General features: G+C 55.5%; 2 protein-coding genes across 7 annotated transcripts in view; one reads left to right on the top strand and one right to left on the bottom strand.

Moving 5' to 3' along the window:
* The first annotated feature begins 37526 nt into the window (after window positions 1-37526).
* On the top strand, window positions 37527-97608 carry ELFN1 (extracellular leucine rich repeat and fibronectin type III domain containing 1). Of its 5 annotated transcripts, none has more exons than XM_081035918.1 (3): window positions 37527-37896; window positions 69889-70047; window positions 93792-97608. In XM_081035918.1, the coding sequence occupies exon 3, from the start codon at window positions 94077-94079 to the stop codon at window positions 96528-96530; it is 2454 nt and encodes an 817-aa protein (XP_080892044.1). In that variant the 5' UTR covers window positions 37527-37896; window positions 69889-70047; window positions 93792-94076; the 3' UTR covers window positions 96531-97608. The 5 variants fall into 5 exon arrangements, with proteins under 5 accessions (XP_080892044.1, XP_080892047.1, XP_080892045.1 ...); XM_081035919.1 differs by lacking the exon at window positions 37527-37896 and adding an exon at window positions 41154-41261; XM_081035920.1 differs by lacking the exon at window positions 37527-37896 and adding an exon at window positions 41769-41858.
* A 27954-nt stretch (window positions 97609-125562) lies between these two features.
* Window positions 125563-138203, bottom strand: part of MAD1L1 (mitotic arrest deficient 1 like 1) — a 281851-nt gene continuing 269210 nt past the window's right edge. Inside the window, exon 17 of one of the 2 annotated variants that reach the window (XM_081036038.1) lies at window positions 125563-130074. In XM_081036038.1, the coding sequence (XP_080892164.1) occupies window positions 129916-130074 (159 nt within the window). In that variant the 3' untranslated portion in view covers window positions 125563-129915. The remainder of the gene's footprint in view (window positions 130075-138203) is intronic. The other variant, XM_081036036.1, reaches the window with a different exon arrangement.

The raw sequence follows: 138203 nt of genomic DNA, 5'->3' as shown, positions 1-138203 counted from the left end.
CACATCTACAGTTCTGTACGTCATGGTCGAGCTGAAAACCGCAGTGAGATATTAACTCCTATGAGAATGTTCCAAAGAAAACACTAAACCAGACCCAGCAACACCAAGTGTCGGCCGGAGCTGGGAGCAGCGAGAACGTCCTGTGTGGCTGGTGGGAATGCAGGTGGTACAGGCACTTGGAAAAGCAGTTTATGCGTTTCTTAACCAAGGTGAACACCCAGCAACCCCATTCCTAGGTATTGCCCCAGGAGCAATGAAAGTTTGTTTTTTATAAAACCTGGACATGAGTGTTTATAGTGGCCTTCTCTACGGTGGCCCCAAACTGGACAGAAGCCCGATGTTTTCACAAGTGAAAGGACGCCGACCCTCGGAGCCTTGTGTGGGGGGCACTTCTCTAAGCTACGGGTGACGCGCACGCCTGGATATTGGTGAAAGCGGCTGGCGCAAGCGGCTACTGCTGCACACCAGCCCCTTCATGGTGTAGGGACAGGTGAGTGGCTGCGGGGCTGGGTGACGGAAGGCCTGACTGCAGACAGGGTGCGAGGGGGCTTCTTGGGGGAGGGCACCTCCGTGTCATGATTGGGGTGGTGGTACATGATGTATGCATTTGTCTACACCCTTGGAATTGTTCATCATGAGCGTATGTAAATAAAAATCCGTGAATTAATAATTCAAACAAACAACAACAGATGTAACTGATAGAAAAGCCCCACCTCCAACCCAGGCAAGCTCTTGCTTTAAATTAAGGCCCTTCACACCCACTAGGATGGACAGCCTCCTGTTGTGAGGATGGAAACAACAAGTTGTGAGGATGTGGAGAAACTGAAACCAAGTAGGAATGTAAAAGGGTACATCTGCTGTGGTAAACAGTATGGTGGCTTTAAATTTACACGGAATTAAACAAATCCAACAGAGCTATGCTGTGATCCAGCAGTTCCTTCTGGGTCTACACGAAAAGAATTGAAGGCAGGGACCTGAAGAGGTGCTTGCACACTCACGTGCATGGCAGTGCTGTTCCCAGCAGCCAACAGGGGGAAGCAGTGGAGGGATGGATGACACATGGGGACCCGTACCGATATATTCAGACTTAAAAAAGAAGGAGAGTCATGCTGACTGAAATCAGCCATTCACAAAAGGACACACATCAATTGATCCCACGGACAGGACCTAGAGAGTCAGATTCACTGAGACAGGAAGCAGGAGGTGGTGAGGAGCTGTGGGAGAGGGATGGTGAGGGAGTGTTTCATGGGGACAGAGTGTCAGTTGGGGAAGATGGAAAGTTCTGGAGATGACTGTGGGGACGACTGCACCACAGTGTGAATGTGCTTATTGCCACTGAGCTGTACATTTAAAAATGGTTACGATGGTAAATTTTCTGTGAATTTTACCACAATTAAAATACCTCAGTGAAGAGGCTCGTAGTGGCCAAATATAGGACAATTTGAGCATCAGAATAAATGATAGTAACAGGTGGAAACAAACCTGGCCTTCCGAGGCCCACCGTCACCCCAAACCCAGCAGCGTGGTCATCTGTTGTGCACGGCCATGAATTCTCAGTTTTTTGCCTGTGCCCACAAGCCTTGGACACACACACAGGCTCCTCAAACCCATTTTTTAGTTCCTGCCACCAAGAAGAAGCACACCTGTCCCCTCTCTCCTCTGTGGGGAAAGGGTGGGCAGGGACTAGGGACTTGTGTGTGGAACTGGAAAGGTTACAGGAAGAAGCGCCTCCATTTGTTCACTGCTGAACACCTGTGTTAGGCACCTCCCCAGGGCCAGGCCCCACGTGGGTGCTTGGAGTCCCGAGGGCCTGGTCCTGTCAGACACAGACAAGGCATTACAGGTGCGATGTGCATGCCTATAATACCCCAGAACGCAAAGGGGCTTAAAATGTGCGGTCAGCTCCTTCCACAGCAGGTGCTGCCAGGGGCCTGCCCAGATGGTCACCCTCAACCCCTCAGCTCACACAGGTCTGCTTTCCACTGCCTCATTGCATTGCTGGGGGCTTTCTCTGAAAGTGCTGAAGTCACTCACCCATCCATCCATCCATCATCCATCCATCATCACTATCCACCCATCCAGCCATCCAGCCATCCATCCACCATCCATCATCACTATCCATCCATCCATCCATCCATCCATCCATCCATCCATCCATCCATCTATCCATCACCATCCACCACCATCCATCCACCATCCATCCATCCATCCATCCATCCACCATCCATCCATCCATCCATCCATCCATCCATCCATCCATCACCATCCATCCACCATCCATCCATCCATCCATCCATCCATCACCATCCACCACCATCCATCCACCATCCAACACCATCCATCCATCCATCTATCCAGCCATCCATCCACCATCCATCATCACTATCCATCCATCCATCCATCCATCCATCCATCCATCCATCCATCACCATCCACCACCATCCATCCACCATCCATCCATCCATCCACCATCCATCCATCCATCCATCCACCCATCCATCACCATCCAGCCATCCATCCATCCACCCACCTGTCTATCCTCCATCCACCCATACATCACCATCCATCATCACTATCCATCCACCCACCATCCATCCACCCACCTGTCTATCCTCCATCCACCCATCCATCACCATCCATCATCACTATCCATCCATCCATCCATCCATCCACAGAGAGTTGTGTGAGTCTCTGGTCTCTCAGCTGTATGAGCCCATCTGTTCTCCCTTTGGGCATAGGATGGCTTCACATGGGTGTCTGTCATCAGGAAAGAAATGTTAGCTTAGTCTTTCACTCAGTGAACATTTTCTGCTAAAAGCTGGTCTGGGCCTCCCCCCCAGAGGTGAGATGATGAGCAGATAGCTGCAGGGCAGGGCAGAGTCGGGTGAGGACAGGAATAATCCACCTCCAACAGATGGAACAGGCAGGAGTTTCAAAGAGGGTTGAAAGGAAGGAGAAAAACTCCTCTAGGAAAACAGCTGTGAAAAAGGAGACCGACCTGTAAGCAGAGTTCTGGAAACACAGGACTCACTGCCTGGTGAAAGAGCCAGTCGTTACTCTGTGTCCCAGAGGCCATTTTGGGAGGTGGGGTTGTAGGATTAAGTGGAGCTTTCAGTTTCATTTTTACACATCTATGTACTGTTTGTATTTTTTATAGCTAGAAACTTTTAAGATCAGAAAGAAAGAAGGGGAAAGCAGGAAACCTGCGACCTTGTAGCCAGGGGTCCCCCACTGTGTGGGAGCACCCACAGCCCCCGGGTGATCCTGGTGGGGGTCTGAGCTGGGTCTTGGCAGGGAAATCACCTGGGCTGCTCCAGAGGCTGCAGGGGCCCCCCCAGCCCCAGGGCGATCTGGGCGGGGATCGCCTGTGTCACTAACGAGCCCCTCTGGGGGGCAGCAGAGGCCACGGATCGCTCTCTGCAAGGTGCCAGCAGGCATGGGCGGGGCCCAGTGTGGGCGGAGGAACCCCGGTGTCCTGTCCTCCTTGCTTGGGCTGGGGAAGAGGGCCCCCCCACCTGCTCCTTGGCCAGGGCTGGCTCGCTGGTCTGCACAGGAGGGCAGCAGCCAATTCTCTCGCTCTGTCTCTTTTCTCTGTCTCTCTCCTCGGGTGTCTCCCTCCCCCATCCAAAGAGTCACCTAATGACAAAGCTCTTTGTCCTGCTGAGGTGATGACATCGGTGATTTATGTCACAGACATGCTAAGGGCCAGACCCTGTGCTAGGCACAGCAGGGTGGCCAGGCTGCATCCTCCAGGGAGATGGCCAGGCACCCACAGGCCGCACGTAGGATTACAGGTCAGACCCCAACGTGAGCAGGCCGATCAGAGCCAGGAAGTAGAAGCTGGACCAGGTGGTCAAGGCCACAGTGGGAACGCCGGCTGCAACGGCCCCCTGGCGCCTGTGCACAGCGCTGCTGGGACGTGGGGTGCCGGTATCTTTGAGACCCCGCTTCCGGTTCTTTTGCAATGTACCTGGCCAGCTGTCGCCGCGTTGCAGCTGCTGCTCTCATGAGCACATCCTCCGCTTTGCCGCTCTTCCTTCTGGCTCCTGCCTCTGCGCAGAGGGCTAGAAACACACCTGCAGCCAGCAGCCGTTCTGCTCTGCGGTGGCAGACAGCCGCGTGCCCTTCCTTCTAAACCGAGCAGTGGTGGTGGACATGTGATGGCAGCTGAGAAGAGGCTGGCCTCATGGGGTGCGGGAGGCGTGGAAATACCCAGCCTGCACCACTGCGGGGTGGGGACCCTCAGGGCTCCTCCACTTTCCAACTGAGTGGGGAGACTGACCCCTGCGTGAGGCCCCTCTGGGAGTGGCCGGGTCTAAGTACAGGTGGCTGTGAGGGTCGCATGGTGTCTGCGCCCACACCTGTCTGTGTCCCTGGAAATCAGGCTTGGCTTCATCACCAGCACCGGCACTGAGTGCAAGGGCCACCTGCATCTTCTCTCCTGCATGTGAAAGGGTGTCTCCCTGCCCCCGCCACACCCATGCCCACCTTCTCCCCTGCCTGCGTCTGGTTTCCTCTGCAGCCCCCCAGGCTGGGCTGTGGCTCCAAAGGCTGCACTGGGAGCTAAGTGGCCTGAAACCAGGGAAAGAACATTTGCGTAAACTCGTTAAACCCAATGAACCCTCCCGTCCAGTGAGCCCATCCGCGCTGGGCCTTGTAATCTCGTTGGGCCGCGGGATAATTTGTTTAGCTGTGCTGATCAGCTGAAGGTTAATTCAATTGGACTTGGGTTATTTATTTGTGCCCGGATTTGCTAAGTGTCACTGGAGGTACATGAGGTCTTCATTATGACGGTGAGATGGCTTCATTAGGGTGACGGCCACTCCTGCCGGACCCTGCTCCTCCGTCCCTCTCCCAGCACCTGGGTGCTCCTGCCCAGGAGGGGATGGCTGCCTGCAGTCGGGGGCCCAGGGTTCCCCAGATGGATGTGTGGCTGGGGCATGATTCCCTGCAGAGGTGTGCCCTGGTCACCCCCCCACCCACTAGTCTCTCCGGACACTCTAAAGGCTGTCTGGGCCCCACCCTGGGGCCCCTCCCTCAAGTCCTGCATTGGTCACTCAGCGGGTACCAGGTGTGGAGCTACACTCCCCACACTGTGTCACTTACAAGGCCTCTGACGTCGGCTCGTCTGATCCCTGTCTGTGGATGAGAAACCGGAGGCCTGCTGAGGCAGACCTCTGAGCCTGGATACTTTACCCCCACACTGCGGTGTCCCAGCCGCACTGAGCGGCCGTCATCCCCACTCACATGCGATGACACAACATTCTGACAGTATCGAAACCATCACTTTCTCATGTGGCCTTGAAGTCTCTCATCTCCAGGGTTGAGCCCTGAGCCTGGAGACCCCAGGGTGGGAAGGAGGGAGGATCTCATGCAGAACAGACACATGAGTGGTCTGCCTGGGGCCGCAGAGCCAGCTCTGTGGGGCTCATTGGAAGGGAAAAACTGGGGACAACCAGGGCCTGCGAGGAGTTTCTCAATTCCTTTAGCTCCCATTTAGCACTTCAGGGGTCCGGCTAGTTATGTCCTAGAGTCTCAACCCGGACGTGGTACAGCAAAGGGGAGTCTGGTCCGGGTGCTGGGGAAAGGCCGGCAGGTGGGGGAGGGGAGAAGCCAGCACCCCCGCCCCTTTCACAGCTGGGGTCAGGTATCTGTCTGCATGTGGGGATAAGTGAAAATGTTGGAAGGGTAGGGTCCCCAGTGCAGCATGGAGACTGAAGACTCCTCTGCCCTGCCCTCTCCCAGCGTGACTAGGTGCAGGGCCTGCGGGAAGCAGCCAGGGACGTGGCGGGCAGCCTGGGCTCAGTGCATGCAGAAGTGCCTTGAGCCCCACAGAGAGGACACGCGTCCCCGGGAGGCTGGCTGATCAGCAGCTGCGGCTCTCAGGGATGAGGAGCCCACAGTTTGGGAGGACACTGTGACCGAGGGCCAGTGGCCTTGGGAGAGGATGCTGTGGCAGCCGGAGGACGCCCGCCCTCCCCACTGACTCCCCGCAGAAGCTTCTATGCTCACGAGCTTGGCAAGCATCGCCCAGCTTTAACTTGTGCGAGAAGCGACCTTTTATATTTCAGATCACATGAAGTTAATTTGCACTCCAAGTTCAAGAGAGCTCCCGAGAAGGTACAAATGTGATTTCTTAACAGCTGTTACTGTAGGACTCAACATGACAGAGAAGATGAGAAGCAAGGATTCATTTTTAGACCGAAAGAAATGCACGCTCTCTCCCTAGAGCCCGCTGGGACAGCAGCAATCAGAAGGGAAGAACCCAAGGGAGCACGAGGCCCAACTGCTCACCTTGTAGGCTGTCCCTGACCCTGTTTCTGTTTGAATGCCACCAATGATGGAGAGCTCACTACCGATCAGAGCAGCCAGAACTCATGTGGTCAGGTTTGGCTGTGAGCTGTCAGTGTGGCATAGAACCTGCTTGTGTTGATTGTGTGTCTGGCCCTCTGGAGACACAGACTCGTTCCCGTGCCCCTCCTCATGCCAGCCCTTCATCTCCCTCTGCTGCTGGCCACCTCCAAGTCCTTAACCACGTGTCTCCCCACTGGTGTCCAGGCCCTACTGTCCTGTCCCTTGGACGTTGTGGTCTGCCAGTGACCCTAAGTGAAGCCCTCGGGATCAAACACAACATCCCTTTTTCTGACTAACCGGCCGAGATTCCCCTCGCTCTCCTACTTCTGGACACCACACCTCCACAAGACGCCTGCACCTGCCCCATGTCCACCAAGAAGCCCCGTGTGCCAGTCCTGTGCCACTCACTGCTGGGGGTCAGGGCAGGAGAGGCGGCCTGCAAGATGGTGCACCTCGTCGAGCAATGGCATTGACTCTAGTGGGGTTTGTTGGTGTTAGGACAAACCCACCAGCCCATGGTGGCCCAGCTGTCCTGTTTTCCCCCGGGCCCCCCCCCCCTTGCCCACCCGGGGCTCCCTCACAGCTTGACCACTGGGCTCAAGGGGCAAATGTATCACCTTTTTGACTCCAGCCTTTAGAAGTCAGATAGCACCTGTTAGGGGCGGAACTGTGTCCTCCCAATGCATATGCTGAAGGCCTAACCGTTAGGACTTCAGCATGTGATTGTATCTGGAGACTGGTCTTTAGAGAGGTGACCAAGCTAGAATGAGGCCGTTGGGGTGGGGCCTACTCCAATCTGACTGCTGTCCTTGTAAGAAGAGGAGACCGGGACCCAGACAGGCACAGAGGGTGGACCATGTGGGGACACAGGGAGAAGGAGAGGCCTCTGGAGAGACCAGCCCTGCCCACACCAAACGTCCGGCCTCCAGGACTGGGAGAAACGAATGTCTGCTGTCCAAGCTGCCGCCTGTGGTCCTTTGTCACAGCTGCTCCCGCTGACTGACACAGAATCCCTTTGCCTGCTATGTTCGTCTAGGTGATCACAGAGGCCTGTCCAGGTTAAAGGGAGGGACACAGAAGCCCCACCTGTTGATGGGAAGGTTCTGGAAGACTGGGATTCAGGCAGGTAGCGCGGGAGGGGGGGCTGTGAGAGGAGCAACCTGCCTGTTGCAGTGGGAGGAGGAGAAGCAAGGCCACCCACGGGGAGCCAGCCAGGCCAGGACAATGAGGAATGACAGGCTGGCCTGTTGTGCAGACTTAGCAAGCCCCATGGGCCTTGGGCTGTAGGCGGACCACCTGGGAGCAGAGGCTCAAACCTGAGCTTCTGAATGCAAACAGTGCAGCCTGGGAGCTGGAGGGAGCCTCTCAGCCTTGGAGATGGCAGGGCCCCGCGGGTCGGGCCACAGCAGATTCCAGGACCCAGGGGTAGTCCGGCTCTCCTGGCTCTGCCTCCCCCACCGGCCGGCGCTGTGATCCCCCCACAAAACCCTTCCAGGCTCCCTCCCACTGAATTACTGCCTCGGGATTTGTGTGCCGCCGCTGAAGGCCAGGAGGCCTTGCGTTTGAGTGGGTTTTATTCCTCATTACTTGGTTTAACAGGCTGTCACAGGCATCTCGGACAGTGTGGAACAAAATGACAGTTTTTGGGAGGTGTTGTTAAGAGAGGTATTGGGAAAGAGTGACTTAGCGATAAAGGCAGGAGCTCTGAGCTCCGATTCCCAGAGCAAAGCAGACGCCCTGATGTGGACGAGAGGAAATGTGGCTGAGCTGCTGGTGGGGGCCAAGAGTCACTCCCTCTGGTCTCCTCCAGGACCCACCTGGGCCAGGTGGTCTCAGCGCCCCAGCCCAGGCCAGAGCTCCACGTCATAGCCATGAAAACAAGACTTCTCCCTTCTCTCTTCTATTTCCTCTTCTCCCAGATCCCTTGCGTTCGTTCGTTCGTTCGTTCGTTCGTTCGTTCGTTCGTTCGTTCGTTCATTCATGGAAGGTCCCTTCAGTGCTAGAAGATGCAGAAATGAAAGAGAAAAACCCCAGGATCCTGGGACCCACAGATGTGGGTTGTGTCCTAAAGTGCTGCTCTTCAGTTTCCTTTCATTTATCTTCCAAATAGGCTCATTTTAAAACAGCTTGCAGTTCGGATGGTTACACACAGAGTCGTCATGTGACCCAGCAGTCCCATCCCCGGTGTCTCCCCACGAGACGTAGACACATATGTTCACACAAAGTCTGCGCACCCACCTTCACAACAGCCAAGATGGCTGCCAACACTGAATCCGTACTAAAATGTGGCCCAGCCAGACAACAGAATATTACTCAGCAGAAAAAAGGAGTGAGGTATTGATATGTGCGTGAGTGAATCCTGAAAACATTTTTCTCAGTGAAAGAGCCAAACAGAAAGGCCATGTGTTGTGTGATTCTGCATGTGTGGAATGTCCAGGAGGGGCAAATCCCCAGGCAGGAAGTGGGTGCGTGGTCAGCAGGGCTGGGGGTGAGGGCTGAGAAGGGCAGGGTTTCTCCTGGGGTGTGAGCGTGTTCTCACATCGGGTGGTGGCTGCACAGCTGTGACTTACTAACGCCACGGAACTGGACGCTCCTACTGGGTGAATTGTGCGGTGTGAGCTACACCTACAGAAAGCTGCTAAGCAACAGTGCCCACCTCAGAGGCGGGTCAGGCACCTTGGTTATCTCCTAGAGAATAGTTAAAACAGTGTCCGGCGCATGCGAAATGCTCCACAAATGTTAGCTGTTAAGAAGTTACAAATTCCTGGTAAGCACTTGAATCCCTGCCTCCCCCAAGAAGCCTGCTGGGCCAGGACAGGCAGGGCCCCGTTCACTGGTGGGAGTTCCCTGCATCACACTGTCCACAGCCCCTCACCCCTTTGTTTCTCTTAGTATCTGGGTTTCAGACACAGACACCTCTGTTCGGGGTTTCAGTAGTCACCTTTGAGGCACCCGCCACCCCCACAGTGGCCTCTCCGCCTTCCCCCTCCTCTCCTCACTTACCTGCTGCCCCACGAATCCCCTCTCTTATCTGCCGCACCCCGGCAGGGGGCTGCCTCCAGGAAGCTGTAGATTTCTTACCTGGAAGACAGGCTGGGGAATCCATGGGCAAATATTTGCAGGTGCTGTTGTTAAACTGACAGAATGGCTAATAATTTAGATGAGATTAAAACTATCCAACTTTGAGTAAATTAGAAGAATAAAATGAGATTTAACAAGGGCAAAGCCAGAGTAATCCAATAAAAAAAAAAATCAGAACTAGGGAAGGAGGGAATTTGAAGAGTGGAACCACAGAGAGCAGGAGGGGTCTCTCCCAGACGTTGCATATTAATGCTACTCATCACCGAGCCCTCCAGGTCTGCCCGGAGCTCAAAGTACTCACAGCGTGGCTGAGTCATCCCGCCGCCTGCGGGGCAAGAGGGGTGGGTGCTTGGCCTCCTCTGGGAGCTGATGGCACTGCCCAGGGCACCTTCACCTTTACTGAGCACCTACTGTGTGCCAGGCACAGGGCTGTCCAGGAAGTGGCTTGGACCCGGAGCTGCTGAGTTCTGGAGTGCAGGATTTCTCGACTGTTCAACAGCCGCACGGAGCGCCTGCTGTACAAGGTCTGAGGGGCAAGGTGGCGCCCTCCCCAGCCCCAGGCGGAGCTGTGGAAGGGGAGAAAAAGATACACCGACAGGGAGTTGTGCTGCCCTGTGGGGAGTCCTTGATGGGGCAAACCCCGGGACTCCAGGGATGCATGCAACGTCCTCGTAACCTGCCCTGTCCTGGTCCTCAAGAAGAACGGCCAGGACTTGGCCAAGCCACGGGGATGGGATGCGGCAGAAAGGTTCTAAGCTGATGAAACAGCAAATTCAAAGGTCACATGTCCTTGGTGGGCTGCAAGTCCCTGCTTCCCACCTGGGCCTCTGGCATGAAGGGGACAGTGGGGACCCATGTGCTGGAGAGGTGGGGACAATGGGTTGTCTGTGGACACTGGGGCCTTGGGGTTGACAGGCAGGGCAAGAGGCCCAGATCTGTGCCCTAGAAGGGTCTCGGAGACCGGGTTAGTGGTCGTTCCTTAGGTAGGAGAGCAGTCGGGCCCCTAGGACTTGTGAAGGGAGCCCAACTGTGACAGAAGAAGGAAGATGGCCATCCACAGTCACCCACCCGGGACACCCAGGGCTTTAGGTGTGGCTGGGTCCACCGGCACAGTTAAGGTCGTTCTCGCCACCTCCGAGTCCCTGTCTTCCTGAGGGTGCCTTTCCTGCATGTAGCTAGGGACAGTGGCCACCAGGACTTCTCACGTGACGCTCTCCCAGTGTCTTGGCCTGAAAAGCAAGGGCAGTCATTATCTCTCGAAGAGAAACCTTGGGAGAGGTGGGGTTATGTGCCACCCTGAACCAGTCACTGTGGCCAGGACAATGGGTCTGCAATGGATCAGCTTGGCCACTCGCTGGGGAGGGGCTGGGCATCACCCCTGACAGCCCCAACTGGACCACACAGCGCTGGGCGGCTGGAGCCCCGGACACACTGATGGCCAGCCCACCGGGGCGTTGGTGGGGGGAGAGGGCAGGGAGTGGCTCCCAGACACATTAGAAGGTCAAATTGGTAGGATTGGCAGGTGTTGGGAGAGGGTGGGCTCTAGAACTGATGTCTAGGTTCTGGTTGGATCAGCTGATTGGATGGTGGTGTCATTCACTGAGGCGGGGAGGCAGAGGGAGGGGAAGGCTTTCAGGGAACGGCGGTGAGTTCCTTTTCAGGCCTGTTGAGTTGGAGGCGCCTGCAGGATGCGGGGGCACCAAGGACAGGGAACCACTTGGGCATGGCTGGTGGCGGAGGTGATTAGAGCAGAGGTTGACGGCCGCCCCCTGTGGGAGGGGAGTGACAGGGGAGGGGCCTGGAAGAGGGTCCTGAGGGGTCGTAGCCTCTGCTGGTGGGTCAGCGATGTGGAGCCAGGGACAAGAGCGTCTGCAGATGGAGAATGTGGGCAGCCAGCGTCAGTGCCTGGGCTGGGGACCCTGTGTCCACTCTGGGCCCTGGCTTGGTACATGCAGAGCGGGCTGGTGGCAGAGGCAGAGATAATGGTTTCCTGGGAGAAGAGGGGCCTGGAGTGAGGTGGGCGTCAGGCCCTGCAAGCACAGATGGGTTCAGAGCAGGGTCCCAGGCAGGCTCAGCGCGACCCTTGCTGGAGTCTGCTGGGTACCCTCCCTGTGCTCCCAGCATGCCTTGCAGCCCTTTCATGGAGCAGCGGATCCCAAAGACACAGCCTGGGCTTCCTCTTGGGCCCCTTGAGCTGGGCTGCCACTGGGCTCGGGCTGCCTGGTGGGTCACCCAGAGTGACCGTGCATGCGTGGCCAGCCTGGACACCCCAAAGGAGGTGGACGGCAGGGCCCGGACCCATCTTTCCACGGCCAGGCCATGCATGGCATGTTGCCTGTCAGCGAGTCCAGGGTGAGGCTGAGGCAGCGATTTGTCCCCATCTTGAAATGAACGTGAGGCTCAGAACAGAGGCAGGTGTTGTGCACCCAACGACAGGACCTTAGACCGGGGGAGCGGGCGTCTTGGGCGGGCGGAGGCAGGCTCGGAAGCTCTGGTGGGCTTGTCCGCACACCTAATGAGCCGCCTTCAGAATGGCTGAGGCTGAGCCAGGGAGGCAGATGCTGGTAACGAGGTACCCCCCAGCCTCCGAGGATTTGACCAGGGGGTGCATCTATGTGGGGACAGGCCTGGGAACAGACAGACAGAGCCCCGGGACTGCAGCAGGGAGGGGAGTGGGGAGGTGCAGTGGAGCAGGGTCTCTGGGGCGATGGCTCTGGGAGGGGCGAGGCGGCTGCCGTGGCGGAGTGCTGCCTGAGGAGCACTGCTGACGGCTCTGTGTCAGAGCTCGCCCCCTGGCTCTCGTCCCCTGGCTCAATTAAAAAGGAGTCGAGCATATCGTTAGTTCCCAAATTGTCAGGAATCCAATTAGGGAGTCTCAAAGCCCCCTGAGCAGTTGTCCATGGCGCAGAGACTGTACTGGGCGGTTGTGGGGCTTTGACAAGCTGGGAGGGGCTTTGCCAGGCAGGGGGCTGGGGTAAACTGGCCTCAGATTTGGGCACAGCCAGCCTTGCCAAGGGCCTGTCTCTTGACTGGTCAGCGTGGATCTAGGCATGAGTGTCCTTTCTCCTGGGGGCAATGGGCCAGACTGATTGGAGGTCTACTGGGAGATGGTTCCGAATGTTACATTTCCATCCAACTTGGCCGCGAGGGGCCATCTGGTCTACCCCTTCATGGTACAGTGGGAGAGACCCTGGAGGTGGACCTGCTCCAGACCCTAAAGCAGATTTGAGATGCTGGGCCCATTTATGACAAAGAGACTACCAGCCCTCCCACCACAGCTTGTCCCATCTGCGTCCATCAGGGCTCCTTATCATTTGCAGATAGCAAGACCTGACTTGAATTTGCTGAGGCAGGAAATGAATTTACTGAAGACCGGATTCAGGGTTTCACACATAAAAGGAAGGCTCAGATGCTGCCAGACTGCTGTCTGACGTGCTGCTCTCGGCACAGCGTCCCCTCCTGCACCTGGGTGGGGAGTGGCTGGGGGATACGGCCCAGAGCCCTAGATGCCATGCCATCTGCCTCAGATGGGACCTGCTTTTCTTCCTTGAGCTCCACTTGGAAAAGTCCTGGGGAAAAACAGTGATTAGTCGGTGCTCCCCCAGAGCCAAGGATGGTGGCCCCTTGCTGTGGGCCGAGCCATGTCCCCCTAGAACGCATGTCAGAGCCCGAGCCCTCACTCCCTCAGAAGGAGACAGCGCTTTGACAGAGGTGATTCAGGTAAAAGGAGGACCATAGGGTGGGGTGAGCCAAACCTTCACCTCCTGACGGGTCTGGGCCACGAGTCCTGTCCTACGACTGCCGTGGAGTGAGGCTCGTGGGAAGGTGGCAGCTGCCGTCAGACCTGCATGGTTGGAGTCTGTTCATTCCTCTACCTAACACTCACTCGTCTGTGCCACGTGCCCGGCATTGTATACCTACTGGGAGAGACAGACAATCGACTCGGTGTGATAATAACCCAATGAGATCGTTCCAGACGGCCACAGGTGCTCTGCAGACAATCCAGCACAGTGCCGTGACAGGAAGGGACTCTAGCTGAGATGGCCAGAGCAGGCGTCTCAAAGGCCACGTGCAGATCGGGAGGGAGAGCCTCCCGGGCAGAAGAAACAGCAGGAGCCAGAGACAAGTTTGGTGGGATCAGCAGTGTGGCCGGCGTGGCCACTGGAGCGTGAGGACCTGGGGGAGTGAAGGAGAGAAAGGAAGCAGGACGACCGCCTCCCAGGCCACTGTGGGGAGGAGCGGCCACCGAAAGCTTCAGCTGGGGAGTGACTGAAAGGTGGACCCGATTCTCGCTGGATAATGGCAGGTGTGGAAAAGTGACCCGGAGAGATCCAGGGCGGTGTTCGTTACCTGGAGGGTGGGGCGCTGGCGCTAATTTGCACGGGGAGCCTATTGGACCTGCTTCTGGGTTGTGGAGGGTGCAGAGGGAGCGGCCAGGGTTTGGCCTGAGCCGCTGGGAGAGCTGGTGCCAGCGCTGAGGCAGAGAGAACATGGCTTTGTTTTGGACACATTCGTTTGAGTGGATGCGTGGGCTCTGAACGTCTGGGAGCGGCTGGGGCTGGCTTGGTGCTGGGCAGGGAAAGGCGTCAGCACCACAGGAGCCCGCAGGTGCTGGGTGGTTGTGGGGAGAACAGAGCACCCAGGTCTGAACCCAGGCCAGTTCCTCCCACCTGAGTGTGGCCTCAGATGAGCCTCAGCGTTCTCCTCTGTGAAATGGGAGCACATGTCCTACTCCACAGGCTTGTGGCCACCAACCACACCCAGGCTTCCCTGGCCAAGTGGGTCCCCATCTCCAGCTAGCCTTACCTGCCTGTGGGCGGCTTTGGTGGGGCAGGTACCCGAGGCACCTCCCCACTGTAAAGCCCACTTCCCGGGGTCTCTTCCTGGTTTCCTCCTCCCGGTCAGGACAGCCCCGGCTGGGCTGTGGCTCTGGGGCCCGCCTGGCAGCCAGCCTCTCCAGGTCACTCTCCGGGGGCCCACCCCTCTCATTTGACTTGCTTTGAGGGACTCATCACCCCTTGAACACCCTTATGGCCTGTGTCTCTCCCCAGCCCTTGGGGGGGGGCAGTCTCAATAAAGCTCCGGCACCACAGGGGTCTGTCTCCGCATGGTGGCCAGAGACACATGGAGAAGAAAACGAGTGCGATGTGAGCCCAGATCTGATGTGGACATATCTGTGTTCTAAAGGGGGGGGTGGGGTCCTCACTGTGAGCAGGGCCAGGGGCTTCAGTGCTGCATGGGGGCTGCGCGAAGGAGGGAGGCCCTGCTGGGGCAGGGGCACTGAGGCGTTTGGAGCAGAGGTGGCCTGGGGCTGAGCCCGGGGTGTCTTGGCACAAGCGGGAACTTGCTCATGCAGGCTGAGAAGCACAGCCAGTGACATGATGAACAGCCGTGCGACTGCCCAGATGGGACAGATGACAACATTCTGACACATTCTGTGTAATCTGTCCTCAAGGTGTCTCGATCCTGCCGTGTTTTCGTATACTTACATGTGCTTATATGCAAACAACCCAGGGAGTTCAGCTTTGAACTTTCTATCAATGGTGTCTTGCTGTCTCTGACATTCAGCACCTGCTTTTGCGCTGAGTTAACCTTCCGAGCCTTGTCCGTGTTGATAGATGTAAGTGTGGCTCACGCACCGTCTATTTATGTCAACTGCGGCTGCCGGGAGCGGGCTCGTGCCCTTTCTCTAAGACACATGTGCTTGGGTTCTTTAGGCGGCAGGCAGGAGTGGCATTGCCGGGCCTGAGGAGCTGTGTGTGCCCCTGGAGGAGCCGCTGCTGAGCAGTTTGCCACATCATTGAGCCAGTTTGCGCTCCCGCCGGCACGTCTGCACCCACACTCCATCCCAGTGGACTCTAATTTTTGCCCATCTGGTGATTCTGGAGGGGCGTCTTACTGAGGTTTTAGTTTGCGTTTCCCAGATTATGACCCATGAGCCCGCCACCAGGCACCCTCGTCTGGGATGCGCTGGTTCCTCCCACTGCCAGTGCTCTTCCTGGTGGGCCGTTCATCCGCCAGTATTGACGCAGAGGTCCTCCATACGTCCCCCATTGGTGTGTGTGTGGTCGTCTTTCTGCTTTGCTGACGACTGACGACGGGCTTTGTCACAGAGCTTTCTGATTTTGCCAGGTTGCATTCACCACCCTTGGGCTTCATGGCCTGTTGCATTTAAGAGCTTCCCCTGCCCAGAGAAGGTGAGACTGCTGGCTGTGCACATTTCAGCTCAACCCATCGAGGATGGATTTTGTAACGGGGTGAGGTAGGGGTCCCCTTTGCTGTTTTCCACCTGGGTAGCTGAGTTCCCCAGACCCACCGGTCACGTACTCTGTCTCCCCCCTGATTAATGTAGCTGCCCCCAGCGGATTCTGCACGTGCCTTTCTGTGTGGTTTGCCATCTGGGGCTTGGTCTGCTCAACGCCTCCTTCTGGTAAATGGGGTTGATTTGAGTTTCCGGAAGTCCCTGGAGAGATGCCAGGAGGCCCCACAGGGTGTAGGTGGTAGGTCTGGGAAGAGGTGGCAGGTGGGAGGTTCTGGAGGAGGAGTGGGTGGGAATACTAAACAGTTAATTGGAGAAAGGAACCTGTCAGAAGGGACCGCAACATTCGGGTTTCATTGTCTGTGAAATAAATTTCCTTTGTCCCCAAAGCTGCACACAAAGTCCTCGCTTGAGGGTCAGGCTTGGTGTGGTGAGCCCCCGGGCCAGTGCTCTGCCTTCCTAACCTGCCCTGTCCCTGTCGTTTGGGGCTAGGCCTGCCCCCAGCCTGTTGCAGGCTCCTCACCTGTGAAAAGAGGTGTGTGGGGGAGCTCTCCATATGAGGCCCAGCTTTACTGTCCCCTGGCTGGCAAGGGTGACCCAGCCCACGGCAAGGTCCCCCAAGGGGCCAGGGCTCAAAGCAACATGGCCGGTAGAAGGTGAGGACGACACCCAGGACTGTGGGCTCCCGGGGGCCTGTGCAGGACAGCCGCCCCTACCTGTGGGGACGGGACACTCAGAAACCCCTGGCCATGTTGTCTCCTGCGTCTCCCTCCTCCCTCGAGGTCCCCCCTCTCACTCAGCTGCTGGCCCCAGGTCCTCACATCACAGGGACATGGCCCAGCTCACACAAGGAAACTAGGGGTTGCCCCAGCGACTAGAGGTCTGGAGAATGGGAGCCCTGGGGGTTAGCTTCCTGGGGTGACCATCACAAGGCACCACAGCCCTGGTGGCTGCAGAGATCTGCTTCCTCATAGTCCTGGAGGTGGGAAGTCTGAGATCAGGGCCGCTCCTACTGAGGCCTCTCTTGGGCGCACAGATGCGTCTTCTCCCTGCGGCCCCACATGGTCGTCCCTCTGTGTGTCTGTGCCCTAATCTCTTATAACGACATCAGGCCACCAATATGACCCCATTTAACCTTAATTTCCTTTTTAGAGACCCCATCTCCAGTCACAACGCCGAAGTGCTGGGGTGAGGACTGCAGCATATGAGTTGAGGGGACACAGTTCAGCCTATAACGGGGTCAGGGAAGGAGCAATGTGAGGGTGGACTGTGGGAGTGGTGGGTCTGCAGCAAGGAGACCTGGCCCTCGTCACCTGCACCGAGCCTTGGGGAGAGGGACTTGGGTTTGGGGAGCATGAGACGTGGGGCGTGCTGTGTGCAGTGATGGTGTCGTCAGGGGCACAGGCCTTTGGCAGCACCCGGGTCCCTCCTGTAGGCGTGGTGGGAGGCAGCAGAGGAAGCAGAGAGCCCTGGCAGCCGCAGAGTCCTCGGAGGCCTTTGAAGACGGGACTGTACCCAAGGGCCATTAGTGCAATGCCCCCAGTGGTAAGTGGCATTGAGAACCAGCCTCCCCAAACACACACACATTTTAGAACTGAGACCCAACTTTGCAGGGAGGAGAGGGGAGGCCAGACTGACAGAGGCCACATTCCCACCGCCTGCAGGCCGACCTTCTGCTGAGACGGAGGACCGCGACCCACCCTGTCCCTGCACGGCTCTGTGAGGGCCGGAGGCCGCTCTCCCTCTCCGCAGTGTCTGGGGCTTACTGCTTCTCCTGGGCTCCGCACTTTCCCCAGCGCCCAGGTTAAGTCACCAAGGAAGACCAGTCCCCACCAAGCCAGGAAAAGAAAGGCCTGAAGTCGTGCTAGGTCCAGCTTCCCTCCTCCTGGGAGCCCTGGGGGGCTGCACAGCTAGGGTCTGTCTGTGTGGTACCCAGGAAGGTGGGTGGGGGGGGTCCCTGGTTGGCCCATCTCCCCACCTGCTTTCTCCTTGGCTGTAACCAGATCTGGAGCCCAAGAGCTTTGGCCTGGGGTGGGGGTGGGAGGAGACAATGGGATCTGGGGTGGCAGGACTCAGGGCTTCCTGGGTTAAGCCTTGGGTGCGGAGAGGGGAAGGCAGCCCTCCCAGGACCCCTGTGGCTGCCCTCCTCCAGCTCCTGTGGGCCTGGCAGCCTGCCCTGCTGTCGTCAGTGGAGATTAGGTATGCCAGGCAGGACTGCTGCCCGCTAAGACTGCTGAGCCCCTGGGCATTGGGCACCTCCTCCTGACCTTGAGGGAATTTGGTGCAGGCATTTGGGTGGGAGGAGGGGGGGCTGCTTAACCCAGCCACATGGTCACTGACTCTCACTCCTTCACCAGAGGTCCCAAACGGTGTCCCAGACATGGGCTTTGTTTGAAAGCACAAAATTCTTTAAAATATTAGAATCAGCTGCCAACATTTAAAATTGAGATATTTTATGTTAATATCTTGTTTCTAGCTGTTTTAGGAAACAAAAAGAAACAGGAGGCCAGGTGACACTGGGCTCCTTCTCAGACTCTGCAGGACCCCCTGGTCCGAGCTCATTCAGAGGGAAAGCCCTTCAAAGCCCCCTCACACACACACCTGCCACCAGGCCGCCCAGAATGCTTTCCACAGTGGCCCCTCGTCTGAGGTCCTGATCCTACGTCCTCACCAATGCTGTTCTTTCCTGTTTGTTATGGCTAAACCAGTGGGTGTGGGACGCTGTCTCACAGGGTTTCGATTTGTTTTTCCCCAGTCACTGATAATGTCCAGCCTCTTTTCATGTCTTGTTGGCCATTGGTGTGTCCTCGTTGGAGAATGACTGTGTACTCAGACCCTCTGCTCCTTTTAAAAATTGGGTCGTTTATCTTTAGGTTCTTGGCTTGTAAGAGTTCTTTCTGTGTTCTGGACGCTAGACCCTTACCAGATACGTTTTTCCCATTGTGCGGGTTGTTTTTCCACTTTCTTGGTGGTGTCCTGGGATGTACAAAAGTTTTAAAATTTGATGAAGTCCAATTTGTCTATTTTTTCTTTTGTTGCTTGTATTTTTGGTGTCATGTTTAAGAAACCATTGCTAAATCCAAGTTCATGAAGATTTACCTCTGTTTTCTTCTAAGCATTTTGTCGTTTTAGCTGTTATATTTAGGTTTTTAATTTATTTTGAATGAATTTTTGTGTGTGGTGTGAAGTAAGGATCCTGCTTCATTCTTTTGCACGTGGACGTCCAGTTGTCCCAGCACCACTGATGAAGAGACCATTTAGTCCCCACTGAATGGTGCTGACCTGCTTATCAGAGACCAGTGGCCACAGATGTGTGGGTTTTTCGTGGACACTCACTGGTCATGTGTTTGTCCTTACGTCAGTCCCCTACGTTTGAGTCTCATAGTTTTGTAGTAAGTTTTAAAATCAGAAAGTGTAAGTCGAGTCCTCTACCTTTGCTTTTCTTTTTCAACAGTAATTTGGCTATTTGGGGTCCCCTTGCAATTCCCTGTGAAGTTTTCGGATTAGTTCTTCCATTTCTGCGAGAAGCAGTTGGCACTCGGATAGGAAGTGCGTGCAGGCTGTTGGTCAGTTTGGGGAGTATTGTCATCTTCATCCTGTCAAGTCTTCCAATCCATGAACACTGCATGTGTTTCTACATATTTAGGTTTTTTAGGTTTTCTTTCACTTCTTTCAGGAATGTTTTATAGATTTCAGTGTTCTAAGTTTGTACCATTTCCCTGTAAGTGTGCTCATGGTTAGTGTGTACAAACACCACTGACTTGTGTGAGCTGATCTCATATCCTATAACTTTGTTGAGGTGCATTATTAACTCTAACAGCTTTTCTGTGTTAGCATTGTTTATTCATAAAACCATCTCATCTGTGAACAGAGATAGTTTTTCTTAGCGTTATTTTTTGAGGTTCATCCACGATGTTGTGCTTATCAGTAGTTCATTCCTTTTTATTTCTGAGTGGTATTTCATTGTGTGGATATGTCACAAGTGTTCATCCATTCACCTGTTAACGCACATGTAGGTTGTTTCCAGTTAGGCCATTGCAAATAAAGCTGCTATGAAGATTATAATACACATCTGCTTATGATATCTGCTTCTATTTCTTTTGGGTAAGGAGTGGAATAGCTGGGTTACAATGGCGGGTATATATTGAACTTCTAACTTTCAGGAGTAGCCAAACTTTTCCAAAATGGCTGTATAATTTTGTATTCCTGTCAGCACTTTTGAGGGTTCCAGCTCCCTCTAACTCTTCACCAACACTTGATATGGTCAGTCTCTGTAATTGGAGCTCAGCTCGCTGTGTCTCTCATTTGCATTTCCCTACTGACTAGCCATCTTGAGCTCCTTTTTCCTTTTCAGCTGCTTATTTGCCATTTGTACTCTTCTCTGGTGAAGGGTCTGCTCATATCTTTTGCCCATTGTTAAACTGAGTTGTTTGTTTTCTTATTGTTGAATTTTGAGAAGTCTTTCTATATTCTGTATATAAATCCTTTATCAAATATATAATTTGCAAATATTTCTTCCCAGTCTGTGAACTGTCCTTTTATTCTCTTCACAGTGACTTTTAAAGAGCAGGAGGTATTTAATTTTGATGATGTCTGTTTATTAGTTTTTATTTTATGAACTGTACTGTGGTTGTCATAGCTTTACTACCCTCATCCCATCAAAGGTCCAAGGAGGACAAGGAGCGGGGCCAGGTTAGAGGGAGGGTCTCACACCCACGCCTCTGGGACAGACACAGATGACCACTTACCCCTATTTGACTCAAGATCCCAGGAAGCGAGGTCCCCGTCACAAAGCAAGCACAGTGGACGTCCCAAAGATGGTCTCCGTTGGCTGCGGTGGCATTAGCCGGGCACCCAGAGGCTGCCCCTCGCTGTCATGTCCAGCAGGAGGCTCCTGCTGACCTCTGTGGCCACGGTTCCCTGGGACAGGGCAGGACCTCAGGAAACCCCAGGCTTGCCTGACCCCAGGGCGGGGCCCAGACCCATGGAGTCCAAAGGCTCTGAGCTGACACCTCGTCAGAACTGGAGCCCTGCTCTGGCCAGCGCTGTCAGAGCTCTGCGCACACCTCTCCACCTCACCTGTGCACACCTGTGCCCTGGCCAGGCTGTGTGTACGGCGTCCCGGATGGGTGGGGCCTTCCAGGTGGAGGGAAGGCGGGGTGGAGGCACCTGAGCCCTTCTCTGCCGCCCGCTCCTCCCCTGCCCTCCAGGGGCTGCCCTGATCACCCTCCCCAGCAGCCTGGGCCTGGTGGTGACACTGCACAGCTTGCAGTTAATAATGGAGGTTTTTGTCTTTCCCACAGTTTTCTTCTTGCTCTGTGGCCTCTGCCCATTGAATCAGGGCCCTGGCTGCCTCGGGGGGAGGCAGACAAGCTAAGAACAAAGAAATCAATTGACTTTCTGGGTGAATTTTTTAAAACTCACAGCAGAGGCAATATACTGAAAGCGCAGAGGGTTTCTTTTGCAAGAGCAGAGCTTTTGAGAAAGAAAGGGTTTTTGAGTGAGAACACAGACTTTATTGGCATAAGCCAGAGAGTGGGGGAGACCACGGGAGGCCTTTTTCCTGCCTGAAAGGGGGCAATGATTGGGCTAAGGGGTTGGGAAGGGGCCGAGACCCCCACCTGGCCCCTGCCCGGGTGAAGCTATGTGGAGGCGGCTTATGGGGACCCGCTAAGTCTGGGGGTTCAGTGCGGGAGACCTGTGCTTGCTCCACGTCCTCGTGGGGGCACGCCCAGGGGAGGAGCCCCAAGCAGGGTCCTGCAAAGATACGTTATGATTATTACTATTATTTTGGTTCACAAAGCCGAATGGTTTGTGGTTAGCTATTGCCACATGGCAAGTCACCCCAAAGTTCAGTGAAAACTGTGTTCATCCCCTCCTCTGACTGCTGGGGCCAGACCGCTGCATGGCTGGCCTCTGCTCAGCAGCCAGTCAGGGAGAACACTTGCTGCTGGCACAGAGCCAAGCAGGAGCCACTGCACCTCCATAAAGTACCCCCCCACCCCAGACTCATCTAGGAAAGGCAAGAAGCTTCAGCCCCCGGAGCCTCACTTCTCCTGTCTTTAAAATGGGCACCATAGTGTCTTTGGAAAGGCAAGCATTTTACATTTTGATGAAGTCCACTTTAGTGCATTTTCTTTTCACCATCTGTACTTTTTGTATCACATTTAAGAAATGTTTGCCAAACCCAAGGTCACTAAGATTTTCCCCTACAAAAGGGCAAGCTACAGGCTGGGAGAAAATATTTGCAAAACATACATCTGACAAAGGACTTGTACTCAGAATAGAAAAGATCTCTTACAGCTCTGCGACAGACTAACAACCCGACTGCTAGGATGGGCCAGGGGTTTGCACAGACACTCGCTGAAGAAAGCCTGACAAGCAACACAGAATGGGGTGCAGCATCATTGGTCCTTAGGAAGAGGCGGGTGAAAACCACGGCCAGACACCACCTCACACCTGTGGGGGTGGCCACAGTGAAGGCTGACCACAGCCATACTGCCGAGGGCCTGATGGGCCGTGGTGCGGCGCCTTTGGGCAGGTTTGGTAGTTTCTCAGAGGTAAACATACACCTGCTGGAAGACGCAGTGGTCCTGTCCCCGCTACTCACCCAGGAGAGACGAACGAGCATGTCGCACAGACTTGTGCACGAACATGAGCTGTTCACAGCAGCTCTGTTTGTAAATGGGCAGAACACGAGAAACTCCGTCTGGGTTGTGGGGAGGTCAAGTTCGTGGATGGATGCCATGACTTGCCCGGCACACAGGAAGCACGGGCTAATTGGTGCTGTTATAGCTACATCTCCTGTGGTCTTCATCTCGCCCAGCTGCTTCAGTGTGCAGGTGGGGAAGCTGAGGCTGAGCAAGAGCAGGGTGCTGGCAGAGCTCAGCTAATGGGGGTGTCTAAGCCGAACCAGCAGCCAGGCCTTTCACCGCCCCACCCGCCCTGCCTGTGGACAACATTTCCCGGCACGCACCGAAGTTCCCCTCTTGGCTGGACTGGGGTAATGCTAACTGGGCAAACCGGGAGCAAATCCCCGCCCTGAACCACCAGCTAATAAGGTCACCATTAAAACATAACTGGGAGCACAGCCCGAGATCCTTTGCTGGTTTGGGCTAAGTTAACCCAAATAGAGAGCCATCTGTTGCTGAGGCCAGCTCTTCCGGCAGTGTGACAGTGGCAAAAAAGAGGGAAGAAAGAGAGCCGTGAGCACCTGCTTTGCAAATGGGCCCTGAGTCCCTGAGTGAGGACAGGAATGCCCTCTGGCTTCCCCTAAAGGAGGCAGAGGCGTTCTGGTCCCACCTCACCCCAAAGCTGCTCAGGCCTGGGTCGGGGCTGGGCAGTGGGGAGCTGAGCCCTGGTCCCCACTGTTCTGATTGCTGCTGCTGCAGAACAAAGCACCCCACGTCAGTGGCTTGAGGCAACACTCCCGTATCTCTTGAAAGTACACCTTGGACGGGGCGGTGTGGGGCTGGAGGCTGGTCTGCCCCGTGCAGCTCTGCACGGGGCCTCATTCCAGGTGGCGACTCAAGTGTGCTGGCTGTGGGCCTGTGCATTGGCCTGGGCCCCCTCAGAATAGGGTGTCTGGGTTCCCAGGGCGGTGTTCCAGGAGAGCGGGGTGGCAATCATACCACCGCCGTTTGTGAGCAAGCCTCGGAAGTCCCAGGGCATCATGTCCCCCTGCTACACAGAGGGAAGAGGCCTTGGCAAACTCAGGGCTGGGCACAGACTCCAGGACTTGGCAGGGGGGCGGGGAGGTCCTGGAAGGGCGTGTGGGATGGGAAAGTATCGCTGTGGCCATTTTAGAAGGGCAGCCTGCGCCCCACAGCCTCTAAGGGCAAATGGGTTCCAAGCCCTTGGACTCAAGTTGCAAAGGGACAGCGAAGGCTGTGATACTACAAGCGGAGAGTTTGGGTGGCAGGTGGAGCCGGGCCAGACCACAGGGGCCTCGTTCGTCCTTAGCAGCGGCCGTCCTGCTTTTCTGCCGGTTCAAACCCTTTTTCTTCAACGTGTGCTTTCCCCTTTCAGGAGCAGACTGCCCCCTCCCTCCCTCGCTGGCTCTTTCATGTGTCCCTGATGGTGCACGCCCCGGGAGGCCAAGGCAGGTGTGTGGAAACCGAGTAACTAATGTGGACCGGTAACCAAACATCGCTCTCTGGGTTTAGAATCGCTAATGTGGCAGTGAGCTGGGGTCACCAGGCGTCCTCATACTGCTCGGGGCCTTTCCCCAAACATCAGGCTCCGTCTGCCAGGGTCCTGCCCCAGCTGGAGAGGTTGGCCGAGGCTGGGTGGACCTGGCTGGTCCATGTGTGCCCCATAACTGTGAAGGGTGCCGGGGACATGTCGCCTTCACCTAGTGTCCAGCACAGATTCCCGTGTGCAAGCCACGAAGATCGGCTGAAGGAGCAGGTCCTGGCCTGGGCCTTAAGCCCCAGTAGGGGTCTCCTTGATCGTCTGGGGGCGCAGAGCCCGGTGAAGGCCGGGTCTACATGTGCCTGTGGGCTGTGGACGGGCCAGCAGTGGCTCTCAGTCCTGGGCACCTGGGCAGGGCAGGGAGGGGCTGGGCAGGGCCTGGCGGCTCTGATCGCCAAGCGCCCCCTCCACCTATGCCCGGAGGTCAGCCCCACGAGGCGGCCTGCCGCAGGGAGCCACCTCCCATATGACCTGGCTATGGCACTGCTCGTCCTCCCTCTGACCTTCCTAACTACAGACAGGGCTTCCAGGAGGTGAGATGACCACAAGCCCGGGCTGCAGGTGAACCCCACCCGTGCACGTCGGCAGAGACCCGGCTTTCTTCCAGGGTCCCTTGGCCGAGCCCCTCAGCACCGGGCCGCTCGGCCCCGCTGGAGTCTCCACGCTAACAATTCAGGCCTGATGATTAACTAGCTTCACAAAGTTGATGAAAAAACCGGGATATAAATAGTATTCCTGGAGATATTCCACCCCCTGCAGGCATGAACTTTGAATAATTGGAGAGAATTATGCTGAGGACTAATGAGAACTTTTTTTCCTTTCGCTAATTACCTCTGGGTTTCATCAGTGTCAGAGTCTAATCAACTCCAGACATCTCAATTGGCCCTCGGGAAATGTGAGGGTTGGGGAGGCCTCGTGTCACATTGAGGGGGCCGGGGTCCTGGGTCTAGACTGCCCTGGTCTGGGTTGGAGGTGGCAGTGGGGATGGGGTGTGCTGGGGGGCCACAGCTGCCTCTGATCGAGGTGAATGGAGCCCTTCCTGGACAGACCAGACAGACCGCAGGCCACCTTCCTGCCTCTCCACCCGTGTCGTCGCCTGTTTGCAGTTTATCCGGTCAGATGGACAATCCCAGGAAGGGGCTGAGTCCCCGAGAGGCAGGCGGGTGGCCAGGGGGTCTTGGTATCTCCGGGTAGAAGGAGATTTTGCTCCCTGTGGGGATAGAGCCAGGAGAGCAGTTTCCAGGCTCTTGACCTCACGTGTAAAGGTGCTGGCTCAGGTAGTAGATGGCCGTCAGCTGTAACCAGTTAGCCATTGGCCACTAACATAACTGCCGTGGCTATGTTGGCAAGGGGGTTGGTTGGTTGGCAGAGAAGCAGACGGTGGATTGCAGATGACACGGTTAGCAAGCATGGTTAGCAAGTGCGGGTTGCGGCTAGCAAGTGCGGTTAGCAAGCGGATTGTGGATTGTGGATCATGTGGCTCCTGCTCCCTGTGTCTCCAGCCCAGCCGCCAGCGAGAATATAGTGGTTTGACTCCCCTATCTACGGCTCCATGGGTGTTCCCTTTTGGCCTCACCATGTCCTGTGTTCTTGTGCGGGAAGCGGGAGCTGAGACCCTGTATTACACTCCTCCTCTGTGTCTGATGGAAACTTCCTGTGGAAGAGCAAAGTTCTGGGGGGTCTGGGTGCTGCTCTTCACCACAGCCCTGCCCCCAGGGAGACCCGTGTTCCCCTCATGCCTGCCCACCGCAGATACTATGTGCTGTGTGACTCTGGGTTGGGCCTTCCCCTCTCTGGGCCTCTTTCCCTTCTGTTGTCTGGACTGGATCCCAGGCATGGCAGGACCTTTCTGGCCCAGACCGATAACTGCAGCTGGCCGCCCCGCCTCTGCCTCTGGGGGGAGCAGCCTGCCCACCATCAGGGTACCCTCCGGCCTGCTGCCGGTGGGATGATGAGCAGCCCCGCTCTTGTTTTCCTGTTGCACAGAAATGTTTATCACTTCACACAACACTGACGCCTACCCCTCCTGCTCCGTGACTCCCGGCTGATACCGGGAGATTTTCTTGGGCCATTTTCATGATTTTAATTTTCCATTCTTCATCTCCTCTCTTCCCCCTTATTACATTTTGGGCTCTTTTTGGGCGTCTGCAATGAACATACATTTTCCCAGTGATATTTTTTAATAAAAACCATCATTTATGATTATTTTGCTTTCCTGCTGACTGTCAGCCTCGTTCGATTCCTCAGCACCACGGTTTTCCGCCTGCTCCATCACCCAGGGGGCTGGCAGTGTGTGTGCCAGGCCTCCCGCTGGCCTCCAGCCCCTCCCGGCCTCCCCCATCCCCTGTCAGCCCAGCCCTGCTGCCTTCTGGTCTCCTGAGTTTTTCTGTTTCCTCCTTCAGGTGAGTGTCACCTGCACACCTTTCACAGAAGGGGCTGTGGTTACCGGTCTGGGCAGGACTGAGCCCACATGAGGCCGTGGAGTCTGCTGGGTTCCTGAGGGCACGGAGACCCCGTCTAACCTGTGGACGTTACTGAGGAAAACAAGCTGCCCACTACCTCCTCCCAGCAACACCCTTCATCTCTGAGACTCAGCCCTCCCATCCTTGACCTTACGGTTGTGGATCATTCCTTCATCCAACAAATGCTAACGGAGGGCCTGCTCTGTGCCAGGAATAGCTCCACACCTGTCCCAGGGCAGGCCCAGCTCATACCACCTTCCTGCTCATCAGCCCCTGCTGCCCTCACACACAGTCACGTATGGAGCTCTGGGCGGCCCCATGGTATTACTGTATGACCTCGGGCAACTTCCTGACCCTCTCTGGTTCTTCCTGGCTGTCCTTCTCTGGCTCCCTGCACCCTCGGCTGGATATCATCCGTTCCTGACCAGCCTCCAGGGAATCCTGTTCCGTAGCCACAGCCTCTCCCAGCTCCTTTGAGGCTGCTTACCAGGCCCGGGACTAGCCAGGCCTGTCTCGAGGCACCTAGCTCCAGACTGCTCTTCCCCAGCCTGCCATGCCCAGGTACCCAGAGCCCAAGTCCATGGCAGGCAGAGCTTACATGTCCCTCCCACCCCTGGCCACTGCAAGGCCACCTCCCGCTTGTCCCCAGTCCCCTGCCCTTGCAGTCTCCACTTCACTGCGGACTGGTCCTCTCCCCCAGGGTGCCACTCCCCATGCTGAACCCCGATTTTCCCGTGTCTCCCTCTTTGCTTCTTGACTCTCACTGGGCTAATAGCCCTGGGCGTTCTGAGTCCCCATGCCTTTGGGTGCCCAGCCTGTCTCCTCTGGGGCTAGGGGCAGTGCCATGTCCTGCTGTCCAGCTGCCCACTGACTGCTGGGCGCTCTGCCTCGCTCTCTGGTGCCAGGGCTCTGTGAATGGTGGCCCCTGTGCGATGCCGAGTCCTTGAGTGGGAGAAGAGGAAAGGCCGTGGAGTCCTGTCCACTGTTCTGCAGCCCTGCCCTGAACCCCTGCAGTGTGGAAGTGAGGGCTCGGAGGGTTGGTACGTGGCCAAGGTCACACAAGGAGCAAGTGGGACCTCACTCGCTGTGGGTGGAGGACAGAGGCACCTGGCCAGTGGGACTCACTCGGGCTGACCTGTGTGAGCTCCGTTGCTGAAACCCAGCACGCTCCAGGCTGTCTGCCTAAATGTGTTCCACCCCCTCTTCCCACGGGACCCACACGGCCACTGCCAACATCTGTGGGGACACGGCAGAGGAATGCCTAATGAGGGCTCCGTGTGGCCCCGCCATGGAGCGCGGGCTGAGACAGATGGGCTATCATTACCCATTTTTATTAATTACTGGCTCCATGTGCTGCGATTGGCTCCCAAGCCCCAGGCTCCTTGGACGTGCCGTTGTCCCAGCTATTCTGGAAGGAAGAACGGCCTTTCGTTTAGCTCAACATGCATTTCTTCCTGGCTTCCTTTGAGGCCACAGACGCTTCTAGCTCAGTGCGGTCCCTAGGGTACTGGGCCAGGCGAGGAGAAGTGAGTGTGCAGCTGCCATCTACCCAAGGAGACGGGGACAGGGGCTGGTGCAGGGCAGGTACAGAGCGTCTCTCGGTACCAGGCCAGGGCGTGGGCAGCCGGGACCCCCGGGGACGCGGCTCAGGCTGAGGCTGCCTGCGAGCCCCTCCTCAGGCCTGCTGGGCGTAGCTGGCCTCCGGGAGTGAGTGTCCTCCTTCTCCCTCCCCCAGACTTGGGCCTTGGCCATGGACCCTGATCTTATGGCAAACTGCGCTCCTCACGTTTTCAGGCGCTGGAGACATAGCCTGATCTCGCCGGGGCTCCCTTAGGCTCTGGGTCCCATAGACCCAGGTCCCGAGCCCAGGACTACCTCCAAAATGCAGGGATGCTGGCTAAGTCCCTTCCCGTCCCTGGGCTTCACATCCCCACCCGCAGAATGGTGGTGCAGCAGCGCCCCGCCATCGGGGCCCTGGGGCTGCTGTGCACCGAGGCGAGGCCACAGCACTCCTGCTCATCCTGCTTCGCTTTCGGCAAGTCCCTCGCTGCATGTGGCCTCTGTGAGGGGTAGTCATGTCCTGCTGGCCCCTCAACAAGAGGGAATAGGAAGTGTGTCAGGGGGCAGGGACCCACCTTGTCAGACAGATCCTGGGCGGGTACTCATCCGGGGGGCAACCAGGAGACCCCAGGCTTTGTCGGGGCCAAGGCCCAGGGCTGGTCTGGCTGGGCTGCCCTGGGAGCCTGGATCGCCCTGTGGCCAGGACCCAAGTTCCGTCTGTCTCCAGGGTGTGGCCTGTTAGCCTGGGAGATAATGGGACAAGAAGCACAGGATTTCTAGTCAATGAAAAGGCATCTCAGAGGCTTTTTATATCTTGCTTCTGTCACACTGGGTAGGCGTTTTATCTGCTGCCCACTTGGCAGTCTGTCATAAAGCTGGGTCCCTGCCCGGCCCAGCCAGAGTCCATTACGGCCTGGCCAGGGCTGCTGCCCGCAGAGCCCTCATAGCCAAGACGCCTGAGAAATGAGCTCCAGGGGTGATGCTGGTTGGCAGCATGACCCTCAGAGTGGGGGAGTCTTGGCAGAGATCCACAGAAAGTGATATGATTGGAGTGGGGGGCACATGGAAGGGAGGTAGGCAGGGCTGGGACAGCCCCCAGGAGGCTGCCCTGAGACAGGCTGAGGGAAAGTAGGGGCTGGCCCGAGGGCCCTTCCCAAGACAGCCTGCTCGGACATGCTGCATAAAGCTAGGAGCTATGAGGGTTGGGCAGTAGTGAGCTTCCTGACATTGGAGGAAATCAAGCACATCCTGATGCCCCACTGGTGAGGAGGTTTGCGTGGGAGAAGTGGAAAGGCCAGCATCACAAAGTGGGGCTATTTTTACTGAAAGTAATTGGGGGTGTTAGAAGCCCTGAAAGTAAGCAGGGACGAAATGACCTTTGGGGTCTCAGGATTGGAACCCCCATGACTAATTGGTGCCTCCTTCCTAATTGGTGCTTTGGCTCAGGGCAGGACAGCACTGCAGGCCTGGCCCTGAGCTTGGGTCCAGGAGCAGCCCAGCAGGAAGTGGTTTCTCCGGAACTGGATCGGGCTAGCTGCAAGGAGCTCAGCCAGGGAGAAGGGCACTGGCCTTCTTCCAGGAGGAGTCCCCACCAGCGGCTCCCTGCAGCTGAGGCTTTTATGGCTTTGGGGGCTCAGCTCCAGAGTACCTACTGTGGGCAACTACTACTTGCACAGGTGACGTGGTGATTGGCCCAGTGCTGACCCCAGGGCTCATGGCATGTTGGGGAAGCACACATGCTGTGGCCTGTCATCCTGACAGTAGGAGAGGCCACATTCATGTGTGGTCTGTGACAGCCGCCTCCATCGCGGAGCTGCTAGAAGGAACTGGGGGACCCCACAGGGCCAGGAGGTGGAAAGTGCTCTGCCATTCGCTGGCCACCCCTGACATGCTTGGTCTTTCCCTCCAAGAACGAAATTCTGATGGACGAAACTATTTTTTTTTAAAGATTTTATTGGGGAGGGGGAACAGGACTTTATTGGGGAACAGTGTGTACTTTCCAGGCCTTTTTTCCAAGTCAAGTTGTTGTCCTTTCAGTCTTAGTTGTGGAGGGCGCAGCTCAGCTCCAGGTCCAGTCGCTGATGTTAGTTGCAGGGGACACAGCCCACCATCCCTTGCGGGAGTTGAACCAGCAACCTTGTAGTTGAGAGCCCACTGACCCATGTGGGAATCGAACCGGCAGCCTTCAGCGTTAGGAGCATGGAGCTCCAACCACCTGAGCCACCGGGCCGGCCCCCGAAACTATTTTTAAGAAGTGAAAATACCCCTTGTTGCACTTAAAAGCCTGCAAAATGTCATTTTTTGTTATTTTCTAATTAAGGCCTGTTTTAATCCTTCATTTGGTCAATGAATCAGAGGGGTCCAAGTGGGTGGGGCCCGGAATTCTGGGTCCTTGGTCTTCAGCACTGCCGGCCTTCAAAATCTGAGGGGGTGTGATTCTCTGTGGAACAGCGGGGAGGTGTCTCTCCCAGCCCACCCTGTCCATCCCGCTACCTCTGGGAGCAGGAGGATGCAATGGCCTGACAGGCGTGAGGCCCACCCCTCCATCCACCCATCCCTCCTGCCTTCATCCAGTCTGTAAACATTGGTGGGTCATTGATGGTGGCCTGTGTCGGGCCCCAGGGGTCTGGTAGGGACACAGACCTGGTGGCTCAGGGCCCCTGGGGGCAGGATGCCCATGGAGGAGGGCCCCAAGCTCTGTTATTCTCTCCTGTGAGCCTCGATGTGCCGTGACACCCCCATCTATCACAATGCACATTCTTAGTAGTAAATATGGACAATTCAGAAAACTAAAATAAGAGAGAGAACAAAACCACCCATCATTCTGCCAGGTCTTTCTTCTGTGCACTTTCTTTTTTTTTTTTTTTTTACAGAATTGGGGTCAGACTTTTTATGTGATTTATAATCTGTTGCTTTCTCCACCTTACATTATGTCATGTGTCTTATCCCAGATCCAAGATGCCATAAGGGCGTGCACTTCTGCAACCTCTGGCTTCTGCGGAGGCGACATCACCCCAATTCCCTCTGATGACTGTGCAGCTGGAAGGTCAGCGCTGAGAGCAGGTGGGGAAGCCAGCTGCAAAGAGAGGTAGAGCTGGCGGTGTGGCTCACACAGGTGATCAGCGCAGAGGCCAGCGCCGCGGGGAGCAGCGTGGCTGTGCCAAGGCTTAAAGCCTTTCTGTCGGCCTTCTTCTGCTGAGAAATGATACGTGGGTGGTGCAGAGCCAGGGCCCAGGTGCCCACCCCCTGGAGGGCTCAACCAGGCTGTGGGGACCCCTGGGACGCAGTGCTGTTTAGTGACACATGCAGCCACGTGCGAGAGTGGAAGGAGCCAGACATAGAGAGGACATACTCTGTGACATTCTAAAACAAATTAAACGAACCTATGGTGGGAAGAGTCAGAATTGGGGTGGCTTCCGGGGAGCAGGGGTGTGTGGGAACTTTGCGGGTGATGAATGTTCTGTATCCTGGTAGCGGTTTGGGCTGCAGACATTAGAACATTCGATGGTGCCCTCTCCCCCTAGATTTACACATGTCGTGTATAAATTTTACTCAAAAGAATTAGAACATTTGTAACAAATATATCGAACTCTCGTTCTTGTTGCCTGCTGCCGTTTAGGGGCAGTGCACTGAGGTCTGCAGCCTGCTGGAGAAGTCGTCGATTTCTGGATGGCAGGAGGAGGAGAGGAGGGAGGGGGAGAAGAGGAGGGCCCGTAGCCAGTGCAGCAGGATGTCAGATGGGGAGCCTAGGTGGTGGGTGTGGTGTGTTCACCATAAATGATTCCAGCTTTTCTATATGTTTAACATTTTTCAAAATTAAATGTGAAAAATAATTACAAAGAGCCTGGCCTCTGTGAACAAACTGCTGAAACGAGGCAGCAGGTCACTAGCTGTGTGGCCGTGGGCTGGTTTCTCAGCCTCCTGGTGGCTCAGTGTTGTCACTGTCGGGGGGGATGGGGATAGTTTTGACCCTTATGGCATGAAAGAATAATGCTTGTCAAGTACTTACACATAGTAAGTATTGGCACACAGTAGGTGCTTAATAAGTGTGCACTTTGTTGGTAGTAGCCCTTAGCCCTGAGTTACTGGGGCTGCCACATGTGCTGCAGCTGCTCAGGGAGGCTGAGCGACAAGCCAGGCTTTGCACAGGGTCCAAGAACAAGAGACCCTGAAGAGACTAAGTGATCTCGAAAAAGAAGAACAGAGTCAGAGGGCTCACACGTCTGGCTGTTGGCACTTCCCACGGTAATCAAGACAGACGTACTGGCAGAAGGGTAGACATGTACATCAGGGGGGTAAAACTCAGGGTGCAGAGACAAACCCTGACGTTTACGGTCACTTTATGTTCGACAAGGATCCAAGACAATTCAATGGAGAAAGAACAGTCCTTTTAGCAAATGGTGCTGGGATAACTGGATGTCCACATGCAAAAGGATGAAATTGGACCCCTACCTCACACCATATTAAAACATCAACTCAGTGGCTCAAAGACGGAATATAAGAGCGAATACTGTAAAACTCTTAGGAGAAAAGAGAGAAATAAATCTTCAGCTTAGGCAAGTCTTCTTGGGTATAACACCAAAAGCACAAGTGGCAAAAGAAAGAATTGGACTTCATCAAAATAAAAACTTTTGTGCTGCAAACAATTCCAAGAAAGTGGAAAACACAAAACAAAAACCCATCCCATAGAAAGGGAGAAACGATTTGCAAATTATATATCTAATTAGGGACTTGTGTTTAGAATATATAAAGAACTCTCACAACTTAAAGATAAAAAACCCAATTTAAAAATGGGCAAAGAATCTGAATTTCTCCCAAGAAGACGTCCGAATGGCCAAGAAGCATGTTTCACATGCTCAACGTCTGGTCACCAGGGAACTGCAGGTCAAACCACAAGAAGACAGCACTACACACCAACCAGGGTGGAGAGGATCGAAAAGACAGACGATACCAAGTGGTGGTGAGGACGGGGGAAAGCCTCATACACTGCTGGACTGAATGGGAAACGTGTCCACTTTGGGAAACAGTTTTGGAATGCTTCAAAACGTTAATTATGGAGCTCCATGGGACCCAACAGTTCCACTCCTAGGTGTATATCCTTGAGAAATCTAAACACATGTTCATCCAAAAACTTGTGCATGAATATTCATAGCAGCATATTCATAATAGCCCCAGATGGAAACAACACAAATGTCCATCAGCAGGTGAATGGATAATAACATTGTGTCCATCCACCAATGCAATATCATTAGGCACTTAAAAGGGATGAAATAGTGACACATGCTATACAACATAAATAAATCTCAAAAACTCAATGGTCAGTGAAAGAAGCCAGTCCCCAAAGAGCACACACTGCCCAATTTCGTTGGTACGAAATCTCTGGGCTAGTCAAGTCCGTGGAGATAGTCGGGGATGGGGCTGGGCGTGGGAGCGGGGAGGGGGGTGACTGCTGATGGGTCCAGGGGTTTCCTTTGGGGGCGAAAGATGCTCTAAAATTAGATTGCAGTGGTGGTGGTACATCTCTGAACATACTAAAACACATGCACTTTAAATGGGTGAATTGTGTGCTATGTAAATTGTACCTTAGTAACGCTGTTTTTAAAAAAGATAGCCTTGAGTTCAAGTCCTGAGCTACCCTGCTGGGGTCTCCTTAGTCAAGTCTCAGTTACCCCATGCAGCTCAGTTTTATCGCCTGTAAAATGGGGTTGGAAAGATCTGCCTTCCTGAGTTATTGTAGGGACCAGATGAGACAACAGATGTCAAAACACTGTTTTTTTCATTTTAAGTTTTGTATTTAAGTTTATTACAAGAGGAAACATATGCCCATTGTACAAAATTCAATTGCTAGACATGGGTACACAGTGAAAAGTAAGCCTCATTTTCTGGGGTGACGATCATACAGATGTATACGATTGTCAAAACTCATAGCACTGTACCCTCAAAAACGATGAATTTCACTGTCAATAAATAACACACGAAAAATACATTGAAGTAAATCCCTTCCCTGCCGTCTCTCCAATTCCCTAAGGAGGCACCTTGTTTCTAGTTGTGGGTCTCCTCTCACAGCTCTGTCTCTGCACACAGAAGCCAATAAAACGTTATTTTGTTATACCCTTTTTGTACACAAGTGTAAAAGAATGTGCTACACACACTTTTCCCCCTGAAGAATGTACTCCCAGACGGACTCCAATCAGCGGTGCTTACACGGCTGCCTGCGGGTGGCCCAGATGCCCGGAGGCCTCTGAGCGTCCCCTGTAGCCGGCACGGAGGACGATCCGACCTGCTGCTATTACAGAGTCACCTTGTACACAGTAACAGGTCATTTTCCCATTGTGAGCAGAGTCTGGAACACAGATTCCTAGAATTAAATGTTGGGCCAAAGGATACATATATTTGGAATTTTGACATTGTTTCAGAGGTTCCAAGAGTATCACCCCCCACACCCCCCCATACACTATTGCAGCAGGGTGTGTATTAAACTTCATAATTTGTGCCATCTGATGAATGAAAAATCATCTCTCCTTGGAGTTTAAATTTGCATTTCTGCTGTTAAGTGAGAGACTTGGCACTTTTTTCATATGTCTAAGTAACTCTTTTTATTTCCTTTTCCATTCATAACCTCTGACCATGCTTTTCCTCTGGTGTATTTTTTCTTGTTGATTTGTAAGAGCTCTTTATGTACGGGGACACTGGCTCTTTGCTTGGGATACAAGTTGGACATATTGTTTTCTTATGGCTTTTGGTTTTTATGAGCGTCTGTTGTGAAGTTCAGGGCACAGGAAGAGGTTGTCGCCGTTTTTCAGGATGTGTGTGGGGAGCACACTTCCCCACCTGAATCCCAGCCACGTGTGTGCCTGCCCCCTTTCCACGCACAGCCTCAGGTGACTGACTGACCTCCCTGGGCCAGTTACTCCCAACCAGCCCACCCTGAGAGGAGACAGGGGCCAACGCAGGCTACTCTGACATGTGGCGAGTCCTCCTTTATTCTGAAAGCGCTCAGTCAGCACCTCTGCGCTGGTCCGGTGTGCGGTACTCAGGTGAGTCAGACTGCCCTGCCCTCCTGAGCTCACAGTCGGGGGAAGACTCAACTTGCTGAGTGCTTGTCCAGAGAATCCGAGGGTGTCTGGGGGCACAGACACAGAGGGGTCCCCGGAGAGCGGGCAAGGTGGCAGCCCCATAGCCCCAGGCCTCGAGGGCCCCCACTGCCGTTTGCCTCTGCAGAGAGCACTGCGGTGGGTCCTAAGCTGGCGTTTGGTTTGAAGAAAAACAACTCTTGCTGCCCAGGTTCCTGTACAGTTAGAGTCCTGGTCTCCTGTGAAGTGGGAGCTGTTGCTAGCATTTGCGTGCAGGGTGGCTGTGAGGACAAACTGGATTAATGTGAGCGGCAAGCACGTGCTGGACATGTGGGCCTGAGCTGTGCGTGGGTGTAGGGACTTGGGTGGACTTGATTTGGGGCTGGAGGGAGCAGGATGCCATTACAACCGGCTATACCAGCTACAATGTAAGCTGGGCTTCTGTGACTGGGGGTGTGTGGGGTGTTCAGTCCTTGGCCAGGTGAATCCAGGTGGGCGATGGGCTGTGGCGCGAGACTGGGGCTGTGCCCACGTGCACTGTGCGGGTGTGGTGCGTGTCTAGACGGCGGAGGCTGGGGTGGTTCAGGAGGAGTGGAGTGTCTGAGAGAGAAGAGAGGGGAGTGGGGAGCGGGTCTTGCCTCCCAGCAGACACAGTGGGGGAGCTCCAGCTTCCTTTAGCCTCCTTCCCACCTCCTGCACCGTGCGGTCTGCCCAGGTGCTCCCATTCCCGCTTGAGGGCTGTCTAGCCTTTTGGACGGCAGCAGCTCCCCTGCTCTCTCACAGAAAACACAGGCATATTTCAGTCAACATCTCAAGGAGCTGGAGACGGACTTGGAGGGGAAACGCAGAAGTCCGGGATGTCCCGCAGGCCAGCCCCTCTGGCAGCAGCACGGCTCCTGGGACCAGATCCGGGACTTTGGAGAGAGAGAAAGTGGGGCAAGGGGCTGCACTGCGGCCTGGGCCCGGCAGGCCACAATGGAGGCAATGCATGTCCATTAGGGACGCAGGCAGGAGAGACCCGCAGGCCGGCATCTGCCCCTACCTCCGTCCCCTCCGCGGGGACTCAGGGCAGGACAGCCCGGATACAACGGCTCCGACCCTCCTTGACAGCCATCCTCTGGGCCCAAGAGTCCGTGAGAGGTGGTGGCATCTCCTCCACCGCGCCCCCTTCGGGGCCTGGGGTCCCCGCGGTCCCGCAGGGACGTAGAGTCTGGCGGAGGCGTGGGGAGGGGTGGGAGGAGTGCGGGGGGCTGGCGGCCGGCCCCGCAGCCTGGACGGAGTTCATGGGCCGCGGAGAGGCCGCCGGACGCGACCCCGAGCCGCAGCCCTGCACTCCCCTCCTCGCCTGGGGTAGCCTTTGGCCCCGCTGCTCGCGGCCTCACACGCCACCCCCTCGCCCGTCGCAGGGCCTCTTCCGGAGGGGCACCCAGATACCGCCCTCACCCTGCAGCTGTCCCCTCCCCTTTGCTGCGCGCGCTCCCTGGCGCGCAGTCCGGCCCAGCCGCTCTGCCTCCTTTGGCCGGTCAGCGTAGGACTGCCCGGCAGGGGAGCAGCGCAGGGGGCGTGTCTGGGGGGTCGCGCCCCGCGCCCGCCCGCCGGCCTCCGCTCCGCAGCTGCGAACCCAGCGGTTGGGGAAGCGGTGTGCAGACCGTGCCGGGCGGGGGCGCTCTTGAGCCTGGTTTGGAATTTTCACCCAACTTGCCCGCCGCAGGCCGGGACAGGCGGCTGTGGGAGCCGCCCCCGCAGGCGTTCTGGTCGCTCAGGGCGGGTTCGGGCCGACCAGGGGCTGCGGGTTTAGAACCCAGTGTACGGGCCGACCCCCGGGCATTCGGGAGGCGAATGCAGGGGAAGGGGGATCCGCGGGAGGGAAATCCGCTAAACTGAACCTCCAGAGAATTCGAAGGGGCCCGGCCAATCCCTTGACCCCTCCTTCCTCCCAGTGGAAAGGGGGACCAGCAGTGGAGGGGTCCTGTGTGGGGGCGTCCGCGGTCTGGGAGACGGCAAGCCCCTGAGGGCCGCACCGCCCTCCAGTCCCCACCCACGAGTGTGCGCGGCCTTCCCCATCCCCCCGAAACGCGCGCCCCTGCGGGTTGAGCATTTGCACTGGCGGTCGCGCGCGTCCATACAAGGTCTGACTTGGGGTCAACTTTCACGCGGATCCCCGGGTGTGTGTGCACGTGGCAGTGTCCGAAAGCGCGTGCACATCCCCGCCCCCCGTGCCCACCTCCATCGCCACCGAGTGTCCGGGCGGCCAGACCTCCGCGGCTCCTGCTCCAAGCGGTGGCCTGGGGCGGGGGGCGGGCGTGCGCGGGGCGGGCCAGAGGGAGGGGGCGACGCTGCCTCCGGGCTCCCACCTCGCCGCCACGGCATGCTCCAACTTCCCCTCCCGTGTCACCCTCTGGACACCCCCCGTCCGCCGACGTGCGGGAGCGACAGCGCCGCCCGCTCCTCCTCCGCCCTCCCCGCTCCGCTCCTCCACGAAGCCTTCGATCGCGCTCAGAAAGAATGCGCTACAATCCCCGCGCTGCCGCCACCGCGCCCGCCCCGGAGCCGGAGCCGGAGCCACGCGGCCCCTCGGCGCCGCCCGCGCCGCGGCTGCCCCGCCAGCCCCGGACAAGAAGCGCGCGGTCCCCGCCGCCGCCCCGCGCTCGCCCGGCGCTTGACGCAGTGAGCGCCGCAGCCCGGCTCCCGCCGGCTCCTCTCGGCTCTCCCGCGCAGGCCGAGCCCAGCCCGGCGGGCTCCGGGAGGGGCGGGCTGGGCGCGAGGGGGAGGAGATCTGTCTGGAGCCGGCGCGCCGGGCGGAGGAAGAGGAGGAAGAAGCAGGGGGAGCCGGCGCGGCGCCCCGGGGACCCGAGCACGCGCGCTGCGCTCGCCTCGCCCGCGCCTGAAGCCCCGCGCCAGCGCCCCGGCCCAGGTAGGAAGGGCTGGTGGGGGAGGGGCTTGAGAGAGGCGGGGGTCCTCTCTGCGGGGGGGGGCAGCGGGTCTCCGCCCCTGGGGGAGGCGGGGAAGCTGCTCTTCCGGGCGGCGGCGGGGGCGGGCGCGGGTCCCCCGCGGCTCTCGCAGCCCCGTCCGCCCCGGCCCCGGCGCCCTGCCCTGAGCGGCCGCGCGGGGGCCGAGTCCCCCGCCCGCGGGGCTCTGGTTGCGGCGCGTTGGGTCCAGGGTTCCTGGGCTCCGCCTCTACCCCCGACTTCTGAGGCGGGAGCACCCGAAGTTAGCGGTCGCCGAGCCCCGGCGGACAAACTTCCCTCCCCGACGCGTCGGCCCAAAGGGTGGGGACGCCGGACCCCTCGGTCTAGGAGGCTCCGTGGCGACCCCGAAACTTTCCTGAGCTCCGTGAGAGCGAAGGCGGGCTGGGTAGGGAGCGGGGCAGGGGGTTGGTCTTATCTGCGAGTGCACGTTGGTATCGGGGCGCCCCGAGTTGGCGCGGAGACTGCCCCCTCCATCTGGAGCCCCCATATCGTGGTAGAGGGCACCCAGGGAGTGGACTGTGGGTGCCGAGCCTTCGCTCCTCCGGCGCGAGTAGGGCAGAGCTGCGCCCCGCGCGCTGGAGCCCTTGGAGGGGGTGCTACAGGACCCCCTCCCCCAGTTGTGTCGCTCTGCTGCCGCCGCCGAGCTTGCGGGACAGACCCGCTCACAGCTATTAATAGGCGCCGGTGACCCGAACCTCTCCCCGCCGGGGAAGCCGCGGAGCTGGGCTTGGCTGCGGGCTGGGATGTGACCCCAGGTCCAGAGCTGACCCCTCCCCAGCTGTTACGGTCCCCAGCCTGCCGCTCTTCCCTCCAAGTCCCCTGCTCTCCTCCCACTCTTTCCTCTCCAGGCTCGGGTGTGCCCCCAACTTTTCCTCTTCTCAAACTGCACTGTATGGCCTGTAGTTGCCCCAGAGGCAGGGCCAGACCGGCATGATTCCAGCATAGTCCCCAAACGAGCTCTCGGCCCGGGTGGGTGTGGGGTCCCTGGGGCCAGACTGCCTGGGGATGAGCGGGAATTGGCTCGCATCGGCGCCTCTTCCTTCCACCCCACCCTCAGGGGCGCAGCGCGCGCGCACACACACACACACACACACACACACACACACGCACACACACCGCTGCCCAGTCACCAGCGCCTCTGAGGGGCAGTGGAGAACGGGGTGGTCGCGGTGGAGAGCAGAGGGGCCTGCAAGACTTCTGCGAGGGTTTGGGGGTGTAGCTCCCGTTGCAAGTACAGGGAGGGGCAACGTCCTGCTGGCCCCCTCCCAGCGTGGTCTTCGTGTACATCCCAGAAGGCCCTGGAGGATTCAGTTCCCCCAACCCACCCGAGGCTTCAGTTGATTTGAGGATTTGGAGGCGGGGTCCAGGGTACTTCCGGTCACCCGGTCTGCAAAGTCCAGCCCGGGAGCAGCTTGGCGGGGTCTTAGTCCCCTGTCTGGTCGCCTGCCCCGCTCCTCCGTTACCTCCGGGACCCCAGCGCCCTCCAGCGCTCGCTTGCCGGGCTCTCTCAACCTCAGAGCTTCAGTGAGCGAGGTGACCATCGTCCCCCTGCTCCGGGTCTGGGTGGGGTAGCCCCCCCCCCCCCCCGGAGCGCAGATGGGGTCCCTGACGGATGTCCTGGCGGTGGGCGCCGTGTCTCTGTAAGACAATTAATGACTTATATGCAGGCTGCCAATCGGCGGCCCCGGGGGTGGGGCGACCTAGCCAAGACTCAGGGGATGAGGTCGCAGCTGGACAGCGAAGCCTCCTCTCAGGGAGGAGTGCCTAACGGCGGGCAAAGCCTCAGAAGCCGGGTCCCAGCTCCAGTCAGCTGTGCCCCCAACTCTTTGCTGAGCTCTCTGAGCCCACCTGCTCCCAGATGCGTTGGGTACTGGGACCCTCCCTCGGAAACCTGTACTGCCCCTCCAGTTGACCTCTGAGCGCCTCCACAGAACCCTGACCTTGGGTGGTCACATACTTGCAGGGCAGAGTGAGGCAGGACGCCTCAAGGGCCTCTGGCCTCAGCTTGCACACCGCAGAAATGGGCTCACAGCCCTTGGGCCAGGGGGTAGGGAGGAGGTGGTGATATAACTCTGGGCAGGCACCTACCACATTCCCCGTACCCCGGAGACCCCCATCAAATGCCAACCATATCCTGCTTGGCCAGCAGGCCTCGGGGAACGGGCTGGAAAGGGGAGTCAGCCACCTCTGGCAGGGGTTTGCCTAGTAAAGGCTGCCCTGGGGCAGCGAGTCCCTCCTTGTCACAGGGCTTGTGAAGCCAGAGGCTGGAAGGCTGCTTTCTTGGACCTTCTGAGAGTGACCAGTTTCTCCTCAGTGGGAGCTGCAGCTGCGGGGTGGGGGTGGGGTGGGGGCTCTTAAACATCAGGGAGAAAAGGGGAGCCCTCTCACCACCCACTCAGTTCCCTGTGCCCAGACCTGGCACATTTGAGGCTTGCAGTATCTGGTGACAAATAAGGCCTGCCCTTGGCCTGCACCTGCTGGGATAGGGTCAGAGTGGGGGCAGTCCAAGGAGAGCACAGCGGCTCAGAGGCCGGGAATGGCCCGACTGCCTTTCCCCGCATGCCTCACCTGGCCCCCGAGCTGTGATGTGTGCCCCAGAACTTGTAATCATGGGGCACACCGGCTTTTGTCCCAACATCCCCTTATGGCTGGGCAGCCCTCAAAGGAGCCCCACCTGGAAGCAGGAGGGGGGCACAAAGCATTGAATTCCGGCCTGGGAAGGGAGGGCAGCTCAGCGCCCACTCCCTGTGCCCGGCCACCCTTCTGTGCCCAGGCCTGCCGGGTGGGGGCCCAGCCTATAGGGCCGGCGTGTGCTGTGCTCCTCGCTCGCATCTCTCTCCGGTCCCCACACACTATAGGATTTATCTTGATTTGCTGCCTTTGAATTGACTCAACTCTTTTGTATGCTCGGTGAATTGCCCAGCTGCTGGCGGGGAGCGGGAGCGTGCCGGGGGTACTGAGGCCGGGAATCAGGAGCGGGCGGGGGACAGGAAGCGGGGAGGGGGCGCGCGCGCCGCGGGGACACGGGTGGGCTCTGAGGCGCGGGCCGGCCGCCCAGCCGGGCTGGCCGAGGGCACTGCCGGGCCGGAGAGTCCGGAGGGGTGGAGGGATCGTGCTGGGGGCCAGGACTGCCTCTCCCGCTCTGCTTCGCACGCGCCGAGTGGCGTGGGGCGAGCCTCGCGGCCTCTCTTGCCTCAGTTTCCTCGCCTGTAACGTGTGGAAAGGGGGGCTTCCGCACACGCAGGTTGTGAGGGTCAAACTAAGAGGGTGGAGTGCGCGACAGCCTCCCGGAGTCATCCCAGAGGTTGGGGTGAGTACGCGAAGGAAGGGGGCCAGGTTTGGGGAGCGGGGGCCCGGCGTGTGCCCCTCGGCCCCCTGCGCCCCTGCCTTCTCCGATGTGGGCCGGGCCGCCCCGGGTCCTGAGCACGCCCGGGCTTTGTTCCGCGTGGAGGGGTCGCGGGTGGCTCATCCAGGCCACGGCTGTTGCGCGCTCCCCCAGCCCGGGTGCCGCCCCTGCCTCCGCCGCCACCGGGTGGGTGGCAGGGCAGGGGACCGCGAGGACCCCTCCTGCGCTTTCCGGTACCTCCCCCTCCGCGGCCCTCCCCCTCCGCGCTCCGAGGCCGAGCAGGGCAGCGGCGAGGCGGCCGGGAGGCCGGGCGAGCCGAGGGGCAGCGGGGAGGAGGGGCCGGGGGCGAGGCCGAGACTCGGAGCCGGACTCCGGGTCTCCGGCGGGAAGACGCGTGGGAGGAGGAGCGAGGGGGCGGGCGCGCGAGGGCGAGCCCCCCCGCCGGCGAGGCTCGGGGCGGGGCCGCGCGCGGATCGATGCGCGGAGCTGGGGAGGAATTTCAATCCCCGAGCGAAGTTGGAGCTTGAAGGACGGCGGCGGCGGGCGCAGCGGCGCGGGCAGGTGAGTGCGGGGCCCGCGTCCGAGCGGGGCCGGGCCCGGGGCGCGGGGCTCCGGCGACTCCCGGGCGGCGAGTGCTCCGAGCGCAGCGGGCAAAGTTGGAAGAACTTGGCGGCGACGCGGCCGCTCGGCTCAGCCCGGCAGAGCGGGGTCTGGGCCGGGGTCCCTCCCGCTGCCGCCCCGGCCGCGGCTGCACCCCCACGACGGCACCCTCGCTGGGACCGGCCCCGGCCCCAGCGCCTGTGTCCCCTCGGCGGCGACGCGCCCCACCTGCGGCTCCCTGACCCGTATCCCGGCCGCTGCCCTCGCCCCGACTGCCCGGCCTCCCGTTGTCGCGCGACGCCTCACTCGACACCGGGGACGGTCCAGCCACACACCTGGAAGGGGCCGCCTTCATTGGCGGAGGAGTCACACCCCTGGCGTGGGGTGCGGGCCTTTGCTCTGAACTTGGTCGTGGTTCTCCCCCCTCCCCCCACCTTGGACCCGTTGTCAGCGTCATTCCTTGGGGGGTAATGCTGAGCCTCCGTGCTCCAAGCTGCCTCTAAAGACGGGTCGCTTCCATCCTTTAAAATCCGCAAGTCACCTGCTTGCCTCTTAGGTGTTTCCCCTCCAGCACAGACCAACAGCCTTATGGAAATCAGATTGTTACAGGCATGGACTGTGTGACCTTGGGCCAGAGAACCTCTCAGAGCCTCAATTTCCACATCTGTGAAATGGGGATATAGTGGTAACTGTACTTTGTGGAAGGAGCTCCGTCTGCAGTGAAGGCTTAGCACAGAAGCTGCCCCTAGAGGAGGCCTCTCCTCTAGGCTTGGGGGACCAAGACTGCTCGGCAGCCCCAGCAGAGCCTCAGGTGTGTCTTCTCTCCTGCAACTGGTCGCAGAGCCCTTGCTTGGATGCAGTTGTGTCTCCCTCTCACCCTCTGCATTGGGCTGGGGTCTGTGCAGGAAGCGTTCACAGGATCTGTGATCCCGGAAGCCCTGGGGACAAGAGCTTTTGAAGGGGGCAGAACTAGGGGAGTATAAAGGGCAGCCAACGCTACTGTCTCTCAGGAGCCATTTTTAAAGAGGTCTCCAGAGGAAACAAGCAAACGGGGCTTATGTTGCTTTAAAGCCACAAATATTCCCATCTTTCCTGCCTAGCTGGCCCCCTGGCCTCCTTTGCCCTGGGTCTTTGCAACTTTCACCTTTTAATTGAACAGCGTAGGAGGATAGGTGCCCACCCCCTCCCAGGTTTGTGTCCCACTTCATCAGAAGAGGAGACACACCCAGAGGTAGAGGGACACGCTCCGGGTGACTGGCTTGTCCCAGGAGAATGCCCACCTTTACTCTGAACTTAAGGAGTGGCGCCAAGCCAGGACTCCAGCCCTTTGGTCCTTCATTGTCCTGTGTACATGCTGAGAGAGGTCTGAAACCCTCTGGTGGGCAGAAGACCTGAGGGTTCCTGGGTCACAAAGGTTGGCAGCCATACCCTCCTCCCATCAGCTGGAGCCTCTCCTGCAGCCAGAGGTGCAGCCCACCCCCCCCTCCCCTGCTTGTTGCAGGCCTGCTGCCTGCATACCATTCAGACTGTCACAGCAGAATGATCGGAGCAGGCTGCTTCTGACTCCAAAAGAAGGCGGCACAGGCACCTTATCCTGAGGTCGGGCACACCTGGAGGGGGGCGGGGAAGGGATGTGGCAGACACAGCACCTGGGGCTGGAGGAGGAACAGCAGGCAGCCCTTCCGCTTCGCCCACAGGACTCGCTGAAAAACTCAGCAGTTCTTCAGAGAGCCTTGGGCAGTGGCACCCCACACCTGGGCCCCACCTCCCTACCCAGCCCCCCAAAGAAACGGTGGCCCCTTCCTCGGAGAGTCTAGTGTCAGAGCTTGGACCCAGCAGCCCCCCCTTAGATTCGTAGAGATTTGAACTTTGGTCTGTAAATGTTTCCTTGTCAGCATCACCTGCTTGCTCCAAGAGAGAACAATTAGCAGGGCCAGAGTCATGACAGGGACTTGGACCAGTAGGTACAATGGAGCGTCTTCCTGGCTCCCACATCTGTGTGTCTAACACACACACACACACACACACACACACACACACACACACACAAGCAGATTTCAGTGGGTTTTCTAAACGCTCAGGAGCCTCCCCCCACCCCTGGCCCTAGCCCTTAGGGGCCCAGTTCCCATTAGCAGAGGACCTACGGTGCATGGACCCTGGGTGTTCCCGTATCTCAACAGGAAGCAAACAGGCAGAGCCTGTAGCTTGGGGTGGCTGGTGGGTGGTACCTGTGGAGGGAGGGCACGGGAAAAATGCCAGTGAGTGGCAGTGAGGAGATGGATGTCCAGGGCCCGGTGACGGGGCCATAAATTTCTGGGCGTGAACCTGGAGCAGATGGTGGCATTGCCGTAGGCACATTGGGTACATTTGTCACCCCCCATGCCTCCACATCACCCTTTCTTCCCTTTTTGTCTTGTCATGGATTCCGATTTCTTCCAGCAGAAGCTCAGGCTTCCACTTTGGTGGGTGTCTGTCGGGGTGGCTGATGGTCGGGCCTATGCAGGGGACAGGAGTCTTGATGTGGAAGAGACTTGGATGTCATCCAGCCCAGCACCCCCTGAGATGGGGAGACTGAGGCATTGCCTGAGGTCACGCAGTGTGTGGGGGCAGAGAGGGTGCTGGAAGGGGGTCCTGTGCTCCTCCTGTGTTTGTTCGGGTCTGGTAATTCGAGGAGGGTAGGCACAGCCTCTGCTATTGGGGACATTTGCTCCCTGTCACCCCCCTGCACCCACGTACCCTATGCCAGATGGTGGCCCTGGAGGTGAGCGAGAAGTGGGGTGGCTGCTGGGCACACTCAGCCCCTCTCTCTGGGCCTCCCTGTCCATCACCCTCTACCCACCAGCACCACCCCCAGCCCCCACCGGGCCTGGCTGGCTGAGACGTGGCTTTACCAAACGTTCTGGGTAGGGGAAGAGGGGCTGGAGAAACCACCCTGTGACCCAGTGGCCACTGGGGACAGGGACTGAGAGTCCTGGCCGTTGGTGCTGGGAGAGTCCCTGGAGGTTTATTCAGCACACACACTGAGGGCCTCCTCTGTGCTCTCCCTGGAACCAGAGGACAAGAGTGGGATGGGACCCTGGCATTGGCGGAGCTTGTGTCCAGGACTGGGGACACAGACAACACCACCAACAGAAATACATGGACATGGTTCTTTCTCGTGGGGGGCAGCTCCATCTTCCAGATGGGTGCAGCCTCGCCCAAGGTCACACAGCAAGAGAGTGGTGGAGCCACAGCTGGAGTCCCGGGAACCAGGACCAGGCTGTTCTCGGCTTGGAGACAAAGCTAAAATAGGGGCCCAGAGCAGTGGGAGGCCCAGAAGAGCCTGATGGCCTTCGCAAGAGGGTCAAGGATGGGCCCTACTTTGGCTTCCTGCTCTGGGCCCTGGGTGAAGAGGAGCAGTGGGGAAACTGAGTCCTGGAGGCTGGCCCAGCATTTGAGCACTGGGCCACGTCTGCACCCAGGCCTGTCAGTGGCAGCCCCCCCCCCCCGCCCCCTGGCATGGTGAGAGACCCCCGTCTCTGACTCAGCCCTGTGTGGGATGCCGCCCCGCCTGCCTGACAATGAGCCTTAGTTCCTCAGGACTTCCAGGCAGTCTAGACCTCAGGGTCCCCCTCCCCTGTGAGCAGGCCTCAAGCTCCTTCTAGGGGACGGCTCCTCCCGGAGGAGGGCTCTGGCCTGCCTTTAAGGGACGGGCAGCATTTAGATAGTCCCGGAGGAAGGGGCAGGCATCCAGACTGGGAGCAGAGCAGGGGTGGGACGGGGGCTGAACAGCAGCCAGGGCAGTGAGGGTGTGTCCCCCCCACCATGTGTGTGTGGGTCTGGGCTCCTCCCTCTGCTGGCTTCTGGATGGACTCGCACAGCACAGGGTGTGGCCTCACCATCTGTAATGCCTCAGGACCCCGAAACAAGGCTGGAGCGCAGGAAGAGGCCAGGCTGGGCATCCATGGGGAAGAGGAGGGTGGGGGACATAGCCTGGGGACCGTCCAGCGGTCCTGCCCAGCACCCTCCCAGGCCATCAATACAGGTCGATCGTTCTTGATAGAGGCTCCATTGAACAGATGGGGAAACTGAGGCCCGGATAGGCGAGCAGCAGCAAGCCAGTGGTAGAGCTGGCAGGAGCGCTCAGGCCCAGCCTGGCTCCCACACTCTGTCCCCAGCACCACACCTCCCACACCCCTTGGAGAGAGCAGATGATCTTTGCAGACCCTCATCTTCTTACACAGGAGCCCAGAGGCCCTACCTGCAGCTTCCCCGTGTGGGGCAGGGTGCTCACAGTGGACAGGCCGGGGCTGAGGGCCGTCACCCCCCAGCAGCCTCGGGCCTACTCTGTCCACCCCTTTAGACCCCCCCCAGAAGCACAGCCCTCTTGGTCTGCGCCTCCAGTGGCTACTTCTCTAAATGGGCTGATGGGACGGTAAGGCTTCCGGACAGCTGTGTGGAGAGCTGTCCAGCAGCCTGGAGAGGTGGACAGGTGTGGCAGAGGCCGGGCCCTGCCCCGGAGGTGTGCGAGGAGCTGGGGGTCAGGGGTAGTGCTGCCTTGGGAAGCGGATGGGTCCTGCCCAGGTCGTCTGAGGGTAGGAGCCCTGGGAGATGACGGCCGGCCCGGGTTCCCTCGTGTTTACAGTTTTCTTCTTCTTTTTTTTTTTTTTTTAAAGGAGGGTGCAGCTCACAGTGGCCCATGCGGGGATCAAACCGGCAACCTTGGTGCTACCAGCACCAAGCTCTAACCAACTGAGCTAACCGGCCGCCCCTACCGTTTCATTTTCAGCAGATCAAATGCAGGCCCCTCTTCTTAGTCATCAGTTCCCTTTCATCTAACAAACACAGAGACACAGACAGGCAGCCACGCACCGCCCCATACTGGGGGGGGGGTTGCCAAGGACCGATCTGGAGGGGCTTTCTGGGCTTTCTGCACACAGTAGGTGCTGTGGAGAGCAGGCTGCTGAGCACACGGTGAGGGACCCTCACTACTGGTCCTGTGTTGAGACGGCCCAGAGTGGCTGGGAGGGTGTTATCAGTGCCGGGGAAATGGCGGCAGCGTGGATACCCAGCCCTGGCTCCCCTCAAGGACCCCTCCCCCACCCCACCCCTCCACAAGGTGCTGGGCACCCTCAGGGTGTGCTTGCTGACCTGCCCCAGGGCCTCTGCCATCTCCGCGGAGGCGTCTCCTTCCTCTGCTAGCCCTACAGAAGCTGTAGGTCGGGTGCTGTGCTGCTAGCCGGCCATGTGTGCGGGCACAGGCCACCTCCCCTCGTGCCTCGGTGCTTTTGTATGTCAAGTGGGTCTAAAGCACAACCCTCTCCAGGGGTGTGGGGCTGGGAGCAGAGTCTAGGGGTGCCGTGGTCCCAAGTCAGGAGGCCCAGCTTGTGGAGACTGTCCCTTCCCCTCATTGAGCCTGTCTCCCTTCTGCTAGGGGAGGGCTGGGGAAGACAGCCAGGGGACAGCGAGGTGAGCTGGAGCTGTGGCTGTAAGTTCTGATGCTCCTGGGATCCCAGGGCTTCTGGCTTTGTCCCTCAGGGCCCTCAGCCCCGGCTTCTTTGTGTCCCTCTGTGCCCTGCTGTGCAGGGAGGCAGAGAAAGAGAGTACTGGGGAAGGAGCAGCAAGTGCGACGGCTCAGAGGTGGCAGTAAGCTTGGCATGTTCCAGGGAGGGCAGGGGCGGGCGACCTCCAGGGAGAGGTCAGTGGGGGAGCCCCTGGGGTCCAGGTTAGAGGGTGGCGGAGTTCGGGGAAGGGCTGGGCTCATTCTCTCTGCCCTGGGAAGTGTTTGGGGAATCTGAGCAGCTGGGAGGTGAGGCTGGCTGACAGCTTTAGACGATCCCACTGCTGGAGGGGAGGAAGGGTTCTCAGGGGCACGATTGGAGATGAGCCATGTCTTGGGGAAACAGGGAACCTAGACCTGGCTGATGACGCTGGTGACGGAGAGACACGCGACATCTATTTTGACATTGCTTAAAACAGCAGAGCTGCGTTCCTACAGAGAAAAATGTTCTCTAAAGCACAGCCCGTTTCCCATTTATACGAGTACCTATGGGAATCAGGGACGCATTCGTGTGGAGGACAGGGTTGTGCCAAGCAAGTCCTGTTTGCCTTTGACATCCAAAACGTTCCCGAGATGCTTTTCTGGGCGGTGGTGGGGGTTGAAGCCCCTCAATGGATTGGTGTGGACCACAGGATGGCTTTGGCGCCAGCCCTTGGGGATACCAGGAAAGGGAACCCTAGTCACCCAGAGCCGGAGGTGCCCTTCCTTCCAGAGATGGACTGCTCCTGTGGTGGTTTGGGCGTGGGTGCGTGAGCCGGCATACTGTGTGTGCGTGTGTGTGCCCTCCTGGGGGCACTGCCCCTGCCCCTCGGGGAGCAGGCGGTGGATGCGGCCCTCATGAGTTCCCGTTCCCCAGTGCAGGGGGCGTTCTGATGCTGGATTCCTCAGTGCTGTACGATGAATTTGCCTGCTTTTTTATTTTTAGCAAATTCCGCGCAGCGGACAGAGGTTATGAAATGAAGGGTGTGTGTAGAGCCCCCAGGGTCTCCCGGTGGCCCGCGTGGAGTGCCTGTGGGTCTGCAGCTGGCCAACCATGTCTGGGGAGGAGGCCAGGGGTACAGCTGACTCCAGCTCCTGTTTGCTGTGTGACGACACCCAGGCTCGTTTTGGTTTCCTCATTACAGGGTCCCCACAGAGCAAGAACATGCTAGATCTGAAGGATAAGATTTGCCAGAGATGACTTCTTAGAAAGACAACTCAGTAGAAATCTAGTGTCACCACTGGCCTTTGTGCACACAAGTCAGGGCTGAAATGGGCCACGTCCCAGCTGCACTGAAATGCAGACACGTGGCTGTCACACCTGCACTCTGACAGGCACGGATGCAATGCCCAGCTCACTTTGCACGTGTGCACGCGCTAACTTTTCAGGTGCATGTACAAACATGCCGACTGGCCTTCACTGGCCACAGGGGTGCCCAGCCACTCTAAGGTGACATGTAGGCCTCACACCCAACCCCTGTGCGCCTCTCCACGTGTTGGCACATGCCCCAGTGTGTTCTTGTAGACACATCCACTCACACACGCCCTCTGTGTGAGGGCCCAGCAGGCACACAGGTCCAGGTGTGTCCCGTGTGTTCTGGCACACAGGGCAGTCGTGCTGTTTTTTGGCAGGGCTGGAAGGAGGGCTTCTGGGGTGGCTCATGCAGGTGGGACACCCCCTCCAAGAGTCGCATCCCAGCTTCCCTTCCAGCTGGCACTGCACAGAGCTCGGGGCCAGGAGTCAATGGTCTGCTGCGTCCTGGGGGGTCCTTGGGAAGCCAAGGGCCAGGGTGACAGGTGGGGTGGAGGGGAGGGGCACCACTTCCGAGTCAACGGTCACTCAGGGGGGGAATCTGCTCCCTTTGCAGGCCCTCCAGGGGACCCTTGGCCCCTCTCCCACCCTGCTTGCCATAGTCTTGTCTCCTGAGGATTCCTAGAACCACAGAACTTCGCCCACACCCTGCCCACCACTGAGAACCCTCGCACACCCAGGAGGGAGGTTGCTGTGTGCCCATGTCACAGAGAGGAGACCAAGGCACGGATTGGTGAACTGACTGCCCAGACTCACAGCTCACAAGTACCAGAACCCCGATCTGCTCGTCTCTGACCCTCCTCGCCCCATCCTGCAGCTCTTCTGCCCGTTTCACAGATGGGAGTGCTGAGTCTGGGTGGGGGACATGAGTAACCAGCCCTGGCTCTTCATTGCCGGGGCAGCCAGGGCTGCCCTGAGCCAGGCGCTAGGGGAGGGGCTTGTGGGGTCCAGGGACCCAGGGCAACCCCTGCTTTTTATATGTTGCTGGATTTGGTTTGCTAATGTGTTGTGAAGGATTTTTATACCTGTGTTCGTGAGGTGTATGGGTCTGTTATTTTTTAATGAAATCTTTGACTGGTGTTGGTATCAGGGAAATACTGGTCTCATAGGATGAGTGGGGGAGTTTTCTCCCTTTTTTTTTCTGGAAGAGCTTGTGAAAGTTCAATATTATTTCCTTAAATATTTGACAGAATTTACCACAAAACCCCATCTGAGCCTGGGCCTTTCTTTGTGGGAATATTTTAAATTAATCATTCAGTTCAAAAATGGTTATAAATCTATTCAGGTTTTCTGTTTCTTTTTGAATCAGTTTTGGTGGTTTGTGTCTTTGTAGGGATGTGTCCACTTCTACTCAGTTGTCTGATTTGTTTGCATGAAGTTCCTAATATTCCCTTGTGCTCCCTTTAATTTCTACAGGGTTGGTAGCGATGTTTCCTCTCTAATAACACATTTTGGTAATTTGTTTCTTCTCTCTCATTAGACATTTTCTAATTTCCTTTGTGATTTCTTTGACTCATGGGTTATTTAAAACTCTGTTTTTTTATTTTCCAAATATTTCTCAGGTTTATTTCTTTGTTTATTTCTAATTTAATTTCATTGTGGTTAGTGAATATACTTTCTATGGTTTTATTCATTTTAAATTTATTGAGGTTTGTCTTACAGCCAATCACATGTGATTCCTGGAGAACGTACCCTGTGCATTTGAAAGGATGCGGATTCTGCTAGGTGGACTGTGGTACAAATTTCAGTCAGGTCAAGTTGGTAATAGAGTTCTTCACCTCTTCTATGCCTTTGCTAACTTGCTGTCTGGTTGTTCTGTCAGTTGTTGAGAACGGAGTATTCAACTATTGTTGAATTGTCTTTTCAATCCGGTCAATTTTTGAGGAATGTATTTTGGTCTCTTTCGTTATGGGAGTAGTCATTTATAAATGTCATGTCTTCCTGAGTTATTGACCTGCTTATCATTATGAAATGTCCCTTTTTGCCTGTGGTAATATTTCTTATCTTAAAGTCTATTTTGTCTGACGTTAATTTACCCCCTCCAGCTCTGTTATGATTACCATTTGCATGTACTTTTCCATCCTTTTACTTTCAACACAGTTGTACTTTGAATATAAAACATATCACTTTTAGACAATATATACTTGGGTCTTGCTCTTTTAACCTAGTCTGACCATCTCTGGCTTTTGATTGGGCTGTTTCGTCCATTCACATTTAATGTAATTTTTTATTTGATATGGTTACCATTTTTAGTTGTTTTCTACACATCCCATCTTTACCCCCTTGGTTCTGTTTCTCCTTTGCTGCCTTCTTTGTGTTAGGTAAATACTTTTTGTGTACTGTTTTAATTTCTTGGTTAAATTTTTAAAATTATATTCCTTTGGTTTGTTTCTTAGTGATTGGTCGGGGGATAATAATATGCTTCTTAACTCATTGAAATAATCTTAACAAATTATTTCAGATTAACACTAATTATGGTAAATAGAGCAACTTTAATATAGTCCTATTTTCTCTTCTCTTGTATGTTACTGTCATACTTACTACGTCAGTAATGCTAAAACCCCAACAATATAGGGTTATAATTATTTCCCTATATGATCAGATGTTTTTAAAAGAAGGGAAGGAAAGAGAAAATACATTTGTAGAGTCTTTTCTATCCATCTACACATTTGCCAATTCTGGTGCTCTTCATTCTTTCTGTTGATTTGAATTACCACCAGGCATGACTTCCTTTCAGCCTTTGGTATTTCTTCTAAAGCAGGTCTGCTAGCACCAAATTATTTCAGTCTTTGTCTGTGAATATCTTTAGTTTGCCTTCATTTTTGTAGGATAGTTTTGTGGGATATGAAATTCTTGGTTGATATTTTTCTTGCAGCACTTTGAATATGCCGTTCCACTGCTTTCTCACCTCCATAGTTTCTGATGAGAAATTAACCATTGATCATATTACCTTAATTCTGCATGTGATGAATAACCCTTTTCTTTCTATTTTCTCTTTGTCTTTAAACAGTTTGATTAGGATGTGCTTAGGTGTGCATGATTTTGTTTTCATCCTACTTGGGGTTTGTTGAACTTGCATCTGTTAGATGAATGTTTTTATCAAACTTGGGAAGTTTTCAGCCATTATTTCTTCCAATGTTTTTCCTGCCTTTTCCCCCCTCTTCTCTTGGGACTCTCAGCACATGTATGTGGGTGCCCTTGATGTTGTCCCACAGACATCTGAGACTGATTTCATTTTTCTTCTCTATTTTTTCTCTCTGTTCTTTATATTTTCTTCTGAGCTGTCTTTAGTTTCACTAATTCTTCCTTCTGCCATTTCAACTCTACTGTTGAGCCTCTCCTAAATTTTTCACTTATTGTACTTTTGAATTCCCAAATTTCCAGTTTTAAGTAATGTTTGTCTTTTTATGGAGGTTCTGTATTTTGAGTTATTGTCATCATACTTTCCTCTAATTCTTTAAACATGATTATCTGTTGATTTTTTTTGACAGGGTTGTGGTCAGTGCTTTGAAGTCCTTGTCTGCTATCCACAACATCTTGTGACATTGTGACAGTTTTCATTGACTGCTTTTTATTCTGAGTGTGAGATACGCTTTCCTGTTTCTTTTCATGTCTTGTAATTTTGTGTCAAAAATAGGCATTTTAGATAATATGCTGTAGCAGCTCTGGATTCTTATTTTTCCCCCTGAGACTTGTAATTGTTGCTATTTTGTTTGTTTGTTTACTGAGTAACTTGTCTCAGCTAAAGTTTGAAATCCATTTTCCCCAATGCACAACTATTGATGTCTCTGTTTCGCTTCCCTTTATACACATGCTTTTGTTTTTTATTTCAATTCTGGCTTTCTAGGGATCCTCTCTGCATCCTCTTAGCTTAGTGGTCAGGCAGCAATTGGCTAGAGGCTGTGTGCAAACACCCTGAGCTAGTCAGCCTTCCGTTCTCCGCGGATGGATCTGCGTGTGGGTGAAGGAGCACATTTACAAACCAGGCAGTTTTCAAGTCTGCCCTGGCTTTGACATTCTGCCAGACCCTCCTATGTCTTCTCTGGGTATGTCTGCAGACTCTCAGCAGGTCAGGGATGTGTGGATTTCTCGGTCCTCTCTGCTCTCCCCTGTGCATGCACGCTACCCAAGAGCCCTGCTGCTCCTGTCACACTCCATGTCGCCCTGTGTCAAACTTCCAGCTAGTCCACTGCTCTATTCCAGCCCCAGCCAGGATCACAATCCCAGCCTGCTAGAATCACTGGCATTCCCCTTCACATGCCACTGAGACTGCTCACCTCACATCGTTATTACTCACATACTGCTGCTGAGCACAAGTTCTCTTTCTTCTGATCCGAATCAAGTCAGCCTCTGGCAGTGAGGGTTCTGGTTTCCACAGTCTGGGCCACCCAGTTAGGGAGACACACCTGAGCTGGGAGTGGGGAGATGGAAGGTCCAGGGAAGAACACCAGGAATTTCTCCTTTCTTATTCAAAGGTCAGTAGTTTTTCATGAAGAAATGCCTTTGGTTAAAATAGTTATTGGAGGGTGTTGAAATAGTTAATTTTTGATCAGTTTGACTAGTTTTATAGTTATTTGAGGGAGAGGATTTGGTGACCTTCTCCCTGCAGCATGCCAGAAATCTCACTCCTGTCGTTTCATCTTCTAAGAACAAAATTTTAAAAAACATAACATATACAGCTCTGTGAATTATCACAAAATGACATTCATATAAGAACCATCTAGGTCAAGAAAGAAGACATTACCTGCATCTTGGATGTCCCTCAGATCCCCTCATGATTGCTACTCCTTTTTCCTCCTCAAAGGGAAACACTTCTGATTTTCAATCCCATAGATTAGTTTTTCCCGTTTTTATGCCTTATACGGATAGAACCACACACGATGTGCTCTTTAGAGCAGAACAACAAATGTTGGTGTTGTCGACACACTTTGTTGATGTTGAATGTTACATGGATTGGCTTTTCTACTGTGATGGACGTCTGGGTTCTTCCTGGCCTCCCGCACTTACGGAGAGTACCACTGTAGACCTCCTTGTACTCGCCTTTGGTGGGCATGTGCAGTCGGCTCTGTCGGCCAGCTGACCTCGCAGTGGGGCTGCAGGCTGTGCCTATTTCAATGTCAGCAGGTAGCGCCACGCAGTGTGCAGAAGCGGTCGTACCAGTTCACACTGCCGTGTGCGCACGCCACCTGCCAGCACTGCTTCAGTGCTGGTTGCTCCCATCCTCGCCGACACTTGATATTGTCAGTCTTTTTAATTTTAGACCTATGGGTGAGCACCTTTCATAAGTTTGGGTATTTGGATATTGTCTTTTTGGAAGTGTCTGTTGAAAACTTTTACCCATTATTCTATTCAGATATCTGTCTTTATCGTATACATTTGTAGGAATTTTTTGTGTATCTTTAACCTCTCCCATTCTTGAACATACAGGTTGCATATATTTTCTATTCTGTGCCTTGACTTTTCACTCTTCCAATCATGTCTTTCGATGAGAAGTTCTTCATTTTACTATAGTCCAAGTCACCCGTCATGGTTAGTGTGTTTTGTTAGCTTCTAAGTAAATCTTTTCTGACCTCAAGTTCTTGAAGATGCTCTTCCATCTTAACTTCTAGAAGCTTTCTTGTTTTACATTTGACATTTAGACTTTTGGTCCACCTGGAATTATTTTTTTTTCTACAGTGAGAAACAGGGGTCAAGTTTCAGTTCTTCCCACATATATTAATCCAGTTGATCTTACACTTTTTATTAAAAATGCCACTTTCAATGGCATTATTTAATTTATTTATTTAAAATTAAAATGTTAATCTTGAGACCAGTGTAGAGTACCATGAAGTTGTGAGAAATACTTCAGAGAGAGCCCACATACCTTTATCCAGTTCTCCCCGTGGTACCATCTTGCAAAACTGTAGTCGTGACAAGTGGGGTATTGACAGTGACACAGCCAGACTCAGAACATTCCCGCCAGCACAGAGGTTCCCTCTTGTTGCCCTTTTATGCCAAACTCAGTTCCGCCCCCCAACCTGTCACTGACCCTGGTAACATTCCCTTGTTCTGCATCTCTATAATTTTGTCTTTTCAAGTGTGCTGCATGAGTGACATCACACAGTACGTGGCTTTTGGGATTGGATTGCTTTCCACTCAGCAAAATTTTCTGGGGAGTCATCCAAATTGTTATATTTATTTTTTTTAAAGATTTTATTGGGGAAGGGGAACAGGACTTTATTGGGGAACAGTGTGTACTTCCAGGCCTTTTTTCCAAGTCAAGTTGTTGTCCTTTCAGTCTTAGTTGTGGAGGGCGCAGCCCAGCTCCAGGTCCAGTTGCCGTTGCTAGTTGCAGGGGGCGCTGCCCACCATCCCTTGCGGGACTCGAGGAGTTGAACTGGCAACCTTGTGGTTGAGAGCCCACTGGCCCATGTGGGAATAGAACCGGCAGCCTTCGGAGTTAGGAGCATGGAGCTCCAACCACCTGAGCCACCGGGCCGGCCCTGTTATGTTATTAACAGTATATTCTTTTCTTAATTTAGCGACATTATTTTTTAACCTAGCCCCTCTACACGGCACACTGTCTATAGCGTGTATGAGTGTGTGTGCATACATGCACACATGTGTGTGCTTGCAAGAGTGAGTGTGTAAGCACAGTTTCAGCGCTCTACAGGACTTAGTCACTTTCCAGTCATCTAATGTGTCTGGGCCGAGAGCACAGAGGGACAAGTGAGGGGACCAAAGGATGGAGGGACACATTGGGAAGAGCACAGATTCCCAGCCATGGTTGCTAAGGAACCATGGATGTATTTTGGGGTGCTTGGTTGCCCTGGGATCTGCTGAGGGCGCCTCTGGGCAGGCCTACTCCCACCTTAGCTGGTGGCTGGAACCTGGTGCATCACAGACCCTTGATAAGCTATGGAATTGGTGGCAAGGGCAAAATGTAGCCTGTCCCTCTCATTTTAATCATTTTGTTGAGTACCCTAATTCCATTGTCCATTCAGAGTCCTCTGAGCCACCAGTTTTCCTGGTGAGGCCCAATTGGAAGTCTCTGCAGTCAGGTGCCCCATTACAGGAGGGTCTGAGGTTCTGACCAGGCTCACGCAGCCCTGAAGCAGGGTCAGCGGGGGTGTGTCCCTCATCCCTTAGCTTTGCTTGTTCCCAAGAGACCTAGAGTGGGGGAAAGAAGCTCTTTCCCAAGTAGGCAGGGCTCAGAGCTATAGCCAGTGATAGAATGGGTACTCCTTGAGCTGTTTGAGTACTTGCCATCCTGAAAAGCGTACTGGGTCAGGATTTGGGACCTGGGCTCTAGCCCTGGTCCAGAACTGGCACATTGCATGCTTGATATATTCTTTACATGTCCGTAAATGGATGGGTAGGTGGGTAAGGTGGTGGACGTATAGGTGGATGGAAGGGTGATGGATGGATGGATGGATGGAGATGGATGGATGGATGGATGCAGGTGGATGGATGGATAGATGGATAGATGGTGGATGGATGGATGGATGGATGGATGGATGGATGGAGATGGATGGATGAATGGATGCAGGTGGATGGATGGATAGATGGATGGATGGATGAAATGGAGAGATGATGAATGGATGGGTAGATAAAATGGAAAATGGATAATAAAAGGATAGAGGATGATAGGTGAATAAATGGATGGCTGAAAGTTGGATGAATGAATGATAGGTAGATATACGTACAGGGATTGGAAAAAGACAATGTCAGTATGGACAAGGGCTTAGAACAGGTGTGAGTGTGGAGGACCACAGCTCAGGAGGCTAATGTCGTCAAACGGCAGGCGGGGACACTGAGGCCGGACAAGTGTCTTGTTCAGTCTAGCTCGTAGAGCCAGGGAGGAACAGAACTGAGGCTTAAGCCCCACTTGGCTTGAGCCCAAATGCAGGTTTCCTTTTACCACTTCACCCCCAGAGGCGGAGTCTAAACCATCTATGGGCCTTGGGTGGGCAGAGAGAGCTGAGGGGTTGTGGAAACCTGCGTGGACGGCGTCTTCCCCGAGTGCCTGTCTTGGCCCCACACCCAGGGTGTTACCAGGCTGTGTCCAAAGTCTGGCCAGGGAGCCTGGGAAATGTTTACCTTTGAAAAATGGACCTTCACCGCTCATTAGGCCTCAGTGGTGTGGCCTGGCGCCGTGGGTGGCTGGGATGCAGGGAGAAACCGCTGAAGTGTTTAAAGACCACTTCTGCATTCCAGACCAGCAACATGTGCCTGTGAGCCCAGCAGGACTGGCCCTGGGCTGGCGGCACACAGGTGCCCACGGCACCCAGATGGCAGGGTGGCTGGCTGGGGTGGTGCCGGCACCAGGGAATCCTGTCGTCCCCCACTGCATGCAGTGACCGATTCTAGGACAAGCCCTCCTGGCGTCCGACATTTCCTGGCTCTGTGACCTTAGACAAGCCACTCTGACTCTGGGCCTCGGTTTCTCCACTTGCACCGTGACTTGATTACCAAGTAGGAGGCAGAGGGGAAGTGGAAGCTGGTTATCAGCGACTGTGAGGGGTGGGCAAGGGCACTGTCGCCGCTTGACGGTGTGGAGTCTTTCTCATGGGGTTGCCCACACCCGCTTCCCCCAGTGCTGCAGCCACTCCTTAACCCCAGTGCTGGTCACTGGGGTCCGCACAGCTCGGTGCACCTGACCGGCCAAGACTGGGCTCTCAGAGGACCCGGGTGGCCCCGTTAGTGGCTGCAGGGACAGGCCAGGCTGCTTTGTTGGCCTGGGCTGACACCCCCTCCCTCTGGCCTCGAGTCTACTCATGGTCCATCCTGGGGGAGGGCCCTTGGCAGGGAGGTGAGGATGGCCTGGGGCTGGGAGCTGGGGTAGGGGTGGAGCTGGGGAAGAGGCAGCCAAGAAAAATGGTTGCTAATCAGCGGAGGCGGCCACGATGCTGTAAACATGGAAAATCCATCACATTAGCGGCTTCTCCTCATTGTGGGTATTAGATGCAGAGTCATAAACAGGAAACGTTCGGGGCCAGGGACCCGCTGGCCCAGGCTACAGCTGCGTCTGGCTGGGTGCAGGGGGCAGGGGAGGGCTCCATTAGGCAAGGAAGTTTTCGGGATTCTTGATGCCCTCCTGGCCTTCCCCCCACCACTCTTCACCAGCTCTGCAACTTTCTGAGGGCTCAGTGACCTTGCGCAAGTTACCTTCTTTCTCTGAGCCTCCATTTCTTCCACTGGCAATTGGGGAAAGCTTCCTGAATTCCTGCCTCATAGAGCTGTGGATTAAATTAAAGGAGAGAAGGGAAGGAAGGCATCCACTGCCTCCTGACGCCCGCCGTAGCGGACAGTGGTCAGGGCCTGTGTGCGGTCTGGCTGGGCCACATGCACCCCGGATGATGTGTGCTATGGGGCTCATGTCCTGCTGTGAGACCGCGCAGCCCGTGTGGATTGCCAGCTGCGCACGTGTGTGCACACGTGTGGACATAGAAGCATAGGTGTGGGCATCCCTGCAGACCTGTGTGCACAGCACGTGTGGACACTGCGGTGGTGCCCACAGCCCCATGCGGACACAGGTGTGCCCAGCTCATCCCCATGGCAACCCCAGGCACGGAGCAGGTGTTGGGGAGATGTGAATTGATGTGACAGGTGGGGCACACGTGATGGGCTCCCTGGAGGTGGCCCAGCCAGTGGAAGAGGTGAAAGTACTTCCTCTTGCCAGCAACTGCCCCCAAACCCCTGTGAGCAGGACTGGGTGTGAAGCATTGGGTGTATGCAGCTGGCCGTCCCCAGAGTGGTGCCCCTCCCACTCTGGAGAGGGAGATTGAGGCCTGAGGCAGCTTCGGCTGCCCACCCCACCAGCCCTGCTCAGCAGACCCTGGCCTGCTGCCTCCTTCAGGGAGTGGTAGGGTGCCCTCGCCTTGAACCTCCCTGCCTCTGCCAGGAGGCTTCCCTGCTCCCTTTGCTGCAAGACCAGGCAGGCCCAGCCCAGCTTCTCCCCCTGCACTGGCCTGTGAAGTCATCGCTCAGCCACAGGTTTCCATGGCAACCGTGGTTCCGTCACAAAGGGCCTGGGAGGCTGGAGGGAGGTAGATGAGGCCTGGAAGGGGATTCCAGGCTTCTCTGTCGCCCATAGCCATGTGTTGTGACACTGGAGCGGGTCCCCCACGGCTCTGACTTGGGAAACCATCTCAAAGGAGGTGGCCCCCAGCACTCAGACACCCACCCACCCAGTTGCAGAGACCCTTGAAGGGTGGAGGGCACAGACACGAGGCAGGGACACTGACACACTGTCATAGTGACCACCCCTGGTTCTCCCGACTGCTCTGTGACAAACTTAGACTAGCTTTGAGGGCCGCCTGTTGTGTACCTCTCCCAGGGCCACTTGGGTCCCACGGGACCACTGGGCAGCTGCCCCTTTGGGGAGGGGCATTGGAATCCACATGCGAGATTCGGGGTCTCATTGGAACTATGTAAGGTCCTTTCCAGAGAAAAACCAACGTTTCTGTCACATGGAGGTGGGGCCTCTGCAACACTGTCTCCCTGACACCAGCCTCCTGTAAGCCAGGGGTGCAGCTGCTGGCCCTGTGCTCTCCTAGTGCAGGGCCTGCTGCCCCCGCAGGAGCCGGCGGGGAGCACACCTGCATCTGTGTCTCTCACTCATCCTGCATCGCAGGCAGTACAGTGCACCTCGTGGCCAAGGCCATCAGCGTCTGCGTGCACTTGACATTCACGGGAGGGACTGGCCCCATGACTACAACTCACCACCACCAGGCCAGGGCTGTGCCGCTCTGCTTCAGCTCCTCACATCCGCTCACACACTCCTGCTGACACGGGGGCGGGGGGCACCTTCGCTCCCTCCAGGCCTGACAACAAGCCCCGGGCCCTGGCCCAGAGTGATGGGGACCCCACACGCCCTGTCCAGCTCCTCCCAACACCAGCCCACATCTGCTCCCCGGAGCCACACACTCAGGGTTCAGACACCCAGTTGGAGGGCAAGAGCAGCCCATGACACAGGCCCACACAGGCCCAGGCCCAACCCCCCCCAGAGGCAGAGGGGTGGACACAGCCCCGCCCATGGCCCCACTTTGAAAGCCTGGATGCTTTTGGCTTAACTGATTCCCCTTCATTCATTCATTCATTTGTTCACTCATTTATTCATTCATAGATGGTCACTCAGCAAATCTTGGGTCTACCCCGTGCCCTGAGCTTGCAAGACCAAGTCTGTGCCTTATGAAGTGTACATTTATTAAATACCTATTGTGTGCTAAGCCCTGTGCTGGAGAGATGTCAGGGTACAGCAGTGGAGGAGACAGACTTGGTTCTTGCCCTTATAGAGCTGACAGTCCAGTGGGGGTGACACAAACAAGCAAAGTGAGGAAAGTGCTGGAGAGCCAGGGCTCTGCAGAACTGGCCGTGGGTGACCTGCCGGCAGCTTCTGGTGGCTCCTTTAGGTGGGGCAGGCCGAGGTGCTTCTCGGAGGAGGTGGCATTGCTATCCAGGCTGGGGTCCAGGGCTCAGCCCCCTCCCCTACTCACTTTGATACTTTGCAGAAACCACGACCCTCTCTAGTCTGGCCTGCCAGCAGGGGTGGGGACCGTGTGAGTGTGTGTGTCTGTGTGTGTGTGTGTGGGGGGGAGAGTTCACTGTAAGTGAGGGTGAGAGGACGGATGGCATTCCTCCTGGCAGAGAGAGAGGTGTGAGTTAGGCTCCAGAGGGGGCAGTGGGGAGGGTCTCATGCCCATGGTTCCAGCTAGGACACAGGTAAGCCTGAGACCCGACAGTCCTGGGATGGCTGCCTCTTTTGCCCCCACCTCTCCCATGGTGGGTATCTAGGCTGTTGGGAAGTTGTGTGCAGGAAGGAGGCCAAGCGAGCCCTCACTGCCCACCCTGTAGATGGAGCTGAGTACCTGGGAGTGGGGGAGTGTTGGGATCTGGGGTCCGTCCCAGTTGCCCTCCCACTGACCTCAGGGGCCTCAGGCTGTTTCCTCCTCTTCAGAAGGGCTCCCATCTCTCCTGGTGGCAGAGAAAATCAGAGCCGCAAACCTGCACTGCTTCCTCTCGGACTTCAGGTGCTGCCTAGGTGACCCCCGCCCAGCCCTGTAGTCCTGGGAATGTCTCTTTTTCCCTCTCTTATCGGTGCTGCCTGCTCAGGCGGGAACACGGTGAGGTGTTTGTCATCGCTCAGCAAATTCACTTGAACAGATGTTGCTGGGCTGGGAACGGGCGCAGAGAAGAGCCCACAGGCCGCCCTGCTCCTCAGTTTCCCCATCTGTAGAATGGGTCTAAGGATAGGTTCACCTCTTGGGGCTGGGTGACGGGAAATGGGAAGTGAGTCCTGGAATGTAGTCGGTGCTGCTTGAACTGTCACAGCTGCCGTCACCATCATCACCATCAGTGCTAGACTAGCGGTCAGTGGGTATGGAAAGGGAGGGGAGACAGAGACCCAGCTGGCTGGATGCTGCGGCTGGTCCAGGCTTCCAGCGAGGGCAGCCTGGATGCCTGAGAAAGGGACAGGAGTCCCTGGACAGACGGCAGGAGGGTGTGAGGGACGCGGCGACTGTCCAGTGTGCCCCGCACAACTGTTCCAGGCTCACCTGGACACTCCACATCAGTCTAGATGCCGTTTTTACGTTGTGCCTGCGATGTACCATCTCTCCAAATTCTTAGCCGATCAGAGTCCAAGGGAATCTCAGCCTTCATTTCATAGACAAGCAAATTTCCAGCCTCATTTTCATATTTCTAATAAGCACTTATCAAATGCACGGCTCTCACAGCGCAGCAGCACTGCTGTCTCCCTTTGCTGCAGTTTCCTTCCCCTGCCTTGCACCCTCCCAGCTAGCTCTCTGTGCTGGGCACACGGCAGGCAGCTCAGCTCCTGTCGGCGAGGAGAGCAGGTGGGGGTCCGAGCCAGTGCGAGCTTCAGCCCCGGGCTCCCCTCAGCACCCAAAGCGCCAGCCGGCCTGGCACCCAAAGTGCCACCGGGCTTTTGTTTTGGCCTGGTATTTCATTGGGTGTACTAACATGTTATTTCTTTTTCAATATTAAAAGCCATATGTATATATATCTCCTCACTATAGAAAGTTAGGAGAGTGTGGAAGGAGGAGAGGCAAACTATGGTCCCACCCCAAAGAGGAGCATGTCAGCACTTCAGAGAATTTCCTTCTGGGCTCTTCTCCTTTTGAGGAAGAGAGTTTGTGACACACGTGGCACGGCCCTTAAGAAAACTTACAACAAATTGAAGTATAACTGACATACAGAAAACTTCACAAAGCCTCAGGCACTGCTCACTGAGTCTTGCACAAGGCGTAACCAGGCCTGGGCCAAGAGACGGGATGGCCCGAAGCCCCCTGGCCTGTCTGGGGCCCGCGGCGCCTGCGGGTCCTGGGGCTCAGCGCGTCTTGGTTCCTCGCCGCAGCGTCTGTCGGCCTGTGCACACGTGTGAGGACCTGGACGTGTCCAGCCCCCGGGGCCTCCCGGCACTCCTTGCTGCCCACAGCCTCCTCTCCTCCTTCCCAAACACATTGCCAGCACCTGAGCCAGGCCTCCTGAGTGGCTGTTTGTGAATTTGACTCAAATGTAATCACAGCACAGTCTTCTCTGACCTGGGTCTTTGGGTCGGCATGATTTGGGGGAACTCTGTCCACTCGTCGTGGGTTGTGGTGCTCGTTCATTTTCATTGCTGTACAGATTCCACTCTAGCTCCAGGGTCGCTTCCAGTTTGGGGTCGTGATGAACCTCTTCGCATCTGTTCTGTTGCGTGTGTTCGAGTCCACGGTTCACACCGGTGGGGTCCCGATGCTGTCCCAGCGTGGCCCCCAGCGTGGCGGGGTCGTGTTGGGCCCCAGAGCACAGCGTCCTCGCCTGTGTCACGTGTCTCCCAACAAGACTCAATCGACTCTGAAGCTCCTGTGTTTACAAAGTTGAGTGTCTTTTATGGTTGCTTTGTTTTCTGGCCATCGGCCAGGGTCTCATCTGTGGGATGCCTTTTCAAGACCTCTTCCCATTTTATTATTGAGGTGTCTGTGCTTTTCTCACTAATTTATAGGAGTTGCTCATAGATTCTGAATAATACAGCATTCCCTCAGGATAGATAGAAGGTGGCTATCTTCTGTTGTTTGTGGCCTGTGTTTTTATTATTTTTAAGAGCAGAAATTCATTATTTTTATGTAGCAAAATTTATCAATATATTCTTGTGTAATATATTTGCCTATATATTATCTTCTAAAATATATAGTTCTTTTCCCAGCTGTCTGTAATCAACCTGGTCTTGATTTTGTGTGTGGCGTGAGTGAGGTGTTCTAGCTCACCTTTCTCCATGTAGACATCTAGTTTATTGACAAGGCTCTTCTTTCCCAGGGCTTTACTGAGCTTCCTGGGTCGTATTCAGGCTTGATTCCGAGGTCGTTTTCCGTTTTGATCCTTGGGTTCACTTCTCTGATCTTGTACCAAGACCACACTATCTCAATTACCATAGCGGTGTAACAAATTATACTCATCTGATAGAGTACAAGTATTTAGGGCTGTCTCAGCCCACATAGATGGAAGAATCGGCTTGTCAAGTTCCACGAAAAGAAAAAAATCTTCTGGGATTTGGGTTGTGACTACATTGAATCTATAGATCAGCTTGCAGTGTTGACTAGAAATGTGCATTTTCTACTTACTGCAGACGCCTGGGAATCTGCCCTACACTTGTACGTGGATTTTACGTTCAGAGCTGGAAGCTGTGTTATCCGTTACTGTATTGTACATCCTGTGGGGTTTTTATGTACACAGTCGTGATACCTGTGAAGGACTAGAGTTTTGTTTCTTCCTTTCTGAATTGTATCATTTGTATCTCTTTTTCTTGCCTTACTGCACTGGCTGAGTCTTGAAGAGCAGAGGTGGTACCAGGAATCCTTGCGTGGGTCTTGATCTCAAAGGAGAAGTTTTGGTTTTATCATTAAGTAAGTTGTCTGCTGTAAGCCATGCACATTTGAAGAACTTTTGATCTGTATTTCTTTCCAAATGACTTTCCAAAAGAATTTTGCCAGTTTTACCATAACCTTACCAGCACTGGGTATTATCTATTTTTAAAGGTTTTTCTTTTTTTGGTTGTTTTTGCTAGATCATGGTTTATTTGATGAGCCTAAATGTATTTTCTTAAATTTGCATTTCCCTGATTATGCAAGAGGTTGAACATTGTTCCATATATTTTTAACCACCTGTATTTTGTTTGTGTCTGTTCTACTCATTTGTTTATACGTTGTTGCTGTTTCCCTCATCGATTTGAATGAGTTTGTTACATAATGAAGATAGTTACCATTTCTCTGTTACAATTGCCATGAATATTTCCCACTGTATGTTGCATGTCTTTTAATTTTTGTTATTTTTTATGGCCCTTTTCCTTATTTTTAAATGGTCAAGTCTGCCTCTTGTTTCTTTTACAATTTATTCTATTCCTCTGGAACTCGGAAAGCCTGTCTCCCTCCTGAGGACTGATAAATATTGAATTCTGTTTTCATCTTGCTTTTTTTATTGCTTAATATTTCATATTTAACTGTTTACTGCCTCTGGAATTTGTGGGGCTGTGGGGTGTGAAGAAAGGAGTTAATTACTGCTCAGAGTTTACCCGGGGAAGGGGCCTCACCTCCACTTCAGAATCTCGGGGCTCTGCCTCACCCCCAGCCCAGGCCAGTGGGAAGAGATTAGGGGAGGAGGGAGGTGGCGCTGCCTGCAGCCAGCAGGGGACTGTGGAGCTGTAATTACCATCAGGACAGTCCCCTTCGCTGCCTCTGCCTGACTTTAAATCAAAAGCAAAGATCTGTTAGCCCAGCTCAGCAATATCCTGGGTAACCTTGGGCAGATCTCGTCTTGTGTTTGGGCCTCAGTTTTCTCATCTGTGAAGTGACACCTGTCCTGAGTTCTGTCACCAGGAGTCAGTGCTTTGGGGGCGTTTGCTCTAAAAAAAGCAGAAACAAATCCTGGCTCGTGTTTGTGACCTTGGGCAAGAGAGCCTCAGTTTCTCCATCTGGAACCCAGACATAGTAACAATGTAGTTCCCACCTTGTGGGGTTCTGGGAAAATGCACGTGGCATTTAGTGAGTCTGCCAACCACACGGTACTACAATGATGGCTTTGCTGTTATGATCCCTGTTCAGGAGAAGGGGGAGCCTCCCCAGGGGAGGGGGTTTCCTGTGTTGCCTCTGGGGGGGCCCAGCCCAGCTGTGATGGGGAGGGGGAGGGAAGAGAATGCAGAGGGGGAGGGGGGCCATGAGATGCTGTGCAGGGCCACCACCCTCTCCCGGCTCCTGATGGGGGTGGGGGCAAGCCCCGTCCCCGCCTCACCCTGAGACTGAGCTGTGGGGGATGGGCATGCAGAGCCTGGCACCTGCTTCCTGACCCAGAATTCATACACACACATGCACACACACATACACACATCACATGTGCACACATAAGTACATACACACATACATATACACACTCATACACAAACACGTGCACACACACATCACATACACACTCAAATACACGTGCACACAAATGCATACACATACACTGAAATACATGTGCATACACATGCACACACACATATACACTCAATACAAACACGTGCACACACATCCATATGCACATATAAATACATGCACATATACACACACTTTACACACAGAAACAGACATGAGTCATGCACTCACCACAGACCTTGCACGCATTGGCTTGGCTCAGAACCAGGTGGGGAACCCCTGCGCCCAGGAAGGCTGCACCCACTGCAGCGCCTGGGGAGAGGTGGGCCTGGGGGCTGTGTTCCAGGCAGTGAGCTAGGCCCTGCAGTGAGGCCAGCGTGGAGCCTAGCAGAGTCCTTGGCCCCAGAGAGGGCAGCCCTGCTTGTCCCATCAGGGTGGTTGGGAAGCGACATTGGAACTGGGCTGTGACTAATAAGAAGGAGCAGCCGTGGGTAGACCTGGGACAAAGGCTTCCAGTTGGGGGTTTCACCAGGTGCAAGGTCCTGAGATGGCCACGTGCTGGGGGGGATGAGTTAGAAAGGGCTTGGAGTGGTTGAAGGACAGAACCTGGAGAAGGGGCATAGCCTGAGGTGATCAGTATTGGGGGCACACCTGCAGCGCCCCAGAGCAGCCAGCAGCTCCCCATTTCACAGATGGGGTACCTGTTCTCTGTCAGGACAGGCCCACATAGTGGGGAGGTTGCCCGGACAGAGGGCATTGTCTTCCTGCTCCCTGGGGCACCCCTCTGTCCCTGGGGCACCCCTCTGTCCCTGGGGCACCCCTCTGTCTTTGGGGCACCCCTCTGTCCCTGGGGCACCCCTCTGTCTTTGGGGCACCCCTCTGTCCCTGGGGCACCCCTCTGTCTCTGGGGCACCCCTCTGTCTCTGGGGCACCCCTCTGTCCCAGGGGCACCCCTCTGTCCCTGGGGCACCCCTCTGTCTTTGGGGCACCCCTCTGTCCCTGGGGCACCCCTCTGTCTCTGGGGCACCCCTCTGTCCCGGGGCACCCCTCTGTCCCTGGGGCACCCCTCTGTCCCGGGGCACCCCTCTGTCCCTGGGGCACCCCTCTGTCCCGGGGCACCCCTCTGTCCCGGGGCACCCCTCTGTCTTTGGGGCACCCCTCTGTCCCAGGGGCACCCCTCTGTCCCTGGGGCACCCCTCTGTCTTTGGGGCACCCCTCTGTCCCGGGGCACCCCTCTGTCCCTGGGGCACCCCTCTGTCCCGGGGCACCCCTCTGTCCCTGGGGCACCCCTCTGTCTTTGGGGCACCCGTCTGTCCCTGGGGCACCCCTCTGTCCCTGGGGCACCCCTCTGTCCCTGGGGCACCCCTCTGTCTTTGGGGCACCCCTCTGTCCCAGGGGCACCCCTCTGTCCCTGGGGCACCCCTCTGTCTCTGGGGCACCCCTCTGTCCCTGGGGCACCCCTCTGTCTTTGGGGCACCCCTCTGTCCCTGGGGCACCCCTCTGTCCCTGGGGCACCCCTCTGTCCCTGGCCTCAGTAGGCAGGCTGGATGGAGACCGGTGGGTGGGGCTGCACAGCGGGTGCAGCTGCGGGGAGGCCGGGCTGCTGGCTTCAGCAGGAGCCCCTCCCCCTTCTCACTAAACAATCATTGCACAAAATATGCAAATGGTATAATTACTGTTATTTGTTTTGCTGATATAAGTGTTTGAAATGCAAATGTCAAGTTTGGGCGCTCTCATTTTCCACCCCTCTTACCCCGATTTCAAGTGGAGGAGCACTCCCATCCTAGAAGGAGGAGGAGGAGGAGGATTTGGGGTGCCCTTCCCCCGCGGACACCAGGGGAGCCCGCTCGGCTTTGCTCCCTGACAGCTGCTGCCTTCACTGCCTGAGGGGCACCGCAGAGCCGGGGCAGAGCCCTCGCCCAGCTGCACACGGTGCCAGAAAAGGGAGGTCTCACACCCTCCCCCACCCTAACGTGTGATCTGGGACCCGTCACTTGGCCTCTCAGGGCCTCAGTTTACCTGTCTGTGTCATGGGAATCCACCAGCCTCTGGAGCTGTCCTGTGTCTGGGCCGCAGTGCTATTCGGTCCCACAACAATTCAATTAATGGATTTAGGCTTTAGTTTCCCTCCTGTGGAATTCTGGCACAGGTGCATTCTCACCTGTAAAATGGAGACTTAGAGGCCCCAAATGATCTTTGGGGCCCAGGTGAGGCCCCGAACATCACTGTGCATCTGCACTTTCCAGGGTGTGTCGTCACCTTTGACCCCTCCAGCCCAGGTGGTCTCTGAGGCTTTTGGGGCTCCCTGGCCTATGGGTTCGAGCAAGCCTGGGCTGTGACCTGGTGAGAGGTGGCCACTATTGTCTCTTTTCAACAGGGGGGGAAACTGAGGTGCAGCATTCCAGGGCTTGTGGAGGTCACGCAGTGAGAGTGTGGCTCAGATGCCAGCATCTGCCACCTGGCTCCCCGCCCCCATGCCCCTGCCACATGGGCAGGCCGCCCGGCTCCCTTTCCAGTGGCCGCCTCCCAGTCCCACACCAAGCTGCTCCGTCTTCACATGCTGCCCCGGGGATACACCCCTTGATTTCAGGTCACCAGCTTCCGCGGACTCCACCTGTCTGGTTCTGCAAATCCGTTGTGGGCATGGCTGTAAAGACCTGTGGGTTTCCAGTAGTAGTGCCAGTGCCACCCGCAAATGGTGCGATCACCTTGATTCCTGTAGGAGTGCAGCCCCACCGGGCCCAGCCACTCCACCCCCCACCCCCCAGGCCCACAAACAATCTGGGGAGCTGGCTCCCACCAGGGCGGCCCCCTGAGTGATGCTTTAGATCTGCCATCTGGGGAAGGAGGGTGAGAGTGGGCCCCAGAGCTGTCTCTGGCCTGGGGCCCCTTTGTGGTCAGCCCCTTGGGCTGTGCGCTGGCAACTGCTGGGCAGGACCTGGGGGGTGGGGGCTGGGCTGAAGCTCAGTGGGGCTCGAGTGGGCGTGTAGGGTACCCCTGCCCACATGTGCCTGTGGAGAGACTTGAGTGTGTGCACATGGTGTGCACGCATGTGTAATCTGTGGGTCTGCAAGTGATGCTGAGAGACTGGAAAGCCCTGGGCAGGTGAGCAGCGTGTGAGGAGAGGACACTGAACTCACTGGCAGACCGGGAGGGACCACTGAGCTACTTGTGGGGTGGCCTGGCTTCTGCTCACACGCGTGGGGGCACGGGGACTCCTCATTCATTCCGCCTTTGGACAGCTTGGCTGGAGAGCCTGAGAGGAGCTGGGGTTGTCAGGGGGACCAGGGCCCAGGAGACGAGAGCAGGCGTTGCTGGGCCCACAGCAGGAAGAGGGCACTCCAGCATATGTGGTCAATGGCCTGGACATAGGAAGGGCGATGGCACCTGGTCTCTGGGCTGCAGCTCGGCCTGGAGGCCTCCCCCCAGGCCAGGCTTGTGGGGAGCTCTGAGCTCCCCATGATGCCTTCATTTTTATTCTAATTACCTTTTCCAAGACAAGTTCAGCCTCATTAGCATATTCAAATACAGACCATCATTATTTCAATTAGCTGTTAAGTAATTAGCTTTAATTGATGAGCATTCCCCCCTTCCCCACATATTTTTTGGTTATTTACATCCGCTTCTAACCAACAATTTTAGGTAATTACATGCCACTCACTCATGTATTTGTGTGCGTGGGCACACACACATTCACACACACACTCATACTTACACACACACACACACACACACTCACACACTCATACACTCTTCCTCGCTAGACAGGTTCCCTCTCGCCTTTCAATTCCTGCTTCTAGCCCAGGAGCCTGGGGCGAGTGGATGTGCGGTGCAGGTGGCGCCCTGCTTTGCTCCTGCCCAGGCTCCCGAGGGTCCTGCCTGGCTATCGGGGCTCAAGGTGAACCAGAGCCCCCCAACCTTGCTCCCAGAATCTCTCTTGTTCCCAAATGCCGTCACCTCTGGCCCATCTGGCTGTGCCACCTTGAGTTGATAAATTATGTGCCTGCAGTCATGCATGCAGAGCGCGGTGGCATCATGGCGCCAGGCTTTGTCCAAACATGGCTCCGTCCTATGTCTCAGCTCTGTGCCCCTGGGAAGAGGTCTCCCCTCAGCCTGTTTCCTGTCTACAAAATGGGGGGCAAGCGAATGAAGAGGGAGTGTGAAAGGAGGTGATGCCTAGATAGTCCTCAGCACCAACACCACACTCAGTGTCTGTTGGGGTTGAGCCAGCGAGTGAGTGAATGAATGAATGAATGAATGATTGGACCTTGTGGGCAGATGGAGACTGGACTTGCAAGATCACAGGCTCACGTCGCTGACCTGGTCTGGACTCTGGTGTCCCGGGACGGAGGGGCGTGTCCCCCAGAGAGCCCTGTCGGACCTGCCCACCCGGAGTCTCGGCCTCAGTTGTTTGTCCACCTCCGTCTCACGTAGGTCAGGGGGCTCAGAGGGATGTGGGTGCACTGTGCCTCGAACGTTCCTGCTGACCCGCTGGTCCCTGGGCTTCCACCCCAGCAGCTGGGCCACAGCCAACCTGCACTCTGCAGTCTGTGTCTGTCGGCCTGTGTGTCACCTCCACCCCTGCCCTTTGCCCTCTCCGTGACTCCTGACTATGGGGACATTGCCTTGTGTGTTTTGTTGCTGGAGGTCTAACTTCTGTGCCGTCCATGTGCACAGCCCTGTATCCTGCAGACCTTCCAAAGCTGACATGGCTGCGGGCAGCGTTACCCATCCCTTTCTCCCCTCCCTCCTCCCCTCTGTGTCTTGCTACAGTGGACACTGCCTTGGTGGCCATTTGCCCCGCGCTTCGGCTGGATCCTTGCTCTTCCTCTGTGTCCAGAAATGAGAACATGTCCATGATCTCTGAGGGGAGGAAGCTGGCAGCCTGTTCTTCTTGGATGTGCCAGGTCAGCGGCAGGCCCTGACCCTAAGGTAAGGGATGTTCTTGCCCTTCAGACACTCAGCAAGGGGGCAGGTGTGCTGGGGTCATGGGACAGGCTGGAAGGTGTGGGGCCAGAGCCGCTGTCTTGCACAACAGGTCCCTTAGGGACCGACCTTTGTTCAGAGCTGTTGCCCATCCAATGGAGTGAACAGGCTGCTTCAGGGTACGGCTAGAGGGCTTGGGGGCCCTGGGATGGTCTGAGTGCGTGGTGGCCTGTGCAGTGTCCTCCCTCATGAGTTGTGTGCTCTGTGGGGTGTCATGGGTTTTGCTCCCACGATGTTGTGGGAATGTGTATGAGTGTAAAACCACCATGTGTACAGCACGGAACATGTTAGCATTGACTCACATGTGTCTGAACACAGGTTCTTCCCTGAAAAGCCTTCTAAAATGCTGCATTGAATTCCTGAGTGAATGAGGTGGGGGGTTGAGGTGGCCATTCCAATGGCACTCCAGCTGTCCTGGTGACCCAGCTGTGCTGTCTGCTGGACTCTCACCTGCAGCTGGAAAGCAGCTGGACGAGTTATTTCCTGTTGGTGCTTTTAAATCACCACTGTGCCCTCGTCTGTCACCTATCCTCCAATGGCTCAGGGCCTGAGACACCTCGTGTGTCACAGACTCGGCAGTTTGCAAACCTGTTTGGTGCAGGTGCTGCTCTCTGGGAATTTCCTTGTGTGATGGAGCTGGGTTGTAATACCTCCCTCGAACAGCAGGAGGTGCTGTTGGTAAATGACAGTGCAGTGAAGAGTGGCTTTTGGGCTTGGGGTCCACAGCTTGCCTGCTGCCAGCTGGCGTTAAAAGTTTCTATAGATTGAGTTTATTTCAAGTGAGTGTGATACTTAGGCTCTGCCAATTCTGGTGGACTAGGACTTTATGTGGGACAGACGCCTTCCAGGACCGTGAAGGCATGCCTGCTTGTGGTTAGATGGCTCTCAGTGTCGGTGGCTTTAGAGTGATGATTGTAGGAGGTGGGTCTGGAAGGGAGGCCTGAGGAGGTGCCGTGAGAAGACAAGGCAGCGGGGCTTCTGGGCTTGAGGCAAAGCATCATGAGGCCCAGAGCACAGTGGGTAGAAGGAACCAGTGGGCAGGGCTGGGGTGGGAGGCGGTCGAGAGCTGGGCAGGGCCAGGCCGGGGCACGTGAAGCCGCCTGGCCACTGCTCCTGCACGTGCCCTTCAGACGTCCGTGCAGGCCTGCCATTTGCCAGGCCTTGGCACAGGGTGCTGGGGACCCCAACCCTTGAGGTGCTCTGAGTCTAGAGAGAGGGAGGGCAGTGAGGATGCATAGTTCATTCCACTCCGCGGCCCCGTCCCTTCAGCTGACATCATCAAGAAAGTCTAGGGGGGCTGGGTTCCATGTGACGGTGACAAGCACCTGCCCCTTTTGGGGCCTCAGTTCCCCTATCTGAAACATGAGAGTGTCTCCAAAAACCATCTCCATGGATTTGTTCAGAAATTAGTTAGCAGACAGGGCAGTCTGGGTGGGTGTCAGCTCTGAATGCCAGTGGCATAAGACCGCCCACAGGGGGGTGTGACGCCAGTGGTGCACAGGGCACCCCAGAGGCCAGGGCTGTGGCAGCGCCGAGACGGTTAGGGCCAGGCTGGGCGGACGCGGCTGTGCTGACCTCAGGCCACTGGCACGGCCACGAGTGTGTGGGACAGGCTGGCAGGCAGAGCTGGGCTTTGGCCGAGACTCCTGGTGACAGCCCTGTCCTTCCCCCGGCCCCGCCAGGTCTGCCTAGAACACCCTCTCTCCCAAGTCGGTCTGTCTTTGCAGTGACCTTGGTGTGAGACACACCCCACTCTGCTGATCTTTGGCTGCGGGACTGGGCAAGCCAATTTTTTGTCTGTAAAATGGAGCTAATGCCCTCGCCCATAAGGTGAGCACACACAGGGGGTGAGTGAATTTCCTGGTGTACAGTAGGTGCTCAGTAAGCATGCAATGGGTACCCGGGAGATACCTGTCTCTGGTTCATCACGTTAGATAACTGTTAGTCTTTCCTTCCTCCCAGAGGTCCCATCCGTCCCAGCCCTAGTCAAGTGCAGGCCCACCCGGGGACCCCGCAGCCTGCTGGTGCCCCTCAGGCCTCAGCCCCGGGCTGTGCCTCTTGGTCTCCCTGTCACTCAGCCCAGGCTACGTGCTCGCTGCGTCAGCCTGGCGCGGGGTACACACTGAATGGATGTTCGTTAAATGAATGGATGGGATGTTTCGCAGCCTGGCCTACCTAGGAAGGCAGGTGGCAAAACAGATGGCCCTTGGCTCCTGCGGCTCTCGTGGAGAAATGCACGTCACTCTAGGTCTTCTTCAGGAACTTGTGGGCTGGGCATAGTTTCCAAGATCCGTTTCAGACACAGCATTTGTCATTCAGTGAGTTGAACTTTCCCAATTCTATTCCTGCCTCCCTCTTCCTCCATTTCCTGGTCCTAGGGTCTCGTCCCTAGAAGGTGCTTCTCTTGAAACAATGCCTAAGAGTCCAGGGGAAACTTCTGTGTGTTCTGCTGACCCCAGGTGACCCGCGGCAGTGGCACAGCTTTTGGCTGGCACTGTGTTGAGCACGAGGGACAGAGCCCCAGAGAGCCTCCCTGGGCCTATGGGGAGAGAGGGGTCTGGGAGCTGGCGGAGCTAGAGCCCACGTCCCCTATGTAAGACCCCTCTTCTCCCTGGACCTCAGTTTCCTTTTCTGAGAAATGGGGTGATGCTTTCCCCAGCAGAGCTGGTGTGACATACTGGTGACTTGCCCAAGGCTACCCAGCGCACTGTCACACCACTCTCTCCTTCCCCAGCACGCCCCGGCTCTGCTCCCCCACCTCTCCAAGGAGCAGAGTTATTTATCTGCCTGATGGTGACAGGCGGCAGTGGCTGCAGTTAGAGCTGCTGTCCGGAGATCAGCTGGCGGCTGTGGAGCAAACAGCCTGAGCTAATTAGGAAAAGGTCATGCCGGCTCCCGGAGGCCCGCTTTTGAAGTCGGGCCTCACACTGGCGGCTGGAAGGAGCCTGGGACTTTGAGTTAGTGGCTTGGTTACCAGGACAGCGCACGGCTCATTCCTGGTCGCCTAGCCCGCCGCTCTGAGGTCTCACCTTCTAGAGGTTCCCAGTGCCAGGGGGCCAGCCATCCACCCCTTGCTCCAGGATGGACAGACAGACGACGAAGAGTCAGCCCCCAGGCGGGCCTTGCCCTGCCCGCCTCCCTCCCTGTGCCCAGGGGCAGAGAGTGGAATGCAGGCTGGGCAGTAGCCGCCCACGTGCCCCCGCAGTCCCTCTGACTGTGTCCTCACCATCTTTCTCTAAGTAAATTCACATTTTAAAAACTTAAATACGTTTATTTAAAAGGGAAGTTTTATAGCACTACTACAAATGGAAAACAACTCTCCTTTGCCATAAATAGAATTCATAATCATAAAAATAAATTCAGTGGAAACAAAACAATGTTATTAAATTCTAGTTGGATGCCACAGCCCAGGGGAGGCTTGCAGCCCAAGGCTTGCTGTCGCTTTATTAAAAAGGGAGAACAGCAAGTGTACAGGGGTGGTCAGGTCTTCCCAGCCCCATCCCAGACTTTCTTTTTGATGCAATCAGAAGCACTGAAAAGAATTCAATTGAGAGTAACTTTCTAATACAATTATTCAGCATTATTTTATGCTGTGTCACCTGGGGATTGAAGCTGGCTGCACACGACAGGAACCTGAGTGTCGTGTGGTTGGACCCCACCTCGGGATTCATTTTTCTCATGTGAAGGGGGGGTGCACAGCCTGAGGACGGTTTGTGTACCATGGACCTCCCTCCTGTGTCCTCCTTACAGTGTCCTCATGGCCTCAAGGTGGCTGCTGCACCTCCAGCCGTGGAATCTGCATCTGGGCAGGAAAAGGGGCGTGGTAAAGGGAAAGGAGTGTGCTGGCTGGGTCTCCACAGTCGGGGCCTGAGCCTGTTCCCTGAGCCCACGATGGTCCACGACAGCCTCACCGAATAGTTCCGCTATTTGTGACACCTTTACTTGGTGCCTACTCTTTTGGAGGCAGCAGACTTCTGCCTTGTGGTATTCCTGAGGTCACATGCTGGCACATGCAGGATGAGCCAGGGCCCCATCCCAGTGCATCCCCCAGGGGCCTGGGGCCTGCCCCTCCCCTCCCCCCATGCCATCCTCCTGCTGTCCGCAGTGGACTCTCTCAGGGGTGGCCCTGCCTCAGTCCGCAACCCCTTGCCTGCCAACCCCAGCTTCTCTTGGCACGTGTGGCCACCCAGACTCAAGTGCCCCGTCCGCCTGTAGGAGCTGCCCTGCACAGGGGAGTGGCTCTCCTCTCCCCACAGCTGTCTCGTCTTGGGGCCCTGGGCCTGTGCTCCCCAGAACCCCTTCTTGGCTTGCTCGTCTCCGCCTGGTGGGGGGGCCAGGGTTTCTGCTCCTAGATCTCAGTTTGTCTTTTCATTTCCTTGCAGAATGCCCACCCCTAGGTTCCTGGACTTAATTAGCAGCAGGGAGGCAGGGGCTCGGGGTGCCCCCATCTCTGGCCTCTCTCTGGCTCCCTGGGGATCCCTTCTTCAGGCCAGGGTGTTGGGTTGTGCCGCCTGCCCCACCACACCCACCCTGGCCACATGCTTCGTTTGCCTTTCAGCCTGAGATCCCTCTCACCTCTTCCCCTCACAGACCTTACTGCTGCTCTGACCTCTGGCCGCTGACCCCTCTCCTTGGCAGCAGGGCAGAGGACCCGCTACAGGCCCCAGGTTTAAATACATGTCTCGTTGCTAACCAGCTGTGCAACCAGGGGCGAGTTGCTTAACCTCTCTGTTTATCATTGGTGTGACAGTGGTGACAGCAGCTGCTGGTGAGATTGACGGGCACTGAGGGAGCTCGGCACCTAGGTCTCCCCTCCCCCACCTCTGCACGTGTGCGTAAGCGTCTCTGCACACGTTTCCTGACCCCGAGCGTCTTTGCCCTCCCTCCCTGCCCCCTCCCTGGCTCAGCCTCAGTGACTCACAGCTCTGGCTACAGCCGGGCTCCCCGTCCCACCACAGCCCACCCAGCAAACTGAATCCAGCAGCCAAAGTGGGTCTGGGGGTTCGGGGAGCAGGAGGGTCTGGGGAGGGAGGCCAGTGCCACAGCCAAGTTGGCGACAGCTGTGGGGGTGAGATGGCAGAGGAAGGGGAGTTGGGGGAAGAGGGCCAAGGCTGGGGGTGGGGGGAGGTGATGGGCATGCAGGCCTGGGAGCCAAAATGGAAAGTAGCAGAGACCCTTGTTTTCATACTGATGATTTCATGGGCGGGGGGAGGGGGATTGTGGCTTAGATCTCGGGAGACACTTCTCTGCCAAGGCGTGCCAGCGGATGCTGGAGTGAGTGAGGACACATTTGCTTAGCACCTACTGTGTGCAGGCCCTCTCTGGCCTGAGCTCGTCTAATACAATGGCCCTGAGTGGCTGCAGGAAACGGGTGGAGAGCGGTTGCCCTCGTTGCCCTGAGCCCGCACCCCGAGACATGCCTGATGCTTGGATCTTGCAGCCGTGCTGCTCTCTGCATGGAGATGGAAGGCACCGAGCTGCCCATGGGGGGTTCGCTGCTTGTCCCGGCCCAGGCTCCGCCAGCTGGCCCTCGCCCTGGACACGTGCTGTCCCCAGCTTGGGCACATCAGCAGGCCACGGTTCCAGGCTGAGGCTCTGAGGCTCCTGGAGGGACAGGTGGAGGTGGGGCAGCGCGCATGGTGTGACTGCCCGTTGGGGGACCCAGGAGGCTGGAGAGCCCGACCCCAGGAGCCTTGACCTGGCTGGGGATATGGCTCCCACAGGCGCCGACCCTCCCACACTGGAACTGTGAGTGTAGGCAGAGCTCAGGCGAGACAGATGGGTTAGAGTCCACTTCCTGGAGGGAAAGGGGCAGAACTTGGAGGGATAATGAGGTGGACTCTCCAGGTGTGAGAAACGGCGGGAACAGCGGCGTCTGCACAGCACACGGCGTCTGCACAGTATGGGAAGCAGCCTGAGCTGGAACCAGGCTGGGAGGTAGGAAAGAGGTAGTAAGATGGGCATGGCAGGGACAAGCTGGGGGGCGTTCCTGTCTCTACCCTGCCCCCAGAGTATCTCCAGGTCCTTCTGTGCTCCGCCCTAGTGATCTCCTCTCCCGAGTGAGACGCTCCTCATCTGCGTTAGTTATGGCAGGTTGCTGAGTTAAAGCCCTCCAAAGATACGGTAGTTTCAATAAGATGGAAATTTATTTCTTGTTCACAAAACAGCCCAGAGGTCAGTGGCCAGGGCGGGCAGGCAGTTTGGACAGCATCACCTGACTTCTGTGTCGGAGACCAAAGGGACTGCTCCAGCTCCCACCGCCACCTGGGAAGGCGCATGCATACCCATTCCTTTCCAGGGAGTGATTAGTGATTCAGCAGTGGTGACTCATCTCACGTCCCGTTGGCTATGCTTGGTCCTAGGCCATGCCTCGCTGCAAGGGAGGCGCGAAGTGGAGCCTTTACGTGGGTCAAGCTTAAACTTCGGCATTTAAGTAGTGAAGGAAGAGAAGAGAAACTGGTGACCGGCAAGAGCTCTTGGCCATACATTCTTCTTGGACGCGCTGGGGCCTCAGGACCTTGTGGGAAGAAGCGGGTGCAGGGGCGCCCCAGCTGGTTTGGCTGGTGAATGGGAAATGGGGCTGGAGGGACCGGCCCACTCCCAGGGACTCACTTTGGGCAGAAAGCCCACCCTGTCTTTGCTAAAAGTTATGAAACAAAGGAAATCGTTAGCACGTTTTGAAAGGAGAAGCCCCGAGACGGGGGACTGTGTAGCGTCCCAACCAGAACACTGTTGAGTCGAAAAAGGTGGTTTTAGTAACTGTAATGAAACACAGGGCAACCAGGATTGTGGACCCTACCTCAAGGCCGTCTTGTCTGTTTTCTGGTTGGGGGCACTGAGCCCCCGACACAGCCGCCCCCTGACAGCAGGGTGTTGGCCATGCCCTGGTTCCCTCCCCAAGCACTTCCACCTCCCGCCTCTGGGTTTCAGTGGTTCTGAGGGTGCGAGGTCCCAGGGCTGGGAGCAGGCTGGGAGGTAGTAAAGAGGTAGGGTCTCCCCATCTGGGCCTCCCGCATCCAGGGCCAGCCCAGAGCTGTCCAGGGTCCTGACCACTGCACAGTGTCAGGCCGCTGAATGCGGCCCCCTCCTTGCTCTCCACACCCCAGGGTACCCTGCCCACCAGCAGGGCCAGGTGCGGGTCGGGCAGCCCCACACTCTTTCCTCCTCCAGGGTGGACATTCCCCCACCAGGTGCCCACTGTGCAGAATGGTTCCCTTCCCCCGCCCCTGCTCTGTATGTCCTCAGCCCGCAGTCTCCCTGCACATGCCTGTCTGCACCCCCCTCCCCACCCCCCTTTGGTGTATCCTGAGGCCTTTGTAGCCCGGCTTGTGCGTGCTATGGCGGGTCCATCTGGTGCGCACTGAGCTGTCCTCTGGGACTCATCTGTCCCCTGGGGACCGTGATGACACCTCCCCTGTTGTTTCTGAGGGTTCCCACAGACAGCAGATTCCATGTCATGGATCATGCCTTCTGTTCTGCCCTCTGCTCTCGGCGGCGGAGGCCCTCCCCCCTCTGGGCCCTTCCTTCCCAGGGTTCCTGAGATGCAGGTCCTCGGGAAGTGCCCCCCGCCCCAGCATTAGCCTCCACACAGGTGGTGCCTGGCCTCTCTAGCTCCTGCCCAGTCGTCTCTGTCCAGTGCAGGCCTTGGGGCCTCTCCCTTGTCCTGTCTCAGCACCCCACACCTGGCGTGATGGCACCACCTTGTCGCAGCCCCAGCCTTGCCCGCCAAGCCCTCCTTCCCCTGCTCCCGACCCCAGTCAGGGGCAGAGCCAGCCCCCCAGCTGCCCCATCAGTGTTTACTCCTTTCTCCAGCGAACCAGCAGGTTGCATTGATCTGACCTCTGTCTCTCTCTGGAACCTTTTGTCAGAGTGTAACAGACAGAAAAGTGTGCACATCGTAGGTATCCTTAGCTCAATAAACTTTTACCGACTGGACACACCGTGTCCCCAGCCCTGGACACCACCTCTCCCTCCCGGGGCTGGACCCTCTCTGATGCCCTCCTTCATGCCGGGGCCCCAGTCCCAGCCTCGCCACTTGCTCTCAGCACTCAGTTTCTTCATCTGTAAGTGGGAGCCGTGACACGATTACGTACTCCGTGCTGCTGCTCCCATTTACTGCGTTTAAAGGCATTAGATACGTGTGTCAGCGCTTGTTGGAGCAAACATCCGACAGCAGTGAGCTGACGTTGTTACGACTGGTGCTCTCAGCCCTTGGGTACCTGCTGGCTTTCCAAGGAGGAAGCAGGGACACACAGAGACGGAGTGATGTGCCCATGGCCCCCGTCTGGCAAGTGGCAGCCTGTCTGCAGACAAGCACTCAGCCCCTCTGCTCCAGCGCCCCGTTGCGTGGGAACCAGCTGCAGAGTGATCACCAGCCTCCTCCTGGCCTCCCCACCGGGTCCTCGGGGAGCCCCCTGGAGAGCGCTCGGGGAAGTCAGGCCCTTGTCCCGTTCTGCTGCAGCTTTGTTGTGTGACCCAGGGAGAATTCCTTCCCTTCTCTGGGCCCAGCGGGCAGAGGCCAGAGTTGGCAGGTTCTCTTGATGTGATTCCTCAGGCACCTTGCCCTATCGTCCCCCATTTGTCCCTGCCATGCCCTGGCATGGTGCCTGACACGTACTAGGTGCTTTAAGGCCTTTGTCTTCGGGATGCTGAAAGGCTGGGGTGTCAGAGCCATTGGCTTGTGAGAGGAGGACTGAGCCCTCCTGGGAACCATTTGCAGGAGCCGGTTATGCCCACGCCGAGTCCGCCACAGTCAGTCGTCAAAGGTCTAATGCTTCCTCAGTGTGCAGGCAAAGCCAGGAGAGGCTCGAGGTCGAAGGGGGCCATCCCAGGGAGGGGTGCCCCCAGACACCGTCGGTCCCCAGGACACAGGGAAGCCACCGTGGAAAGGAGACGAGAAGGCTCGGATGCTAGTCCTCCCTCCGTCCTGGCCCCTGTGACCCTGAGACCGTTCCTCCCCTCTCTGGCCTTCAGTGTTCCATCTGTGCAGTGGGAGCCTTTGCGTTCACTCCCTGAATCACTGTCAAAGGTCCTTGACCACAGCCCCAGGCGTCAAGTGCTGGCGCTGGTACCTTTCATCCTTTACTCAATGGCTGTGAAACCGGCAGCCTTTTGTCCCCAGCCCTGGGATCAGCCAAGCTGGCCAGGGCCCGAGTAGCCTGAGCCTGGTCCTCGGGGCCAGAGAGAAGAGCACAAAGCACGACGGGGCCCTGCTGAGACCTGGTGAGCCAGGCTAGAGCTGGGCCCTGGAAGTCTGATTTGTAAAGCTCCTGAGTGGTTCTGACGGGTTTCCTGCTTTAGGAACCACTGCTTTTGTCCACCCGCCAGGGAGAGTGCCCTCTCTGACACCCTACCTCTCCTTGCACACCTCCAGAGACGGGGAGCTCAGCCTTACACAGATGTCCATTCCTTTTCAAAACATTTTAAAACTTACTATAAAATATTTAAGGTGTCTCAAATATTTAAGAAACCTATAATAAATATTTCACTAATTATAAAATATTCAATACAGCCAAAGGTATGAGAATAGTCCCATGAATACCTGATACTGTCCCTTCCAGCTTAAAACTAACCCCACGCGCTCCCCGTGAAAGGCAGGCTCGGAAGGGATGAGGGGCCTGTGTTCAAGGCCCCCACACCTCCCGCCAAAGCCTCCCACATGCCCCTCTCAGATCCTCCCCATCTTTCTTTCTAAATTGGTAATTGTGGTAAAGGGCATGCAGCGTGAAGCTCAGCATTGCACCCGTTCTGAGTGTGCGGCTCAGTGACATTAAGCACCCCCACCCATCTCTAGACTTCTCCATCTTGCCCCCCAGGTGAGCCCTTTGCTAGTTTGTGGTGGTTATTCTGGCGCCTGGGTCACACCCTTGCTCTCTGTGGGACTGTGTAGAACCCATAGTCTGCATTCCTCAAGCTTCAGGTCGTGGCAGAGCCGTGGGCCGTGGAGGCTGGCGCTGGCGTCCGGGCGCCGTGTTGCTGAGCGTTCACGCTCTTCCACTGTTGGTGCCCCCAGGGCGCGTGCCCCACGCTGCTGTGGCCGTTCTCTCGGGGCACTTCTCAGGGCCAGCGTGTGTGTGCTGGGACACCTCTCACAGCTTCTCCAGGGGCGCGTACGGCCCAGCCATGCTGTGCTGGGTTCTCCGTGAAGGTGGACGCGGTCACGCGCGAGTCCACCCACAGGCCTCGGGGAGCCTGCTGTGTTATTCTCTGTAGGGACGTGGGTACCTTCGGCCCTTCCCCTCAGCAGACACGCCGTCTCCTTCTGCCTTTTCTCAGACAACCTGGCTGTGTGTCCATTCTCCATCGGCGTCCCTCACCCACCTTCCAACACGCCCACAGTGACCTGTTGCCCTGGCGTCTGGTTACGCACAGGGGCTGTGGGGTCAAACTCCAGGCTCTGGCTGCTGCTTCACCAGGCCAGTTATTAATGTCTCTGTGCTCGTCTGTGAAGTGAAGAATAACAGTACCGTCTTCACAGGATTCTAAGTAAATAATGTTAATAAATGTAAAGCTCTCAGGACAGTGCCTGGTGCTGGGAGGTGCTGTATGAGTGTGAGCTTCTGTTATCTCCGTGGAGGTGTGGACCCACACCGTCTGGACGTGAGAGGAGTGGTGCTGGACAGAGCTACACCACCTCCTCTACTCTTCCTGCTCTATCTCTATGAAGACAGCCTAAGTTACCTTTCAGGGACCACGTTTACCTGTTGGAACCTGATCTTGCCTCCTCCTTGGGTGACATGGAGCCATGCTTCTCCGCTGGCCTTTGCTGGCCTGGCCTTCGCCCCACATAATTCCCGGAGGTGCTGCGACCCGTTATTCCAGCGGGAGGGCACATGGATCCTGGTCCCGACCTCCAGTGCCTTTCCTGGTCCTTCAGTCTCTCGGAGTCCGTTACTGCTGCTCACAGTGAAGGCCGGGTGAGGACACAGCCCACAGACTTCCCCACCTCGCCTGTGGGCGCCCCAGCCCTGGGAGTGACACGCTCTGTCCCCCTCTGTGACCCTGTCACCCCAGCACCAGGTGCCCCCACCTGAGCACAAGTGATGGCCCCAGCACTGACTGGAGGCCCCATCCCAAGTGTTAGACTCTCCTCCAGGAGCCCTGCAGGGTAGGGGGGCAGGTGCCCCTAGGGTACCAAAACCCGGTGGGCCTCAGGGCCCGAGCACTGTGTGCAGAGTGAGATTGAGCCCAGGGAGCGGGGCTGGTGACGCCACAGCAGCCTGGGGGCCCAGCACTGGGGGTGGGGGTGTGAGGAGAGCAGAGGAGCCAGGAGGGAAGCGGCGCCGGCCCAGCCAGGGGCACGTGATGGCCCATGTGGCCTGCAGACCGGGTGTGGTCTCAGAGGGACAGATGGACCGAGACCCAGAGAGGCGGTGGGCGGTGGGGGCGGCCACACGCAGGACGCCTCCTGTGTTATTGTCAGTGGGTAAGGAAACATGGATCACGAGAGGCGCGTCCTCAAACCCACTTAGGCAGCTTCCAGTGCTGTCACTTCCACCGAAAATTGAACGTCTTCCAGCTTCTCCGCCGTCCGACTCTTGCCTGCCTTGAAGTGATAACCAGATACTCGTGTGTGCAGTGCCGAGTGGGGAGGGCAAGGGCAGACCCACGGCCGAGGAGCAACCTCCCCCACCTCGGGACACATACACACACACTCACACGCAGTCACACACTCACACTTCCTCCCAGTAGGTCTCAGGCGGCAAAATGCTGGCCCCCAGCGGAAGCTGTGTTGCCATGGCTCTGGGATGGGGACCCAAGGGCACCAGGGCCTGTGTCGAGCAGAGGGCACACAGCCCCGGCTGGGTGACTTCCCTTCCAGTCTCACTGCCCGTGGCCCTCGAGAGGCCAGGAGAGAGGTGGTGCTTAGAACAGTGGCAGGGGGACATGGGAGCTCCTTTCTCAGAGCAGCTTCCGGTCCCCTCCCACAGGCAGGCTGCCCAGGGCTGTCCAGGACCCCTGGTCTTGGCCATTTGGGCTGGAGGGACTGCTGCAGAGGGGGCCTGGGCATCCAAGGGGATCTTGTAGCCCAGGAGGGTCCCCCGTGGCCCTTTTCTCTTACCCTCTCCTGAACGCAGACCAGGAGATGGTCTGTGGAAGGGATGATGTTAAGGGGACAGTGTGTCCCACTCACGAGGGACAGGCCGCCTGTGAGCAGCGACAGGCCCTGGGACCCGCTGTGATGCCCTCTCCAGGGTGCCCTCCTCCCCACGGGCAGTGTCTGCTCATACTCACAACACATCTCGTGCTCCTCTGTGCATGCCACACATTTGTTGAGCCAGGAACTATAGTTGGTTCTTTCCACGAGTCATTTACTTAGTCACCGGCGTCATTTTACAGACAGGAGACCCAGGAGGCATGGCAGCCAGTGACGGAATGGAGGTCCAGGGTCATCCGGCAGTTCATGTTCTCTTCCGGCCTCTCTGACCCAGGAGGACAGTGGCTGTGTCCTCTTCTTGTAGCATAGACAGTAAATCTGAGTGACTGAGTCAGTGGACGGATGGCCGTAGGAGGGGGGCTGTCGTCACAGGTGTCAGGGCTCAGATGGAGGTGTGGGTCCCCAGGGCTGCCAGCCAGCGTCTCCCTCCCAGGGGAGCTGGGAATGATGGGGATGAGCACTTCTATTCTGGCGGGGGTATCTCCTTAGTCTCAGACTTTCCAAGGGCCAAGTGACCAGGCTGAGTTCTCCCTTTGCTCTTCCATGTTTCCATGCAAGGGGCAGGGAGGGGGGCTAACGGCCTGGGGACATTCAGCAGTGGCCTCAGGCCCCCTCAGAAGGTCCTGGCTGCCACAGGCTGGCTCCCCGGGCCTGACGGGGCCTTCAGTTCATGGCCCCATTCAGCTCAGCCGCCCCAGTCCCTTCCCTGATTCCATCTGTCCGGCTGGAGCTCCTTCTCCACTCCTGGGGCATGAGAGCCCAGGGGCCTGGCCAAGTCCGCCCCACCTAGCCTCAGGAGGAAGCCCCACGCTTTGCACGCTCCCTGTTTTGGCCAAGTGGCTAGTCAGAGACGGGGCGGGACCCAGACCCCAGGGGCCTCCAGGTTCTGCTGCCCCAGCCTCATGCTGGGGGACAGGCTCACTGAGCAGGGGTGAGACTGGGGCACCCCACCCCACTGGCTCCGTGCCGCCCCCCAGCCACCACACTGGCCCCTGCCTGTCCTCTCCCGAAGTGTCTTGGTGACTAACAGGAGACCAGCCTCTTCCAGATCAATCCCGTTTTGGCCTTTCAGCTATAATTAATGTTTGCTGTGCTATTAGATTGATTTTTTATAGACTCTGAGAGATGAGGAGGACTTACAGAGCTGGCCCCAGCGAGCAGAGGGGCAGCTGTGGGTGGCACTGGGCCCTGCTCAGCCTGGGTGCAGTGCATGTCCCCCCAAGAAAGACGCCTCCTCAACTCCCAGGCTCCCCAGGCAGGCCGCACTTCAGACCCTCCCCTCGCCCCCTGCTCCGGGATCCTTACAACAGCAGCCCCTCACAGCACAGGTGCTGCAGGGAACACCACACAGAGCACCGCAGTGCGTGCATTTTCTTATGCAAACCCCTTGGTGAACCTACAGGGAAGGTGGTCTGGCTTCCCTAGCAAGTGGTGTTGCTTTTCTTAGGTGGCCGCTGCTTCCAAAACAGGAAGTGGGCGGCCAGGCTGAACAGGGCTGTGCCCAGGGGCACACAGCTTCTCTTTGCCAGTGCTGCCGGCCAAAGTGGCCCAGGGATGCCCAGATTCAAGGGGCGCAGGGACAGACCCATGTCTTGGTGGAAGAGGCTGAGGGTCCCATTGCACATGAGCAGTGGAAGGTGAAGTTGCAGCCATCTTTTGCAAATACTGTCTGCTGTAGCAGCCCCTGCCGGAAGCCTCATCACTTTTGTGTGAGTGCTGTTTTCTCCTCCGGATGGTCGTTCTGAGAGGGTCTGTGCTTTTACTCATTTTGTTTCCTCTGTGTGCCCCATGCCCACCCCACTGTGACATCCATCTTTCCATACATGGATGGCTTGGAACCTAGAGCAGAAGGCCCTGCGAGGTGGCCCCAGGGGTGCTCTCACTATCCCGATCTTGCCGATCTTGCCGAGGGAGCTGGGGTCTCCCTCCAAGGCCCCGAGCAGCCCCCCCTGGGGCCAGCCGACCTGCATCACCCATCCCCCCAGGGCCAGGACTCGCCACGTGAGGTGCCATCTGAGCTGTTGCAAGTTTCCCTGGCAGAGATGCCTATTCTGAACTGACCCTGAATCACGGAAATCTGGAATGCGCAGGAGATGAAGCAGGACACATTTCCTTCATGGCATCCAGAGCACATGGCCTTGGGGGCCTGAGCTCATGCAGCCAGGAGACCTCCACCCAAGCAGTTCTTGACCCTGAGGAAGTGAGAATGGCCCCAGCCCCCAAACTCTGCAAAGGCAGCTTAGGAAATGAAACCCCACGCGAATCTTGCCCAGGAATGCTGGATCAAAAATCCTCAATAAGACACAAGCAAATCCAATTCCACAAATATTAGAGAGATAATCTGCCATGATTATGTAGGATTTATAGAGAGAATTCAAAGGTGGCTTAATATTAGAGAAATCTATTAACATAATACGTAGTATTGGCAGGTCAGACATACTGCCATGGTCATAAATGACAAAAGGTGTGTGATAAAATCCAATGCCAGTTTCTGGTTTTAAAGTAACTGCTAAAAATAGAACTGAAAAAATACTGTATCACAGTAAAGAATCTGTGTCTCAATTCAGCAGCCAGCACCATTCTAAATGATGAGATTTTTAATGATTCCTATTCAAAGACTTTTATATTAAAAAAAACCCAACAGTGCCCTTTATCACTGTCCAGAAATTCTGGACATAGCAATAAGACATGAAACAGAATTAAATGGAATGTTTACAGGGAAAAATTGTAGTTATTTGCCAGGGATGTGATATGAGACCTCAGAAACTCGAGAACCAACTGAAAAAATAATTTAATATGAGACCTCAGTGAAGGTCCTGGGTTGGATATAAAACAAACATAAAGATCAATAATTTTCATCTGTACCAGCAACAACCAGTTGGAAAACATAATGAAATAAACAGTCCCCACTCACAATGGCAACAAAAAATACCTCACAGAATTCCCAGGAATAAATTTACAAGAAAAATATAGGATCATTATGAAGAACTGTGTAAGTTTTCCCAAGAGATGTAAAAGAACACAGGAATGGGCTATGTTGGAATATGATGAACCTGAAGCTTCTTCCGAAGTTAATTTATAGGAGTGACACAGCCCTGTCACACCCCGGCCGTGCGTTTCCAGGAGCGGGATGAAGTCATTCTAAGGACTCATCTTTCCTCCTGGAGGAAGCATGTCACAGTTCCAAGGATTTAAACAGTGCTGATTTGGTGGCAGGAGAGAGGGGAGGGGTTTTCAGTGGGACACGATAGTCCCATACAGAGCCACCCCTTGGTGACAACAAGTTATCGCTCCAACAGGAAGGGTGCGAGTGAAAGGGGGTCTATTAGTAATTATCCTGGGACACCGAGCGTAACTGGAGACTGTCCCAGGAAAACCATGACCTGAGGTCGCCCCCCTTTATAGGCGTCTGTGGATGGAGGACTTTCATGAATTCAGTCACATCCGTTTCCTTTCCGTGCCTAGAAAGGACGTACGGGCTCCGGCCCTGCTTGCCAGGAGCTTTCCGTCTGTCCTCGGACTCTGATGGAGAGGCAGGGAGCCCGACCTTTGCAGCCCAGGGACGAGACAGCAGCCTAATCAGGGGGATTGGGATGGTGGGAGGGGTGGGTGTTCCAGGTGGAGGGACGAGTATCGTAGAGAAAATGCAAGAAATACAGGTTGACCATCGCCTCCTAGGCAAGGTGGGGGACAGGCAGGGACTGTCACCAAGGTCTGGCTGGCCCTTGAAGATATGGACTCTCTTGAGGGCATTGGGGGGCCCTGTGGGGCTGCAGGGGAAGGAGGGGCCAGGCGTGACCCGACGTGCCCTGTGGGTGGGGCAAGAACATCCCACACGAATGTGAGGGACCAAATTATTCAGTATGTGGTGTCAGGGCAGGGTGCTGCCTGTCGGGGGCTGAAATCAATCTGGATCCTTCTTTATACCAGTGAAATACTTTCCAGGCTGATTGAGGGTTAAATGTCAGAATTCAAACCTGAAAACACCAGGGGATAGAGGCAGATAGAGTCTTGTGTAGGGGGCTGGGTCTGCCAAGCTGCACAGCAGTGGACGCTGTGGGGGTGGGGGTGGCAGGGATGCATTGGTTAGATGACGCCCACAGTAGCGAGAGTCTTGGGCCCAGGCCTGGCTGAAGGGCTGGCTTCCTCCAGGAGCCCCCTTCCTGAGAGGCCAGCTCGAGGCCACAGTGGACCAGGTCAGGCAGGACAGGTTTTGGTTCTCACAGCTCGGAGGGGCCCAGACAAGGCTCCTTTGCCCCTGGGACACCAGTGTCCTGGGCAGCCACAGCCCAACAGGTGTCCTGGGGGATCACTTGGTGTGTGAGGGGATTGGTGACAGAGGGGCCTCCTGGGATCTGACTGCCCTCGTGCCTTTTCTCTGTGGGAATAGCAAACATTCCGGGAGCCGAGAGAACCCGAGGTGGCAGGAAGGGATTCCTAGCGCCGTGACAGACTCTCCAGAACACACAGGACAGAGCCGCGTATCTGACATGGAAACACCTGGTTGCCTAGGGGACCGTGCTGGGCTGTCTTCCGCCTTGTGTTGGAGCCCCCCCCCAGTGGTGGCCCCCCAGGCACACCCCACTGTGGGTGTGGTGGATGAGTCCCGACCTTGTCCAGCCCCCGGGCGTCCCTCATACTTCTCAGACTGGACTTTGCCTGCTGTTTTATTTCCCTTATTAATGTCATGTTTGAGGGCTAATTGCTAATTTATCACCTCCGCTTGAAAACCATGCCCAAACTCTTTAGCACAATTACTACGGCCAGAAAGTGTGCTGATTGAATGGTCACAGTGAGGGTGACGTGAGGCAGGAGCTGCGCTTGCAAAGGCCTGACCGGTGCTGGGGTTGGCAGCGGTCACTGCGTCTGCGTGAGTGGACCCTGCGAGTGGGGGACGAGGGAGGAGCTGTGTCCCGGCGTCCCCAGAGGGCCCTCCAGGGGCCAAGGACCAGGTCCTGTCCTGGCGCCGGGCCAGCGTCACAGCTATGAAGGGGGATCGGAAGGGGCTTCCCAGAGGTGGAGGCTCTTGGAGGTCAGGGTTCTACTAGGAAGAGCCAAACGAGGCAATCTGCCTCTAGTCAAATCAGCCATCCCTCCAAACAACTGGAGAGATTCAGGTCACACTAAAGATAGAGCTTCCCAGCTGCCAGGGTTGTGAGGGTGTGATGGGAACAATGCCAGGTGTGTTTGGGTCACCTAGACCCTTACCTGGCTTAGATGGCACTCTTCGCGATGGCAGGGTGGACTGGTGATCCTGAAGAGTGTCGTGCGTCGTCCCTGGTCCCTGGAGGCCAGCCAGCCACCCTTTTCCCCACGTCCCTCTCAGCGCTGGAGCAGGAAACCATTGCAAAGTGATTTCTCCCTCCAACGATGCTGTACATCATGTTTTTTAATTTAAGAAGATGCCCAGTGGAAGCATAACAGACCATTAAGTGTTTGGGCTCCTAATTAACTCCTCAGCCTGGAGCTTTGGGCCTGGAGGGAGGCGGAGGAGGGTAGAGCAGCGAGCCCACGTCATCCCCGGGTGCACGCAGGACCCCCGCCCCCAGCCCTGCCCTTAGCCGCGGCCGTATCAGGCCAGGACTGGGGGTGCACGGCTCTGGGCTGCAGCTCGGGCCCCCCCGCATTTGGGGGGGCCGGAATCTGCCCTTTTCTGGATCTGCTTGATGGATCATAACGCCGTTTTCCATGGACTCAGGCGGGGCAAACACTGACTGTCTCCCGTGCAAAACCCTTTCCCTGTCGGGGCCTCCTTTCCCCGTCGTCTAACTGGGGTAACACAGGCACCTGACTTCCTGACTTTGGAGAAGGGGCTCTGCAGACAGTAGGCACGTGTGTGTGGGCTTCCGGAGGAAATGAGAGGTCACCTCTGTTTGCACACGTCCGGCTCATGGCAGCCTCTGGGTAGGCAGGGCAAGGCCCCTGAGGCCGTGGAATGCCCGTGGTCACTGGCAGGTGTGTCAGGCACGTAGTACCCTTCCCAAGCCCTGTCCTTCCACGCCCTGCGACCTCCACTTCCTGTGGGGTGGGGGGAACGGTGCAGGCCATGGTTCCTACGCCTAATGCCTCCCAGGGCTGGCGGAGGTTGGGGGCTGGCCAGGCCCGACCCTATGGCTGAGTCCCAAGAATCCTGCTGAGCCAGCAGAGCTGGGAGCCTGTGCCAGCCTCCTTGGGTAACTAGGGAGAGAACGGGAAGGAGACAGCAGGTCCTAGTGGGTGAGGACCTGGGGACAGCCCTCCCTGGGCCCCCCATGTGGGCACCAGGGAGCATGCCACAGGCCTGCTGCGTACACCCACGCACCCCTCTCCCATCCACGGGACGCCAGGGAGCAGCTGGAGAAGGAAATGGGTGTCGACAGGGCGTGTCTGGTCCAGGCCAGGTGCCAGAAGCTTCAGATAACCATTGTATAGTCCTCACCGTAAGCCTGGCAGAGAAGGAACAGGCTCAGACAAGTTAAGTGACTTGCCCAAGGTCACACAGCCAGAGAATGGCAGTGCCCGCACTCAGTCCTGGCCTAGGAACAGAAAGCCTGAGATGTGCGTGGCCCCTCAGGGGGCAGGCCCTCCCCACGGCTGCTCTGGCTGGTCCGGGTCAGGTCGCGTTGTGCTGTCTGCTTTGTGGCCCGAGCGCCCAGCTTGTCCATCACGGCCCCGTGGGCTCTGTGGCAGAGCCAGGCAGGTGCTGGCAGTAAGAATGATCCTATTGGCCAAACACTGGGACGGTGGAAAGTTATCTACAACTTTCCAGCCCGCGCCTCCCAACCTGGCCCTCGGCCGAGGCCCATGTTCCTGTGGACGTGGAGAGCCCACGCCATCCACAGAAGCCCTGGCCTCGGGTCTGGGCTCCATGATCGAGGAGAGGAGCAGTATTTTTAGACAGATGCGTTCCTGTCCCAGCATGGCTGTGACAATTATGCAAATCCAGTCATAAGAAGTTTAAAAGCCTGGAACCACCATATTTCTTTATTTCATTAGCGGCGACACAGGCTGCAGAGTTGATGTGACAGAAGGAACTTGGTGCCAGCCTCACGCGCTCCATCCCCATCGTCCCCGGAGCGAGAGGTGCTCTCTGCAGTGGGAAGTATGCACGGGGTCAGGACATGCACGGGGTGTGGGGGGCTCTGGGCAGGGAGACACGAGGCCCCAGACGTCTCAGCCAGGAGACCCTTGGTGGTGTCTGCTCAGCCCCTACGTGTTACAGGCAGGGACCGAGAGCTGGAGGAGGGACGTGGGGACGACCTCTGGCCCCCACTGGTCTGTGGGGGCCTCACCATCCCAGGTCCCTGGCAAAACTCCTGGCTGTGGAGGACATGAACTCACAGGGCTCTGCCACTGCCCAGCCTCAGAGAGCAAGGCGGGTGGCTGGTGGCCCGCTGGTCCCGTGCGTGTGTCTAAGTGAGTCCGCTGTCCTGGCGGGAGTGCGTCTTTAGGAAAGGCAGGTTTGCTTTGCACGCAGGGTCCTCTTAACCGTTCCCTCCGTCTCCCCACCAGGTGCCTTTAAATGGCAGCCAGTTCCATCAGGGACATTCCAGTGGATACCAGGGACCTTGGGAGGCAGGGCTGTCCTGGAACAGAGGCCCAGTGAGCGGCCGCCCCTCCCTGCAGGCTCGGGAAGGCGCTAACCCTCCCTGGGCACCTAGCTGCAGCTCATCGTCAGTGGGTGCGAAGCAGACTTCTGATAGGTAGCTGTTGAGTCAGCAGGTGAGAGGCCCAGGTGGGTTCATCCGACCTGCGTAGTGAGGGACCTTGTGGCAAGTCCCTTCACTCGCGGGGCCTTGGGCTTCTCATGTGGGCCATGGACAGCATGGTGGCTGTCCCATGTCCCTCCTACCTTGTAGGGCTGTGGGGAGACTTAATGACCTGATGGCTCTGGAGGTGACTTGTTTGTCACGACTCGCGTGGTAGCCAGGAATCCAGCTCCCTTCCTGGGCCCTGCCACGGCCCCTCTCCCAGGGCTATTTCCAGCGGCTCACCGACATGTGCTGAGACACAGGTTGTGCACACAGACACATGCTTGAACAAGCACACACTTTTGAGTGAGTATGTGGACACGTGTACACAGCCCCGCTGTGCACACACACAGAGGTGCACACACACAGGCTGGCCTTGGGTGTGCACACACCAACCCGACCACTTAGGGTGCTGCTGGAGCTGGGCGCCTGCAGTGTGCTCTGGCATGCCGTCTGCCTCACCAGCCGCAACTGGGCCCGCATCCAACCTGCTAGGTAGGGAAGTGGCCCCATTTTAAAGATGAGGAAACAGACCATGCATCTAGTTCCTGTCAGAGCCAAAAACAGAATTGGCATCCTCCTTGCAATGTAGTCAGGCTGGGCCTCACTCTTGTCCTCTAAGAAGTAGGGTCATTGTCATGTGAGCTTGAGGGGCTGTTGTGAGCCAGTGAACGAGGGGGTGGCAGACGCTGGCTGGAGTCTGGTGTCCAGAGGGTACTGGAGGGCGTGGCCTGCCCCGCGAGCTCTGAGCTGCTGCTGGGCGGCCAGGGCAGTGTGTGCAAGAGAGGTCTGTCCACCTGGGACACCGTGCTTTGCAAAGTGAGGACATCAAACATGCATTTCTAATCCAGCGGGTGTGGCCCAACGCTGAGAGGGGTGGGAGGCCACATGGGCATTTTATGTCTTTGCAGAGGGCGGTGACAGCTCTTATGGGCCTGACAAAATGCAAAAAGAAATCAAGTGTTAGTGAGCCACACGCCTCAGGGAGGAAGCACCTTAAGTCCCACCTCACAGATGAGAAAGCAGAGGACCTGTGTCCTGGCTGATGCCCAGGGAGGGATAGTTAGAGTTTGGGCTGAGGAAGAGGGTCCCACCGGGGACAGCAGACTATGAGGGAAATTGGGACAGGAGAGGGTGGTGGCTCGGAGACCCAAAGCAGGAAGTGTTTGAGCAGCAAGGCCAAATGCTGCTGCGAGGCTGAGCAAGATGGAGTGTGCCCTTGGAGCTGGAAGGACAGGTCCCCAGTGACCTTGGTAGGCGCAGGCTCAGAGGGCGTGGGTGAGGGCAGCTGCGCTGCAGAGGCTGAGAGAGAAAGGTAAAGTGAGGGGTGGAGGTGGGCAGCGGCTGCAGGGTGTTCAGCTCAATGTGTTATTTTTACAGAAGGTTCTGGAATGTCCAGTCCAGCAGCTGTTCTCTGCATTCCCAGCACCTGGCAGCTGCATGTGACCAGTGGCTGCCCTGTTGGACACACAGACAGTCGGCACCATCACAGCAGTTTCATGGGTGGGCGTGGGGAACGGGGCTTCCGAGTGGTGGGGTCCTTGGAGGTGGTGCCCTGATGTGGCCCAGCCTGGGTCTCTCTGAAGTGTGGGGCCAGGGGACCCGTGGGGGCAGGTGAGCGCCCATGCAGATCCCTCCACCTGAGGCCAGGAGGCTGGGAGGACACCCTGTCACAGGCCTGGCTTACGGGGCAGGTGTGAGGCACCCAGGTGAGAGCAGAACCCCACCAGAGAGCGTGACAACCCCACCCGGCCCCCTCACCACACCAGCCAGGCAGGTGGAGGAAGCTCCAGAGTGTATGTGTGTGTGTGTGTTGGGGGTGGTACAGTGGAGGTGAGACTGTCCCCAGAACCACTGGCCACTCACAAGGTGCCAAGACAGAAGCACAGATTCCTAGCCTGTCACACTGGTGGGGGGACCCGTGGTGGCCACAGGAGGGCCTGGCTGGACCCATACATGTTCACCCATACATGCTGACATGTGCCACACGTGTGGATAGACACACCCCTTGTGCACGCAGGCAGCCCCAGCACACGTGTGGGCACCCATGAGCATGGAAGCCCACAGGTACTCAGCCGGAGCCCGTGAGCTCTCGGGCCCTGGGCCAGCCCAGCAGCGGCTCAGCGGCCACCACTGCATGGAGGGGCCCTGGGCGTGGGGGTGGGGAGGGCTGGGGAGCCCTGGCGCCCATCCCCCTCCTGCCAGGGCCTGCCTGTGATAAGGGTTCTTTAGGCCTGTAATCCTCCTTAGCTTGACTTTGGGTTATTTTGAGCAAGAGATTAGAGGTGATTATGGTCAGCATTACTGAGGTGCCACACTTTCTGGACGGGGGGGGCCCCCTGTACCCCTTCTGGGGGCTGGGGCAGGAGCCAGCCCTTCAGCCCCACGGATGGCACCATGTTCCCTGCACATTGCCCAGCAGGGTGAGGGAGGGCTCGAGTTCTCTCAGGCGCCCCAGGCGACATAAATCACAGCAGTTGCCACGTTGTCCTGGGTGGATGGGCAGCAAGCAGGTACTTTGAGATGGTGACAGAGATGAGCCCAGAACACCCCCATGGGATTGTCGATTTTATGTCACAAGCCAGACCATACAGGGACCCCAGCTTCCATTTAGCAGGCTCCCTCCTTTGGGAAGAAAACCCACGCCTACTCGCCCTGCCCCCAGAGCCATTTCTGACGGCGCCCACAGAGCCAGTCTTGACTGTCACACAGCAACCCCAGCCACGCCTGGGGTGGGTTCCGCCATGGCCCCCAGGGCCTCTCCCCAGCCCCCAGCCCATCTGATCTCTCCCCTCTCTTTAAACCAGAAACAGGCTCTGCCCTAGGCGCCAGATCAAAACCGTTCTTTATGAAGTTTCCAAGGGGGAAAATCCATTTCCCATCATACGTCTTTCTCCTAATTTAAGCCGCCTCAGTGCAGACTAGTTGCAAACGTCAATATCAGTGAAATGCACCCAGCTGGCCGCCCGCCAGGCCACAGCGGTTACAGAGGCCACTGTAAATCCAAATACTAACAAGCAAACACACACCCATTCGTCTGTCCTGCGGGAGAAATACGCAGCCAAGCAGTGATGCCCGCAGACAGGGGTCCTCCTGCCGGGTGTGGGCCCTGGAGAAGCAGAAGCCCACAGGTGGGTGCAGGCACATCTCCCTAAACGCAGCCTGGCCCCTGCCTGCGTGCGCCCCACAGTGCCATCCTCTGTTTGTGTGCAGGCAAGGGGGCACGGAGGGGCCGAGGGCCAGGCACTCTGACAATCAAGTCACCGTTCAGGCAGGAGGGGGAGAGGGGGTCAGAGGTGGGAGGGGGGAGGGTCAGGTCCTTATCTGAGCCTGGGGAGCCCGCGGGGAGCCTGGCAGAGCCCCCCCCCAGGCCTTGCTGCCAGGACTGCCGACGTGGGGTGAGGCAGCCTCCGGGTCCCCTGCCCAGGTGGAAAGCTGCAGGGACTATCCAGCTGGCCGCCTGGGGAAACTGAAGCCCAGAGTGGCCCGGTGTGCCCAGGCCACGCCCCAGGACAGCTCAGCCCAGGCCCCGGCTGTCCTCGATGCCTGACTGGTGTCCTGCGAGTCACTGAGGGGAGCTCAGAGCGCCCCCTGCAGGCGGCCACAGTGCTGTGGCCTGGCCCTCTGGGGACAGATGACCGGCCCTTCTGGCGGCAGGGCAAAGCGTCTGGTCACTCGCCAGCTGTGTGGCTTCAGGTTTTACGAGGCCTCCCATCTCAGCTGTGTGCAGGCTCACACTTGACCCTGGGGCCTGGGGACGCCCAGCCACCTCCTGACCGGCTCTCTCCTTTGTCTTGCTGCAGGTGAGCTGGAGGTGCAGGGTGGAGCTGTCCGGACGCCCGGGCCGATGGGCAAGGAGGCCATGGTGGTGGCAGCACGCAGTGGGCAGACGACGAGAAGCGGCTGGCAGTGAGGGGCGTGTTCCCTCCCAGCTCTTGCGCTGTGCGACCATGCAGTTTGGGACAGGACACCCCTGAGCGTGTGGGCACCCTCCTCTCCCGACCCTCCTTCCCTCCGGGGGCTGCCGCCCAGCCCCCCACCCGGTGTCCCTGGCAGGCTGAGTGCGGCCTCCTGCGAGGGCAGTCCCCATGGCCGGGGGCCCGGGGGCGGTGCTGTGGGTGTGTGTGACGGCAGCCGCCCTGCTGCACGCTGGCGGCCTGGCCCGCGGTGACTGCTGGCTGATCGAGGGCGACAAGGGCTTCGTGTGGCTGGCCATCTGCAGCCAGAACCAGCCGCCGTACGAGGCCATCCCGCAGCAGATCAACAGCACCATCGTGGACCTGCGGCTGAACGAGAACCGCATCCGCAGCGTGCAGCACGCCGCACTCAGCCGCTTTGGGAACCTCACGTACCTGAACCTGACCAAGAACGAGATCGCCTACATCGAGGACGGCGCCTTCTCGGGCCAGTTCAACCTGCAGGTGCTACAGCTGGGCTACAACCGGCTGCGCAACCTGACGGAGGGTGTGCTGCGCGGCCTGGGCAAGCTGGAGTACCTGTACCTGCAGGCCAACCTCATCGAGGTGGTCACGCCCGGTGCCTTCTGGGAGTGCCCCAACATCGTCAACGTGGACCTGTCCATGAACCGCATCCAGCGGCTGCACAGCGCCACCTTTGCAGGCCTGGCGCGCCTGTCGGCCTGCGAGCTGTACAGCAACCCCTTCTACTGCTCCTGCGAGCTCCTGGGCTTCCTGCGCTGGCTGGCGGCCTTCAGCAACGCCACACACACCTACGACCGCGTGCAGTGCGAGTCGCCGCCACACTACTCCGGCTACTTCCTGCTGGGCCAGGGCCGGCTCGGCCAGCGCAGCGTTCTCAGCACACTGCAGTCTGTGTGTACCGATGGCGCGGACGCGGCCGAGCCCCACCTGGTGCCAGAGCGGTCGCCACCGGGCCGCGTGCCGCCCACGCCGCCGGAGCCCAGCGAGGCCCCCTGCACCGCAGACGAGTGCTTCTCCGGCGACGGCACCACCCCGCTGGTGGCCCTGCCCACACTGGCCACCCAGGCCGAGGCACGGCCCCTCATCAGGGTCAAGCAGCTGACCCAGAACTCGGCCACCATCACGGTGCAGCTGCCCAGCCCATTCAACCGCATGTACACACTGGAGCATTTCAATAACAGTAAGTCGTCCACCGTGTCCAGGCTGACCAAGCCCCAGGAGGACATCCGCCTGACCAACCTCTACACGCTCACCAACTACACCTACTGCGTGGTGTCCACCAGCTCCGGGCTGCACCATAACCACACCTGCCTCACCATCTGCCTGCCCAAGCCACCCAGCCCGCCGGGCCCCGTGCCCAGCCCCTCCACGGCCACCCACTACATCATGACCATCCTGGGCTGTCTCTTCGGCATGGTGCTGGTGCTGGGCGCCGTCTACTACTGTCTGCGCAAGCGCAGGCGCCAGGAGGAGAAGCACAAGAAGGCGGCCGCGGCCAGCAGCCTCAAGAAGACCATCATCGAGCTCAAGTACGGGCCGGAGCTGGAGGCGCCCGGCCTGGCCCCACTGTCCCAGGGCCCACTGCTCGGCCACGACACTGTGACCCGCATCCCGTACCTGCCGGCGGCCGCCAGCGACGTAGAGCCATACAAGCTGGTGGAGAGCGAGACGCCCAAGGCCAGCAAAGGCCCCTACATGGAGGTGCGCACCGGGGAGCCGGCAGAGCGCAGGGACTGCGAGGCGGGCCGGCCGGGCCCCGACAGCCAGGGCTCGGTGGCCGAGATCTCCACCATCGCCAAGGAGGTGGACAAGGTCAACCAGATCATCAACAACTGCATTGACGCGCTCAAGTCCGAGTCCACCGCCTTCCAGGGCGGCAAGTCGGGCGCGGTGTCCACGGCCGAGCCGCAGCTGCTGCTGCTGTCCGAGCCGCTGGCCGGCAAGCACGGCTTCCTGTCGCCCGTGTACAAGGACACCTTCAGCCATGGCCTGCAGCGGCACCACAGCGTGGAGGCAGCCCCGGGGCCTCCTCGCGCCAGCACCTCGTCCAGCAGCTCCACGCGCAGCCCCAGGGCCTTCCGTGCCGAGGCCGGTGTGCTCAAGGTCGCGGCCACCGAGGCTAAGTACATCGAGAAGAGCTCACCCGCGGCCGACGCCATCCTCACTGTGACACCCGCAGCCGCTGTGCTGCGGGCCGAGGCCGAGAAGAGCCGCCAGTACGGCGAGCACCGGCACTCGTACCCTGGTTCCCACACGGCCGAGCCGCCCGCACCCCAGGTGCCCCCTCCCCACGAAGGCCTGGGCGGCCGCAAAGCGTCCATCCTGGAGCCGCTGACCCGGCCGCGGCCCCGTGACCTGGCCTACTCGCAGCTGTCCCCGCAGTACCAGCACCTGAGCTACGCCTCCAGCCCCGAGCACAGCTGCAGGGCCCCCCACAGCATCTGGGAGCGCCTCCGCCCCAGCCGCCGGCGGCACAGGGACCGTGAGGAGTTCTTGGCCGCCGGCCACGCGCTGCGCAGGAAGGTCCAGTTCGCCAAAGGTGAGGACCTGCACGACATCCTGGACTACTGGAAGGGCGTGTCGGCGCAGCACAAGTCCTGAGCCCCCGGCACTCGACGCGCCCACCGGCCCAAGAAGGACACAGGCCCACTGCAGCTCTGCGTAGCCCAGAGACTGTCACCTGCCTCACACACACACACACACACACACAGACGGCAGCGTTGTGGAGCCTGGAGCCCCACGGAGAGAGCGGGGAGGGGGCGCAGACACTGACAGTAAATGGACCGTGGCCACGTGCACGGACCTGCCCTGAGACCTTCTCACCGGTGTGAGCGACCCGCCACACACACTGTGCACACGCATACGCACACGCACACGGGACTTGGGAAAACTGTGTCTTAGGGATGGGGTGGGGGAGGGGAATTTTTTTTCCCAGTATCTTTCCTATTTTGATTCTTCTGTCTCCTTTCTTTTCCTCTCTATTTTCTTCCTTTTTTTTTTTTTTTTAAATAACAAAAGTAAAGTTCTCTTAAAAATTAAGACATAAAACACCCGACGTGGGGAGTGTGGCCACCTGGCTCCTCGCATGGTCTCCTCCGTCCGTGGTTTTTGTGGACTCTGTTCAGTCCGTGTCTTCATTGCCACCTCTGGAGGCCACCACAGAGAGGAAGAGTGAATGCAGGCGGCTGAGTGGCATGGCAGGTCCTGGAGCCCTGGGGGACTCGAGGGGCTGGATTGTGCCTGTGGACGGCTGGGGGTGGCTGGGGGACAGGGCTGGGGGACAGGGCTGGGGGACAGGGCGGAGAGTGTGAGACGCAGCCCAGTCCCCATGTTACGCTGTTGTCGTCCTACTGTACAGACAAAGTATTTCTATATTTGCAATGTTTGCTGTAAAATGAGAAAGAGAAAAAAGGCTATGTCTACTAAAAAAAATTTCTGCATAGGAAAAAAACCCAAACACTTGTTTGTACTAGGTTTTTACTGTGGGATTTAGGGATTTGGGGTTTCTCTAGTGTCCATTAAGGGGGTGGTTTTATTGATGTGAGCCTTGGGGTGGGTTCAGGTTACACGTGGGTCACCATTGAACTCCCGTCCCGAGAGAACAGAAGTGACCTCAGGCAGGAGGTACACGAGAGCCCGTGTGAGAGGTGGGGAGCCAACACAGGGTTGGAGAATGTCCAGCGGCTTTGAGAAGCAGTGTGGACAGGTCAGGAAGGAGCTGAGGGAGGGGTGACTGGGAGTGTGAGAGGAGTGTGGGGGCCTGGTCGTCCCTGTGGCATGTGTGTCTGTGTGTGTGACCAGGTGTGTATGCACAGGACCAGGCGGGGAGTGGGCCTGTGGGCAGCAGAGGTGATGGGGTGTGGATGGCATGGGTCACGTGTGAAGAGGTGAGCTGGAGAGGGCTGGAGGGGGTGTTGGAGGGGTGGTCTCCTGTGATGGCTGGAGCCCCACCTGCAGGGAAAGTGCCATGAGAGCCCCGTACCGCAGGCCCTGGGACGCTGGAGCCCTGAGCCAGCCTCTCGGCCCCGCGCACCATCCCCTGCCCAGCCTGGTATGTCCCAAGTCACAGTGAGCTAGCGGTTTGAGGGCACCTACGCCAGGGCTCTCCACAGACCACGCCCCTGCACCAGCCTAGAGGAAGTCCCTTTCCTCTTCGTGCCCCCTGAGCCATGGCCCCTCTCGTCCTGCCCTCAGGAGCCGCTGCCAGAGCAACGCTTTGAGGATAAGGTGTCATTTTTGGGCCCCCTTGTCCACCTGTCAGCAAGGTTGGGGCCCTGTGCCCAGCCTGAGCCTTGGGTCCTGCAGACCTGCCTTCTCCTGGTGGGGGAGGGCACCTCACTCTGGCCCTCCTGCCCCAACATCTACCTGGCCGGGTGGCCCCTCCCTTTCCCCTCCTAAAGGCCTCCACCCCACCCCCTCCATCCAGGGCAAAGCCCTTCCCAATCTAAATTTCTGACAAAGACCTAGTAAAGCATGAGTGGGGGCTGCAACTGAACCCCAGACGCCATAGGGAGCCCTGAGAGACACTAAACAGGAACAAAGATGATGGCAGGTTCTCAGGGTCTGGGGAGTCACCAGGAGAGGACGGGGTGGCCCAGCCTGACTCAGCAGGGGGCCAGGGGTGGGGCAGCCTACTGGGCTGGCGTGTGGAGGCCCAGAGAGGGGCCTCCCTCGCCCAAGGTTACACAGGAACTTGGCCGTCGTCCTGGCCGTGGGACGGAAGCAGGGCCGGGCTGCCTCAGCTGCTCCTTGTCACTGAGGAGACAGAGTTGGCTATTTATAGGGAATTGGAGAACAAGGAGCCTGGGGTAGAGGTTTTGCCCAAGGTAAACGGGGCAACCAGCCAGACAGGCCAGGTGTGTGCGAGGGACACGCTGAGAATGCTGCCGCCAAGCAGGGGTTTGAGGCGAGAGGCAAAGACCTGGAGGGGGGCACGGGGTAGGGAGTGGGGCTCTGAGTGGCAAGAGGACAGTTCCAGAGCCCAGCCTCCCTGATGCCCAGGGTTGGACAGAGGTGACGCTAGCTGTCCAGCCCCAGGCCAGTCCTGGGGACACACACACATCTCACTGTGCCCTTGCTTGAAGGAGGTCACAGTGGAGGTGACAGGAGTGGACATTCAGAAGACGTGCACATGCGTTAAGTACCTGCTGTGCAGGACTCTGTGCCAATCACCACACGGAGCGCAGCGAGGGGCCTGCCTTGCCCCCCATCAAGGAGCTCCAGGGCCAGCAGGGTACTCAGTGCAGAGGCAGGGGGCCCAGCTCAGTGTGGCTGGGGAAGGAGGAGCCTGGAAGGCTTCCTGGGCGTGGAGGCTGGTCTGAAAAGGGGAACCCACAGTGAGGGAGGATGGCGGAGGTTACGAGGCCCAGAGCGGTCAGTGTCCTTGTGGGCTCCAATCCCGCTGAGTGCAGGATGGAGGAAATCTATGCGCGAGCCCCACCCTGGGCTGGAACTGGCATCAGCTTTCTGGGGGCAGCTTTGCAGGGCAGCTCGTGACCTGAGACAGGGTTTGGGGCCCAAAGCGTGGGCTCATACCCAGCTCTGCCACTATGACTGCGTGGCCACAGCAGTCGATGAGCCCTCGGCCCCCGACCCCATGGCACTGGGTTGCCGAGATGCTCAAAAGGCACGTGAAGCCAGAGGCTGCAGGTACCACAGTGGGTGTATATCAGTTAGCGGTCGGCCCGATAATGCTACTTATCAACCAACCCAACACACATCATTACTCACCCTGCCCACGTGTCTGGGGGTGGCTGGTGGGGCCGGGGGCACTGGGAGAACTGAGCGTTGGTCCACCTGTCTCGTTCTCCAGCATCCAGCCCAGGTAATGGCCAAGAGAGCAAGCCCTCCTGGTCACATCTGTTAACCTTCTGTTGGTCAGAGCAAGTCACATTGCTGAGTTCCCTCAAGGGGTGGATGGTCACCCCATCTACAGTGGCATGTGACATGGCTGCACAAGGGAGAGGAGTCAGCACCATCCGATACCAGAGGCCAAGTACACGGCCGAGCCCACGCGCTGCCCCTCACCAGGCGGAGCACAGCACAGAGAGCAGAAATTCCAAGACAGAGGTTCCCAGGGTTTCATTCATCCATCCATTCATCCATTCATTCAACATACAATTACAGAGCACCTACTGTGTGCCAGATACGCCAGGGACATCAGTGAAATATGTCACAGTCCCAACAGGAAAGCAGTGATGCCCCAAAATAGGGTAATTCAAGAGGGTGAGGGTTGCCTACAAAAGGATCATTTCCAGTGTGAGGGTGTGGGGGACCCACGGGAGAGCAGCAGCTGAGTTGACAGCCCACTGGAACGAAGGCAGGAGCTGGAAGGAGAGGGACTGGACAGAGCTGCCAGGGCCCTGGGGTGGCCTGCAGTGCAGGACCACCAGCCTGAGGTGACGCCAGTCTCCTCCCACTCTCCCTCCCAGCTCCTGCGGGGGCTCCCCTTTGGCCAAATGTGCAGAAAACCAGGAGGCAGAAGTCCATTCTCGTTCAGACCATGGAGAGACAGGGGGTAAGAAAGATATGGAGACACATGGAGGGGTGAACGGGAGAGGCCCGGCCTGGGCCCGTTTGGAAGACGCAGCCACTGGCCTGATACCCCCACGTGCAATGACGGGCGTTAGGGAGCACAGAGCAGGAAGCCAGCACTTCCCCCGTGGAGTCTGCAGACCTCTCAGGGAGCAGCGCTCAAGACCTCGGGACAAACAATAGCTGGCGCAGTAGAGGTGGGGCGGTGGGAGACTGGCAAGGGACCCACACCCAGAGGGAGGGGCAGAGCCCAAGGTGCCCACGCTACCCCACCCCCAGCCCGCGGGCCAGCTGGCTGCTGGGACCAGGGAAATTGGTGAAGCCAGCTCAGAAGGCCTGCCTTGCCAGTGTAAAGAAATCAGGGTGGGCTGTGGGCAGTGGGGTGCACGGATGGTATTTTACAGAATAATAACTTGTATTGATTTTTTTTCCTAACTCAAAAGTAATCCCATTATTATACAAACTTCAGAACACAGCTAAACGTGAAAAAGAAAGTAGAAATCACTCACTCTCACCACCCAAGATAACGGCGGCTACCATTTTGGTATCTGGCCTTCCAGTCCTTTCTCCATAAATGCAGCAGACCTGGAATATACTCACTGCACCACCCATGCCAAGAAGCAGCTCTTTACACTCTGTAACGGCCTACCTCGCTCTGGAACCCCGTGATGGGCTGTAGGCGTGGTGCCCAGAGATGAGACCTGACAGGGAGTTTGTGGGATGCAGTGGGGAAGGAAACGGAGCGTGAGAGAGGATCGCGGGCGGCGTGTGTAAGAGGGTCACTGCTCATGGAACGACAGGCGTGGCTCCTTCACAGAAGCTGCAAAAATAGTTCACGGCTGGTCCTGTCTTAGGTGAGCGCAGCACAGCGTCAAGACCAGGGAGCTGTGTGGGCCCCTGGGAAAATTACGTGAACTAGATGACAGATCTTGGTTTTCACCAGCTTTCACATGCGCACGTGTGTGTGTGTGTGCGTGTGCGTGTGCAAAGGCATCCCGCGTACAGGTCTGTGTGATCACCACCACAGTCAGGAAACAGAGCTGATCCACCACCACAAAGCCTCTCCCAGGCCGCGCTTTATACTCCCCCCGCCCCCAACGCCATCCCGGACCCCTGGCACCACCGATCTCGTCTCCATTCTCGTCTTTCTGAGAATGGTACCTAAATGGAATCATGCACTATGTAACCTTTGATATTGGTTATCTCACGAAGCATGAGGCCTGTGAGATCCATCCAGGTTGTCGCGTGTCTCAGTGGCGTTTTCCTTTCTACTGCTGCATTGTACTCCTGTGTGTAGGTGTATACCTATGTTTGCTTCACCTTTCACCCGCTGAAGGACATCTGGGTTGTTTCCAGTTTGGGGCTGTTACAAATAAAGCTGCTATGAAAATCCATATACAAGTTTTCAAGTGAATTTACGTTTTCATTTCTCTGGGATTGGTGCTCAGGAGCGCAGTTGCTGGGCTGTGTGGCGAGTGCATGGTTAGGAATGGAAGGAGCTACTACTGTTTTCCAGAGCGGCTGTCACAGTCTACGTCCCGCCAGCAATGGCGGTGATTTTCTCCGCATCCTTGCCCACATTCGTGTTACGGCTGTTTGTTATTTCGGTTATTCTAATGGTGCGTAGTGATATCTCACTGTGGTTTCACTTACATTTCCCTAATGTCTAATGTTGTCAAACGTCTTTTCATGTGCTTATTTGCCATCAGTATCTGTTCTTTAATGAAACATTTCCTCATTTTTACCCATTTTTTTCTGAATGATTTGTTTTTATTACTGACGAGTTTTGAGAGTTCTTTATTATTTTCTAGATCCAGGACCTTTGTGGTTTGCAACATTTTCTCCCAGTCTGCAGCTCGCCTCTTCGCCCCTTGAACAGGTCTTTCACAATGTGAAGGTTTTAATTTTGTTGAAGTCTAATTTATTATTTTATAGATTGTGTTTTTGGCGTCACATTTAAGGACTCTGCTAGGCTCTAGGTCCTGAAGATGTTCTGTTTTCTTTTAGAGGATTTATAGTTTTACTTTTTCCATTTAAACCCATAGCCTATTTTGAATAAATTTATGTAAAAGATATGAAGTTTAGGTCAAAGCTTTTTGTTTGTTTATTATTTGTTTTTTGCCTATTGATGTCTAGTTGCTCTAGTACTATTTTTGGAAAAGACTATCAAACCTACCATTGAACGGCTTTTACCCCTTTGGAAAAGTTTAGCTGGGTGTGTTGGTGTGGGTCTCTGTCTGGGTCTCTGCTCCGCCTTGTGAATCTGTGTTTCTCCCTCCACCAGCACCAGTCCTCATTACCGCAGCTCTGTGGGGAAGCTTGACACGGGGTCGAGTCCTCCCTCAGATTCTCCTTTGTAAAATTTTTTCTATCTATTCAAATTCCTTTGCCTTTTCACATAAATTTTAGAATAAGCTTATCTATTTCTATAAAACATCTTATTGGGATTTTAACAGGAGTTGTGATCAACTTATAAATTCAGGAAGAATTGACATCTGTACTATGTTGAGTCTTCCAATCCATAAATATGGTATCTCTCTTCAATTATTTGAATGTTATTTTACTTTTTCATCAGTACTTTGTAATTTTCAGCATACAGATTCTGGACATATTAATACCTATCTCTCTTTTTTAGATGTGGTGAATGGTGCTGTCTTCTAAATTCCAGTTTTCATGTTTGCGCTGGTATATAGAAATATGATGGGTTTTTGTATTTTATCTGTTCACTGTCACCTTGGTGAAGTCACTGTAAGTGACGTCTCTTTTTTACCTGATAAGTTCATGTTCTCTGAAGTATACATCACCTGGCACTAATATACCCAGGCCTGCTTTTTTAAATTAATGGTTGCATGGTATATATTTTACCATTCTTTTACTTTCAAACTATCTACACAGTTATATTTGAAGTGAATCTCCTGTAGGCAGCATATAATTGGGTAATGGGTTTTTTTGTTTGTTTGTTTTTGGTTTTTTTAATCCACTCTGGCAATCTCTTTTAATTGAGTATTTCAGCGATTTACACTGAAATAATTACTGATGTGTTAGGGCTTAACGCTGGCATTTTATTATTTGTCTTCTGTTCCCTCTATATTTTGTTCCCCTGCTTCCTCTTTCTTGCCTCACTGTGGGCTACTGGAACTTTTTTTTTATAATTACAGTTTGACTGATTTCTAGTGTTTTTGAGTTTATCTCACTTTTTAGCAGCGGCTAGCTCTAGGTATTACACTATATGTTATGACAGTTTACTGGTGTCAACGTTTTATCATCATCAGAGACAAGAGCTAGGGCAAGGTTGAACAATATGGTTAGTCTTCTACATGAGGTCAATACTTCAAGACTGGGGAGGTGGCTGTTTTATTTAATGCAGAGAAACCAACACAGAGAGTCAAGGAAAATGGAAAAACAGAGGAATATGTTCCAAACAAAACAGCAAGAAAAAACCTCAGAAAAGACATGAATGAAATGGAGATAAGCAATTTACCTAATAAAGAGTTCAGAATAATAGTCAAAATGGTGCTCACCAAGCTCAGGAGAAGAATGGATGAACGAAGTAATAACTTCAACAAAGAGATAAAAAGTATAACAAAATACCAGATAGAAGTCACGGAGCTGAAGAATAATCAAAGTGAAAAATACAATAGAGGGGTTCAACAGCAGATGAGATTAGGCAGAATAAACTGTCACTGAACTCAAAGACAGGTCAGTGAAACTCACCCAATCAGAGCAGCAAAAAGAAAAAAAATGAAAAAGAGTAAACATAGATTGAGGGACTTGTGGGACAACATCAAGCAGACAAACATTCATATTACAGGGATCACAAAAGGAGAAGAGAGAGAGAATGGGGCAGAAAACTTATTTCAAGAAATAATGGCTGAAAACTTCCTAACCTGGGGAAGGAAAGAGACACCTAGATCCAGGAAGCCTCCAAATTCTAGGAAGCCTCCAAATTCTATGAATTCTTCCTAGATCCAGGAAGAATTACAAATAAGGGGAACCCAAAGAGATTCACACCACACACATTATAATTAAAACGTCACAAGGAGAGAATCATAAAAACAACATGTCATGTATTAGGAAACCCCCATAAGAGTATGAGCAGATTTTTGGCAGAAACTTTGCAGGCCAGAAGGGAGTGGTGTGATGTATTCAAAGTTCTAAAAGAAGAAACCTTCCAATCAAGAATACTCTACCCAGCAAAGTTGACATTCAGAATTGAAGGAGAATTTTCCAGACAAGCAAAAACTAAAAGCTTACATTACCACGAGACCAGCCTTACAAGAAATGTTGAAGGGAATTTTTAAAACTGAAGAGAAAGGTGGCAATTAGTAACAGAAAAACATATAAAAGTATTAATCTCACTGGTAAAGGTAAACATATAATAAAATTCAGAATAATCTAATGTTATAAAGGTGATGGGTTAATCACATTAAGCTAGTATAAAAGACAAATGTAGTAAAAAATAACTATAATATTTGTTGAGCGATGCACAAGATAAAAAGATGAGAATTATGACATTAAAACATAGGAGCTGGAGGAGTAAAATTGCAGAGTTTTAGAATGCATTCAAACTTGTTATTATCGACTTAAAATAGACTGTTATAAATATAAGTTGTTTTATGGAAGCCTCATGATAACCACAAGGCTAAAACTTACAGTAGATACACAAAAGATAAAGAAATCTAAGAATAATACAACAGAAAACTATCAAATCACAAAGGAAGAGAGCAAGGGTAGAAAGGAAAGGGGAATTATAAAACAGCAAGAAAACAATGAACAAGATGGCAATAATTACATACCTATCAATAATTACTTTCAATGTAAATGGAATAAATTTTCCAATCAAAAGAACAGGGTGGCAGAATGGATTTTTTTTTTTAAAAAAAGACCATGTACGTGCTGCCTACAAGAAACTCGCTTCAGATGTAAGGACACACACAAACTGAAAGTGAAGAGATGGAAAGCAACATTCCCTGCAAATGGAAAACAAAATAAAGCTGAGATAGCTATGCTTATGTCAGACAAAGTAAGCTTTAAGACAAAGACCAGCAAGAGATAAAGATGATCATTACGTAACGATAAAAGGGTTAATCCAAGAAGAAAGCATAACATTTGTAAATACTTTTGCATCCAACATAGGAGCACCTAAACACACAAAACAGACATTATCAGACCTAAAGGGACAAATAGACAGCAATACAATTATAATAAGGGATGTTAATGCCCTACTTTCACCAATGGATACATCATCCAGACAAAAAAAAAATCAATAAAGAAACATTGACCTCCGATGAAACATTAGACAAGATTGTTTAACAGACACATACAGAACCTTCCACCCAAAAGCAACAGAATATTCTACTCAAGTGCACATGGAACATTCTCCAGGATAGACCATATGTTAGGCCACAAAGCAATTCTTAATTTAAGAAAACTGAAACCATATCAAGCATCACTTCTGACCACAACGGTATGAAACTAGAAATCAATGATAAGATTAAACCTGGAAATTTCACACATATTTGTATATTAAACCACATGCTACTGAACAACCAATGGGTCAGAGGGAAAAATTTTTTAAATACCTTGAGACAAATGAAAATGGAAGTACATATACCAAAGCTTAAGGAATGCAGCAAAGCAGTTCTAAGAGAGAAGCTCATGATGATAAATGCCCTTGTGAAGAAACAAGAAAGACACCAAATAAACCACCGGACTCTACACCTCAAGGAACTAGAAACGAACAAATAAAGCCCTAAGTCAGTAAACGGAAGGAAACAGCAAAGATCTGAGCGGAAATAAATGAAATAGAGACTAGCAATAGAAAAATCAGTGAAACTAAGAGCTGGTTTTATTAAAAAGATAAACAAAATTGATAAACCTTTAACTAGACTCACCAAGAAAAAAAGAGAGAGGACTCAATAAAACCAGAAACGAAAGCGATGTTACAACTGAGACCACAGAAATACAAAGACTCAGAAGAGGCCACTCTGAGCAGTCATACGCCAAGTCACACGCCACATCGTGCGACCTAAAAGAAGTGGATGCATTCCTAGAGACATACAACCCATTAAGGCTGAATCACGAAGAAACAGAAAACCTGAACAGCCTGGTTGCTGGTAAGGAGATTGAATCAGTAATCAAAACCTCCCAGCACACAGAAGTCCAGGACCAGATGTCTTCACTGGTGAATTCTCCCATTTAAAGAATGAATACCAATCCTTCTCAAACTTCCAAAAAGTAGAAGAGGGGGGAACACTTCCAAAATTTTCTTTTGAGGCCAGCATTATCCTGATACCAAACGCAGAGAAGGCTGCACAAGAAAAGAAAATTACAGACCAACATCCCTGATGAATATAGATGCAAAAATACTCAACAAAATACTACCAAAATGAATTCAGTGATACATTAAAGGGATCATACACCATGACAAAGTGGAATTTATTCCAGGATGCAAGGACTAAACTCCACAAAACAATCAATATGATACACCACGTTAACATATGGATAAAAATCATGTGATTATCTCAATAGGTTGCAGAAAAGCCTTTTGACAAAATTTAACATCCATGTATGACAAATACTCTCAACAAAGTGACTATGCAGAGGGAATATATTTTAACATAATTAAGGCCACATGTCACAAGCCTTCAGCTGACATCATACTCAATGATAAAAAGCAGAAAGCGTTCCTTCCAAGATCAGGAGCAAGACTAGGACGCCCACTCTCACCACTGCTATGCAACACTGTACTGGAAGTTCTAGCCAGGCTCATTAGATGAGAAAAAGAAAAAAAAAGGAATCCAAATTGGAAAGGAAAAAGTAACTGTCACTATTTACAGATGACATGATGTTATATTATAGAAAACTGAAGACTCTACCAAAAAAACTGTTAGAATAAATAAATTCAGTAAAGTTGTAGGATACAAAATCAATATACAAAAAAATGTGCTGCATTTCTATAGACTAATAAACTATCAGAAAGAGAAATTAAGAAAACAATCCTATTTACATTTGCATCAAAAAGAATAAAATACTTAGGAATAAATCTGACCAAGGAGATGGAAAAACCTGCACATTGAAAACTATAAGAAACTGATGAAAGAAAATGAACACAGAAATAAATGGAAACCCTAAAATTTGTATGGAACACAAAAGGCCCCAAATAGCCAAAGAATTCTCGGCAGAAAAACAAAGTTGGAGACACCATGCTTCCTGATTTCAAACTCTTTTACAAGCCTATAGTACTCAAGAGAGCATGGTATTGGCATAAAAATGGACACATGGATTAATGGAACAGGAGCCCAGAAATAAACCCACGCATATATGGTTGATTAATGTATGACAAAGGTGCCAAGACCATACAATGGGGAAAAGACAGTCTCTTCAATAAATGGTCTTGGGAAAACTGGACAGCTTCATGCAGCAAAACAAAACTGGACCCCTATCTTACATGACACACAAAAGTGAACACAAAATGGATTAAAGACTTGAATGTAAGACCTGAAACAATAAATCTCCTAGAAGAAAACATAGGCAGTAAGCTCCTTGACATGTGTTTTGGTGATTTTTTTTGGATTTGACACCAAAAGCAAAAACAAACAAATGGCACTCCATCAAACTAAAAAGCTTCTGCAGAGCAAAGAAACCATCAACAAAACAAAAAGGGAACCCACAGAAAGGGAGAAAATATTTGCAAGGCATATATCTGATAAGGGACTAATATCCAAAATATATAAAGAACTCATGCAACTCAATAGAAAAAAATCTGATTAAAAATGGGCAGAGGATCTGAACAGATACTTTTCCAAAGAAGACATACAAATGGCCAACAGGTACATGAAAAGACGCTCATTCATCAGGAAAATGCAAATCAAAACCACAGTGAGACACTACCTCACACCAGTCAGAATGGCCATCATGAAAAAGACAAGTAATAGCAAGTATTGGCAAGGACGTGGGGAAAAGGGAGCCCTCGTGCACCACAGGTGGGAATGTGAATGGTGCAGCCACTATGGAGAACAGTATGGAGGGTCCTCAAAAAATTAAAAATAGAACTATCAGATGACCCAGCAAGTCCACTGCTGGGTATTTATGTGAAGGAAATAAAAATACTAACTTAAAAAGATGTGTACCCCATGTTCACTGCTGCATTCTTCACGGCAGCCAAGACACGGCAGCCTGAGTGTCCATGGATGGATAAGAGGATAAGGAAAATGTGGTATACACCTACGCATTGGAATATTATTCAGCCATAAAAAGAAGGAAAGCCTGCCATTTACAACAACATGGGTGAACCTTGAGAACATTACGCTCCGTAGGTCAGAGAAAGACAAATACCACGTGTGGAATCTAAGAAAAACAAACAGAAACCTCGAACTCATAGATACAGAGAACAGATGGGTGGTTGCCAGAGGGGGGTGGGCAAATGGGTGAGGGGTCAAAAGGTACAAATTCCAGCAATAAGATGAATGAGTCCTGGGGATGCGATGTCCCCCGTGGTGACCATGTAACAATGCCGTATCAAACATTTGGAAGTTGCTAAGAGAGTCGATATTACAAGTTTCCGTCACAAGAAGAAACTTCGTAACTGTGAGGTGTGGGGTGGTGTTGTGGTGACCATTTCACAGTTTACACAATATTGAACCACTGCGCTGTACACCTCGGACGAACACAATGTTATATGCCAATTATAGCTCAATAACAACCCAAAGAATATGTATTTTTTGAGCCCTACACCCTTTCTCCTCTTCTTCTGGGACTCTGCTGACACAAATGTTAGATCTTTTGTTATTGTTCCATGGTTCTGTTCATTTACTTCCAGTTTATTTTCTCTCTGTTGTCAAGATTGGGTGATTTCTATGTCTTTAAATGTACTGATTCTCTCTTCTGTTGTCTCCAATCTACTATTCCAGTTGTCCCGTGAATTCTTAGTTTTTGTTCTTGTTTTTTCAGTTCTATAATTTCCATTTGGTTCATTTTTATATCTTCTGTTTGTTAGCAGGTATTTTCTTTCTCTTCTGTTCCTAGAATGTTCCTAATCGTTTACACCTGCTGCTGCTTTGAAATGTCTGTCAGGTGATCCAAACGTCTGAGTCACCTTGGTGTCGGTGTCTGTTTTCTCCCAAGTTGTGACTGTTCTGCTTCTTAGGATGACGAGTGATTTTTCTGTTGTATGTGTCATTTTTTTTTTAGCATACAGAGACAGTGACATTCAGAATCCTTAGTGACTGGAATGGTACGGAACTGGCCAATCGAAACAATTACAGCCCACTCTGCACAGGTGCTGACTGAGGACCAGCTGACCACACCAGGAGCATGCAGCCTAACTGCCACACTGGAAAACATACCTTTCTGAGCTGGCTGAAGATACGAATTATAATTTTAACTTTAAATGGGTCCTTTTTCCTGTTTGTGTCAGTGTTTGCCGTGAGACATGTCCCTCCAATGGCTGCTGCATCCTGGCGCTCCCTGGATGTCCAAAGTGACGCCTGGACAAGCTCCCTGGGGCCTCCTGTGCCCAGCGGGCTTTGCCAGCTTGGAGGCCAAGCAGGATGATCTGGCACTTTGCACACAAACCTTTTATCTCGGGTCATTTCTCCAAAACACATTCCTCGAATCTCCCCAGGGCCCACTGGGAGACAGACAAGGGACCTTGGGGCCTGGCTGCTGCTCACGGGACTTTCACGTCGCCTGTTTTGAGGACAGAGCCTTCCTGAGCACTGTGCCTGGTCCTAAGCCCAAAGTATGCTTCTTCCTGTCCTGGGGCTGCGTCTCAATCAAGGACAGCCACCCAGCGACAGTCAGTGGCTTCTGGTCTCAGCCGAGATGAGCACTGCATGCATTGGGGCGTCTCCTGAGGGTCCAGCTGGGGCTGGACGAGCCCCGCTGAGCCCAGAGCACATAGTCCCTCAGGCGTTTGCTAGAGGCGGAGGTTCTTCCCAGACCTCCCGCTGAGAAAGGCTGCCAGCGTTTGCCCAGAGGCTTGGGTGCCCAGGCAGCCCCATGAGGGGCGGTCCCCCAGGGACAGGCATCCCTGGAGTGGGCGGAGCCGGGCTGGAGCCAGCCCACAGCCCCTGGTACAGCGGCCCTCGCACTCGCCCCTCGCGTTAGACTTGCTCTGTCTCGTCGCAGCTTCTCCCGGATTTGTGAGGCTCATTGCTGCTGGACACTTAGGAGAGAAGGGCCACAGGCACCGGGCCCATAACTGGCGCTCATCAGCTCCGTCCTCTACCAGCTGTCCTGGACACCCTTGGCCTCATCCAGACCTATGCTGGCCCCAAAGGCTGACCGGATGGTAGTTCAGACCCTCAGCACAGAGGGGTCCGAGTGTCTGGTTACAACACCCAGTCAGGCCAGTGTTGCTTCATGTTCTCATTTGCATTAAACTGGACGTGGCAGGACTAAGAGACGCCTCAGAAACCACCTGAGCGCACCCCTCTGTCCTGTCCGCATTGCCCAGCTCCGCCTTCCTTTCTCCCGCCAGCGTGGTGGCGGCTCCTTTGCCTGCTCCTATCATGCTAAAAGGAGTCCAGAGTGAGCAGGCAGTGGCCCAGCTTGAAGTTTGCTGGGACTGTCATCCTGTCCCCTGGAAGCCTCTTGCCTCTGGGAACCAGGGTCCCCAGGCCCCGGGCCAGAAGTTGGGCAATGGGGAGCACTCGTGGTGATGGCAGTGGGGCCGCTCCTATGTGCTCCTCCTTGGTCCCCAGAGACACGTCCTCTACCTGTTGAACCAACAGGATCAATGGCCACTGTGGGACATAAAGTGCCATCTGCGTCTCAGGTGCTGGGAGCTCCACATCGGAGGAGTCAGCTGGGGCTGCCGGAGCGAGTCCCACCTGCTGGCGGTTTTAACGACAGAAATGCTCCCTCAGGTCTGGAGGCTGGCGTCTGAGGTCACGGTGACACAGGGCCAGGAGGGTCTGTCCCGGTCTTTATCTTGCCCCGCCTTCTGGGGTTGCCACAATCGCTGGCGTTCCTGGGCTTGGAGACGCATCTCCCATCTCTGCTTCATGCACACACAGTGTGCTCCCTCTTCTGTGTGTGCATGTCCACTCTCATAGGGATGCCAGTTAGGCTGCATTAGTCAGGCGGACAACTTCCTCTAAACTCATTACATCTGCAGGTCACAGGACCTGGGAGTTAGGATTCCAACGTCTTTTGGGGTCATGACTCACCTCAGAACAGACATGTTATATTAAAATTCAGCAGTGCCAGCAGCAATTGGTTCGAACTTACACAACGAGAAGGCTTTTTCTGGACAGCGTCTGTATGGTGTGGTTTAGAATCGCCAGCGCACGGCAACAAGAAAACAGATGGACTGTAATCGGCTTTATATGGATTTGAAATCCCCGCCAGACCCTACGTCCGCCACCCCACTGCCGCGCCGGGCGGCCACCACTTCCAGCCACAACGATGGCACACAGGCGAGCCTGTGTCCTTAGGCTCCGGCACAGCGGGTCCGTCTGCCCAGCGGGCCATGGCTCCAGCCTTCTGCCACTGCCTGGTGGAGAGAGGGGGCTTGCGCACAGCCACCAGGAGGGAGGGGCAGCGTGACGGCGTCCTGTGACCCTGCTCACGCTCCCGGGGGTGGGGGAGCCTGGGCACCAAGGAACGCTCCTGAGGGCCCCTCGCAAGATATAGTTTTCCCCCAGACCTTACGTAGCTCTAACTTCATGGTGTTATTATTTTGATTCTTATCCCACATGTTACCCTAATGGTTATTGGTAATGCACAGAAAAAATGATTTTTCTTTCTTAAATGTAGGCTTTAGTTTACATACAGTAAAATTCAGCGTTTCTGGCACACAAGTCTAAGAATCTGGCAAGTGCATGGAGTTAGGCAGCCAACCCCCCAAAATCAAGACACAGTTAGTCCAACACCTCGAAAAAACTCCGTGGAGCTGATCTTGTCGTCACGTTCCGCACTCCAGCCATCCCTCGGCGCCCCCCCACCCCACTAGCACAGCGTGTGTGTGTGTGTGTGTGTGTGTGTGTGTGTGTGTGTGTGTGTAGAACCCACGGGATGGTGGCTCCTCAGTGCTGCGTCACCTTTCCAGGCCTAGGAGTGGCGTGTTTCTTATTTAAGTATTTGAAAGCTGATCAGTCTTTTCAAAAGACCAACTTCATCTCCGTTACCTCCCCCTCATATCTTTACTTGGTTTCATTCATTTCCTCCATTTTCTTTGGATTCATTTTGCTGTTCTTTTTCTAACATTTTAAGTTAGATATGTCACTCATTTATTTTCAGTTTATCTTTTTCTTCTAATATGTGCATTTGTGATTACAAATCATTACGTACCACATTGTACTCTGTTCATTATCATTGTTTGATATTTTCATGATTGTTTAAAGTATTTGAACATTTCCCTTATGAGACTTTTTACCGGTGAGGAATTAGAAGTATGTTTTTAAATCTCCAGATTCAGACTTTCAGGAGTTAGGGTTTCCTGGTCACTGGCTCACAGCCACGCGCCCTGCGCACTTCAGACAGAAGCGTGTTCCCCAGTTACTGCGCTCATGGTCCTACAAACACGTCAGGGATGAAGCCTATCACTCCTGTTCAAACCTTCTAAATTCTACCTGACGTTTCCCTGCTGTTCTGTCATCAGCGAGGGGCCGTGCTCCACACGTCACGTGCTGGTGGATTTGAGTTGTTTCTGCAGTTCTGTAACTTGTTCTTCTCTTCTCTTTCTTATGTTTTCATTTCCTTCTTTCATGTCTTTAAACATTTGGCTGTTTCATCTCCTGCTTCTGCCAAGTCCAACATCCAAAGTCTTGGGGACCCGTTCTGTGTGTTATGTAAAGCAGTCTGACCTGCACTGACTGTGGGAAGCCCTAGACCTGGGGCGAGGTGGCTCCTTCCCAGAAAAACCTGTGTTTGCTTCAGGCGGGTCCCTGGGGCACTGCAGCTCCACTTGTAATTATAGTCCTTTCCTTGCCATTTTGGGATCATGAAAGGGTATAAAACTCAGGTTTCAAACCCACATTAGGGCAGGCCAGTGCCACACATTCCCAGGGGATTAAAGAAAGCAAACTTCCCGGCTGGGGTTGGCCATTTCCTGGCCTGCGGCTGTACCTCTCGAGCCCTGGTGTCAGGCGAGGGCTCTGATCCACTCCCCCGTGTCCCATGCCCCTGGGCACAGTGTGGCTCTGGGTGCTGCCAGTTCAGCACGCGCCACCTCTGGGCTCGGGCTCCTCTCCTTTCCGACTCCCCAGAACTTCCCTGCTGTCCTGCCGTTTCTTTCTGCAGGGGGTACCCTCAGGGTCTGTGGCCCAGGCTGGATGCTTGGGCCCCCCACCGCCAGGGTTTCAGGCTCAGACCAGAGTGTGGCCAGAGAGGGTGCATTTCTGACAAGGTCTCCTGTTGCCCACTGCTGGTGCGTGGACCACACTGGGGGCGCGCTCACCCTTTCATGTGGTGGAACATCCGAAAGATACGGCCCAGAATGACCCCCACTTCAGTGTTCTCAGTTGAGCTACTGAAGCTCCCGCGGAGACCTGCAAAGCTCGGCGGGAATCCCGCGAGGCCTCTGCAAACGCACCGCACTTACCCCCTAACACCTGCAGCAACGCGACGTGGAATTTCCAGTGTCACTGAGAAAACATGACACTTGTCAGCAATGCGTTAACACTGGTTTCAAAAAATCGGCTTTAGAGTTTACACATTCCACTAACAATCTGTCTTTTAATATAAATCCTGGTTTTCATTAATTCCTTCTTCCTGTTTTCCTTTTAGGTGTGTTCTGATGTCTAAGTTCTTGGCTTTTATTATTTTTTGTTAAGTAATGAAAACATTTAATCCTGTAAGTTTTTCTTTCCTCAGTCTTGGCTGAGTGCCATAAATTAAGTAGCTAACATTCTCTCCATCATTATAAAGTTTAAGTGCAGTTTTTTATTTCCTCTTCAACTCAAGACTTACGAGTTTTGGAGAATATTTTTAAAGTCAAATTTAATGATAAAACGCTTACTAATTACGAGTTATAGTGCTTTGCACTTTGAGAAAATGGTCCGTATCATAAATATTGATTTTTTTATTGTTTTAATATACTGTCAATCTTCCTAAATGTTACATAGGACTCAAAAGGTATGTTCTCTGCTTGAATGAAACACAATCAGAACACACTTCTCTGAAGTAAATCCTATGACTTGCAGTGCTCAGATTTTCTCTCACTTCCCTTATTCTTTGCCCCCCAGAGTGAGTCTGTGGTTTCCCCAGCTTTTTCCCTTCAGGTGCCTGGACCAGGTGCCCGTGGAGAGCCACAGCTGAGCCAGAGCGAGGGCCATGACGCACGTGCCCTGGGCTGCTGCACATGGAGCCATCCTGAGTGGCACCGGCTCACCTGACCCGTGTGGGGCCCCCACCGTCATGGCTTGCCTGCATTTCCTGGTCTAGGCCTCCTTCCTTCCCTGCCTGCACCCGGAGGGTTCCTGCTGCCCCAGGGACTGCACCCATACTTCAGTGAGCCCTGGGCGCCCTTCCTTTCTGAGCCCTGGGATGTCTTTGCGTTCTCTTCTCATCGCTATAGGCACTTGCCTATCCTAGCGTGATAATTCTTTACATTAAACGGCTGCGGCTTAAATTGCTGTGTGGTTTCTGTCATTCTGGACCCAGATGAAAACTTTTGAAGAATAAGAGCAAATTAACCCCAAAACAGGCAGCAGGAAGGAGACGGAAAAAGAGCAGAAATGAGTGAAATTGGAAAGAGAAAAACGGAGAAAAAAAAATCAATGAGACCAAAACCTGGTTCTTTGAAAAGGTCAATACATTCATAATAAATCTCCAGCCAGACTTAAAAGGAGGAGGAGAAAGAATAAACCAGCAACACCACAAATGAAAGGTCCACCATCGCGGTCCGGAGCTTGGAAGACCACGCTCCTCGAAAGACACAAACCACCAAAGCTCACTCCAGAAAAAATGGATTAAACTGGATACTCCTCTATCTATTAAGGAAATGAAATTCATACTTAAAAACACTGCAAAAATAAAATTCCAGGCCTACATGGCTTCTCTGGCAAATTCCACCAACTAGTTAAGGAAGCAACACCACCAAGTGTACACGGCTCAGAGGGAGCGGAGGGCCGAGCCCACTCGTTCTGCAAGGCCAGCATTACCCTGACCCCAAACCAGACACAGGCGTTACTAGAAAATGTCAGGATATGGCTCATTAACATACATCCCAAATCCTTTTCTAAAATCTAGCAAATTGAATCCAGCAACGTCTGAAAAGGACAGTAGAGCATGACCGAGTGGGGTTCATCTTGGGAACAAAAGGTGGGTTCAACATTTAAACGTCAGTCATGGGGTCCCTCAACAGAGGCAGAAAGCCTGTGCTCAAGCCCCACAACTGGTCATCAGTAAAACACTCAGAGCACGACTAGAGCAGTACTTTCTTAAGTCAAACAAGGGAATGAAAACGACTTACAACATCTTGTCTGCGGTGCGACAGTGAACACTTGCCCCTTTGAAAACAAAATAAGAGCAGGCCCAACCACGCCCTCGCCACACGCGGGCAGGAGATGCCGCCCGTCAGCCAGGCAGCGAAAGGGGCAACGACACCCATGGAATTGGAGGACGTGAACTGACATGACTCCGACGTGACAATGGGCACAGTAAATCCAAAAGGGCCTGTAAGTGACCAGAATTAATAACGAATTTAGAAAAATTCAGCAGACAGCCTATTTCAAGCCAGTGTCATTGCCAGTGTGCAGCGGTGGTCAGCGGGTGATGCAGAGCCTCGATTTACCCCGCCTTAGGACCAGGACACCTGGGATGGCAGGGGAAGGTGACCCTTAAACCAGTGCTTCTGGAGGAATGGCATGTTCCTGGGAGGAACAAATGAACCTCGACCTCACACCGTGCATAAAATTATTTTCAGGCGGGTCCTAAAATGAGAAAGCTTCTTGCATAAATATGAAGCAATATTCTCATAATCTTGGGCTACACCAAGATGTCTTAAAATATGCAAAAAACACTGTTAGAAAGTGATAAATTGGGCTTAATTAAAACTGGCAACTTTTGTTCCTCAGGAGACATTATTAAGAAAATAAATAAGCAAGCCCACAATCTGGGAGAAGGTATGTGTACACATATATCTGACAAAGAAGTCGTACCCAGAAGATATAAAGATTCCAAAAAATCAGTACGAAAAAGGAAAATAACCGAATTTAAAAATGCGCAGAAAGACGGCTTCCAATGTCCATCTGTGGGCATATGAGGAGCTTGGAGCCGTCCCCTGTCTGCACAACAATGAAAGAGCTGAACAAACTGAAAACCAACTGCCTTTAGGTTTGTCAGAGAGGTAAGGTCGCAGGAGAAGCGGCTGTCCCCAAACGGAAATGACAGAAAATGACAACTTACCCTCGGAGACTGAGCAGCAGGAGAAGCGGGTGTTTCCATAGCTTCACCTGAGGGCCAGATGCATGAAAGGTCGAGAGGTCCTGAGTGAAAGAGAGACTCAGGCAGCCACACAGGCCTGGAGAGGCCCCGAGCTCCTCCCACATCACAGGTGTTGCCTTTTAGGTGGTGGAGGAAGGACCCTCCACCAGCACTAGGGTTACAACCCGCTTTCTGCAGTGGTCTGGGACAGAACCATGCTATCTCCAGCAAAACACCAACTAACACCCAGTGAGGTGCCCTCAGAGGAAGGAGGGACTGGAACTCTCCCTGCCCCTCCGGTGGCATGGGCAGCCCTGGGGACACTTCTGGATGAGGACCCTTTAACTCTGGGGTTGACCCCCAGAAATGCACGCTTCCGTTCTCTAAAGGCCTTGGCAGGAGTGCTCACAGGGTCCCGTTCTTGAGGCCCGGCCTGGGGACTAGCCACGTGTCCGTCACAGCAGAGTGGATGAACTGTGACCTGCTCCCACAAGGCAGTTCCCTTGTGCTGATGACGAGGGAGAACTGCTGCTGCCTGGAAGGTTCTCGCCACCACAAGATGTGATGTGTGCAGTGACGGATCGTCACACATGTACCTCGTGAGACCGTCATCTGGTACACCTGAGGCTCACACAATGGTACGTGGCAATTATAACTCCACAAGTGGGAAAACCCAGACGGCTACTGCCTCTTGAGGGAAGAGGGGAGGGTTGCCTTACAAGGGTGGCGGGGGAGCTTTCTGGAATGGTGGCCATGTTCTATATGTTGCTGGGGGTTTGGGTCACACAATCTTACACATTTGTCACTTGGGGTTTTTACATTCCATTTGTAAATGTCACTTCAAAAGAGCAAAACTGTAACCACAGAGCGAGCTCTGGCTCGTCTCACAGAGGCTGCAGTGCCTGCTGAGGAGGCCGTCCACGTGTCATCTCACTCGGCGCACAGGGCCGTGCTCACGAGGGCCCGAGCTTCCTGTGACGTGAAAAGGGCTGGTAGAAGAATGACCTCGCGGCAACGCGGTCGGATGTGGCACCAACCAGGGACAACACAAGAATCATGCTGTCTGGTTTCATTTATATAAAGTTCAAAAATGGGCAAACCTCAAGTGGGAAACCACCCCCCACTCGCCCTGTGACGTCACAGGACTCCGGGGGTGGCACACACTGGCACTTCCTCGCCCTGACAAATGACAAGTGAATGGCGCCACCTGTCACCCACCGACAGGCCGTGGGTACAGCGGTTGAGGCAGTCTCTCTCTCTCAACAACACAATTGTTGCCAGAACCAGCCGCCCTCGTGTCCCCGTCCACACTGACACCAGGATGGACGTGTGGCCACCGGGAAGAGCAAGGGTCCGGAGCAGACGTGCTCATCCCCGGAAAGCTGATTTATAGCAGCGCAGAGGTGTTCATCGGGAAAGAGACCATTAACAAATCTGCCGCGACAATTAGCCATTCGTGTGGAAAAAGTGAAATTGGATTTCTGTCTCCCACCATAAATAAAACGCGCTGGTAGGCGACAACGTGGGGGCTCATTCTTCAGGACCTCACTATGTTGAGAAGACATGCTTAAACAAGACGCAGAAGGTGCCAAGCCCTGAGAAAAGATTGATCAGTGTAACTATTAATACATTAACACCAAGAACTCTGTTTATGAAAACGTGACACACAGGGTACAAAAGCAGGTCACACAGTGGGAGGAGAGGTTTGCATACAGAAAGCAGCAGTGGGGTTATGTCAGCCGACAGAACTGCAGACCAAGCAGCGGGAAAGAGACTGCCACCCACAGAAAAACGGTCGCAGGTGGAACAAGCGTCCCACAAGAGGAGACGAAACTGCGCACGGCAGGAAGAGGCGCTGAGCTTGCTGGTGGTGAGGCCGGAGCCCCGAGCAGCGCCCACCACCCCGGCCCGGAGAGTCTGCCCGCACAGTTGGTGGGTCCCGAGGGTGACCAATGGGCGGACACACGCTTGTCTGGGTGCTTCAGAGAAGAGTCAGGCTCTAGCTTGTAAAGCTCCATCTCAGCAGGTGCGATGACCCCAGAGTCTACTCCTAGATAGACCCTAAAGAAAGGTTTGTTCCCCAGCCCGAGGCATTCTGGGACGCTCACAGCACGGGCTTTTAGTGGCAAAAAGCCGGAACCAGCCCAAACGTCCATGTGACAGATAAATGGCTTAACACATCTTTACTACATTCATACAATGGAAGTTCACACCTGGTGAAAATGACTGACTACAATGCAGGTGGCTTGGATACACCTTCAGAACATCACGCTGGGTGGGAAAAATTATGTAGATGACATACAGTGAATCCAACTGCTGGCAAACTAAACCATGCATTGCTTGGCGTTGTATGTGTGTAACAGCCACGAACAAAACAAGAAGACTGATAACCATGCAGGCACTGAGTTGGGGGGCTTGCTGTGCCATGGGGCCCCAAGGCACACAGCAGGTGACATATTCTCTAGTGGGTGTCACATACACATGACCAGGTTAATTACAGACAGAAATGAAAGCCCAGGCATCATGGAACAACTCACGCCTGATCCACAACTTCCTCTTTCAAGAGGAATGATTAATGTATCGTCCAGCTGAACGGAGAGGCTTTCCGAGGTCCAGACCTCCTTCTGTTTGCACTGCCTTGAGTGCCCCCACCACAGCTGCTCAGCCCCGAGCTCTCAGGTGTGTTCCGCCTCTCAGCCCGTCAGAACACGTCTCAAGGAACACTCAAGGTGGGCGTGCTTTCTGAGCCCGTGTGCCGGGGCGTTTCTCGCTCAAACACGTGAAAGACAGCGTCTCTGACTCTGAAAGCCTGGCTCACAACTTCCTCCCATTGACACTGTACTCGGCTCAGCTGTGACTTGGCCTTGAGTTCTGAAGGGTCCACTCCCGGCAAGGAGTCTACTTTCCAGCCCAGATGCTCAAGAAACTCGCGGGTTTGGGGTGTTCCTGGATGCAGGGGCGTCACCCATGGGCCTCCTCTAGTTGGGGAGGGTCCCCCCTGGTGCCTGCCAGGACGTCCTCCCTCTGAGGGCACTGATGGGGCCCCATGCTCTCCTGCTACACCTTCCTCATGGCAGCTCCTTCACCCTCCACATCCGGAGGGCGCCTCCAGTCAGCAACCCGACGGCCCCCAGCTTCTGCTCTGCTGTCTGCGGCCTCCAGCCGGCCGCTCCGTTCTGCTCTGGCCTCATTTCCTAGACTCCGGGCCTCATCCTCCCATTTTCCATCTCATCGTTTGCTGTGAATAAAGACATCACCTTTGAATAGCGTTCTCCTCAGTGACCTAGAGTTTTCCTCAGCTCATCAGTCAGGACACTAGAAAGAAGCCTCCAAGAGCCCCTGCTGGGCCGAGGATGAGGATGGTGGGGTGGCAGGAGTGCTTGGAGGCACAGCCCGTGGGAGTGGATGTGCGTGACGTCCGTGCCCCCTCTCTGCCTTGGGGATGAAGGGGACGCCCACCGTAGTAGAGAAACGAGCGCACGGTGAGGCAGCGTCCATGAAGACGCGCCGGCTCCAGGCTCTCAGACGTTGTCTCCGGAAACCAGTTCCCTGGGTGGGTCGCGGGCCTTCCGTCACCGAGGGGCTCTCCGCGTGGGGAGGAGGCTCACTGCTTTTGCGCATCCTCTGATGATCAATTCGCTAATCTTACGAATCTAGTAAGGATATTTCCTTAAATATTTAAACACTTGCACAATTAATGAATCCCAGCTGAAAAAATTAACCAATAAAACTTCCCAGATATTTAGATATTGATTATAAACTTGAATCAAATGCTTCTAAATGTGTAATTAAAATCACAAGCTAAGAGCGTCAGATTTGCTTAAATCGCTTAAACGCCTTTACAATGAGGTAAAAGCCACATGCTGAATGTTCCCCACACACACACACACGCAGGGTGACTGTTCAGAGGGGCCTTTTGGAGACGACTCAGGTTAAGTGAAGTTACAAGGTGGGCCCTGGTCCCGTAGACTGTGGCCTTACGATGCAGGAAGAGCAAGCAGAGCCCCTCTGCCTGGGCAGACACAGCCAGCCAGGAAGCCCCACCAGAAACCAACCCTGCCGGCACCTTGGCTTTGACGTCTGGGCTTCTTGACCTGGATGTCTGGCCACCAGAACTGCGAGAAGTAGCCGTGCTGTTTCAGCCGTCCGTCTGTGGTGTTTGGCTGCGGATGCCTGAGTTGACTGGGGCCTCACAAGGACGTAAGAATGGGGAGTTTGGGGCTGGGGAGAGATGTGTTGGTGGGTTCATAATCACGCCACAAAGGGTGACGCGTACTGTCTATGAAGGTACCTCAATAAGAAAGCAAGCCCTGACCGCCCGCTCAGCCTGAAACCCCTTACAGAAACCACCCGGGATGTGCACGGGCTTCTCCCTTATCTGTCATTGTGATCCGTCCTGAGTTCCCCTCCCAGGGTTGCTGCAACCTTCCAGAACCAGCAGAGAAAGAGCACGCCCTCCTGTCAGCCCCCTGCAGGATCTGGTTCTCAGCCACTAATTCAAGTCACTGGGGACCTAACGGTGAGCCCTGCTCCTGGTCTCGAGTCACCTGAAACACCTGCCCCTCCCTGTGGGCAGCTGGAGAACTGGTTCAGCCAGGTCCAGGAGCCATGGACCTACTCAGGGACATGGACTGTGTGCCCCACTGGGCGCGGTCACGGCCACAGTGACCGTCGGCTCCTCCTCGTTTCAGGGTCACTGACGAGTTCTGTCCCTGCCCTGGCGTCCTCCTTGGCCTGTGCCCCGCCCACCCTCGGGCCCACCAGCATGTCCGTGCTCTCCCCTTGGTTATTCTTGCTGCTTCGTGGCTCTGACACTGCTGCTCTGGGCCGGCTCTTCCATTTTTCTGGCACTGCCCTCCACTTGCACAGCTCAGCCACACATGGCTGGATGGATGTGCCGGGGCACCCACTGGGTCTGCGTGTCGCTGAGTCCCAGAATCAGTTAAAGCAATGACATGACTTACACTGTCCATCCTTCCCTGAGTCACAGACTTTGTGCTGACTCCTCCGCACCAGTGCGGCCATGTTTTCTCCCAGACTCAAGTCCATCCAAGGAACTCCCTTCATCTATTATCTCGTTTGGTGCTAAAACAGGCACCGCCTGGCGACGAGCCGAAGTTGGCACCTCTGCACTGTTGGCACGCTCCTGACACCCCTGAAGACAGGCCGGCCTCCAACCCATCGGGTCTGCTTCCCCACGGCCAGGGGCAGGCGGGTGCTGGAGACTCAGGCTGGGTGAGGTCGGGGCGCCCCGGACCTGGCAGCTGGAGCCCCACACTGCTGATGCCATGCTGTTTGCAGCAAAGCTAACGCAGACACCACTTACCACACACTCGCCCGTCTGTGCTGACATGTCCGGGACAACGCCCGTGGCAGCGTGAACTGATGAAGGTCACTGGGCTGCCTGGCAACGGCCTCCATGCATCCTGGCCTTTGATCCTGAGAGGTCCCCAGGGGAGGAGAGGCTCCAGGCAGCCTCGTTGGTGACTGAGAAGTGGTAACGCTAAAAGGGAAACCTGATTTCCCCACAAAAGGGGCAGGTAAGCCGAGCACCCAAGGGGCACGTTGCAGCCACTGGGCCACCCTGCTGAGGACACAGAATGACACGAAGAGGTGCTGGGTGGGGTCTTCAGTAAGATGAGAAACAGCACGAAACAGCATATGTAGGTGTGGCCAGACCACACTGTCTGAGAGATGCAGGCCCCGCGAGGAGGCCTGTGCAGTCACACGTGCACACAATGCACATACACGCATACACACGCACACACACTGCACACACATGCACACAACGCACACACATGTGCACACATGCACACGCACGCACACACATGTGCACACAATGCGCACACATGCATGCACACGCGCGCACACACACGCACACATGCATACACGTACACACGCGCACACAACGCACACATGCACACACACGCACACGCATGCACACACATACACACGCACACACATGCATACACGTACACACGCGCACACAATGCACACATGCATACACACGTGCACACATGCACACACACAATACACATATGCATACACACGTGCACACAATGCACACACATGCATACACACACGCACACAATGCACACGCATGCATACACACAATGCACACACACATGCATACACGTACACACGCGCACACAATGCACACATGCATACACACGCGCACACATGCACACACACAATGCACACATATGCATACACACGTGCACACAATGCACACACATGCATACACACACGCACACAATGCACACGCATGCATACACACAATGCACACACACATGCATACACGTACACACGCACACACAATGCACACATGCATACACACGCGCACATGCATACACACAATGCACACATATGCATACACACATGTGCACACACATGCACACACATGCATACACATGCACACAATGCACACACACACATGCACACACGTGCACACAATGCACATACACACATGCATACACACACGCACACGCACGTGGGGAAAGGTCCTGCAGACCAGACGTCAGAAGTGGACGTCATTATCTGTGGGTGATGGGCTAATAAGTGATTTTCATTTTCTTCTTGAGACTTTCCTACATTTCCCAAATATTTTACAAGGCCTGGGTATGAATGCTATAAGAAAAAATTCCCAGATGTTTCTTTTTAAGCAAACGGCACCGCTACCTCCTGTGGCTGTGACACTAGCCTGGCTCCCTATGCTGGTGGGTTTTCAGGGACACGTGGCCACCAGAAAGGGGTCAGGCGAGGGGGCGGGCCTTGGCCCCCTACCGGGGACTGTGTTTCTCCTGTTTGGCCCTCTGGGCCCTCCTAAGCTCTGGCTGGCTCAGAGGGGGTTAAGATGCTCCACCTATGCAAATTAGATGTAATTAATCCTTTTCATCAGTTGCAAATATACCTTCTGAACCCTATTAAAAACATGAATATGTAAATGAAGACCTTTTTAAATTCTCATTTTCAAGGACTTGGCATTGGGGTTTGATTAGTGAATTCCGTTAACAGCCTGTAAACCTGGTGCAAAATTTAATTTCCATTTTAAGTTTGAAAAAAAAAAGAAAAGAACTCAAGGAGGCTGTTGGTAATTGAGCTAATTACAGTGCTACACTAAAGAGGCCAAAGAGCCAGCCAGGTGGAGGGGCTGGGCCTGGGCCCTCAGCAGCGTCCCTCCTGGCAGTCTGGCCACCAGTCCATTTTCTGGATGTGGAGACTGAGGCTCAGTGGGGGAAGACTGCCCTTCGCTGGGTGGGGCAGGGCCAGCACTGATGCCCTGGCGTCCAGGCCCAGCTCCGTGGGAGAAGGGGGCTTCCTGGAGGAAGCAGCCAGGGTCTGCCCTGCAGGCCTGCACATTGCCTGTCTGTGGGGGCACTGTTCACGGCTTCCTGGCTCTGCCACCATCTCTGAACGCCCAGGTGACCTGCTGGGACAGCCACTTCTCTTATTAGCCAAAGAGGGAGACAGGCAGTGGCTTGGACACACTCATACATTGCCCAGCACCGGGCCTGGGACCCACCGGACACCCCCCTTTACCCCCCGCTGCGGTGCTGGTGTTCTGGAGCGTCCTGGCCCGTAAGTGGCCAGTGGCCACGTATGGCTGCCGAGTGCTTACACTGCGGCTGGTCCAAACCGAGATGGGCAGTGAGTGTACAACAGGACACTGGACTTCCAAGACTGCAAGTCAAAAAGATGGTGAGATGAATGGCTAATCATTTATATTGATTACATTTTGAGATAAAGTTTTGGATATATTTGGGTAAATAAAATGTATTAAAATTAATTTCACCTGTTTCTTCTTACTTTTGAAGTGTGGCTACTGAAAAATTTCACATCACATATGTGGTTTGCGTGCTATTTCTATCAGACACTGATATTGTACAAATTCTTGAGAAGACACTAAACCGATGAAAAAGGACGTCTATTCTATATTCGGCATGTATATTATAAGTCAAATATGCACAAAGGAATTGCCAGGTGGTGGGGAGTGGCACATGGAAAAATAAAGCAGGCTCAGGAGGTGGGGGGCACCCCCGTAGGTGAGGGTGTTAGTCAGCTGGGTGCCGTCACAAGAGACCACAAGCTGGGGGTTTAAACCATAGGATCTGTTTTCTCCCAGCTCTGGAGGCCGGAAGTCTGAGGTCAAGGTCCACGTGGGCAGGGCTGGCTGCTCCTGAGGCTTCTCCGTGGCGTGTAGACGGCGATCTCCTCTGCGTGTCCTAATCTCTTCTGAGGACACCAGTCCTATGGGCTCAAGCCACTCCCAGTGGCCCCATTTGTGCTGTCACCTCTGTAAAGACCCCGACTCCAAAGACAGTTGCATGCTGAGATGCTGGGGGTTAGGGCTTCAGCACAGGGACTGGGGGACACAGCTCGGCCCACACGGAGGACAGCACAGGCAGGACAGGGGGCAACAGCGAGGGGGATGGGCCCAGCAAGTTCAAGGAGCACCGAGAACAGGGCTCAGAAACGTTAATCAGTTAGAAAAACCCAAAACTTACTGCTTGTTCTTGAAAAGGTACAGTTGGAAAATATGGCACCGTGAGTGGGGTGGAGACCAGACCACAAGAAAAAGGTTTATAAGCAAGACATCTGTTCATTTGAATCTGAAACTCAGTTTTTTGTTTGTTTTGGCTTTTGTTTTGTTTTTTTAAAGTAATGACCAAAATGGTTCAGAACTATGGGAGTTCTGAGAGGCTGTCAATTTTACTTTAAAATGAGAATCTGGCGTTTCTGTAGGTTATTGTTTTCAATAAAACTTCTTAAGTGTTTTGGAAATAACAACAAAAGGCCCAGTGAAATACATCAGTAGATGCTTTTATGGAAAATTTCCAAGACAATTGTTAAGTGAGGAAAGCAGGCTGCAGAACAGTCCAGTTACCCTGAAACCACACACAAACCAAATGGAACCAGACAATGCGTTTTTCTGTCCATATGTTAGGTGTGCGAACGCATCCACAGATGGAAGAGGCTGGCACAGGGGCTGAGGGGGACTTTTCTGTTCACTCCACATGTCTATTGTTGGAAGGTTTTTCTTTTTACATTGAAAATGCATTAACATCGTGCAGTTAAAGATAAAGAAAGGAATTAAAAAAGAACGTAAACAAGACAGGCAGCAGGCTGGGCCAAATGCCATCTGCACTGGGGTCCCGGTGCCCTACCTGGCTCTCTTGTGCTGTGTGACTTTGGGGGGACCCTGCCTCTCTGGGCCTGAGCCAGCACTCAGAGCAGTTTGGCGAGGCACCTGTCCTCACAGTGCAGTCTTGAATGTACACGCGTGCACACTCCTGCCTGTGTAGCTCTACCTTCCACACCCCCGGCCCTCTGAGTCACCCCGGGTGCTGCCCCCGGCCAGAGGCTCTGATGTCCTGGCAATGAACCACGAGGGACTTAGGCCAAGTCTGACCCAGAAGCTGGGGTGGTGAGGGGCCATGACTTTGGTCAGGAGGGCTGGTGTGGGATCCAGGGCTGACACAGGCTGGCATGTGACTGGGACATCTCCCTGTCCTTTCTGGGCCTCGCCCTCCCTGACAGGACCATTATGGGATGGGGAAGAGCTCACAGACAGGAAGGGACTTTGTAAATCGGGGACTTCAGTCACGTGAGAGCTTCGCAGAGTTGAGAGGGAAACACGAGCCGAGCCGTCTAGGGTACTTGAGAAACTGCATTTCTCACCAGCTCCTGGTCCATGGTCCACACCCAGAGTCGTGAGGGGCTGGAGAAAACTCAGGACATACTCACTTTCAGAACATCAATTAGATGAATGCAAAAGGGAGAGAGAAGTGATAAAATCGCACACTTCCTGTGCTGGCAGCCCTGACACTGGATGGAAGGGGGCTGAGGTCTGGGCAGGGAAGGTGAGGATGTGGGGGGGAGGGTCCCAGGGGAAGACGGGAGGCCCTCGGAGGCTGGGTCCTTGCAGGAGCCTGGGGAGGCTGCCTGGAGCCCGGCTGGCAATGACAGTTTATCGTGGCGGCACTAATCCTCACAATTAGTCATTAGGGCTTAAGAACCACTTAGCACCGGCGCCCACTAATGAGCTGGCAGGAGTGGGGACGTGCCAGGACCAGAACTTTCTGCGGCCTGTGCGCCTGGGCTCCCCAAGCGAATTCATTCAATTCCCCCGGCTGGCAGGACTTGAATCAGACAGGAGAATGTTAGCGGGACCCAGACAGGCCCTCATGGTGGCTGGCCCTGGCTGCCTCTTTTCAGGAAAGAACCATCCAACCACTGTCACCCTCTCGGGACCCGCCCAGTGTCGGCGCTGGCTGGGTGGGCCAGAGAAAGGGTGGGTGGGCCTGGGAAAGCTAGGGTGGGCTTTCCAGGGGAAGGGGCCTTGGAGACCCGCTCCGTGTGGGGAGTAAGGTGGGGAGACTGAGGCAGAGAGCCACAGGGGCTGGGCCTTGGTTGGTACACACCTCCCTTCCTACAGAAGTGGGGACGGGGTGGTGGTAGGTGGCCCAGGCCCTGCAACCCAAGATGTAGGCAGTGACTCGAACTCAAGAGGTGACACAAAGCCTCGGGGACAGTTAGGAATCATGTTGGTGGAGTCCTGTGGCCGTAGAACCTCATGGCACATGCTGGGCAGCGGGGACGTGGGGCCCAAGGCCCCCAGTGGGAGTTGGGGCTGGGTCACGATGGAGTGCGGCTCCCCCAGTTCTGTGCCCCATTCCTTAGCCCCTACCCAAATCCTTCCAATCATTCCTCCCCCCCCAAATCATTCCTCCTCTGGCTGTGATGGCCACAGTTTAGTTCAGGCCTTGCAACTGAGAGCACCCCCTTGGGGTGTCTTGTGGCCCCGGGCTCCCCTGAAGGCTCAGTGCTGATGACTCGTTCTCCTGCCCACTCGGCAGAAGTCGACACCCGTCTTCCTGGCCAGCCAGGTCCAAGCCTGGGGTGGGAAGGCTGGGACACTCGAACACACTGTCACCCACACTAGGCCCCAGCTGCTCCCTGGGGCATGGGAGGGGGCAGAGAAGGGGCTGGTCTCCCGACCCCGCGTGCTCCCAGCCTGGGGCCCAAGAGCATCCTCGGGAGGCCCTTCCCCCCATAGAAGTGCAGGGCTGGGGCTTGTGAGTGGAGGGGGACAGGACCAAGCACAGAGCTGAGGTCTGTGGGCCTCCCGCCCAAACGCCCCACCCCCTACCTCTGGGAGTCCACTGGGAACTGACGTGACCCTGGCAACCTGGGACAGCTGCTCAGCAATGGTCAGAAGGCAAGAACCCACTTTGGCGTCTGCCTGAAAGCCTCCCACTGGCGGTCTTCATTGTGGGCCTGGGACCCCGGGAGCTCCCTCCTGACCCCCCATGGGGAGCAGTCCATGGGGCTCAGCCAGCCTCCAAGTCGGGGCAGCAGAGTTTGTAACTGAGCCTCATTGCTGTCCCACGGTATTGACAATGCCATGGGAGCCCCCAGTGCCCACAAGGCAGTGCTGGGGACCCTGCAGAGCACAGCATGAGGAGCCTGGAGCTCTGGGATAAGAGAAGTGCAGAAGCCCCCAAGCTAGATGAGCCCCAGTTCTGACCAGCCCTGGCCCCGGGAAGCCACCTCACCATGCCAAGCCTCAGCCTTCTCATCTGTGAAGTGGGAGCAGCAAAGTCCCCCGGGCCGGATTGTGCGCAAACGGCTGTGGGTGGACCCAAGCCTGGCTGGGTTACATCTCTGTCTGAGCCCAAGTTCATGGTTCTAGTGACTGAAGCCACCGCGAGTCGCCTTCAGCTTTGTGTGGGGGTGGAGCACAGCCCGAGCCTCTCCAGGAATGCACCTGAAGGTGCCACAGCCCCCCAGGACCCTGGGTTCCAGGGAGCAGGTGGCCGGGTCCTGCCCTCCCTGGCAGGGGCCTCAGGCCTCTGCGGCACAGCCGGCTGGGTGAGGGGCCCCAGAGCCATTCCCACCAGCTTCGCCGGGCTCAGATGGAGGGCTCCCTGTGCAGGACAGACCAGTGATTGTGCCATGTGAGGCTGCCGGAGCCGCTGACGTCAGGACCCACCATCCTGTGACGGCTGACAGGCCTAGAGTGACGCCGTGCGTCAGTGAGGCTGCAGGAAATCTGTTCCTGTGCCCACTGCGCCAGGGCGGGAACACCACCACAGGCTCCGTCGGCTCCCAAGTCCTGGGGGGGCAGCTCCGCCATCGGCCAGAGCTGTGAGCAGAAGCCAAAGTCCGTCTGGGTTTTGCCGGCCACACCCCAGGGCCTCTTCTGTTGGGAGCCCTCCTCAGGAAGGCAGCCCCCATTCCTGCCCCGAACCCAGGCATGTGGGGAGAAGACTGCACCTAGACGTTTGCCATGAACCCCACTTTGGCCCTGGGGGCCTCGGTGCGTGGTCCTGAGGTCACTGAGCGAAAGAGATCTCATGTGGAGTTAGCGACCTCTCCCATGGGTGCCCCGGATTTCAGGAGAAGCCCCCCGCCCCCCATGAGAGGCCCAGCCCGCCTTTGCTGCCAGCACCCACTCGAAGTGCTTGGAGCCACCTTCCTGGCCAGCGGCCAAGGCCACAGTGCGGAGTCACTGGTCCATCTGGCAGATGGAGAACCCGGGGCTGGGCGGGTGTCTGAGAAGGCGCTGGGTGCAGGGAATGCCTTCACCCTTGGATGAGCGGGTTGCTGCTCGGCTCCCTTTCCTCTGTTGGGGCCAGTAGCTGCAGGGCTACACCCACGGACCAGGGTCTACCCCGGGGCCAGACTAAGCTTCAGCTCAGGGGTCAGACCACACAGTGAGCAGGCCAAGTGGCCGAGAGGGAAACTTTATTCAGTCCCAGGTCTTTGCCCGGTGGCCCCAGGTCTACCTGCCAGGCTCCCAGCAAGGCCGGGTTTGAGCTGTGTGTGGTGGGGTTCCTGGGGGAGGGGGCAGGAAGCAGGCCCCCAGAGCAGCCCTGCACGCTTTCCAGGATGGAGGGTGAGGAGGAGGGCAGAAGCCCTTCCCTGCAGAGCAGCCCGGGTTGGGGGACAGGGCGGTTATGGGTCCCCACTCTGTCTTGATGCTGCCCGTGTGGCGGAGCAGTAGCGGGCTGTGTGGGGCGGGAGCTGGCCATGTGGCTCCTGCTGCAGCCGCCCGCCTTCCGAGCGGAGGGCATGGCTAGGCCAGGGTCTGACGGCTGAAGAGCTCGAGGGTCAGGGCGCTGAGGAAGGCGGGAATGCTGTCCTGGCGCAGCAGGTGCAGCTCGATGAGCTCCGGCACCGTGCGCGAGAACTCCGTCTCCAGCAGCTGCATGGTGGTGCCCGAGGGTCCTGTGCCCTGCAGGGTGGCGGGAGACAGGAGGACTCAGTTAGCTGGGTCCCGTCCTTCCCCTCCCCACAGGCCCCTCCACCCGTCCTTCCCCACAGGCCCCTCCAGCGACAGACAGGGAGAAGCCGGGAGGCCCTGCTGTCCCAGAGGGCTGGCCTGGCAGTGGCTCAGGCGGGTGGGGAGGCCAGGGGCCGACTGTCCCCAACCACTGATCCCCAGCGAGGCTGGCCAGCTGCACTTCCCAGAGGGCCTCCTGGGTGGGGCCAGTCAGGTCCCAATGGGAGGGGTCTCATCCACAGTTCTGGAATCTAGGAGCCAGGACTGGGGTGTGGCCGCCAGCTCACCAGGTCCTCCAAGCCCACCCTCCCCATCCTCAGGGCCCAGCCAGGTGACAGGGATGACAGTCAAACAGTCTGGGTGCCCTGTGCAGGTGCCATGCTGAGCGCACCGGGGGCCACTGCAGGGTTCCTTGCCAGAGCCCGCCGAGGCTGCAGTGCCTGGAGTGGCCCCATTCCACAGATGAACGGTCGAGGTGCCCCCGGACCAAATTCCCAGAACAGAAACCAGAAATGAGAACAGTCCCTGCTGCCCACCCAGGGGGCTGGGATGTGTCCCGCGCGTCAAGCAGTGCAGCCCCGGGGTCGAGCCGGAGGTGGGAACGCTTCTCCCAGCGCACAGAAATCCTACACACGTTCCCTCTCAGACGGCGCATCTGATGAAGGACTCGTATCTAGAACATACCTGCAACTCAAACAGCTCGGTAATAAGATAAATGGCCAATTACAAAGTGGGCCAACGACCTGAATGGACAGGTCTCCAAAGAAAACACCGATGGCCAAGAAGCACATAAAACAATGCTCAATTCCAGTAGTCGTTAGGGAAACACAAACCGAACCACGGCGAGACGTCAGCTCACAGCCTGAGATGCCACAGCAGCAGCAACGGGCGTGGCCGCCACGGGACTGTGATTCGGAACGAAGTCTTGATACATGCTCTGCCATGGGTGAGCCCCAAAACATGTCCAAACCAGACACAAAAGACCACGTTTGTATGAGTGCACTCAGAGGAAGTGTCCAGAACAGGCACCGCCAGGGAGACAGGAAGTGGGTGAGTGGTGGCCAGGCGCTGGGGCGGGGGGAGGATGGGGAGAGCCTGCCACCGGAGACGGGTGACGACGTGTTCTGACATTAGATTGTGGCGATGGCGGCACAACTCTGATTGTGCTAAAATACTGGACTGAACACAGTGATAGGTGAACTGCCCGATATGTGAATAATTGCATCTCAATAGAGCTGTTTATTAAAAAAAAGGTCTGTTCTGCTCAGCGGCCCAATGGCTGCTTCCTTCCCCAGGAACCACAGGGGCCGCCTGCAGTCCCCAAGCCTGGCCCAGCAGTTGTCCCCGGCACCTGAGGAGGCCTCATGCCCAGCCTGGCCTGACCCGGCCACAGGGGTAGCGCCCACACCTGCCGGCAGGTGTGCCTTCGTGCAGGGCCGCCTGACAGCCCAGAGGGAACCTGGGAGGCTCTGCTTGGTGCAGGTCTGACGTGCAGTGGGGGCTCCCGCTCAGACGTGTGGGTGAAGGAGCCGGGCCCACCTCGGCAGGCCCTGCCCTCTGACCTCCGGCCCCACGACCTCTCCGTGTGGCCGGTCTTGTTAGCTGGCGTACTTCCCGCTGTCTGCCTCGGCCGCGGCCCCTCTGGGCAGCCGGCTGTGTTTTGCTGCCTGTTAATACATTTAGCCTTGTCATAGTTCAACAGAAACCATTTTTAAACAAAAGTGAGAGAAACCATTGTGACCTTTTCCCAAGGAAATCCTTTCATTTCTGCCTTCTGCTCTTGATCTGAAAATTTCCTCCTAAATGTCAGAGGGGCTGACTCTCCTCAGCTGTGGGGGGAACAGTGCAACCTCCCCTGGATCCCCACCCGGCCCTTGTCCGTGGGAGGGAGGTGCTGTCCTCCAGGCACCTCCCCAAGCCCCTGGGGGCCGCTACTCGGGACAAACAGGCTTCACTGAAGTCTAACAACAGAAGCCCACTGCGGCCCTCCCTCCCTGCCCAGCGCTCCCAAGGCGCCTGCTCTGCGGAGCACAAGGCCACAGAAGCACCAGCCGGGCCCTGGAGTCCGGGGGACAAGTGGGGACATGCAGGAAGGAAGGGGGACCAGCGCTGTTTTCCATCTCAACCCAAACCAAGGCAATCCAGGGTCTGTGAGCCACCAGCCTCCACTGACAGGTGGCACCCCCGCCGGGACACCCCCCCCTCCCCCCCCCCCGCCCTTCCCATTCCATCAGGGGGACTGTGTCCTCACTGGGATGAGGCCCGAGCTGCAGCGTTATCAGAACGTGCCACGGCACTACGCTGCGCCCATCCATCTCTGCTTGGCGCTCTGCCCTGTTCAAATACCACCCGGTCCCCAGGTACCTTGTAAATCACTCTAATTAGGCCTGCTCACTTAAAATCTGAGCACAATTTTTTAAAAAGCAAATTGCCCAGTAAGATGTGTTGGCTGTGGCTGGAAATGTTTATGAGCCGACTGCTGCGTCTAAGCTTCCTCTGCCCCCAGCGTCTGGAAGTGACAAGCTGTGGTGTGGCCTGCAGGCACCCTGGGGGGGGTGCCACGCACACATAATGAAGACGCTCCCCAGCTGCTGGCCTGTTGCCTGGGCTGGCCGGCACTGCACTCCGACCCGGCCTGGCTCGCCTTGGGCCCCTGCTCCCACCTGACAGCAGAGCGGGCTGGCTGGCCTGCCTTGAAGGCTCCAGCAGACCCAGAGGCGGGAGGGGTCAGGCTGCCACAGCGTGTGTCCCTGTCCAAGGGCAACAGCAGAGGAGAAGGGCCGCACGCAGGGGCCGTGAGGGCCTTGTGGGTGGGAAAACCGGATTTCAGGGTCTCCACCCGGCTCTGCCCCCAGGTCACTTTCAATGAAAACTGTGGGATGGTCCCTGTGCAGTACACGGGATGCCTGGCTCCAAAGGGGCTTGTTAAATGCCGTCTCTTCCTGCCGGCCATGCTGGCAGATGCTTCTTCGTTAGGATGCCCTGAGCAGAGACGCCCCTATCCCTCGAGTGGTCCCACTGCAGGGGTGCTCGGACTCACGGGCAAGGAGCAAAGTGCAGGCGTGCAAGGTCCCTGCTGCTGAGGGTGCTGCAGAAACTCCAGCGATGACGGAGCAGGCTGTCCCCTTGGGTCAAGCACACAGTGAGGTGTGGGCCCAAGTCCCGACCCACAAAACTGAAGTAACACAACAGAAATATTAAACAGCCGGAGGATGTAGTCGCTTCTATTCCAGAGATTTGCATGTGACGGACGCTAATGAGAATGTCCCTACTGCTTCTCCAGCAGGTGGTGGATGCAGGGCTGGAAGTGGGAGCACCTTGGGGTGCCCGAAAGGAAAGAAGTGACCAGAAGCCAGAAGAACACAGGAGCCAGAACTTGGCAAGAGAGAGACCACAGCAATATCCTGAAACATGGGGCAATTAAGCAGCACACTTCCAAATGCGCCCTGGGCCCAGAGGACCTCTCGCAGGACACAAATGTGCAGGGACTGAAGAAGATCACGTCTCGTGGGGTGCACTGGGGGGCCGAGAGGGGCAGGGACAGACCTGGGTGATCGTGTTAGAGAAGAGGGACCTCACGTCAGGTGTCTAAGCTCCACCTGGAGAAACTGGAGAAAGGAGAGCAAAGTGAACCCAGTGCACGAGGAAGGGGACACACTGAAGATCCAGGCAGGAAAACACAAAATGCAAAGGAGGGAAACGAGAGACAGGACTAATGAAACTAAAGGCTGCCCTTTGAAAAACAGTAACACAATCGGTAAACCTCTAGCAAAACTGACAGAGATAAAAAGAGGAAAGATAAAGTTACCAGTATCAGAAATGAAACAGATCCTGAAGCTATTAATACAATAATAAGAAAATACTACAAAAAACCCTTTATGCTCACAAATTTGACACCTTAGAAGAACTGGGCAACTCCTTGAAACCACAAGATATCAAAATGTAGTCAAGGTGAAACAGACAACCTGAGCAGTCCTATAACCACTAAAGAAATTGAATTTGTAATTAAAAAGCTCCTCAAAAAGAAACTTCCAGTCCCAGATGGTTTCACTCGAGAATCGTATCAAACATTTAAACAGAATTAATATCAATTTTATACGATCCCAGAAAACAGAAGAGGAAGTAGTCAGACCCCCCCTCAGTGTTAACCTGATACCCAAAGACAGTCAGTGCACACACACAAAGAAGGAACGTAAATGCAAAATCCTCCACAAACATCAGCCAGTTTAATCCAGCAACACATGAAGAGGACACCACAGCGTGACCAAGCGGATCTGTCCTTACATAAGGCGGGCTCGATGACAGAGTCCATCAGTGTGACCCACCTCACTAACAGGCTAGAGGAGAAAGTGACAACTGACACAGAAAAAGCATTCGACAAATTCAACATCTATTCACGATGAAGCTCTCGGCAAACCAGGCACAGAGTACAGGCAGACACGGTGCTGAGAGGACAGTGGTCCTTACTGGTGGTCAGACACACAGACCCGTGACAGAACAGAGACCCTGGGGAGAGCCCCGCGCTAACACGCCCAGCTCACCTTTAACCGAAGTGCAAAAGCAGGCGGCAGGAGGGTAACCTTCTGCACAGAGGCAGCTGGAGCAGTCGGACGTCCCCGACTTCAGACTCACACCTCATGCAAAACTTAACTCCAAATGTATCATTCACTTAAATGTAAAACATAAACTATAAAAATTAAAACAGAAAAAATTCAGGACTAGGCAAATAATTCTTAGACGTGACACCAAAAGCACAACCCGTAAGATAAGATGGAAAGCTGGGCCCGCACGAAATCACAAATCACAGCGCTCCGCTCGCTAGAAAGGGGCAAAGGCCTGCAGGCCGTGGGTCTGCCTGGGGACTGGCGCATAGGCCTGTCTTGTTCATGGCTGTTGCCCACACCTGGCCCGGCGCTGCACACAGCAGGCCAGCGAGAGCTCTCCTTCCCAGCACCTGCCATGGCTGCGACGGCCCCTTAGTGGCTGTGGTTTTATCATCTGTCCACCACGGCTTCCATGAGGGCAGGCCCAGGACAACCTGACTGAGGTCACCTGGGGCCACGGTGGGGAGGCTGCAGGCAGGACTCTGCGACACCCAGGCCTGCTCTGCGCTCCCGCATGGGCTTTTCTGAGACGCTCCCTGGGCCCAGATGGAAGCTGGGAGCTGCGAGGCCCAGGGCCGGGGGGCTGATTGGTGGCTGTGTTCGCAGAGGCAGGACAATTTCACGTTCACATCTGTGAGCGACAGGCACCTAATTGGAGTGCTCCAGGCGGCCCTGCTTTCCGTGGCGTTCTCCACGGCCTGGAAGCGAGGGGCTGGGAGGGCGGGAGCCCTGGGGAAGGGCGCACGGGGCCACTTGAGGGTCTTGCTGGGGCCCTCCGCTGGCAGTCACCACGGAGGCCCGCCCTGTGTAGGGCACAGTGAGAGCTCAGCACACCTTCCTGCAGCCACCTGCCTGCTGTCCTCATGCCTCCTGTCCTTCTGGGCTAAGCGGAGCCACTCGCACACTCAAATGCTACATGCCCACTGCCATCTTCTGAGGTCAGAAGACGTAGCTCCTGACACCTAGAGGCTGTGTGAGGCCGGACACACAGACAAACCTCTCCGGGTCCTGCCTGTACACTGGGTGTGGCTGAGAAGAAAAGACAGGTCCAGGGACACGTGCAGTGGTGACCTGCTTCCGCTCAGTCTGCAAGGCCGGGGGCTCCCGGGGGCCCCAGGCTAAGGCCGTCTCGCCAGCCCCCAAAGCCCCGCTCCAGGCCTCCCCCCAGACCAGCTGGTCCCTGTGGACACCTGCTCCCGGAGGCAAGTGAAGGACGTGAGCAAATCAAAGCGCTCCCGTCTTCAAAATAGCATCTGGTTCTCAAGCCGTGAATCTGACGCTTCCAGGCGCTCCCATGATCACAGGCTGATGGGGACAGGGGCTTGGCCACATCCGTCAGGAATCGGCCTTGAACTTCCGCTCTGGAGAAAGCCCGCGAGTCTGCACTGGGTTGTGCACTCACACACTCACTCTCACACACACTGAGGGCCTCCAGCAGTCTACTGGCCGGGGCTGCAGACACAGGCGAAGTCGCACGCCCCTGGCTGCCTGTGCTCTGCAGGGACAGAGGTGCTCTGGGCCGGCAGGGGCCCCTTCAGGCAGCCGCTGAAACGTGCTTTCAAGCCCTCGCCTCAGCTCCAATGGCTCCTATGGCCCGATGACCCCGTCCCAGCCCCACGTAGGCCGCCTGGCCCTCTGCTGAGCTTGCCAACTCATCCTGGCCACTGTCGAAGGTTGGTCCCCTCCTTTGATGCTTCCCCAGCCATCGTGGCCAGGCTGGCTGGGCTCCCCCGAAGCCCTTCCTGACGCTGCCCTCAGCTGCATCCCCAGGGCACTTTGCACACCCTCACCTCCTGTCCAGGACCAGTGTCCCTCAGGGCAGGTGACAGAGGTGAGGCCATTCTTCTCTAGGCCCCTGTGCTCAGCACAGGCCGACCCAAAGGAGGCCTGAGACGCACCACACGCGTGAGCAGGGTGGCAAGTGGGTCAGGACAACTGCACAGAATGCTGAGAACGCTGTCCCGGCATGAAGTTCCCAGAACGGAAGCAAAAAGCATGTCCAGCATGGGGAGAATAGCTCGCCCAATTATTCCTGATTAATTGTACTGAGAAAAAATGTCCAAATATGGCATGTTCTAATTATACCGGAGTTATTAGAATTCACCGACCCCAACGAGGGTGACCTTTTCCGAGTGATGGGTGGGGAGGGCGAGGCCAGGCACCCCAACAGTTGCAGATCAATCTCAAACCCACAATTATTATTATTATTCTATTTATACAGCGCTCCATCCTTCCTACGGGCGCTCCATTTCAGATCCACACGCAGCTGTTCCCACAGCCTCACGAGGCAGGGAGAGGAGGGCGCACGTGGGGCAGCGAGGACATGCGGGTCATCCCAGTGAGCCCCGCCCATCACAGGTGGGCGCCCGAGGCCAACAGTTCACGCAGTGGCAGGGCCGGGCCCAGTCCAGTGTCAGCATTCCCGGCCCAGGCCTCCTCCCAGGCCTGCGGGAGCGAGGCCAGCGGGAGTTGCCAGGCAGGGAAAGGTCAAGAGCGACACCGGCGCTCTGGGAGGCTGGGCCAGCACTCAGTGCGGTGACAAGGAGTGACAGGACACTCAGGAGGCTCTGCCCCTTCTGTCCCGCCCAGACAAGCTGCCCTGCCCGGAGTGATGGGAGCTGCGTGGGGACGAAGCCGCTGTACGGAGATCGAAGAGGTCGGGACGGCGGCCACTGCGTCCAAAGACTGCGCCTGTCCTGCTGCGGCCTGTCTGCTGTGTGGCCATAAACATGTCACCGCACCACTCTGCGCCAGAGCTTCCTCAATGTAAATGAGAACATGGCGCCTGTGTCCCCATATCAGGTGACAACACACGTCAAAATGCTCTGCAGGCTTCCAGTCACGATGCAGGAACGGGGACAGGTTTACCTGCCCATCTGAAATAACATGAGGCACAATCTATGGAACAGCAACCAGGCCCCAGGACACAAGGGAATGAAGGGCGAGGGGCCCCAAGACGGGAACCAGCCTTATGAAGGCCCCTATGGGAGACTTCCTGGGCAGAGTGAGCAGGACAGAGTGCAGGGGTGGGGGCACACACAGAGGGGACTGAGCGGAGGGTCCCCACCTACTCGGCAGAGCACTGACCAGCGCACGAGTGTGAGAAAACACAGGAGACCAGGAAGGGACAGCCACGAGCATCAGAGCAAACCCCAGCACAGTGAGGCTCACACAGTGGGAAGCAGTGCCTGGCTCCCACAGCCACACTGACACCCACAAAGGCATGGGACCTGAGCGGAGCACCAGAAAGGGAGTCACCTCACTGCCAGCCAGATCAGCCTGCAGCCGACCCAGGACCTGAAGGCATCACACTGTCCCCAAGTAATTAACCACACCTCTGAACAAAGCTCCGGAACAGCCCCAGCCCCCAACAAGGGGAAAGTCACGGCGTGTGGCCCCCAGCAGAGATGACCGGCGTGCCCCAAACCAGGAAAATCAGCAGCTGAAACCGATCCAGGCCTGATACTGACATTAGAA

Source organism: Rhinolophus hipposideros, assembly GCF_964194185.1.
Source record: "Rhinolophus hipposideros genome assembly, chromosome: 23".
Classification (NCBI taxonomy): Eukaryota; Metazoa; Chordata; class Mammalia; order Chiroptera; family Rhinolophidae; genus Rhinolophus; species Rhinolophus hipposideros.
This window is presented reverse-complemented; position numbering and strand designations above follow the sequence as displayed.

Excerpts from the sequence above, each read along its gene's own strand:
- ELFN1 (XM_081035921.1), top strand. The coding sequence starts at position 94,077 with ATGGCCGGGGGCCCGGGGGCGGTGCTGTGGGTGTGTGTGACGGCAGCC.